The sequence below is a fragment of the Giraffa tippelskirchi genome, chromosome 13 (assembly GCF_054371585.1).
Source record: "Giraffa tippelskirchi isolate mGirTip1 chromosome 13, T2T-mGirTip1v1.2.pri, whole genome shotgun sequence".
Taxonomy (NCBI): Eukaryota; Metazoa; Chordata; class Mammalia; order Artiodactyla; family Giraffidae; genus Giraffa; species Giraffa tippelskirchi.
The window spans coordinates 109,525,649-109,669,827 of record NC_137287.1 but is presented as its reverse complement, the minus strand read 5'-3'; the positions used below and the strand labels follow the sequence as shown (position 1 = coordinate 109,669,827).

General features: G+C 46.0%; 1 protein-coding gene and 1 pseudogene across 9 annotated transcripts; both read right to left on the bottom strand.

Moving 5' to 3' along the window:
- Positions 1-77,097: 77,097 nt before the first annotated feature.
- DHX35 (DEAH-box helicase 35) lies at positions 77,098-143,809 on the bottom strand. Of its 9 annotated transcripts, none has more exons than XR_014073970.1 (23): positions 143,762-143,809; positions 136,609-136,742; positions 132,186-132,278; positions 123,215-123,292; positions 118,151-118,255; positions 114,558-114,619; positions 113,667-113,736; positions 111,737-111,796; positions 105,905-106,017; positions 104,841-104,937; positions 103,746-103,904; positions 101,493-101,703; positions 96,935-97,059; positions 93,632-93,686; positions 91,035-91,130; positions 89,163-89,257; positions 88,445-88,522; positions 87,603-87,732; positions 85,511-85,602; positions 83,725-83,806; positions 81,817-81,888; positions 80,402-80,513; positions 77,098-78,228 (listed from the first exon to the last, which is right to left on the bottom strand). XR_014073970.1 is itself a non-coding variant. In XM_081560355.1 (23 exons), the coding sequence occupies exons 7-23, from the start codon at positions 114,602-114,604 to the stop codon at positions 78,184-78,186; spliced, it is 1,647 nt and encodes a 548-aa protein (XP_081416481.1). In that variant the 5' UTR covers positions 114,605-114,619; positions 118,151-118,255; positions 123,215-123,292; positions 127,205-127,471; positions 132,186-132,278; positions 136,609-136,742; positions 143,762-143,809; the 3' UTR covers positions 77,098-78,183. The 9 variants fall into 9 exon arrangements, 6 of the variants coding, with proteins under 6 accessions (XP_081416481.1, XP_081416476.1, XP_081416477.1 ...); XR_014073968.1 differs by lacking the exon at positions 85,511-85,602 and having other exon boundaries at positions 77,098-77,587; positions 77,853-78,228; XM_081560355.1 differs by lacking the exon at positions 85,511-85,602 and adding an exon at positions 127,205-127,471.
- Positions 130,281-130,605, bottom strand: LOC145533278 (cytochrome c pseudogene; annotated as a pseudogene).
- Positions 143,810-144,179: the final 370 nt, after the last annotated feature.

Sequence of the window (144,179 nt, the reverse complement as noted above, 5' to 3'; positions counted from 1 at the left end):
TCTCGGAAGGAAAGTTATGACCAACCTAGACAGCATATTAAAAAGCAGAGATATTACTTTGCCAACAAAGGTCCCTCTCGTCTAGGCTATGGTTTTTCCAGTGGTCATGTATGGATGTGAGAGTTGGACTATAAAGAAAGCTGAGCACCGAAGAATTGATGCTTTTGAACTGTGGTGTGGAGAGTACTCTTGAGAGTCCCTTGTACTGCAAGGAGATCCAACCAGTCCATCCTAAAGGAGATCAGTGCTGGGTGTTCATTGGTGGGACTGATGTTGAAGCTGAAACTCCAATACTTTGGCCACCTGATGCGAAGAGCTGACTCATTTGAAAAGACCCTGATTCTGGGAAAGATTGAGGGCAGGAGGAGAAGGGGACGACAGAGGATGAGATGGTTGGATGGCATCACCGACACAATGGACATGGGTTTGGGTGGACTCAGGGAGTTGGTGATGGACAGGGAGGTGCTGCGGTTCATGGGGTCGCAAAGAGTTGGACACGACTGAGCAACTGAACTGAACTGAACTGACATTATATGTTCACTAACAAAAGAAAAGTTTGATATGTCAGTATGTACATACAATTCCCTTTAAAAATAAATAAATAAATGCAGACACAGAGATAAGACATTGGGAGAATATGCAGCGAAATGTCAGGAGTGGCCCTTTCTGGGCGGGGTAACCATGAGTGATATTTTTTTTCTCCACTCCATATCTTTTTCCCTATGCTCCTTATGTAAGTTAAATTAATAATAACCATAAAAATTAAGATAGCATATGTATCAAAAAATTTAAAAATACTATCTCTGATCGGTGTCAATCAGCTCAGATTGCCTAGCAAACACCATAGACTGCATGGCTTAACAGTGGAAACTTACATCTCAAGGTTCTGGAGATGGAGAAGTCCAAGGTCAAAGTGCTGGCAGATTTAATTTCTGGTGAGAACTCTCTTCTCAGTTGGCGGATGGCCACCTTCCCCCTGTGTGCCCACCCACGTGGCCTTTCCGCGGTGCTGCTCATGGAGAGACCGGTCTCCGTGTCCCTACTTATAGGAGCACCCCATGCCTATGACCTCACCTAACTATAACTATCCCCCCAAGGCCAGTCTCAAAAACCAGTCACCATCAAGTTTAGGGCTTCAACATATGAATGGGAGGGGGAGGGAATGGACGTAAACACTCAGTCCATAACATCCCTCAAAAAAGTAATATGAATCCAATCCTGAGAGAAAGGAAACAAATTAAAGAACATTCAACAGGGACTTCCCTGGCAGTCCAGTGGCGAAATCTCTGTGCTCCCAAAGCAGGGGACTCAGGTTCAGTCCCTAGTCAGGGAGCTAGATCCCGTACGTCACAATGAAAATGGAATATTCCACATGCCACAATGAAGACTTGACACAGCCAAATAAATAATTATCTTTAAAAGAAAAAACCAATGGCCTTAGAAAAAATTAAAAAGAACATTTGACAAACTTTTCTAGACTTTTCAAAACATGTCAATGTCATGAAAGACTAGCAAGTATGAGGAAATAATTCCTGGTAAAAGAGAGAAAAGAAGCAGTATAAAGAAATGCAACACCGATCTTGAACCAGGAAAATATATGTGTGGGGTGTGTGTGTGTGTGTGTGTGTGTGTGTGTGTGTGTGTGTACATATGTATATGGTTATAGTTATAAAGGATATTATTAAGGCAATCGTTGTGGTTGTTTACTCCTCATTCATGTGCAACTTTTTGGACCCTATCGACTGTAGCCTGCTAGGCTTCTATGTCCATGGGATTTTTCTGGGCAAGATTACCAAAGTGGATTGCCATTTCCTCCTCTAGGGGATCTTCCTGACTCAGGGATCGAACCCTCCTCTCTGCGTCTCCTGCATTGCAGGTGGATTCTTTACCACTGAGCCACTGGGGAAGCCCCTTTAAGGCAACCAGTGAAATTTAAATACAGACTACAGATCAGATGGTAATATAGTGCCAATGTGGTTCCTTAAGATAAGGGTTCTAAGAGATAATGGTGGAGTACTTCAGAATAAAGAGCCATGTGCCTGAACCTTGCATTGAAATGAGTCAGCAATAATAATAACAATAATAAAAATAATAACATGCATGTATTTGGAAAGAGAAACAAAGCAAATATGGAAAAATGTTAACACGTGGTGAATCAAGGTAAAGGGTATACAGGAGTCTATTTTACTAGTCTTGGAATTCTTCTGTAAGTTTAAAATGTAAATAAAATTGAACAAAAATCCTTTCCAACAAATAAAATAAAAATACCATTTTTAAAAATAAGATGAAAAAAAAGACTGGGTCATGACATGCTAGAGCCAGCTCATACTGGCTTGCAAGAGCAGACTGTTAAAATTTCAGAAATTTTTCAATCCAGTGGACAAATTGGTAACTTGAAATTGGCCACGGTGGGGGTATTAACACCACAGAAATTGGCATTTACTATAAATCAGGGCTTTTTTTTTTTTTTTTTTTTCAGAAAGCAAGTTGTTTTCCAAAACATCAATGAGTGGAGGGTCCATTTTTCTCTGTAGCTGGTGGAGACAGAGCCATTCTCTGAAACTCATCTGGCCCTAGGTCCTTCCACCACATGATATTTCTTCTTCTAAGCAGCTGTCATATTTTCTTCTAAGCAGCTGTCATATTTAACATCCCCTGCAAGCTGCTTGGCTTAATGAGTGCCTCTGTGTCCCCAATATCTGTATAAGGTCAAATCTCTGAATCAAAGAGATGATGGTGGCCATGGTAGAACCAATTCACATCCCACCACGATTCCTGCTTCACTGTGACATGTCGGGGTGGATACAGATGGGAGGCTCTCCCTTTGATGCATGAAATCTGCTTTGAGAGGATGTGGTACAACCTTCCTGTGTGGGAGGATCTACAGTCACTGCCAAGCTTCCCCAGTGGGTCAGCCCTGAAGAATCCGCCTGCAAAGGAGGAGTCACAAGAGACACCAGTTCTTCAGTCCCTGGATCAGGAAAATCCCCTCGAGGAGGAGATCAGTAGAACATGCCTCAGTACTACCTTACCCCAGGGGCAAGAAGTTGGCCACTTACCCTCCAACCCCCATGAGGCAGGCTGCACGGTTGCCCCCAGCAGTATGAAGTCCTAATCCCAGGAACCTGCAAATGTTACTTTAAATGGTAACAAAAGGGCTTTACAGACATGATTAAGTTAAGAGTTTTGAGATGAAACTTCCCTGGATTATCCAGGTGGGCCCTAAATGCAATCACAGCTACCCTGGTAAGAGGGAGGCAGAGGGAGATGTGACAAACAGAGGAGGAGAAGGCAACATGACCACGGAGACAGATGTGAGAGTAATGTGTGGCCACAAGCCAAGGAGTGTAGGCAGCCACCAGACGCTGGAAGAGGCAAGGAATGGCTTCTTCCCTAGAGCCTCTGGAGGAAGCCGGGTCCTTCTTAATTTCAGCCCTGTGCTGAGTTGTGCTGTGCTAAGTCACTTCAGTTGTGTCCGACTCTTTGCAACTCCATGGACTGTAGCCTGCCAGGCTCCTCTGTCCAAGGGATTCTCTAGGCAAGAATACTGAAGTGGGTTGCTGTGGCCTCCTCCAGGGGATCTTGCTGACCCAGTGATCTTGATTTTGGATTTCTAGCCTCTAGAACTGTGAGAGGAGAAATTTCTGTTGTTTAAGCCATCACATTTGTGGTAATTTGATACAGGAGTGGAAACACTAACATGCACACATCAGGCACTCGCTTGTCCCAGGGGCTGCCCTTCCAGGCTTCCCCAAGGAATAGCAGAGACAAATCTTCCTAACAAAGTCACAGATGGGTTCAGCAGGATGCCAAGTAAGTACCTTCTGGAAAATGAACCCCAGGGGGATGTGGTCAGGCCACAGAGAGCATCAGCCTCTGGGATACGAACTGCCTTGGCTTTCTCACTACATTCACCCCTGGAGCTGAACAGAGCAGGAGGCTCTGGTTGTGCTGATCTGTGTGGCTGCCAGGTTAAGTCCTCACTTTTCTCCGCAAGGGAACAACCTAAAATGCCCAGGTATCAGAAGCTAAAGCCACGGAGAATCATGGGGTCAGAAGCTCAGGAGAAAAGAATGGAACAGAAATACCTACACCTATGACTGGGATGGGAAAAAGCTGGTACCCAGCCTCTCCTGGTGTCAGACCTGCCCCTGGATGCCACCAGCCATGTCTTTGAGGTCAGTCTTTAGAGGAGGAGACTGTCAGCTGTTCCCATCTCCTGACCCCAGTTGTTGCATTATACCAAAAAAATTTCCATGGTCAAACATATTTGGGCAAAACAGAATCAAGCAAGGTTAAACCGGTTCTCTCATGCAAGAGAGAAATGTTATGCTTCCCAATTTTTTTTTTGCAAAACGTCTCATGGGATTTATTTCATGAAACATTTCTAGGGGAAGTGATGCCTGGTTAGCTGGTCAGATAAGGCCCAGCAGGGCCCTGGGGAAAGGGCTTGGGTGGTAGGAGTGGAAAGAAGAGACTCCCAGGTCGGAGGTGGTGATGATGTTCTGATATCCTGGCCCAGGCAACTTATAGTGTTGTCTCCTCTCCCCTCCTCAACCCCAAGAGGAAGATGTCATGGTCCCCTCTTGTTTGTTTGTTTTTTTAACATTTGTTTATTATTGTCACATTTTGTTTTGAACATCAAACGCTGTAGCAAAATTTGAGCCATTTATCTTAAGATAGTTGTCTTGGCCATAAACTAAGTGCTGAACTGATGTTTGCAATTAATTTCTGACAACTTATTAGTGGCACTGCTGTCTAGTAATCAAGTATGTCATCATAGACTGAATGTAATGATTAAATTAAAAGAGCAAATTTCCCCTTCCCTTCCTTACCTTTAAAACAAGCCAAAAAAAAAAGAAAAGAAAACGTTGTTTTCACCTGGGAAGAGCACTGACTTTAAACAAAAACTCAATTTTTAACCAGTTTCATGAGATGAGATGAGCAAACTGAGGTTCTGAGGACTGAATGGGATGGTGAAGAGTGAACAGACTGCGCAGGGGTCCCAGGAGTGGGATGGGTCCAGCTGCCTCTGGCTGGACTGGGGTCCTCTGAGGCTGATCCAGGAAGTAAGGGTGAGCTGCGCTGGGGTGACTTGTAACCTGGCCTTGAGGCTTTCACAGGCCAGGAGTCAAGAAAAAGGATGCCGGTCATCCTGGCTGAGTGATGGATGAGAAAGAGCAGGAAGTCATCCCAGTCTTGTCTCTTCCCTACCACGCGGGCAATGGCCCACCTGCCCTGCTGAAAGCCACTTGGTTTCCTTAGATCAACTCTGCTTGAGGCAGAGGGACCATGAATGGGGGGAATGTCTGACGCTGAGTGGGCTTCCCATCCCTGTTTTTTCAGAACTGGTCTCACCTCTGCTTCCTCATCACAAGTGAGCTGACAGGTACCAGGGGCAGCAAGTTAAGATCAGTGGCTGCTACATGTACATTCTAGCCCCCAGACTCCTGGCTGTACAGAGGAGCCCAGCTCACAGCTCCTCTAACTTCACTGCCCTTGAACCCTACCTCTGGTCAGCCTAACCAGGGACTTCAGGAGCCACTGTGGCCTCTCAACCTGCCTGCCTTCAACCAAATTACCCTGCATAGCATCTTCCTATCCAAAGACTGACCTTGTTAAAGATGCAGTGACCGAGAGAGGCAATAGGACTTTAAAAATGCAGCCAGTGAAGGTCAGAATTCTCCATGCCTGTTTCAGAGAGGATGTGCTTGCTGGTTTTGGCTGGTGTGCCTGGGCATAATTAGGCCCATAGAGTGAGCAGAGATTGGAGAACCAGATAAAACAGCTGAGCTCTGGGAATGGAAGGAAGACGACGATTCTGTCTTGCCGCCTCAGACAAGAGCCACAGAGGAGGGGACACAGCCTGGGCTGCTGTTCCCTCCCCAGCATCTTGCCATCCTAACTGTGGTCCCTGGACCACCACCAGCAGCAGCACCACCTGGGAGCTTGTTGGGAATGATGACTCTCAGCCCCAGTCTAGAACTACGAGATCAGAATCCGCATTGTAACAAGATGTCCAGGAAATTGGTGCACGTCTTCAAGTTTGAGAAGCCTCACCCTTGCAGTCTGAGCTCCTCTTTCACTGGAACTGGGAGCAAGAAGGAAGCTGATGAGACCTCACACTTCCTCTCATCCGGTAAGTAGGGATCACTACTGGGACCCTCGAGGGGTCACTTTGCCACCCTCTCCATCATCACTTGACTCAGTGGTCCCTGACATAAGACACTCTGGGTGGAAAGTCAGCTCCTTCTCATCACCAGCCCCACTTGGCTCTTGGGCTTCTTGGGGCCCTTGCCTCCATCTGCCAAAAGCATGGGGGCCATCTCTCCACCCCAAACTTTTGTGTCTTTGTAAAATATTTAGTGAAAAACTGCCGACTATGTAAATCAGAGATCATTAGAGGTTGGATTTTTCCTTAAAGAATGGATTCAGCAAAATGCTGTTTTCTCCCCTGCTCTGGGTCTCTATTTAGGGGATTGGAGCTCTGTTTATTTATTTATTTATTTATTCATTAGCTGGGCCCACAGTCAAGGAGAAGGGAGCAGGGCTATTAATCTTTCCTGTCATCCATTCACAGATGTGGAGTTCACACCACAGCAAATGTGAAGTCAGCAGTACACAACCACAAGGTGGAAATTTCAAGAGAAACAAGCTTGGAGGAATAAAAAAAAAAATTAAAAATAAAAGAGGAGTGGGAGCGGGGTGGGAGAAAGTGAGATACAGAGACAGAACACATTTAAAATACAGCGTCTGTGACTCCCTGGGCGCTTGCGTGTGCCTGAGAGTAATCTTGTTCCCAGCATGGAAGTGCCATTGATATGTTAATAATAATTTTCTTTTCTCTTCATCCTAAAGAAATGAAGTTTGCAAACTGATTCTGATGAAGTAGATCTGTGTGTGTGTGTGTGTGTGTGTGTGTGTGTGTGTGTGTATGTCATACATAGAGCCTGAGACAGACATACACATGCACACATTCCCTTCTCTGCCTATTTACGGCACCTAGTTAGTAGATTCTGGAAATCTCCATGGAAAGGCAAGTGATCAGAGGCTGTGACAAGGTCTGAGAAGGAATTTGTGTCCTTTGGGGAACGATGTGACTGCCACCTCTCAGGGTGGGGAGGTGGGGTCTAGGCTGCAATAACCATGCTTTTCACTGCAGTGGAACCCAAAAAAAGCTCCCACAGGGAGTTCTAAACACAAGGAGACCCTACCAACCAGTGTCCTTGAATCAGTGCTGGGCAATGAGAAGGTAAAACAGAAGGATCAGCTCCCAAGCTTCCAAGAGCAGGCAGTTTTCTAGAACCTGACCACATTTCCTTCTTGCTATGTTCCTATCTGGGGGACCTGATACTTCAGCTCTTTGCTGGTCAGCTCTTTCCCCTACTGGACCTGGAATGGATGGGTGGCTGAGCCACAGAGCACACTGAATTCTCAGAAAATTCCAGGGACCTGGTGCTGTACCCATCACTCAGGCCAGAGGCACTGTTCATGCATCCCAACCTGCTCCAAACCTGACTTTGTCTTCTTCCTTGAGCCGCTGCAATTCCCTTGCCCCTGCACCTGCCACCTCTCCATCTGTATTTCTCCTCCCCCACTGGTCTGAGATGCTGAGTTTCCAGGCCACACAGCCACATCCAGAGACAGTCCCCCATCTCGGATAGGGGAGGCTGAGTCCAGTTTTGCATGGAGCGGGCCCAGTACCACCATGAATAACAGCAGAGGAAGGCTGCCTTTGGAGGTAGCTGAGATCAACGTCTCTCATCAGAATGTGAGCTCCTTAGGGCACGGAAATCATGTTTATTCAATCCCTGCTCCTTGACACTTGGTGGATTCTCAGTGAACATTTGCTGAATTGTGTTGAATTCTGGTTCAAAAGCAAAGCTGATGAAAAGGCAAGCTGCCTGGGGGAAATGGTTAGGTTTGTGCTGAAAGTAACTGGATGAGCTCGGTGTTCTCCCTGGATTGAGAAAAGGATGAGAGTTATATTGGCTGATCAATGGAGGGCTGTGTTGAGAAGGATTCTGAGGCCGTGTCTGAGTCAGTGGGGAAATTTGGTGATCCCCTGGCAAGTCTGCCCCACCTGCAAGAAGGGGAGTGATGATGCTGCGGCTCACACTCAGGGGATGAAGAGCGGCTGCCTTAAGTCATGGAGTTTTTACCCTGAGTGTGTATTTGCAGATCATATTGGCCCTAAAGAGGTAAAAACTGATGGCAAAGAGCGTTGGTTTAATGCATGAAAAGAGGAAGAAGGAAAAAAAAAAAAAGAAAAGAGGAAGAAGGGCCAGATGTGGAGCTGAGCCCACATACAGCCCAGGGAGCCCAACCCCAGGTAGTGGCCCCAGTGGAAAGGCTGAGTGTGGGTGCAGGATGCTCTGGAGGTGGAATAAGTCTTAAAATGCCCAGCACTTATAGGATGTGCAAGCACAATTGACTCATCCTTCTGTCCAACCTTGTTTCCACAAATGCCAGTTCCTTTACTGCAACACTCAATTTTCACGTCTGTAAATTGAAAACAATAAAATCCAGTCCCAAAAAAGAGATAAAAAGCAAAACATATTCATATCAGCATAGTACAGAGCATACCACCCCCACCCCGGCGATAAACATCAACTTCCTCAAAGGCAATCAGAGCCCCAACACGCTGCCTGCACTACTTACAACCTCTTCTCTTGGTTCCCACCTCATCCTAGATTCCACCTATTCTAAGCTCCAGATCCCATGTTCATCTTACCTCTTGCCTTTGTTCCTCCTTTCCTCCACCAGTCATCTCTCCCGACCCTTTGCTGAAATTGCTGAACTTATCCTTTAGGTTTCAGATTAGATGTTGCCTCCTCCAGGAAGCCTTCTCTGATCCCATCCCACCCTCAAAGCCATGCACTTACTTCTGTCACAAGACTATTATATTTGTCATTGCCTATTTATCTGTTTGCCTTTTTCACTGGACTACTGATTGGCATTTTTTCCTGTGAAGAGCCAGTAGTAAATAGCTTAGTCATTAGAGGCTACATGGTCTCTGTCTCAACCACTCAAACTCTGTCCTTGTTACCAAAGCAACTGGAGACATCGTAAAAACAAACAAGCATGGCTGTGTTCCAATAAAACTTTATATACAAAACGGACGGTGTGGTGGGCCAATTCAGGCCCACAGGCCAGGGTTTGCCCTGCACTAGATGATGAGTTTCTCAAAGCAGCAAGTGTCCTTTATTCAGTTGGCCCTTCCACGGTGACTGGCACAGAGAAGATCAGTTCAGTTCAGTCACTTAGTCATGTCCCACTCCTTGTGACCCCATGGATGGCAGCACACCAGGCCTCCCTGTCCATCACCACCTCCCAGAGTTTACTCAAATTCATGCCCATTGAGTTGGTGGTGCCATCCAACCATCTCATCCTCTGCTGTCCCCTTCTCCTCCCGCCTTCAATCTTTCCCAGCATCAGGGTCTTTTCCAGTGAGTCAGTTCTTCACATCAAGTGGCCAAAGTATTGGAGTTTCAGCTTCAGCATCAGTCAGTCCAATGAATATTCAGGGCTGATTTCCTTTAGGATGGACTGATTGGATCTCCTTGCAGTCGGAGGGATTCTCAAGAGTCTTCTCCAACACCACAGCTCAAAAGCATCAATTCTTCGGCACTCAGCTTTCTTTATAGTCCAACTCTCACATCGAAAGATACTTGATCTTTAATGAACAGGAGAATGGTGTTGAAAAAGCTTGTTTGCAATCCCTGCTATCACCTGATAGGATTGAATTAAACCATCATATCCCCTAAAGTCTGGGGAGGGCTGCCTGGGCATGGAGCTTAAGTCTGAGTATGGCTGGGACCATCTCTTGTGCTGGAGAGTAACACCAGGACTGGTGAATGCACTGTCTCCAAGGCCAGACCCCAGGAGGCCACACTCACCTGTTCTTCACTCTTTCTGCCTCTCCCCACCCATTAGGAACCTGTCATTCAGGCAGGTAGCCAACAACTCCACTTCCTGAAGGTACCATTGCTTCTGTGGGACATTGTTTCTGCCACCACTGGGCACTTCCATGCCCTGCCCTGTGCCAAGTACAGTCATTGCAGTTGCTCTAGGGCCAGTAGGGTTTCAAAGTTCCACAAAGAAGGGCTGTGGTTTGAGGGAAGAAAATCCCTCTCCCCCCTTATATGAACTTCCCCAGAGGAGACTCGGGTAATTAATGCCTCTTAGTCTCCAGTAACTCAGAGTTTCACAGAAATAGTGAACTCTCCCCAGGAACCAGTCATGAGTCAATGGTGAGGAAGGGGGACAGGCAGGTGATGAACCCAGAGAATTACCCCTTCCTTCAAGGAGTGAGGTTTTGTTACTTGGGTAAACTCCATGACCCAGCTCTGTATTATCCCAGAAGGAGCTCACGTAAGAATCCTGTTTCTCCTGTAACTAGCCTCCTGCCCATACAGCCCAACAGTTTATCAGACGTTCCCAAATAAATATGAAATGATGTGCACATAACTTAAAGGTTTAACCCTGATACATCAATCTCCAAACACCTCTGGATAAATAGTCAATTGCATCTTTGGTCCCAATTCTTACTTCATCACTTGAAAATTGTGCATCTTGGACTTTCCTGGTGGTCTAGTGGATAAGAATCCACCTGCCAGTGCAGAGGACGCAGGTTTGATCCCTGGTCCAGGAAGATTCTACAAGCCATGGAGCAACTAAATCCACAATCCACAACTACTGGATCCCGTGTGTCTAGAGTTTGTGCTCCGCAACAACAGCTGTTGCTGCTGCTGCTAAGTCACTTCAGTACTGTCCGAATCTGTGCGACCCCACAGACAGCAGCCCACCAGGCTCCTCTGTCCCTGGGATTCTCCAGGCAAGAATACTCGAGTGGGTTGCCATTACCTTCTCCAACGTATGCATGCATGCTAAGTCGCTTCAGTCGTGTCCGACTCTGTCTGACCCTATGACAGCAGCCCACCATGTTCCTCTGTCCACTGGATTCTCTAGGCAAGAATACTGGAGTGGGTTACCATTTCCTTCTCCCCCGCAACAACAGAAACCACCACAATGAGAAGCCAGTTCTCTGCAATGAAATGTAGCCCCCGCTTGCCACAATTAGAGAAAGCCCGAGTACAGCAACGAAGATCCAGCACAACCAAAAATTAATTAATTTTTAAAAAAGATTGTGTATCTCACCTTTGCCATGTAACTTGCACGGCAAGTAGGCCCTCCTACTGAGGGGAGGAGCTTATGTCTCTTGCCCCATTGATGTTTGGCTTGGTCATGTGACCCACTTTAACCAATAGAATGACAGCAGGCCTGACCAAGCAGAAGGTCAGGTGTGCGTGGACAGTTTGCATGCTCTCTAAGCTCCTCTCATTCTCCATTAGAAGACCATGCTTTGGGGAGCTGCTGGTCCAAGGAGAATAAAATTCTGTGGAGCAGATCTGAACCCAGCTTTCCTCCTGGAGTCCAGTCTGGCCCAGCCAAGACCAGTTGAACCCCAGTAAAGCCACAGACCCATGAGAGAGAGAAAAATAAATGTTTGCTCTGGTTTGCCACTGGCTTGGGGGTTCTTTGTTATGCAGCGTTACTATAGCAGGAAGCAAATAACAAAGTAGGAAACTCTCTCCAAGTCTTCCAGATTAGCCTCCAGGGACTGATTAACAAGGTGTCCAGAATGCTTGGGGGTACCTGCTGCCCCATGCTTCTTCAGCAACAGTTTTGACCATTTGAATCCAGTTCTATATTCATCCAGTTTGGCACTGAGCTTTGAAAGCCTTTGGTCTTCATTTAGTTTGGGCTTTTTTTAATCAGGCTCTGGGGCTCTGCAGAGGCACCCCTGGTCACTGCAGGCTTTGAGGAGAGGGTCTGAGTTAGCATCTTTTAAAGGTGATGGAAAACCCAGTTGCTTTTAACAGACAGCCCTTATGCAGGGCTACAGGGACAGAGCTAACCCTGAGTCAACTGTTTATGGCAAACAAATGAAGAATTAATTCACCTTGATTCCATGATTTCCAGCAGAATCTAGTCCTATAGGTGAGTCAGAGTCTCTGAACCTCATGAATTGGGTGAGCCCAGTCCCTGGGTCTGGAAGATCCACTGGAGAAGGCAATGGCTACCCACTCCAGTATTCTTGCCTGGAGAATTCTATGGACAGAGGAGCCTGGCAGGCCACAGTCCACAGGGTCACAGAGGGTCGGACATGACCAAGCAATTAACACTTTCACACTTACATCAGAAATGCAAATCTTTGTCATGACAGGAAAACATATTGAAAAGTTATGGTCAGTTTGGGGGAAATGGTGTGAATTGTTCACTTCCCCTACCCACTTCCCTTTGCAATTTGACTTTGCAAGTCATCCCATCAAGAGGTTGAATTCGTTTCCCCATCCCTTGAATCTGACTGGGCTGGTGATTTGCTTTGACCCATGGAATTCAGAGAGAGCATGTTGTGCCACATCTAAGCCCAGGTCTCAAGAGACATTGGGCTTCTCAGGTGGCTCAGTGGTCAAGAATCCATCTGCCAGTGCAGGAGACATGGGTTCAATCCCTGGGTTGGGAAGATCCCCTGTAAAAGGAAATGGCAACCCACTCCAATATCCTTGTATGAAAAATCCCATGGACAGAGGAACCGGGTGGGCTACAGTCCACGGGGTCACAAAGAGTCAGACATGACTTAGCGATTGAGCATGCACACACATTCAAGAGACAGTGCCTGTTTCGTTCCCTTAGGATCCAGTCCAGCCTTTATGAGAACAAGCCTGGGTTAGACTACTGAATGAAAGACAGCCTGGAACTCCAATGAGTCATCTCAGCTGAAGAAATCCTAGACCAGCCAACCCTGCAGTTAACCTGAGCCACATGAGTGGGTCTGGCCAAGTCCAGAAAAACCATTCAGCTGAACTCAGCCCCTTTTGCCAATTTGGAGAATTAGGAGCTGAGTTAATGGTGGTTAAGTCCCTGATTTTAGGGTGGTTTTATGTATTAATAGCAAAACTGCTTACAGATGCCATTATTAAAAATCCATTGGAAATTCCTTGGCGGTCCAGTGGTTAGGACTCTGAACTCTCACTGCCAAGGGCCTGGGTTCAATTCCTGGTCAGGGAATTAAGATCCCACAAGCCGAGTGGCATAGCCAAAGGAAAAAATAGTGCATTAAGACCACCTTACACCCATCAATATGGCTACCACAAAAAAAAAGAGAGAGAGAGAGAATAACAAATGTTGGCAATAATGTGGAAAAATTGGAATCCTTGTGTACTGTTGGTGGGACTGCAAAATGGTGCAGCCACTGTCGAAAATAGCATGCGGTTCTTCAAAAAAATTGAATACAGAATCATCATATGATTCAGCACTTCCACTTCTGGAAACATACATCCAAAAAATTGAAAGCAGGATCTGGAAGAGATATTGGTACATTCATGTTCACAGCAGCATTATTTACAAAAGCCAAAAGGTGGATGCACTCTAAGTGCCCACTAATGGACGAATGGGTAAGCAAAATGTGGTGTATATACACAATGGAATATCTTTCAGCCTTAAAAAGGAAGGAAATCCTGTCTTAGGCTACAACATGGGTGAAACTTGAGGACATTATGTTAAGTGAAATAAGCTAATGACAAAAAGAAAAAAAAAAAGACAAGTATCATATGGCTCCACTCATATAAGATAACTAGAATTCATAGAAACAGAAAGTAGAATGGTCGTTGCCAGAGGCTGGGAAAGGGAATTATCATTTAATGTGGACAGAGCTTCAGTTTTGCAAGAGGAAAACAGTTCTGGAGATGGATTGATAGGAATGGTTGCACAAGATTACAAATGTACTTAATACCACTGCACTGCCCACTTAAAAATTGTTAAGGTGGTAAATTTCATGTTATGCATATTTTACCACCACAATTACAAATAAAACATAAATGCATTCGGGCACTGCTGTTGGGAACTTCTTAGGAGTACCTAGTATTCAGAGAACCTTTCGCCACTCTGTGAAAAAGCATGAATCACAGGGAGATGAGGAGAAAAGGCATAAGGAACAGTGGGAAATGCTAGAGGGGTGTCCGGTGGTTCAGAGAGGACTCAGAAGGGAGGGACTGTGATGTTAACGTTGGATGTTGAATTAGTCAGGATTTTGGGGGTTGCAAGTGATCAGAAAAAACCTAATTTCCACCGGCCTAAAGCAAAAACTGAAATTTTCTGATGCGGCTGAGAATAACATAGGCCAAGGCAACTCAGAATTGGAGACAGACCTTACCAGCAAGACTCGGTCACCAGGTCTGGCTCCCTCTCTTATTTCTGTATTCATTCTCTCCTAGTGTTCTGGTGGCCAAGAGTCTCTCACCTCCCTGCAGAACAGTGACTCCCCAAAGAAGACAGCTTCTCCTCCGGTTCCTAATTGAAAAACCTGGGGAAGGCATGTGATTGGTTTGGCTTGAGTCCAATCAGGGATTCTGACTGGTCCAGCCTGGGTAATGTGACCTCTCTGGCCAGAGTTGGGGTGAGATTTGCTTCAGGGAAGGCAGATGGGGATGCTTTCTGGGCACCCATATGCAGTTATTACAGACCCTAAGAGGGCACTTATCTTTTAAAATGAAATTCTGTTGGAGGTATCATCTCCACAGCTGAGCAAAGTTCACATACCCAGGTTCTCAATACAACATAATGCTAGAGATCCCAAGCTTTGGGGAATATTAGACATGAGAATGAGGCTAAACTTCCTCACCAACTAGCAGTGGACAATACATTAGCCTTTCAAAGCCTCAGCTTCCCCATTGACAACATGGGTTTAATATCACAGGGTTGGTGCGAGGGTAAAATTCGGAGTGTTTATAAATCATGTCTCACAGTGTCTTGTACCTTGTAGGCATCAAAAATTAAATTTAGAATAACTGTAATAAAAATTACTTTGAATATTGCCACCAGCCTGTCCTCTTTGCTGTCTGCCCCATGGAGAACCAGAAAGCAGCTCTCTATGGCAGGCTGAATAGTTTCCATTCATTCAAGCCCCATCTGATCACCTCTGTATGCAAGGTTCACCCATAGGTGGTTTTTGTAAGGTTACTACCAGGGTCAGGACGGAGCTCAGGAGAGTGAGGACTCTAGGTGTCATGTTCAAGGGAGAAACCCAGGCACAAACTGAGCCCTGGAGAATGAACATCTCTGTAAATGCCATGCCCTAAGCACCAGGCTTGCCCCACCCTCACTCATCCCAGCCCTGCCAGCTGCACTAGAATCAATTCTCAGTCTCCTGTCTAGGGATTGAACCCAGACCACATCAGTGAAGGGATAAAATGGTAGGGGAGGACGGTCCATGAGGGAGGGGATATATGTATACGTATAGCTGATTCACATTGTCATACAGCAGAAGCTGACACAACATTGTAAAGCAAGTATACTTCAATTTTAAATTAAAGAGTTGTTTTTTTTTTTAAAGTTTGAAAACTCCTGGGCTGGAAGTGGGATAGAACTTGGCACCTCTTTAATAGGCAAATGAGCGGTCTGTCCAAGGAGGTCGCTCACTACGCACGCCTCTCCTCTGCACCCTCGTCTTTCTCTCCCTCACCCTGGATTGAACCCTGGTGCCCTGAGGGCTGCCCCTTCCCAGCTGGCGACAGTAGCTGAGCCCTCCAGCCCTCATGTGGCTGCAGCCACAGCCTGGCTGGCCCCCTGTCCACTCCCCTGCAGGCCAATCCCGTAGGCCTGACCCCGGGCCACTCACTCAGCAGCCTCTCTGAGCAGGGTCAGAGGTCAGGGCAGGGAGAAGGCTCAGTCACATGCTCTTGGTCTCAGGTTCCCCCATCCCAGAAGACCTGGATCTCCAGGTTCCCATGAGGGAAAGTCCTGATTCTGTCCATCCACTGAGTACAGCAGAAGGAGGATCAATTCTGAGGGCCAGTGAGAGTGCGTTCCAGTCCAGGGCATTCTTCTCCTTGGAGTCCTTTCTCCTCAGACATAGAAAGCCAGGAAGATTTCCATGTGATCTCATTTTATTAAGTATTTGTCTGTAAATTTTCCTTTGAATTATTTAAGTTTTTTTTTTAAAAAAAGAAGCAGACTCATAGATATAAAGAACAAACTAGTGCTTACCAGTGGGAAGGGGGAGGAGCAAGGCAGGGGTGAGGGAGTGGGAGACACAAACTACTGGGTGTAAGACAGGCTCAAGGATGGCTTCTCCTACACAGGAAATACAGCCAGTATTTTATAATAACTGTAAATGGAAAGTAATCTTTAAAACGGTTAAATAAAAAAATTTTAGAGGAAAGGAAAAATGCTGCTAAAATATGTTATTTCAATGCTTCTGAACTTAGGGACTAGGAAAAATATACCTTTTTTTCTAGTGCATTATCTCTGATCTCAAAGCTGATTTAAGAGAACTGAGTTCTGCAACTTTGGAGATAAATATCTAAGGATTTCGTGATAGGGACGTTACTGTTTTGTTTTGTGTTTTAAGAAATTAACCCCAAAAAAGCAAAGAATCATAATGGTGAGAAGGCACCCTCACGAATAATCAATAATGAGCGAATGTCATCATCACCCAGTTCCAGGCTGCAGACACCAAAAAAAAGGAAATATCAGATCTAGAAATGAACAGAAACCACCTTATCGCCCCAACCAAGCACAGCCTCTAACGCTTCTATCAGACCATATTTTAATATTAAAACAGAAATGGATTATATTTCTGAAAGAGAAGCGAAAATGATTTGACACTATGTATATAATCTAATTCAAATCATGGGCCCCTAATCGACATTTAATTGATGCAATAATGCTTGTTCATGATGGTAAATAAACAAAATGTATAAACAGAAACATCTTCTTTGATGTTTAATGACTGCTTAGCAGCTATTTGGGTCAGAGCTACTGAGCCCTAATAAACAAATGCTTAATAATCAATTGAAACGCATTTCTCTGGTTATTGCCTTATTAAATCAGGCTCCAACTCCAATTGCAGAATGTTCCTTCCACTAGGAAGAAAATGGTTTGAAGAGGAAGAGGCTGCAATGATAAGTCCTCATGTATGCTGTGAGTTCAAAGGAAATGTTTTTCTCTCTCCTCTCCAACAATCAGATGCAGTTTAGCAGGAAGGCTCATGCCCAGCTAGCAAGTACCTTAGGTTTTATTGTCCTAAAACAGTCTGTCTCTTTTCCAGGCTTAATTTTCATTAGAAATCTTCTCCTATTCCGTATTTTACAGGGTTATCCATGTAAATAAAATAATCCATGCAAAGTGCTCACAGCAATGTCTGGCAGGTAGTAAGTACACAATAAGTGATTTTTATTATTATTATTATAATCCTGACTTGTCACTACTCGCTGAGCACATGTAGAATTCTCTTGGTCATCTCAGCTGAGTTGTTTGCGGGTTTTGGGGGTTTTGTTTTTTTTTCTTTTTCAGAAAAGTAAGGCTCGTTTTCAGATCACACCCTGTCACCCCAGCCAGCAGCTCCAGCAGCTTCCAAACCATTGTCCAGGGAAGGGCCACAGCTGTCTGCAGCGGGGTCTGCCATCAGAGTCACTTCCAGCTGGAGCTCTGAGCCTCACTGATGGCTGATGGCATCCTTTTCTGTGTCACCTCTGGCCCTCACGCTTCCAGGAGGTGAGACCTGCGCTGGACGCCCTAAACCGGGCTGCCAGATATTCCCTGGGACTGACATGTAAGCTCTGTTTCCCATTCCTAAAGGCTTCCCAGAGCCCAGCTCCAGGTGACCGGGTCCACAGAGAATCAAGCCCATAAGACATTCCTTCCTTATCAGGCAGTCTCTAGCCTCTTTAGCCAGCCTCTAGTTTCTCTGCTCTGCCCTCCCTTCCCCCTCCCCTCCTCTCGAGCACAGCCAGCAGTGACTGGAGTCGGTCTGCGCAGGGTAGGAAGGAGACCCAGAGGTCAGCTGCATAGGTACAGAGACGAGGAAGAGGAGAGCGGGGGGTGGGGGCAGGCAGGGGAGGATGACAAAGATGAGATGAAGCAGAGACCATTTGGTGCCAGTGGAACATTTAAGAAAGAGATTAGCCGAGTGACAGTGGACCTGAAACCCATTGGAGAGACGGGGCATGTGCTTGATGGTCCCATGGCGCCATCATGTGGCCAGTCCATGTAATGACCAAGGGGCCCCCTTCTAGTGACCATGGAAGCTCCTCTCCGAGTTGTCTGGGCCCCTTCCGTAGACCTCAGAAGCCGCATGATTCACCCTTTGGGAGTGCAGAGAGGAGACATGGAAGGAGGAGGCCAGAGCAAGTGTTCCCAGGGAGTCTGAGAGGCCTCAGAGACAAAAGCTGATCACAAAAAACCAGAAGCTCCTGCAAGAAAGGGTGTCAAGAGAAAGAAAGTCTCGTGTGAATAGAAAAGGCTACAAGGATGGAAACCCAGACCGCCTCTATTAGAGCTCTGGATTCCCAAGACACCTTGGTGCTGGGCATCTGGAGGGAGGGAGAGAGCCTGACTAGGGGGCTGGGGTGGGTGCCCGGGGTGCCAGACCTCTTTGGGGACAAAGAGCTCCACCCCCTCCTCTGCCTCCTCCTCCCTCCTCCCCCTTCTCTTCTTCCTCCTCCTTCTTCCCCTCCCCCTCCCCCTCCTCCTAGCTCACCAACTCAAACACAGGCTAGGCGGGCATATCGACTGGATGGTGAGAAGCTTCGGAGACAGGAAGAACATCCCCATGACCCTCCGCAGCTCTGAAGAGCCATCACTCCTGCATTTATCCCCGTGGTCTTGCCAGGTTTATGCAACTCCATTTTACTGATGTAGTCGTTTTGTTCCAAGTCCATCTTGCAACAAAATGCCCTTGGGAGGTCATTATTAAACACTAAGATTTGGGAGTCAAACTGCCTAAGTTTCTTTCTCCAACTCTGTACCTTTAGTGGCTGTGTGACCTTGGGCAAGTCACCCAACCTCTCTGAGCCATCATTGCCAGATCTGTAAAATGGAGAGATTACAAAGGTAAAATGAGATAACATACATAGTGCTAGATACTTTCACATACAAGAGCGAATTCAGCTCCCAAAACTGCCCACAGTGCTATCATCCCCCATTTTACAGATAAGAAAACAGAGGTTCAGAAAGGCTGAAATGATTGGCTGGAGGTCACACTAGCAGTAAGGGACAGAGATGGGACTTGAACCCAGGTCTGAGTGAGTGTTCATTGACTGTCTCCCCTATCAGAGTTTGTTGAAGGCAACTGTCTCTATTCCCTGATCTAGGCTCAGTGACTACCTTGTGGCAGGGGCTTGGTACATACTTATTTATTGATCACCCACATCAGCACAGAGTCACCAAGTACACCATGCTCGCTCTGGCCACCCTGAAACTCGCAGCTTCCTCAAACATGCCAAACAAGCCTTTTCTGGTCTCCCAAACTTTGTATGGGCTGTTCCTCCTGCTGACAACGCCCTTCCCTCTTGACTCCATCTGAAATTTCCCAGGCCAAATTTCCCTTCTTCTGCAAGGGTTTTCTCTGCCCCTCCAGGCACAGCAAGGCTCCCGGGTTAGAACCACAGAACTCCATTAGCGCATGAATCATACGGCAGCACCGTCCTCTCCACCCACTGGGTGCTCCACTAGGCAGAGACCTCCTGGGGGAGGGAGGTGAGGGGCAAGGGTGGGCAGATTCTCTCCCTGCGGCTGCATCCAGCCTGGAGCACTGAGGATCACAGAGGGTCCTTAGTGAATGTGGGAGGGACCCTGGAGAAAAAGAAGGGGAGAGAGAATAAGGGTAGACGGGAGAGAGAATAAGGGTAGACGGGAGAGAGAAGAGGAGAGAAGGGAAGGGTAAAGAGAAGGAATGAGGACCTGAAGAAGGAGGGAAGAAAGACTGAATGGAGGGAGGGAGGCAGACAGCAGCCCGACTTCCGCAGTCACCTTATGGGGGCCTCTTTCCTTGGCAGACGGAGGGAGGGAGGGGGTTCTCCTAGCAAGGACGCTTGCGCGTGCCCGCGGTGCCAGCCACCTGGTCCTCTTCCAGGGCATCCTTCCCACCAATTCTCTCCTGCACCCGAGGCTGGTGCCGGGGCGCCTGACTCCAGATTCTCTCCGAGTCGGCATTTTTCTTCCCATGCTGGAACACAGGCTCAGTCTCGGGGAGCGAGCACACCTGCCACGCCTGTGCTGACGCACAGATTTTCAAAGGAAGGGAAAACGAGCCCGGATGATGCTGGGAGCGTGGGACAGGGTCCTACCAGCTGCCCCGGGCTGGCAAGAGAGTTCAGCGACTGCTCTAAAGGTGGCCCCCACAGAGGACCCAGAGGGTTCTTCTCCCACTGGTCCCCACCTCATTCTCCCCTGCTCCTCCTGCACCTTGAATAAAATGGAGATGATGGGGGCTGTAAGGAGCAGACACACGGAGTCAGGGGTGCACAGGAAAGATATCCACAGCCTCCTCTCTTGGACCAATGTCAGAGCAGCGCTTTCTCATTACCTGCAAACAAACCCTCTAGAAATACTGCAAAGAAATGGCATCCAGAGTTCAGCAGCTCTAAAGCAATTTGACAAAATAAAATGTCCTTTTAAAGAACATTCTATTAGCCTGCTGGTCCCTCTGTGCATGATGTATTTGGGTTTTGCTTCTGCTAAAACCAAGTTGGTGTCATATCTTCCTTAGGGAAATGAGGGCAAGCTTAGCTCCCACAGCTCTGGAGAAGGAAAAAGAGAATGTCTAAGTCCCCACCTTGCACCCCAAGCTGGACCCAGAAACCTCAGCCCCAACCAACAAGAATGGGAATAACCGGAAGCAATAGCAGCCTTCACTTACTGAGCGCTTTGTACTTGCCACACACTGCTGAGCCAAGCCCTCTGACGTTGCTCTCCCCTCCCTTTGCACAGGGCAGGGGTCCAGCCTGTCTCACCCTCCTCCATCCCACAGGCACAGCCTGGAAATCAGGGCTGTGATGGTTACCCCCAAAAAGCCCCACGTGGTGACAGGTATGTCATTACGCACTGAGTAGCCAGCAGAATCCGTTCATCTTCCCTTGGTGAGTGACTCAAATCTAAGTATGAGAGGAAGAGAGAGGGTGTTGGAGTCTGTGTCTCCTGCTGAAAACGCCTGCGAGAACCAGAAAGGTCTTGCTGGTCCTCCCAAGCCCCATGCCAGGCCTGAAGGCAGTGAACTGATAACATCGTAGCCCCTGGCCAGAGCACGGAGGTGTTTCCAGACCTGACACCTGTACCACGATGATGATCGGGGAAGAGGTGACATCTACGTCCAGATGCCAGGGGCTCCACAGATGCACGCCAGGGCGGGAAGGGAATTCCACGAAGGGGGAACCACCTCGGCCATGGCCTAGGATTCCTGTCTCATTCATGCTGCCTAACAAACAGCCCCAGCTGCTCAGCATACACAGAGGTGCTCATGGGTCTGTGATCAGCTGGGCTGGTCTGGCTCCTGACTACAGGATGATGCCACCAGGTCTGCTCCACGTGGCTCATATTCTGTGATCAGTGAAGAACTGGAGTGTCTTCTTTTCTGGGCTAATGGAAGACGCACAGGTGTGCTGGATAATACAGTCACCACAGTCCTGAACCCCAACTCTACCTCTAGCTGGTCCACTCAGTTCCTTCCTCTCAGCTACCCAAGTCCTCTTATAATGTGGGCAGTGCCCCAGGAAAGATGTCCTCTGCCCTTGACCCCGATCAGTCTTTCTTTTTTGGCTGTACTGGGTCTTTATTGCTGTGCAGGCTTTTCTCTAGTTGCAGCGAGCAGAGGCTACTCTTCGCTGCGATGCTCAGGTTTCTCATCACAGTGGCTTCTCTGGTTGTGGAGCACAGGGCCCTAGGGTCCATGGGCATCAGTAGTCATGGCTCGTGGGCTCTAGAGTGCAAGCTCAGTAGATGTGGTGCACAGGCTTAGTTGCTCCGTGGCATGTCAGATCCTCCAGAATCAGGGATTGAACCTGTTTCCCCTGCATTGGCAGGTGGATTATTTACCACTGGACCACCAGGGAAGCCCGACCCAGATCCGCCTTTATCACTCCTTCCCTCAACCCTGGCCTTCTCCCTAAACTAAAATCCTGCCTCACAGGTCACCTCAGGAGAAAGCAATGCCCAGGGAGAGCCCAGGGCTCTGCTAAATGAAACCCGTGGGTTGCTAAAAATGAGAAAACTCAGTTTTACCTACTCCCCTAGCACTCAAGGACATCGCAAGCCTGCCCGAGCTCTGAAGGGGAGGGCGGTCCCCACCCACAGACCCTGACCCTGGTCCCCAAGCCCCATGAACCAGTGTTTCTCAGAATCAGGGATCTCGGACAGGGCAGGGGATGCCCAGAGCTGAGGAGCCACACTCAAGAAATGATCAAGCCGGAAAACTTCTTCGTGATTTGGGTACCATGAGGGGGAGGGGAGGAGGAGGGAGGGCCCAGGTTCTTAATTTGAGGCTCCAAAAGAAAGAAATAATAACAATAACCACCCCTACTGCAGCCGCAGCATTTCCCGCCCGTGAAGGCGTCCGAGAAAGTGCTGACGGGGACGGCTGACAAGCCGTGCGCATTGTAATTCACACCATAACAGCATCTCCAGGGCTCATGGATTTCTCATTGAAAAATTATGTGATGTCTTTTTGGAAACCCAATACTGAGTTATTGATATCGTGAAGGCAGCCGGCTCACCACTTCCAGCTTATTAGCTTTATACTTTCTGAAGGACTTTTTTTTTCTCCCTCTCTAATTTTCAACTTGGTTTTCCCTTTTCAGTTTAAATCGGATCACGAGGCTTGAGTGAGTGTCTTGAGTGTGTACCTGGGGAGTGGGGTGCTCTGTAACCCTGGGAGTGGGTGCCCTGAGAAGCATGTCAAAATGTGTGTGTGTGTGGTTTCCCACAAGGATGTAAGTGAGAGTGTATAACTGGGTGTGTATGCATCTCTGCTTAGCTGTGTAAGGGGTAAGCGGTGGGGGTATCTTCCAGCTCTGCAGATATCTGTGGGCATGTGTGTATGAAAACATGTATGTGTGTGTGTACCTTCATGACTAATAGACATGTTCTGTTGTGTATCTACTTGCAGAGTTGCAGGTGTACACATAGGCATGTGTGTAGGTGTGTAAGTACAGAGGTGGTGTATGTGTAGCTATATGAGGGTGTGTGTCCATGTATCTTTGTACCCGAGTAGCCACATGTATATTTGTATATGTGTCAATACAGCTTTAGGTGTATGCATAGGTGTGTGCCTAAGGATATATATCGTTGTAGAGGTAGGTGTGGGTTTCCCTGATGGTTCAATGGTAAGTAACACACCTACCAATGCAGGAGACACAGATTTGATCCTTGGCTGGGGAAGATCCCCTGGAGAAGGAAATGGCAACCTACGCCAGTATTCTTGCCTGGGAAATCTCATGGACAGAGGAGTCTGGCAGGCTACAGGCCTTGGGGTCACAGGCTACACACAGTCCATGGGGTCGTATGCAAGTGTACATGTAAGTATATCTTTCTATCTCCTAGCCATGTGAATGGCAGTGTGTCTGTATTCTGTCCACATATCCATGTGGATCTCTGTTTTGATATGCACATTCATATGTGTATACCTGTGTGTCTTCACATCTCTACATGTCTTTGAAACCCATGGGTCCAATTGATAAAAATGAGAAAATTCAGTTTTACGTACTCCCCTAGCACTCAAGGAAATCTCAAGCTCTGAAGGGGAGGGTGGCCCCTATCCGTACCCCTACTACATGTCTTTGGGTCTGTAACACACGTGTCTGTGAGAGGCAGAACTGCCGTGGGTCCTAGGGTCACACACCCTGGGGACCGATACTAGTTCTGCCTCTTGCCTTGTGTGAACTTGGGTGTTTTCTTAACCTCTCAGGAACTCAATTCCTCATCAAAGGGAGGATGACTGTAGCCTTGCCTAATAGAGTTGTGAGGACTAAGGGTGTTAATGTCTATAAAGCATCCAGCCCAGAGCCCTGCAGTGCTCAACTCACACAGTCATTACATCAACATATGTGTTGGAGGAGGCAGCCCTACCCTGAGAAATGGAAACTTCTCTCACCAGCTCTTACATGTTCAAGCTCCAGGATGTGATTGAAACCAGTTTTGTGCCTGGCAGCCCCATGCAGGGCCTTTGCAAAGAAGCCTCTGTGGAACTGACAGCCTCAGTTGATTTTGAACCACACTGCTGGGTATTAGACACACACCTGGCCCGCTGGAGATCTACAGAAGTGAGTTGGGTAGCATGCAGCCACCCTATTAAGCCAAGAAGGCAATAATAGGTGAGAGGTCTAGAATGAAATATGCAAGGCACAGAAAGTGCTCTGAGATTCCTCAGAAGAAGGTTTCCACCCAGTTTCAGGAAGGGAGTGGCTTCACAGACGTGTTAGCTCTCCATCTGGGCCTCAGAGGGTGAGAAAGATTTCTGCAGAAATCCTGGAAGCCTAGGAAGAGAGCGAGTCTTGTATGTTTCCCCTCAAATCTCCTGTCTTGAGTACCCGGAGGTGGACACCCTCTGAGTACTCAAGGGTGGGGGATCAGAATCTTAATATGGGGAGTGTGGTGAGGTCTGAGTTTAACGATTTACATGACCCAGAGAGAGGGGAGATGATCCCACCTAACTGAGGATGGGTTTCTCATCAGCCTGGTGAGGGGTTGCTCCAATTTAATTCGGGCAAGTAAAGAGGCGTGGCATTCAGCTGCTTGCACTCAAGGACACCACGTCTCCAAACTCTAGTGTATATTTTATAGCAGCAGCGCATCTCAAGTCACTTTTCAAGTGCTCAACAGCCACATGGGGCTCATGGCCGCCATACTGGACAGTGCAGATCTAGACTTCCAAACATACAGAGGCCTGGCAACGTGTCTACGCAGCCCCCAGATGCCAAATTCCAATACTGGGGTTTGGTACAGCAGAGGGGCAGGCACCCAAAGGAGGGAGCTGCTTTCCTGGGAAATCACTTCCCTGCCCTCCTGCCAAGGCTGCAGCAGCCGGGCAAGATCCGAGTTTAGGTCTCAGTCTTGGGGCCCCTCGGGGGAGCAGCAGAACATAAAAGACTGCTGGGCAGTGGCTGCGGCCAGATGCAGGATTGGTGAGGAGGGGGAGAGGACGGGAGGGAGAGAAAGGGGAGGGCAGGGGGAGAAATCAGACAGCCTGGTCCAGAGAGCAGCAAGGTCAAGTGCATGAGATGGCGTTCAGAGCAGATTTGTGCAGCTGGAGGAAGGAGGAGGAAAGAGAGGTGAGGGGAAGGGAGACAGCCAAGTGTGAAGCACCTACTGTGTGCCAGGCTGTTCAGTGCCTTCATACAGGTCATCTCCTTTGGTCCTCCCAGCGTCCCTGTGAATCTGCTATTTTCTATTGAAGAGGGTATTTAGGAGCCTTTGGGGATCTCTCCATAACTGGAGATGACCATGGGCTTGGAGGGTGGGGAAACATCCTGCCGGACAAAAGAATAAAACAGATCTCTCACTCGAGACATCACCAGTGCACCCCGTTGAGAAACACTTTGAGGGACTGACCTCATTTTATAGGTGAGGACACAGAGGCTCAAAGAGGTCAGGTGAGTTCCAGGCACACAGCAGATGTTCCATAAAAAGTGTGGAATGAATGAATAAAAATGACTTGGACATTTTCTTGACCCCGAGACAGCTCCCTTCCCATCCCTGGTCGTCTGCCCAGGGATCCTGAGGTGCAGAGAATGTCTAGGACCATGTGTCCCTTGGGGCCCTCATCTCCACCCCACCCCTTGATCACGACTGAACCCCAGACGCCCTTCTCTGTCTACAGCCATCTCATGCCTGCTGGGGGTAGATTGAGTGGAGAAAAGAGGTTCTCAACTTGGAATCAGAAAACCTGGGTTCAAATCCCAGCTCCTTCATCAGGTCGCCTTGGGAAAAGCCACCCTTTTTCTTTTTTCATGCTTTCATTCAGTGCAAATGCTGGTGTGGTTAAGAGCCAGGGCTCTGGACTGAGACAGCCCTGAGTTATGTCCCTGCTCTGCCACTTACTAGTTCGAGGCTGGACTTCACAAAATTCCCTAACCTTTTTGAGCCAAATGTGTCCTCCTGTGTAAAATGGGGTAGTAACTGGACTACCCCTCACTGCACTGGACGGAGGAGTAAATGAGATGCTCCAAGTAATGCCCCAAGCCCAGGGTTCATCAGTCAGCCTGCAGGTCAGACGTTATCCAGTGAAGGCTACAATGCACCAGGAGCTGGGAAGGCAGCATGAGCCCACCCTCAAGACGCTGTCACCCGAGAGAGTGGCAGGGTGATAAAACAGCCACCACAGCACCCACCTCATGGTAGAAATCCCAGTGCCCACCTGCCCCCTTCCTCCATCTCTTCCTTTCCCATTTATCGCCCAGGCATCCTGTGCATTATGAAGGGACTTCCTTGCCTTAACTCCTAATAGGACAAATTTGTTGCGTTTAGTCGCCAAGTTATGTCCAACCCTTTGCGATCCCATGAACTGTAGCATGCCAGTCTTCCCTGTCCTTCACTATCTCCTGGAGTTTGCCCAAATTCATGTCCACTGAGTCAATGATGCCATCCAACCATCTCATCCTCTGCCATCCCCTTCACCTTTTGCCTTCAATCTTTCCCAGCATCAGGGTCTTTTCCAATGAGTTGGCTCTTCCAATCAGGTGGCCAAAGCATTGGAACTTTAGCTTCAGCATCAGTTCTTCCAATGAATATTCAGGGTAGCTTTCCTTTAGGACTGACTGGCTTGAGTGCCTCGCAGTCTCAAGGGACTCTCAAGAGTCTGCTCCAACACCGCAATTCGAAAGCTTCAATAGCAAGTGGGAATCAGGCTCTTTTGACGTGAACATGGAAGAGATGTGTTGGAGCCAAGAGGCCAACAGGGTCCAGAAATCCCAAGAGTGGTCAATCCTTTAGGATGAACACCCAGACCACACTCTACCCACAACCCACTCAGAAGCCAGAAGGGATGGACCCCCACACGGCTGGGGGTCATTTTCTCCTTCCCACTCCCAGGGTTTCAGCATCAGGGCTTACTTAGCAAGCTGAGGCAGCCAACAGCCACACACGTTCCAGAATCAGCAGCTGTTCTTATACTCAGATAACACAGCACAAACATCAAGCTGGAAAAAATAGTCCTTTCTTTGGATTCCCACTGATACCCAGATAAGAGTGTGTGTGTGTGCACACACGCTCACACGCACACACACACACACAAAGAGACCATTTTTCTTTTTGTATCTTACAGAGAAAGGCCCCAAGCATTCCATTCCAACTCCTTTCCATGGGAAAGGTGTTCCGTGCTGTGCCCCAGTGGGTCTGTGTGACTGAGTTAAAATGTGTTCTTTTTTTATTAGATGAATTGCATCATTAAATTACATTATAAAAGCTAAAAATGCACCATTAATTTTCAAAAACAATAGTAAATACATCTCATTTCTAATACATGATTCTGCATTTAATTTTTGCCTGGGGCCTTGCCTTTTTTTTCCCCAGCCTCACTGTCTCCTTTTATGCAGACTATATAAATGGAGCTAAATTGCCAAAGAAATTCTTGCCAAATGTCCGTAATGTGAAAATAAATGAATTTCTAATTGGCTGTTGCAAAAAGAAAAATTACTTTTTGATCTCGGCTCAGCCAAGCAAAAATCTACCTAGCTGGAGTAATAAGATGTGGGTACACTGCAGGCAATGAACAGAGAGACAAAAGGCCAGTGAAGAGGCTCTCAGAATGAAATTTCTTCTCTTTCCTCCCTGTCTCCCTCCAGCCGGCCAGGCAGTCTGGCCTGGAACAAGCCATTAGGGGGAACAGGCGAGGATCCATCCCCCCAGGAGTCCAAGTCTCTGCCTTCTCGGGGACCCTGGGACCCAGCTGTAGCAACACTCAGCACTCCAGAGTTTAAGCCCCATCTATTCCTTCACTGGCTCTGCAACCCTGAGCAAGTTACTTGACCTCTCTCAACCTCCAATTTCCCATCTGTAACTAATAGTCATTTCTGCCTTGTGTAGGCTTGTCAGGAGGTAGGAGGAATTGAATTGTGTTCCTTTCCAAAATTCATATGTTGCAGTCCTAGCCCCAGCATCTCAGAATGTGACCTTGTTTAGAGATAGGGTCTTTACAGAGGCCCATCCAGTTACAATGAGGTCACTGGGGTGTGGCCCTAGTCCAATATGACTGGTATCCTTATAAAAAGAGAAAATTTAGACAGACACATGGAGGGAAGATGGTATGAAAAGATACAGGGAGAAGACAGCCATCGACACACCAGAGAGAGAGGCCCAGAACAGATCCCTCCCTCATGGCCTTTAGAAGGAACCAACTCTGCTGCCACCTTGACTTTGCTGCCCCAGAATTATGAGAAAATAAATTTTTGTTACCGTAGGCACTAGTTATTGGTACTTAGCTACAGCAGCCCCCGCAGACTAATCCATGAGGTCTGAGACACTGACAAACATTGCAGATATATGCCACCAAGCGTGGCATCTGGTTGCTCCTGCCATTATTCCAGATTTCTCCAAGGATGACCCCAAAAGGAGGAGAGGGAAGAGACGAGAGTGAGGACTCATCCCAGTCTGTGACCCTCCAGAGATAACCTGGGGGGCATCTGTGCTGAGCAAGAACCCAAGCTCCATGACACCCTACCTAGACACACATGGGAGCCACGTGTGGGAGAAAGTCATGGGGTTTCAGGACATCTGTGAGTTCAGACAAGGAGGGCATCGACTGCGGTGGCCACACAGAGAGCAGAGCCCCAGTTGTCAGATGCCACCTGAGTCCCCCGGATTCCAGGAAGATCTCAGAAGGAGGGCCTAAGTACAGACTGAAAGTGAATTCCCTGCCAGTTCAGGGGGCCAAGGGGTAGGGGTTAGAGTCAGATTTAATTGATTTAAAGGAAAGATCTGGGACGTCTTTGATGGTCCAGTGCTTAAGAATCCATCTTCCAGGGACTTCCTTGGTGGTCCCGTGGCTAAGACTCTGAGCTCCCAATGCAGGGGGCCCAGGTTTGATCCCTGGTCAGGGAACCAGATTTCACATGCTGCAACTGAAGATCCTGAGTGCCGCAACTAAGACCTAGCATGGCCAAATAAGTAAATTAATAATTATTTTTTTAAAAAAAGAGAAACCACCTTCCAATGCAGGGGGCGCAGGTTTTATCCCTGGTCAGGGAACTAAGATCCCACATGCCATGGGGCAACTAAGCCCACACGCCGCTACTAGAGAGAAGCCCGGGCACCACATGCCGCAACTAAGACCCAACACCGCCAAATAAATAAATAAATAAATAGTATGCTACACTTACACATTTTAAAAAGAAAGAAGGAAAAGAAAAGATCTAATTGGCTATTTTCTCCACCTCTGAATTTCTACTGCAAGCTTCAAAACAACCCACCACTCAAGGGCCACCCGTTGATTCCTTGTCCTCTGAACACACAGGTGTTTCCCTCCTACTCTGCACGGACTGTTCTATCTGCCTGGAATAATATCCCTTTTCCTTGGCTCCACTTGAAGGACTCCTACTCAGCCATGAAGCCCTACGTCCAATGTCCTCTTTTCTGTAAATGCTACTCTAGCTGCCCCAGGCTGAGTCAGCCACTCTCCAGACTTTCCAAGGAGCTTCTGGAAGGAAGGGCTGAGTTCAGGTTACTCAGTTAATCCGCCTTTCCAGGTATTCCGCCTTTCCAGTGTTCCAGCTTTGAGGATCAGCAATGTTTCTGCCTCTGCTCCCTCAATGTTCTCTTCTCCGTCTTCTTGGCTACAGTCACAAAATCCATCTCATTTACATTGGGAGAGAAAAGAAAAAGACAGGCAAGCTGAAGTCTGCTGTCATCCTTATATGACAGAGGGGGAAAAAAATCAAGGCTCAGAGCAGTGAAAGGATTTGGCCAGGGTCACACAGCCAGGAAGTGGTGAGCTAGGATTCAAACCCAGGCAGTCTGGCTCCCGAACCCAAGCTCGCGGCTGACATACTTTCACTGGCTCTCAGGAACATGCCCTGATCGAATCTGTGTTTGGACACACGGCTCCACTGCTGTGAGGGTCCCCCTGGGACCTCATCTTGCCAAGACCTGGGAGGAGAGGGGAGGGAGGAGAAATGGAGACCAGACAGGACTTAAATGGACAGAGGCAACCGAACAAAACGAGTTCCCAACCAAAATCCCAGGGTCCAAACCCCCTCCTGACAGGCTCCCACCTGGGACTGTGGCTCAGATCACAAGATTCAAGGGAGAGAGAGGCGGGGAGCCTTGTGGGGAGCAATAACACAGGCAGTGGCTGGCGTCACAGGCTCAGAGTTCCCAGGATCTGACCAGGGCCGGGGTCCCAGAGCAGGGCTCTGCAGCCGGACAAAGTCTGTCAGCAGAAGGTAGGTCATCAAGTCATGGGGGCAAAATGGTAGGCAGTGGTGTCAGGCCAGGGTGCAAGGTCAATATAAGATGGAAAACCTCCCTGGACCTCTAGAGACCTCTTCTAGCCAGGATGGGCTAGAAGTGGGGGCTAGATAGACTGAGTCCCCCAAGAGACCTCGCGAATAACCATCACCCCCTCCATCACTACATGGGAGCTACTGAGAGCTGAGTAGGTGGACTTTGCATGTTGATCTTCCATTTATGAGGACTTTGGTTTCCTCTGGAGAGTCTTCTTAGCAGGGCCAGCTCCGAGGAAGCAGAGAGGAGCAGGGATGAGAGGCAAACAGGGAAAGATGTGATGGTCCTGAGACTCCATTCCAGATAGAGCTGGGTTCCTGCAGCGTTTCCTTCAGTCCTGGGAGCTCTGTTGTCTTGAGTTTCTGTCCCTTGCAGCCAATGAGTTCTGTCTGTTTCACCTACACTCAACTTTCCTATGTGTCCAGCTCACCCCCTCGCCATTATAACAGCCCCCACACTACTTAGGCTCCCTGGAGTGGGACACAGCGCGTCATATCAGACGCCAGTCCATCCTCCGCTTCCAGCCCCTCCCCTGCAGCTCCCCACCCACAGACCTGAGACAGGCTGGCCGCCGACCTGAGGACCTCACCACGTGGCCGAATTCTGAGCCACCCGCTAGGCAGTCTGTAAAAACCACCTCTTTTCCCTTTTGTGTGCATATTAATTACCCCGAAACAGGTGCAAAACCAACCTCGTTTATTATGATTTCTTTGAGCCTGTAATGGCAGTTGCTGCGAATAAATCCCGTTAACCCAGGGAAAGGATTTATGGCCCCAAATTTACACCAGCCGTTTAATCATAGCACCTTTGCTGCAGACAGACTTTCTGGAGAACAATTTGCCCCACGATTTGTCAGTAGGAAAATGGCCTCATATAAACGTTTGGAGGAAATAAATGCTAATCCACAGCTCACTCTTTCATTCTCCTAATTGCCCAGGGAATTTAAAGGAGACAAACTTATTTACTCACAGCAGGAAGTGAGCTGTAATAAACCATCACCATTGTGGGCTGCAATCAGTCCCCGACAGGGAAGGGGGAGGGGATCTGGGGTTTACACATCTGGAAGTGGGTGGTCAAGGCCATCGGGCCATTTAAGTGGCTGGCTGATACATCTGTCCCCTCCACCTCAATTTACCCCAGGCTTCCCTAACCACCAAGTTCACTGCAGGAAGGGTTCCTGGGAAAGGGGGTCTCCCTCCTCCAAGCTGTCCTGAGGTTTTGGGGAAGGAGACCCAGAGCCAACCAGGAGAGCTTGCAGGGAGAGAAGGAGAGGTACCCCCTGGGTTGGAGGCAAGGCCCTGGAAGCCAGCAGTCCTGCAAGGAAGCCAAGCTTCCACTCCCATAGTTCCAGGATTAGGCTTCTGTGAACCTCAACCTCCTGTGCTGGGTAGTGGAGGGTGAGACCACCAGGCACTTCCGAGTGGTACCAGGGTGAAGGAGAGACCCAGGACCCAAGCTTGCTAGGGGACATGAGGCTCACACCTCTACATCATTCTTCCTAGGAGACTCAGTGGCCTGCTGTGGGCTGTCCCTCTCAGATCTCTTTCCACTGCAGCGGTCCTATTCCAACATGAGCAAGAATCTGCCTGCTCCCATGGCATCAGAGCCAGAAGCGCTGAGAAGTCCTCCTGTAACATAGGATGTGACCCACATGTCCCTACATGGTGCCATTCTCACGAATCCCAGTGTGAATGATGCCATCTAGAATTGTGCAGTGTACAACCTGTGCAACTGCTCACAGTGGACTTGTTGGATACTGGGTAGAGACCAAAACATTCAAAAAGTTTTTCGTCAGTCCTCCTCTCTATCCCCTCCTATCTTACCCTAGGCATGAAGGTAACTTCACAAAGAACAGATGCCAGGGTCCCACCTCCAGACTTATACCCTCCCCATCCCACTTCTGGACTTCTCTCCCTTGCTCTCACCTCATCCCCACTCTCCCCAACTCTGATTCGATCACAGATCATCCTCAAAAGGGCAGAGAGTGCCTGAGATTGAAATTGAACACAGCCACTAAACAGCTGTGAACACAGCACTTTAACTAAACTTCCTGGGCCTCCATCTCCTCTGTAAAAATTCTCCATAATTCCTGGAGGACTATGCTGTCATTCACAGTGGCTGTGAGATTAAAGGAGATAATGTGTATAAAGTGCCCTGGCATGGCATCTGCTCACTGGATGTTATTCTGTAGGCAAGGATGAGGGGCCCCCAGGGACCTCTCTGCACTCTGGCTTAGTGAATAAGGTGAAAAATTCCTTCAGAGAATGGAGATCACGTCTCACCAAGAAGACCAGACTACCTAGGGCAAAGGGCAATAAAGTCTGGAGTGAAGATTCTGGATCTTGCCAGCTCAGAGCAGCAGTGCTCATGCCCGGGGTCAGGGAGGGGAGAAGCCACAACTTCTGAGAAGTCAGTCAGGAGGATATAAAGGATTTCCTGGGCGTTGATGGGCTAGGAGCAGGGTGGTGGACATTAGCTCTCTACGTGGGACCCAGTAGTAGTTTCAGGAAGCCCAGACATGGTCAAGGCAGTGGGTGATGGATGGTTGCCTCCCTAAAGCACTAGGTGCTTTATTGCTTCATCTCCAAGCTATGACAGTTATCTGTACAGTCACATGTTTTACTTCCATCTTTCCCACTAGACAATCATCAACCTACGATCATGGGCTTTGTCTGTCTTGCTCATCACTGTATCCCTAATGCTTAGCACAGTGGCTGATCCATAGTAGGTCTTTGATAAATATTTGCTGAATGAATGAATGAACCCTCTAGGGGTAGGTATCATTATCACCATTTCACAGGTATGGCTTAGAGAGGTTGTGTAACTTGCCTAAAGTCACACAGTTCTGCCGTTGGGACCAAATACAGCACAGCAAGAAAAAAAAAAAATGGTAAGTCCTGTAAGCTTCCTCTTTAATGCAATAGAAATCACTGAAGATAATGGGATCTGATGTCATGAGATTCATTAATGGATGGACTCATCAACAGAAGTATAAAGCTAGGAGGTGACAGTCTAACTCTACGCTGCCCATCCCCCACCTAGAACATGGATTCCACACTTCGAGAGGGGCTTGGCCAGACGTAAAGATGCTAAAGATTCAGTGATTATGGTGACAGAAGAGAAGATATCATGAGAGGACTAAAGGGCAGAGGTTGGTTGGAAACAAGCTGAGGGGAAGACGGAAGGGACAAGGTCACTTTGCACTGGATCTTAGCTGCCTTTGTTTTGAAAACTGGTGAGTTATTAGATAGTTATTTTGCTTTAAGTTCTGGTGTAGGCAGACCACGCTCTGTGCTATGTGCCTGCATCTTTTCATTAGATCCTCATAACAAACTGCATTAGTCAGGATTCTCCGGAGAGACAGAACCAATAGGATACATCTATATACGGAGGGTTTTTATTTATTTATTTTTTTTTGCAGCACCATGTGGCTTGTGGGATCCCCCCAACCAGGGATAAATCCGGGCCCTCAGCAGTGAAAACATGGATTCCTAACCACAGGACCACCAGGGAATTCCCCAGAGATTTATTACAAGGAATTAGCTCAGTTGATTATGGAAGCTGAGAAGATCCATAAGCTGGAGCCAGTGGTGTAATTGAATCTGAGCCTGAAGGTCTGAGAAATAGGGGAGTCAGTGGTGTAAATCCCAATCCAAGGTCAGGAGAAAAGGAGGGAAGATGTCAAAGACGCCCCTGGTGAGACAGTGAAGCAGGAAGAAAGAGGAATTTCCTCCTTCCTCCACCTTTTGTTCCATTCGGGCTCTCAACAGATCGAATGATGCCCATTTACATTGGGGAGGGCAGCTACTTTACTGCATCCACCAGTTCAAGAGCTAATCTCATCCTTCAGCCAGAAATAACTGCACAGACATACCCAGGAAGCAGGTTTAATCTGGGCACTCCATGGCCAGTCAAGTTCACACATAAAATTAACCATCACATAAGCCGAGGAAGCTGAAACTTCATTATCCTCATTTTAAGGATGAGGGAGTTGGGATTTTTATCCATCAGCTGCCATCAGCTGAGGACTGCTTCCAGGAACACTAAGTCTCCAGTACTTTTGGCTCCCTATACCCTGGAATCCTGGAGAAGGAAATGGCAACTCACTCCAGTTTTTCTTGCCTGGAGAATCCCATGGACAGAAGAGCCTGGTGTGCTATAGTCCATAAGGTCGCAAAGAGTTGGACATGATGGAAGCAACTGAACACATAACCTGAGCGCATAGGCCCGAAAAAGTGCCCACAGGCAGTGTCAAGTGTTTGCAGAAAGTAGCTTTTGCTATTGAGGTAAATCTTATTTAGAGATTATGAGCAAGGAACCAATAGCATCCATTGCACTCAGGGAAGTGACTTGTACATATCACTCTCCTCGGATGCAACTGAGGATTAGAATAGAGCTCTGCCAGACTCTGAAGTGCTCCATCTTGATCTTACTGTCGGGATGTAGAGGTGTCCAGATGCGGGGGAGGCAATGAGAGCCACCAGGACCAGAGCCCACCCTCGATGAAGGCTGTGATTAGAAGCCTGAGATCACAACATCTCCTTCCAGGCTGGCAAGGGGAGCAGAGGAGGCCAGCTTTCTGGGAGGATCTGAAGTGAGGGCAGAGACGTGGGATGGACATGCAGAGGGGATGACCTCATGATCAGAGTTCATGGAAGAAGCTGGTAAAAAAAAAAAACCAGCTCCAGATTGTGGGTGTTGGCCATTACCAGGCCCTGTGTGGATGCAGTGGCCTGGGGAATCTTCACAGGGGCTCTGGAGTGAGGACTGTCCCATCTCCTTGCAGCTGAGGACCCCAAGGCTCAGGAGGTGGTCCAAACTCACAAAGCAAGCATCTGAGTTGCAATTTGAACCCTACCATTCATGCTGGTGAGGAATATTCGTGGAGCACCTCCAGAATGCTATATTTTTTTCTTTTTTTTAATTTATTTGGCTCTGTTGGGTTTTAGCTGCAGCATGCAGGATCTTCATTGCACCATGGGGGATCTTTTGTTGCAGCGCATGGATTCTCTACTTGTGGGGCGCAGGCTCCAGAGCACACCCGCTCAGTAGTTGCAGCACACAGGCTTAGTTACTCCACAGCATGTGGAATCTTAGTTCCCCAACCAGGGAGCAAACCTGAGTCTCCTGCATTGCAAGGTGGTTTCTTAACCACTGGACCATCAGGGAAGTCCCCTGAGTGTTATTCTAACCACCAGGGATCCCGCAGCAAGCAAAGAGTCCAGAGTCTAGTGGGGGAGACAGACCAGAGCAAGCAAACAAATAAATGGTATGTCAGATGGTGACTGGCCCTAAAAGTTATCCTGCTAACAAGCCTGGGGAAGGGTGACAGTGTGTGCCAGGCAGAGGCAGAGGCCTGGGGTGCAGAACTACTGCTGTTTCATGAGGAGTGCCCAGGGGAGGCCTCTCTGCCAGCTAACCACCGGAAGTGAGAGCACCCAGCAGAAGTCTGGGGAAAGGGCACTCTGGGTGGGGGTCCGGCTAAGATGAAGGCCCGGAGACCTTTGAGGAAGAACAAGCCTCAGTGAACTGATGATGCGATGGGACATGAACAGGGGATGGTCCTGGAAGGTGAGGACGCTTCCATGGGACCTTAAAGAAAAATCAGGCACGCACAGGGACTTGACTTACCCTGAACGAGAGTGAGGCAAAGGTGCAGTCCGATGACCATTTTCGCCCGATTCTTCCGGACGGTCCAGGCTACACAGCAGGATCCTCTTAGCCAGGGCTAGGAGATCTGGTTTAAAGCTGGGAAACCTTCCTCCCTGCCCCCCACCACGCTAGCTGGGACATCCTGCCCTCCCCCTCCCCAGCCTGTCTGGCTCCCAGCTCTCTCTCAGCTGCTCCCCCAGCCCCTCGGCCACCCTCCCTCCCCCTCCTCCCCCGGCCCCCAGTCACTCACTTCCCCAAGACAAATGGCAGCTTCTTCCTGCCCATCCATCACAGCTCCGGGGCCCATCCATTAGTGGCTGCTCCCCCGTCCTGCCCCCAACCCCACCGTCCTTGCTCGGGGACGGGGTCCATTGATCAGAGGCCCATCTGCTGCTTGTCACATCCTGGCAGCCCTGACAGCAGGAGACAGAACTGTTGTTGGCCAGGCCAGCCTGAGGCCAAGGGAGAGATGAAACTGCCCCGCCCAGGACTGGGGGCCAAGGCCAGGGCCCCGACTGGGAGAGGTGGGCTGGAGGGGTCAGGGCAAGCCCTCTCCAGCCAGAGGCTACTACCCCCGGTCCTCCAGGGCAAAACGGAAAGTAAGCTTCACAGGACAGGCTGGCAAAGGCTCCCATGCCCCCTCCACCTCTGGGTCTGCTCCAAACTGGATGCACAAGGCCAGAGGGGGACCCCGGATCAAAATACTGAGGGCCCTCCCTCCTGAATCCAGCTCTCCCCGGACTCCTCCATCGGCCTCAAATCCCAGGCCGGACTGAACCTGGCAGTTCCCTCACCCTGACTCTCCTCCCGGTTTCTCATCAGTAGCCTCCTGGCTGGATGAGTCCACGGAGCCCTCCAGGTCCTCTGTCACCACCTCCTCCTGCTGGGTGACCATGCCCTCTGGCTTCTGGCTGGATCAGACAATGGGAGGCCCCTCGGGAGACCCTGAGGAAGGAGGAGAGAGGTTTGGGTCCTTAATCCCTGGTTCCTGCCCTGCAGGGTCCCTTCAACCCAAGGCCCCAGCTCTGCCAGGGAACCCTCTCCACACAGCGCCCCCTCCAGGTAACCACCACCCTTGCGCCTTTGCCTACGGGTGGTAAATTCTCCCCACTGTCACCAGCCTGGGGCCCTGCAGCCTCCTGCCCACCTGCGTGTAAATGCGTCATCCACCTAACTGCTCTCAATGAACTGGTATGAAAGTGCATCGGTATTCTGGTCGGACTGGGATTTGTACACCCACCCTCCACTCTACAGGGGCTTCCCAGGTGGCTCAGTGGTAAAGAATTTTCCTGCCAATCCAGGAAACACAGGAGATGTGGGTTTAATCCCTGGGTCAGTAAGATTCCCCTGGAGTAGGAAATAGCAACCCACTCCAGTATTCTTGCCTGGAAAATCTCATGGACGGAGGAGCCTGGTGGGCTACAGTCCGTGGGGTTGCAAAGAATCAGAAATGACTGAGTACACACGCGTGCCTCCACTCTATTCCTAAACCCAAATCCCAGGCAGTGTCCTAGACACTTCCCCACCCCTCACCCCCAATCCCCAGTCCAGCCTAGATGTCTCCCTAACGCCCCCATCATCCATTGCTTCCTCCCCAAGTTCAGGCATCTCTCCCTGCATTCCGCGCCCCCGCAGCCTCCTCGCCCGACCATCACCCCACCTGACTGCATCACTCCTACACTCAGGCACCACTGAGTCCTCATCGCCCACCCAGCAAAAGTCCACCTGGGCCCCAGTGTTCTCCACCCTTCTCTCCGCCACCTCTTTTGGCCCATGTAGACTCCTGCTTCTGGGCCTTTGCTCAGGCTGTTCCCTCCACTTGGACTGCTTTTCCACGTTTTAATATGGATAAAGGTATATATGCCTGGGCCCTTTGGAAGATGAGCTGCCAAGGAAGAAAAGGCGATTTTGCTGGAGGAGGACAGAGGACAGTTTCCCTGGGAAAGGAAGAGGGGAGTGCTTCCGTGGATCTTGAACGGGGAGAACTCGGTGCCTCCCTTCCTCCAGGCTCCTGCCCTGGGAACCTGCACATGCCTTGTGAGGCATCTCACAGGGCGGGGTGTGTGTGAGGTGGGGAAGCCCACACAATTTCCATGCTTCCCCGTCCTCCCTCCCAGACACGTTCCTTGAGCACTGGATCGACTGATGCCCCTCCTCCACGCCCCGTGGCTTCAGGATCCCTTTCATTCCTCAACGGGGTCCCTGCCTGGCTCTCGTCTGGTCTCACCTTCTACCTGGGGAGTCCATGGGGCCAAGGGGTCGCACCCTCTGGGGGCCCACACCCTACTGCAACACCACAGTCCAAGTACCTACACCCCAGAATTCCCTGCCAGGATGACCTCAAGCTCACTTCCAGGGTCCACGCAGGCCTCTTCTCGGGGTCCATCCCCCCAAGATGGACCACAACACTGGCCTGGGGGTGGCCCAAGGACAGCATAGATACGGGGCTGGGTAATCCACACACATGTGCACACCTCCCTTCACTGAGCAGCGCCCAGAGGAGAGGGGACCAGCCAAGAGCCTGCTTCTCTTTGTCTCTTACCCCAGGTTCTGTCAATGTTCGGAGCAAGCCTGTCCAGGGTCACAGATTGGGGTCAGCATCCTCCTTGCTCCCCACAGCTGCTCCCAACTCAATCAGTCCTCAGCCCTTGTAAAAAAAAAATCCCCATATACACTTGAGGCTCACCTCACCCATCTGGCTGGCTATGTCACTTACAGGGCCCAGAGTAGAATGAAGGTGTGGGACTCCCATCTTCAAAAAGCAAGAAAAATGTGCCACTAAAATATAAAACATTTTCCTTTTTTCCAGGGTCTCTCTCCTTCCCCTGCCCAACTCGACCTGTCATGGTACTTTTGTCTACTAGGCAACATCACACTCCTTCAGGAATGGGGACCCTCACTGGGCAAGTACAGACCCTCAGAGGCACCTGGGACCTCACACTTCGATGTGCATCCTGCACACATGCATGACCCACCAGCTTGGCTACCACCATCTCCGTCCTCCAGCCACTGGATCCATGCAATGAGCTCCAGCTGGAAAGTGGGGCGGGGGGGGGGATGTCAATCCCCCCTCCTCACAGGCCTGCTGCCTGAACCCACTGTGGGTGGGCAACCCCCAAGGTACAGCAACATACTCTACCCCTAGACAGGGAGAAAGAGGAGGTGCCAAGTCCCTGGGGTAGTCATGGCAACCACTATACCCTCCACGGGCTTCCCTTTTGGCTCAGCTGGTAACGAATCCACCTGCAATGTAGGAGATCTGGGTTCGATCCCTGGGTTGGGAAGAGCCCCTGGAGACGGGAAAGGCTACCCACTCCAGTATTCTGGCCTGGAGAATTCCATGGACTGTATAGTCCATGGAGTTGCAAAGAGTCGAAAGAGCGATTTTCACTGTAACTCACCGTGATCCTCCCCAGGTCAGGGACCTAGATACCAGTGGGAGATGAAGAGGCAGTGGGAGACAGGTCTGGGTGTGAGTTGAGGCCGCAAGCCCCCAGGACACACTCCATTGTCTCATTGCACTTCACTTCTAAAGCACAAATCCAAAAACAAAATTATGAAGAATTTCAAGATGGCAACCACAGAGCTTGGGGCCTCTCTGAGCACTGAGCCCTGTATGAGATCATGCACAGCCGGCCCTGCCCATCACCCTTCTCTTCTGTTCCCCCAAACGCTGCCCTCTTGGCCACGCCCCCTCACACATCAAAGACTTTGGTGCTGGTTCAGACTCCTGTTCCCTCAAGCTCTGCCATCCTCCCCAGAGTCACCTCCCACCTGGACAACTCACCATCACCCTGGCTGCCAAGCGTCTTGACCACCTCATTCCCAGCAACCACCACCATTGTCCCACTCACTCCCATGTTCAAATCCCTTCACAGCTCAGCCTGGAGCTTTGCAGAAATCTCTCTTTGATGATCAGCTAAATTCTGTAAATTCCTTGGATTTTCTCAGCAGCCCACCAGCTCCAAGGAACAGGTCAGCTCCCTCAGACACCTGGCCCTACACAGGATGTGAGTAAGAAGCCGAGTTGGAGTGATGGATGCTCCTTGAAGCTGGAGGAAGGGGTCACAGGCAAAGGAATGTTCTAGATGCCAGAAAAGGGAACATTCTCCCCTGGAGCCTCCAGCAGAAACCAAGTCCTACTGACACCTTGATTCTAGCCCATAAGACCCATCTTAAACTTCTGACCTTCAAAACTGTAAAAAGATACATTTGTGTTGCCTTAAACCCCTAACTTTATGGCAATTTGTTACAGCAGCAAATAGGAAACTAACATAAATGTTTCAGACACTCTCTTCTCCAGAGGAAACTCATTCAACTGTTACAAACCAGGAAGTGTGATTCCCAGGAAAGGGGTGACCTTTTCAAACCTCCATTCCCTCCTGTGGCGCTTTTGTGATCAAATAAGTTAATAGATACAATGTGGTTAGCACATTTAGGGAAACTGCTGGAAAGACTAAGGACTCAAAAATTGTGAGCAGATACTATTATTGTTGCTGTTTGTTTTTTTCAACCAGGGCTGATGCTGCCCCTAAAGAGACATTTGGCAAAGTCTGGAAATATTTTTAGTCATCACACCTGGCAGGGACACTACCTACTGGGTAGAGGCTATAAATGGTGCTAAACATCCTACTTTAAAACATATAACCCTCCCCCTCAACAAACAATGATGCTGCCCAAAATGTCAATAGTATCGGTATCAAAGAACTATTGGTTTGGATACTATCTAAGCCTATCTGTTCATCTGTCAAATAGAGCTCCCAGCTCCTACTCCTGTAAGTCACATTTATACCACAAGGTGGCGCTCAGACTTACCAGAGGATGATTCAGAGCCCAGATGAACAAATTATTCTTCCATTAGGCTTTTCTATCAAAAGTCACGCACTGTAAAATAGCAAACCACGTTCAAAGAGCCATATGGATATTCCTCTTTATCCAGCATATCATAGAGCACATCTTCCATAACTTTCTCCTTTGCTCCTCAAAACGTTTTTAAGTCACTGGTATTCTTCCCATTTTACAGAAGAGGAAACTGAGGCTCACAGAAGCAATTCTCCTCTCAAATGATGGGCCTCCCTCACGGTGGTATCACTTGATTGTTGGCTGAGGCTTCCTGGCTTTGGGGATCTGGATCACTTGATTTAAAGCCCTGATTTCACAAACTCTCCAAAAAATCCAAGATGCTCCCTGCATTCGGGGAATCCCCCGGAGCTAACCCACACTGGCTTCTCCCTGTCTGTGCATTCTGCATTCGTCCACCTGGGCTTCTAGAGGCTTAATACCTGAACCCAGTGGTTCCCAAACATGTCTGTGAGTTGAAACCCCATGGTGAACTTCAGAAGGGTCTAGTGCCTGTGTCCCACCCAGATGATGAATTAATCTGGAATGTTTTAAAGATTCCAGATTAATGTTTAAATGATCCCACTTGTGCAGGTAAACCCAGGAGCCACTGGCATCCTCTAAAATAAACGCCATTCTTTTCCAGCATCCCTCTATTGAGTAACTGTGCTGAAGAGTTGAGGGGAAGGAGAGCAAGGTCTTCCTCCATCTCTGGGGCCTGCGCACTCACATCTGTTTCTGACCCCAACCCCTCTCTCTTGGGCAAGCAGCAGCCACAAATCTGCCTTTAAAAGTTTGTCACAGTCACGCTTGTCAAGGACGTTTCTGTTTCCATAAAAATTCAGTGCTTTCCTGAAAAGAATTGTGATAAAACAAATTACTTTCTTGCAATTATTTATAAAGTAAAACACCACCCAGAACAGGGGTCTTCAAACTTGTCTGTATTTGAGCATCACGTGGTTTTAAGAAAACCCCAGTGTCTGGACTATTCCCCAGACCAATCACATTAGTATCTCTAGGTATCGTTAAAGCCACTCCAGGTGGTTCGATGTGCAGCCAGGCTTGGGAACCAACAGTCAAGATCCTGCTTCTCTGAGTGTGATCCCAGGCCCCAACATCATCCGCATTGCCTGAGAGCTGGTTAGAAAAGCTGAATCTCAGGCCCTACCCCCAGACCCACTGCATCAGAACCTGCATTTTAACAAGATGATTCCTGTGCACATTACAGTTCCAGAAGAATCTAGTATGGCCTGCCCCTTCCTCCACAACCTTCAGCCACTGACCATCCTTGCCAGGTCAAGTTCACCTCCTATTGTCCTCGCATCCCAAACCCCTCCTGGGAACAGTGCTGTCTGAAGACTGCTTTTCACAGAGCCCGAGGTAGGCGATGTGTGCTTTTCCTAAACCACCAATTTTTCCATCCATTTTATCTCATTCATTTATTCTCGGTCAGTCAGTTTGTCAAGAGGTTTGTCTTCAGTGTTTTCTAAGTACCCACCACTGTGGACTCGCCACAGTGAACAGGACAGATGCTCCTGTTACCTTCTGATGGACACAAGTAAACCACCAAATGGGCCCTAAAAATTGCAAGTTGTGATCAATCTGAAGAGGAAACCATGGGTCCTCCCTGGTGGTCCAGTGGTTAAGACTTCACCTTCCACTGCAGTGGATGTGGGTTCAATCCCTGGGCAGGGAATGAAGGTTCCACATTCCTCACAGCCAAAATTAAAAAAAAAAAAACATAAAACAGAAGCAATAGTGTAACAAACTCAATAAAGACTTAAAAAAAAAAAAAGAAAGTCCACATCAGAAAAAAGAGAGTAAGCCAGCAAAAGACCAGGATAAAGAGGAAACAGGGGTGCTCAGAGCCCCTTAGGCAGTGGCTGGGCAGCCTCTCTGATAAGATGCAGTTCAGTTCAGTCGCTCGGTCACGTCCAACTCTTTGTGACCCCAAGGACTGCAGCACGCCAGGCCTCCCTGTCCATCACCAACTCCTGGAGCTGATACGGCAATCTAAAATCCGGGCACGGGAGGGAATCAGCCGTCCAAAGCACAAGGACTTAAGCAGTGGAGGCAGAAGTCCCGACAAGGCAAGTGCTGAGTGTCAGGTGTTCTAGAAACATAAACGAGGTCGATGTGGCTGAACCAGAGTGATCAGTGGGACCCAGTGGTGCAGAAAGATTGGAGAGATGAACAAGGAACAAGACCTGGCAGGAAGTCAGAATGTTATCACATATGCACTTGGGAGCCTTTGAACGTTTCTAAGTAGGGGATGTGATGGGATTAGCAGTGGTTTAGAAAGTGCCTTTTGACTGAGCATAGAGAATGGGCTGGAAGCAACCAGTGTCCAAGGCAGAAAAGACAAACTTTGAAGCCAGGCGACCAGGGTTCAGGTGGCAGGGCGTGACCTTCTGTGCACTGATGCTGTGGTGTGCGCAGCAGCCGAGGTGAGTTGCAGGGTAGGGAAGGACTAGGAAGATGCCCTCACACCTTCAAAGGGTTAACTGAACACCTACTGTTTTTTTAAATGCAAAGTTAAACAAATTGAAATGAAAAGCCTGATTCTCTGGTGCCTCTGTTTCCAACCTGAGACGAAGACACGGACCCATTTGCTTGCAAACAGTGGGACAGAAATGCCAGTTAAAAACCAGCTGAAGGGCCTGTTCTCTACAGAACCTCACTCCTCCCCTACCTCCAGGCACAGGCGCCTGAAAGCTCTAATACGGAGAGGGCTGCAAGGTCCTGTGGGTGTCTAGCAGGGCAGCTGTGTTAAACAGCAGGGCAGCACTCACAGTGAAGCCCGTAAGGATGGTGCCCCCCGGAGTTGTGTTAATCTACACAGAGATGCGGGCTAGGCCAGGGGGTCTAGTGGAAGAAGGGAGGCAGGGAAGCCAGCTTAAAGTGTTTGCTGATTGGATGGCAAAGAAGAGATGAGGCACATTTTGAGGGCAGGCTAAAGAAACCGGACTGTCAGGGGGACCAGCCAGGCTAGTGGTTTGAGAGAGGGCTGTGGGGCTAGGGAGAGACTTTCGATAAGTTGGGAGAGTCTTGATGGGGAAGATTCAAGAGGATCTTTAGTAAATCAGGAGGGATGAGAGAAACTATCATTGGGACTTCAGTCTATATTTCACTGATGACTAGTTTATGAGTCAGGGTTCTCCAGAGAAGCAGAACCAATAAGATAAGCATATATATTTATTTATTTATTTATTTATTTATTTATTTATTTATTATAAGGAATTGACTCACATGATTATGATTATGGAGGTTGACAAGTTCTAAGATCTGCCAGTCGGATGGAGAACCCAAGAAAGCCAATGGTATAGTTCCAGTCTGAAAGCCAGGCTCAAGACTCAAGAAGAGTCAGTATTTCAGTTCAGGTCCAAAGGCAGAGGGAAAAATTATGTCCCAGTTCAAAGGCAGCCAGACAGGAGGAGTTCTCCCCTACTCGCTAGAAGGTCAACCTTTATATGCTCCCCAAACCTTCAACTGATTAGATGAGGCCCACCCACACTGAGAACAGCAATCTGCTTTATTCAGTCTACCAATTCAAATATTAATCTCATCTAGAAACATCCTCACAGACATACCAAGGATAATGTTTGACCATGTCTGGAAACCTCATGGTCCAGTCAAGTTGACACATAAAATTAACCATCATGATAATCATGGTTGTAAATGTTTTCCTATGTTTCAGAGATATATACATTTATTCTCTGATGAATTATAGGGTTTTAGCCTTTGGCCATTATATTAAGCACCAGTGATTTTCTTTATCAATTTACAGACATTAACAGTTTGTCAAGACATAAGTCAAAAGGTTTTTTCAATTTGACTTTTGCTTGGAGGATATGTCTTGAAATACAGACATGTAAACATTTTGCAAGATACATCTGTCCATCATTTTCCTTGGCAGTTCTATCCAAGATCATGGATAAAATCTTTCTGTTCCAGAGATCAAGTAATTCTCTCTAATACTGCCTCCTAGCCTTTTATTATTTTATTTCTTAACTTTCCACTGTTTTACCCATCCATTTTTTATTTGTTGGACTCTAGAATGAGATGAAGACCTAAATTGACTGTTTTCCAAATAACCAGGTTTTACAGACAGCTTTACTGAATAATCCATTCTTCCTCTACTGATATGTGACCCTTCATTTCCCACAGGCTCTTACTCAGGACTATCTATTTCACCCCATCGATTTGTCCGTCTAGCCTTATGCCAGTAACACACTGGTTTTATTATTGTAGCTTTATAATGCATTTTAATACTTGGTAAGACATGCCTTTCTCCAAATCGACTCAGGTGTTCTCATCTTGTTTCTTTTTTCTCTCACATGCACTTTAGAATCTGTTTTTATCCTTTTTTTGGCTTGTCCTCACAGGGATGTGACTTTGACATCCACGAGGGTGGTGTTTGTGAGGACACCCCCAACCAGCTCAGCCCCCCCAGGGTCCCTAATTTAAGGTCTGCCCTGCCCAGTTGAGAGTAGATGGCCTGTGGCTCGCAGACTCCTGCGGAAACACAGGCTATTGTGGTCAAGAAAGCCGGGGAGACCTGGGTGTTCTTTCCCCCAACTAGTTCAGTGTTTGTCCTAAATAAAAGTCCATTTTTATTCTTATAGGAGCTGAGCCGGGAGATGTTTTACACCCCAGTTCTCACCCGCCATGATCTATGTCCCTTTTACAAACTTATCTCTGGGTTTTTGCTCAGTTTATAAGCGAGGGGCAATCTTTCTTCCCTAAAGCCTCCTTCCACCACAGTCTGGAGGAACCTTGAGATTTCCTGCCGATGATTTAAAGGGCTATAACACTCGCAGGCTAGATTTGTTTTAGTGTCCATAAAACTCAAAAATTTCATAAAACAATTGGTGAAAATAAAATTACCAAAAAATGATATAGTGCCAGCAGACTGTATAATAGTTACGGGAGAAATGGAGACTGTGATTCACTGGGGGATAAAAATGACAATGTATTTATTGCAGTGCACTGACAAGAAACTAATTTGTCCCTTTTACTTTTGAGACAGGGCAAGAATTCCGATTTTTCTCTTCCTGCTCTGACTCTGACAGGGGAGCAGAAGATGGTAGCAAATTGCTCTCGGCTTTAGGAGCTGTGTGCTTGTGTTTGTGTGTGTGCTTGTGTTTGTGTGTGCTTGCATGTGTGTGTGTGTGTGTGTATCAACATGAAGAGTTTCGAGAAAAATAAAACTATATTTCTTACCTTACCTTGGCCTATGTCTTTCTGAGCCTCAAAAAAAGATTATTTCACCTAAAGTATATGTGTGTGTGTAAGCTTGTATATTGCATGTGTGTGTAAGTGTACTGTACGTGTGTAAATATGTCAGTATGTGTGGGTGCATGTGTTTGTGTGCACATGTCGTACCGGGCCATTATCTGCAATGTTTGCAGAGGTAGAAAAATGAATATTGTGTTACCAAAAAGATATGTGCTCTAAAGAAAAAAGTAAAACAGAAATGTACCAGCAAAAATAAAATAAATGAACACTCAGACTGAGGGAAAAGAATTGAAATCATACCAATGGTTGTCTAATGCTGAGGGGGTGGGTGGGAAATTAATGGCAAGAAAACTCAAAGGGACCTTCCAGAGTCAAGGGAAATGTTCTGTGTCTTAAATGGGGTGGGGGTTCCATAGGCCTATACATTTGTCAAAAGCCATTGACCTATAAACCTAAAATGTACAGATTTTATGTAAATTATACCTCAATAAAGTTGAATTAAAAAAAAATAAACAGTCCTTAGACTAGAAGACAGGAACAAAGGGGAAGAAGTTGCTCCTAACCTGATGGGTAAAGATCACACACATAGTCTGGCACGTTGTGGAGCCCAGAGGGCAGTCCCTAAGTGAACGGATGAATGAATGAATGAATGAAGCATGTGTGTGCGTGCTAAGTCACTTCAGTCGTGTCCGACTCTCTGTGACCCTATGAACTATAGCCCATCAAGCTCCTCTGTCCATGGGATTCTCCAGGCGAGAATATTGGAGTGGGTTCCTGTTTCCTTCTCCACGGGATCTTCCTGACTCAGGGATTGAACTTGAGTCTCTTATATCTCCTGCATTGGCAGGCAGGTTCTTTCCCACTAGTGCCACCTGGGAAGACCAATGAATGAAGGGCTAGACTTAATTTACCCCAAAGACAGAGTCCATTGTTCAGGATGAAGTAAGCTACGGACTGTGACTTCTGGGAAGGTCTTCTTACACCCACTTTACAGATGAGGCAGTTGAGGCTTAGAAAGTTTACCTGACTTGGCAGATCTCACAACGAATGACAGGCAGCAGAGAAAGTGATTCGGCTTCCTTTGGCCAAAAGTCCTTGTCTCAGTGTGGGAGGGTGGGATTAGGATGGCCCCTGCCAGGCTGATTGGAGCCTTCTCAAATCACAAAGCCCTGTGCACATTGCTGGTGCCAGCAGGGCGGGGGACTGTCCACCATGGACTCTCAGGACTGGCCTACCTCCTTGCCCACCTCCCCCAGTTGGCTCCCTGCAGGAAATCAGCTCACTGCCCTCCCTTGGGATTCTAAGGAGCCATAATGAGGGGACTGTGGGCAGGACAGAGATGAGGGCACCAGGTGGGCATGGGCAGGGACCTGCAATTAACACTTCTCTCAGTTCTCTCAGTGAGCGAAGGTGGGAACAGTGCACTAGAGTGCAGCACCCGCAGGTGGGCTGCCTCCGTGCAGGAGGGACACAGGTGCAGGGAGGAGAGGAGGCAGAGATGGAGCCCAGATCTCTGTCTTCGGTTCAGTTCAGTAGCTCAGTCATGTCCAACTCTTTGCAACCCCATGGACTGCAGCACGCCAGGCTTCCCTGTCCATCAGCAACTCCCAGAGCTTGCTGAAACTCATGTCCATTGAGTCGGTGATGCCATCCAACCATCTCATCCTCTGTCGTCCCCTTCTCCTCCCAACTTCAATCTTTCCCAGCATCAGGGTCTTTTCCAATGAGTCAGTTCTTCGCATCAGGTGGCCAAAGTATTGGAGTTTCAGCTTCAGTATCAGTCCTTTCAATGAATATTCAGGACTGATTTCCTTTAGGATGGACTGATTGGATCTCCTTGCAATCCAAGGGACTCTCAAGAGTCTTCTTCAACACCACAGTTCAAAAGTATCAATTCTTTGGCGCTCAGCTTTCTTTATAGTCCAACTCTCACATCCATGCGTGACTACTGGAAACACCACAGCTTTGACTAGACAGACCTTTGCTGGCAAAGTAATGTCTCTGATTTTTAATACGCTGTCTAGGTTGGTCATAGCTTTTCTCCCAAGGAGCAAGTGTCTTTTAATTTCAAGGCTGTGGTCACCATCTGCAGTGATTCTGGAGCCCCCAAAATATAAAGTCTCTCACTGTTTCCACTGTTCTCCCATCTATTTCCCATGAAGTGATGGGACTGGATGCCATGATCTTAGTTTTCTGAATGTTGAGCTTTAAGCCAACTTTTTCACTCTCCTCTTTCAGTTTCATCAAGAGGATCTTTAGTTCTTCTTCACTTTCTGCCATAATAGTGGTGTCATCTGCATATCTGAAGTTATTGATATTTCTCCCAGGAATCTTGATTCCAGCTTGTGCTTCATTCAGCCCAGCATTTCACATGATGTACTCTGCATAGGAGTTAAATAAGTAGGGTGACAATATACAGTCTTGACGTACTCCTTTCCCGATTGAAACCAGTCTGTTGCTCCATGTTCAGTTTTAACTGTTGCTTCTTGACCTGCATACAGATTTCTCAGGAGGCAGGTCAGGTGGTCAGGTATTCCCATCTCTTTCAGAATTTTTCAGTTTGTTTTAATCCACACAGTCAAAGGCTTTGGTGTAGTCAATAAAGCAGAAGTAGGTGTCTTTCTGGAACTCTCTTGCTTTTTTCGATGATCCAACAGATGCTGGCAATTTGATCTCTGGTTCCTCTGCTTTTTCTAAATCCAGTTTGAACACCTGGAAGTTCATGGTTCACATACTGTTGAAGCCTGGCTTAGAGACTTTTGAGCATTACTTTGTTAGTGTGTGAGATGAGTGCAATTGTGCAGTAGTTTGAACATTCTTTGGCATTGCCCTTCTTTGGGATTGGAATGAAAACTGAACTTTTCCAGTCCCATGGCCACTGCTGAGTTTCCCAAATTTGCTGGCATATTGAGTGTAGCACTTTCACGGCATCATCTTTGAGGATTTGAAATAGCTCAACTGGGATTCCATCACCTCCAATAGCTTTGTTCGTAGTGATGCTTCCTAAGGCCAACTTGACTTTGCATTCCAGGATGTCTGGCTCTAGGTGAGTGATCACACCATCGTGGTTATCTGGGTCATGAAGATCTCTTTTGTATAGTTCTTCCGTGTATTCTTGCCACCTCTTCTTAATATCTTCTGCTTCTGTTAGGTCCATACCATTTCTGTCCTTTATTGTGCCCATCTTTGCATGAAATGTTCCCTTGGTATCTCTGATTTTCTTGAAGAGATCTCTAGTCTTTCCCACTCTGTTATTTTCCTCTATTTCTTTACACTGATCACTGAGGGAGGCTTTCTTATCTCTCCTTGCTATTCTTGTTATTCTCTGTCTTCCTCCCCTCCAATCCCGTTGGGGCTCCTTTAACATCTTCCCCATTTGAAAACAAGAGTGCAAGTAGCCCAAGAGACACAATTCATGGGGACAGGCTTTCAGGGCCCAGAAGAGGGTGGAGACCGATGCGTGGGGGCACAGCCCTAAGGAAGCTGGGGTCTGGGCTGGGAATCTGGGAACAGACCTCCCCTGGGTCCCCCTGCTCTCCAGTTAGGCCCTGATGAAAAAGATAAAGGAAGACAACATTTTGGAGTGAGATACAGGTGGGCAAGTCACATAACCTACTCAGAGGCAGGCAAAAAGGTCATTCAAGGCATAGAGAGGATGTCCAGTCAGGGTTCTGACTCAGCCCAGCCTTCTGACCTGGCCTGATAGAGCATCAGATCTGACCTGCTTGGTATTTTACCTGCAGTGGTTAATCTTATTTATCAACTTGACTGAGCCTCAGAGTGCCCAAATTTTTGGTCAAACGTTTTTTGGGCATTTCTGTGAAGGTTGCTTCTGAATGAGATGAACATTTGAATCAGCTGATTAAGTAGGGTAGATTGCCCTCCCTAATGTGTTGAGCCTTGTCTAATCTGGTGATGGATAGAACCAAAAGGCTAACCTCCCCCAGGTAAGAGAAAATTCCTCCTGCCCAGTGGCCTTTGGGTGGAACATGAGCTTGTTTCCCGCTTTCAAACTCAAACTCAAATACTATCTCTTGCTGGGTTGAGGCTGCTGATCTTCAGACTGGAACTACACTGCTGGCATTCTCAGGGCTCCAGTTAGATTCACCCTGTGGCTCTTGGGCTTCCCAGGTGGCACTAGTGGTAAAGAACCCACCTGCCAATGCAGGAGATGAAAGAGATGCAGGTTCAATCCCTAGATAGGGAAGATTCCCTGGAGAAGGAAATGGCAACCCACTCATATTCCTGCCTGGAAAACCCCATGGACAGAGGAGCCTGGCAGGCTACAGTCCATGGGGTTTTCAAAAGTCAGACACGGCTGAATCGACTTAGCACTATCACTGTGGCTCTTGGAAGTTGACACTCTCCATAATAGCCAATTCTTTTGAATAAATCTCCTTATTTATTATATACTTAAATGTAAATTTTATACACACACACACATTCTGTTTTCGTTTTTCTGGAGAACCCTAATACAGTGCTTCTCAGGAATGAGGACCGAAACAGGGCTGAATGAGGTTAGGGCAAAATTTTCTACTCCAGGCAACCAAAAGATGGTGTCGGGGGCCAAACCCAAGGCTGGATTAATGAGCGAACTCCCAATACTAGAAATCAAGGCTACAGTAAGGACATCCCTGGTGGTCCAGTGGTTAAAAATCCACCTGCTAATTCAGGGGACATGGGTTCGATTTCTGATCTGGGAAGAGTCCACATGCGGCAAAGCAACTAAGCTCATGCACCCCAACTACTGAGCCAGCACTCTAGAGCCCGTGCTCCCCAACAGGAGAAGCCACCACGACGAGAAGCCCACACACCGTGACTAGAGAGTAGCCCCTGCTCGCTGAAACTAGAGAGAGTCTACGTGCAGCAATGACGACCCAAAGCAGCCAAAGGAATAAATAATTGGGAGGGGGGGGATACAGCAAGGATGCAGGGATGAGAAGGGATCTGTGGTCTATACCTATGGGTCCTGTCTGCCCCACTTCCATTGCTCTTTACTCTGGGTCCAGCTCCATGATTTTACTCTGTCCTCTCTCCCTCTCAGGTCATGTGGTTTGAATGACTAAACATTCAGCACGAGCATGGACACATGCCTGGTTCACCCCAGTGAGAGGCAGACTCAGGCTATTTTCTGGAACTACTATGAAAATTTTTACATCTTCTCAGATCTGGATTGTTAAGCAGTGAAGGGGTAAGTCTCAGGCTGGAGTAGGCATGTTGGCTGAGAATCAAGAGCTCAGAAAGAGAGAAAAGCGCTGAGAGGTAAAGCAGAGTAGATTCCTAATGCCACTGGATCCAGTTCTTCCTGAAGGCAGACATATTTCTAGATGTGTCAATGATACAAGTCCATCATTCCTGACAAATACAGAATTCAGAGCTCAAAAAGCACAAGCAGGAACAGGACTAAAACAAAGGGTAGAGTGTGTGGCTGAGAGCAGGACGGGGTTGGTCTTGAAAGATGATTCTGAATGGGTAGGGACTTAGAGGAAACGGGTGGAGCAGGGGCTGCCCTGCAGTCTCAGGAGGTCAACATACAATTTCCTAGAGGAAGAGAGTATGCAGGGGACGCATTCTGCCCACCTTCCTGCAAGCTGCCTCTCTCTGGCTAAGGTCTTGCCCGCCCTTCTGGAAGACCACCTATTGCAGGTATCATTAGTACCTTGGAGCCAGTCTCCCAGCCCCAGGATGAGGATTAAAGCCACTATGTTTATTAGTCAACTGCCGGGGGTGCTTGTTATCCTCAGTAAATTTTGCAAAAAAAAAAAGATATGTGTCTCATTTTGAGACAGGCCTGGAATCCGGGACTTTTTGCTGCAGTGCTTCAATGCTTGCACCTGGACATAACTCTCCCAGATCAACAAAATACAGAGAAACTGTTGGGACTAAATATAACTGCCTGCATGTGCAATTGGGATAAATTCTGGACCCAAAAGATACAAAGTGTTAAAAAAAAAAAAAAAAAAACCCAACTGCTACTTCTGAGGAGCCTTGGAGCAAACGCAGGGTACTGCACATGCCCCTGCACACACACCACCACCAAAGGGGTAGGCAAACCATCTAAGGCATCCCTCTGGCCCGACCCCTGGACACACCTCCACCCTCATCCCACATAAGGAACAAGCTTGTCCCTCTCCTCCGGGAGCGAGCAAGCAAGGGGACATGTTTGTTCTCACTCCCAGCTGCTGCAGCAGGGCCCCACTAAAGCCTTGCCTGAATTTCATGTCTGCTCTATAGTCAATTTCTATCGATTGGAGAAGGTCAAGAACCCTGGTCTGTAAACAATTTTCCCTCATTGACCTTCTCTTACTTCCTGCTGCCCAGGCTACCACACAGACCCCAGATCTAATTCCTCCAAACTTTGTTAGCTCCTGTTCCTAAGGAACCCTCCACCGGCACTTCTGTACATCTCCACTGCCTCCCACGAACCCAAGCCTCCATCACCTCTCTCTGGACCACATCAAGAATGTCCTAACCCGTCTCCCAACTGCCATTCTTCTGCCTACCATCCTTTCTCAGCTTCAGCTCCAGGAGGGGCTTTCCTCAATGAACATCTAAATATGGAATCTGCCTGCGTACAACTCCCGAGACCCTCTACTTCTCACGGGAAAAAGTTCAGCATCTTTCATACAGCTTGTCAGTCCCAATGTGGTCTGGTCCCTGCTAATGCCCCAGCTCTATCTGTCACCTTTCTCCCCTCCCGTACACAAGCCCTGGGAAATCCTATTTTATTTTCTCTACTGTATCTTTTCGTTAAGTTCATTTTTTTTTTACTCAAGTACAGCATACATAAAGAAAGGGACAAATGCTGTATGTGTAGAGTTTCACAAAATGAACACAGTGGTGAAAGCAGCAACCAGATTTTAAGGTGGGGGCAGAACGTTACCAGTTCCCCCAGCCCTTTGCATCCCCTTCCAGTCACTACCCAACAAGCGCAAATACTTTCTCGCTGTTTTGGGTGTAAATTACATCATCTGGTTTTTTTTTTTTTTTAGAAATTGACATAAAGAGACTCACACATAGCACCTTTTGTTTCTAGCTTGTTTGTCTCAACACGTGTGTGTTAGTCGCTCAGTCATGCCTGACTCTTTGTGACCCCATGGACTGTAGCCCACCAGGCTCCTTTGTCCATAGGATTCTCCAGGCAAGAATACTGGTGTGGGTTGCCATTTCCTTCTCCAACATGGTGTCCAGGAAATTCCTCCTATTGTATGTAATGAGACTTCATTTGCATAGCTGTGTAGTATTTCACTGAGTATATATACTACAGTGTATCCATTCTATGGGCTTCCCACTGTGGCTCAGCAGTAAAGAATCTACCTGCAATGCAGGAGACACACGCTCCATCCCTAGGTCAGGAAGATCCCCTGGAAAAGGAAATGGCAACCCATTCCAGTATTCTTGCCTGGAAAATCCCATGGACAGAGGAGACTGGTGGGCTACAGTTCATAGGGTCGCAGTGAATCAGGCACCACTTAGCAACTAAACAACAACAACAAATCCATTCTATGGCTGAAAGACATTTGGATCTTTCCCTGTTTGATCTATTATGAATAACAGTGCTATGAAAATCCATTGTGTGGATATGCTTTTTGACTGATGTAAGCATGCATTTGTCCTGCATCCTGGCCCTGGCCATGGAGCTGAGGCCATTTGGTCTAGAAAAGAAGCTGTCCCCATGAGCTCCCTAATAAGGGTTCCAGAAAGTACATCCTGAAGCTTGAGGAGGGACAGGAGCCCTTACGTTCCCAGAAAGGGGGAGCCTTTGCCTCTGTGACCCTAGGGCTCACTAGTTTGATGGCGACACTATGAGATACCTTGAACCCGAGGCATCCAGCTAAGACATGTCCTGATTTCTGACCCATAGAGACTGTGAGATAAATGTTTGTTGTGTTAAACTTCCAAATTAGGGGGAATTTTGTTACAAAGCAATAGATAAACAGAGCTTCCCTGGTGGAATCCGTCTCCAGTGAGGGAGACATGGGTTAGATCCCTGGGTTGGGAAGATTTCCTGGAGATGGAAATGGCAACCCACTCCAGTATTCTTGCTGGAGAATCCCCATGGACAAAGGAGTCTGGCGGGCCACAGTCCATGGTCTCATGGAGTCGGACACAACTGAGCGACTGAGCACACACACACAATAGATAAATAACTAATAATCCCCATATACAGAACTACCCATTCAGTGTGTATATCTGAAGGATATGCTTTCACTGTGTGTGCAACTATCTACGTGTCCATGCAGGGTTGTTAGTTATCATCAGTTAGGTGTTACCACAATACAGCTATATAACAAATCATCCCAATACTGAGAGATTTAAAATAATTATTGTTGCTCACAAGCGCGTGGGTCAGCATGCCTGCTTTTGTGTCTGGTCAGCTGCCAGTAAGGTAGGGCAGCTCTGCTGACCTCGGCTGGATGCTCTCAAGTGTTTGCCAGGCAGGTGGCTGTAAGATGGTCTAGGAGAGCTCAGCTGGGGTCACTGGGCTCTTCTCCATCTGGTCGCCAAAGTCCTTCATCCTCCGTCAGGGTAGCTCAGGTTTGTTCCGATGGCAACTGGGCAGAGTTCTAAGACAACTAGTAGAAACTATGAGGCATCCTGAGATCTAGGCTCAGAACAGGCTCCCTGTCCCTTCCACCTCATTCTAGGGCCCAAAGTCAGTCTCAAGTCCAGCCCAGTTCAAAAGGGAGGAGACTGAGACTTCACCTTCCAGTAGAAGAAACTGCAGCATTCCATGCAGAGGGCATGGACTCAGGCAGCAACAAAGGAGTGGGGACCTTTATTTGCATCTCTCCCAGCTACCAAAATGGGTGGTGCATTTATCCAAGCCCTGTCTTCGTCTCAGGCATCTCTGACCTATACTGTGGTTTTCACAGCAAGGCACACAACACGCCCACATGCAGACATGAGGACAGCCCTCTCAAAGAGAAGCGCCCCCCACCACCCCCCGTTTGAAAACAGAATGTAGTCTATGTACACAGAGACACATAAAGACACAAACACATTTGGGATTTCCCTGGTGGTCCAGTGGTTAAGAATCTGCCTTGCAATGCAGAGGACGCCAGTTCGATCCCTGGTCCAGGAACTGGGAGCCCACATGCTGCGGAGAAGCTGGGCCCACATGCACCACAACTGCTCAGCCCATGGGCTGCAGAGCCACGCGGTCCAGAGCCCACACGCCACAACTAGAGAGTCCTGCACTGCAACGAAAGATCCCGCATGATGCAATGAAGATCCTGCATGCCGCAGCTAAGATCCAACACAATCCAAACAAATAAATACAACAAACAAATAAACAAATATCTTTTTAAAACAAACACATTTGCTAGTTATGTAGATGATGTGCACACATGAAGATGGGCAGACCCACACAGGTTTTCCTCACTTTGTCTACAACGTGGACACCCCGGGTTATCACACAGATGCACACAAGCAAACACGCTAAGTTAGCTGTGTCTAACATGCAAACGTACACAGATAAGTGCACACAGCTTTGGGATCTGTACCACAGTGAGCACACAGTAACCACTCCTGGCTAGAAGAAGTCTGCTTGCTTGGCACACATTGTACACACATTCCCACACCACGAGTCCACACGCATGTTCGTTCCAGTTGGGTGGAACCAGCGTGTAAACACACAAACAGATCCACATGGGAACCGTGGAATCGTCTCCACTGGGCAGTTCTCTGCTTCCAGAAAGATAAATGTCCTCCTCTCAAAGATGAGTTGCCGACCCCACAAATCACTGCTCCTGAGCTCCGGTGCCCTCCCACCCCCCGACCCTCCCCCATTACTCATCCAAAGAGGAAATGCAAAGAGTAATAATAATTAGACAAGGACAAATCACTGGGCTAGGGTGGGGATGGCTCCACTCAATAAAGGGCCGTTTCCTTGGCAACCAGGGCAGGTGCAGGGAGGCAGGGGGCTCTGGGGGGCCCACAGTGGGTGGGTGCGGGAAGCTGTAGGCCAGGGCTCAGTCCCTGCAACGTGTCTAGCAGAGGTTTAGGGAACCCTGGATCTAGGGGAGCAGGCAAGTCCAACCCCAAACCCAGGCACACTCATAAATTCAGCTTTCAAAGCACACACAGTGAAACGGAGATTGATGGCCCTCTGTCACTTCCTGTATTCTACATTAAATGGTGCAAATCCTATCATTTTTTCCCAAAAGCTTATCTTTTGCTTCTACAGAGTTAAAATTTCTTTTTAAAAAAATGGAGATATTACTACACGTAGCTAGATGCCTATTTTTTTAAACTTTAAGTAATATGAAAGTACACAAAATAAAAAGGGAAAGTCTCTTATAAGCCCACTTGACTTCCGAGGTAGCACCATTACTCTAGAACTTTCTGTGGGCAGATATAGATACCCCAGCAGGGTAATGAAAGATCTACCCCTTCCACTGCACTGACTACATGCCAGGCACTGTTTAAGCACGTTATGTCCATTCACTCATTTAATACTTCTAATAACCCCATAAGGTAGATATTATTATACTCCATTTTCAGATGGGGAAACTGAAGCACAGAGCCCGTGGGAGCAGAACCAGCAGTTAGCCTGAAATCCAAGCTCTTACCTACTACGCTCTGCTGCCTCTTATGATCCCTAAGATGTTCATTTCCACCTGGGGTGGTTGTTGTTGTTGTTTTCATTTGGTTTTATTTCATTTGCTGTGGTTGCCGCCTTTCTGTAGAGACTCCTGGAGATGATAAAGCTGGAGGGTCTGGAGAGCAAGGGCTCCAAGGTTTGTAGCAAAAAAGGGAAGTAAAGGAAGAGGGTCAGGGGGCTACACCCCTGGAGGGAGGGCTGGAGAGGGCTCAGGGGCGCTGGCATTGACGACCGCAACCTCAGAGCCTCACAAAGAGACCCTCACTGATTCAGTTCGATTTCCAAAAATGGTGGTGTGGCGCTGGGGAACTCTCAGACACGGCAAGTGGGGCTGTTCATTGGTGCAACCACTTGGGACACTGGTCTGGCAGTATCTGGTCCTGCTGAAGATACACATACTCTGTGACCCAGATCATCTCTCCTGGAAATTTGCCCTAGAGAAATGGGGTCCGAGGACTTCAGAGACATGTAATAAAAATGCTCCTGGCTGCATTGTTTGCTAGTCCCAAACTGGACATAATCCAAAAGTCTATCAGATGGAAAATGGTTCAATTATAGCCATTGTCCTGTTATTACTATAATAGAGCCATACAATGGAATAATACTCAGCCAGGAAATGAACTGCAACGACTCACAAAAACACAGATGAATCCCCAAAAGACATAATGTTACATTTTTTAAAAAAATGAAAAAGAACATATGATATTGTTTCTCATATATAAAATTCAAAATAGGTAAACTAAACTATATTGGGGAACTATCTATTAAGGATACACACTTAGGAGAGGAAAATTATGTTAAAAAGCAAAGTGAAAGTGAAAATCGTTCAGTCATGTCCAACTCTTTGCGACCCCATGGACTGTAGTCTGCCAGGCTCCTCTGTCCATGGGATTCTGCAGCTCAGAATACTGGAGTGGGTTGCCATTCCCTTCTCTAGGGATCTTCCCAACCTAGAGATCGAACCCAGGTCTCCCGCATTGCAGGCGGATTCTTTACCATCTGAGAAACCAGGGAAGACCAAGGATAATGTAAAATTTTTCATCAGGATTCTTCAAAACTTTCAAGGTAGTGAAAAACAAAGAAAGAGTGGGAAACTGTCACAGATCCAAAGAAACCAAGAGAACCCGAGAACTAAATGCAGTGTGGGATTCTAGACTGAATCCTGAAACAATTACAACAGCAACAAAAAGAACTTGAGCAGAAAAAATAGTGAAATCCAAATATAGTCTGTATTTCAGTTCACAGTATTGTCCTGATACGAATTTCTTTGTTTGATAACCTTGCCACAGTTATAAAAGATGTTTTCATTAGAGGAAGCTGAGTGAAACCTACACAGTAACTCTCAGTATTCTTTTCGTAGTTATTTTATCCATCTTAGATTGTTTTTAAGCATAAAAAGATTTTTTAAAGCAATGATGATTCTTGCAAAATTAAGGATAATAGTTACTTCTTAGAGGATTTGACTGGGGAGGAGAACATGGACGGGGGTGGGGTTGGGAGGAAGGCACTGTCCAATTCCTTGACCTGGATGGTCCGTGCTTGGGTGTTTGGTTTAAACTGGACGTTTATGTCTTATGCACTTTTCTGTATGTTAGTTATTTCTCACAATTTTGTAATGTTAAAAAAGACAAAAGAATAATATCACTTTTACGTGGAATCTAAAATATGACACAAATCCACTTATCTACAAAACAAACAGACACAGAGAACAGACTTTTGGTTGACAAGGGGGAGACGGTGGGTGAGGGAAAAATTGGGGGGTTGGAATTAGCAGATGCAAACTAGTGTATAGAGAATGGATAAACAACAAAGTGCTACTGTTCAGTGCAGGGAACTAACTATATTGAGAATCCTATGATAGACCATCATAGAAAAGAACATGATGACTTGAGAGAATAGCATTGAAACATGTATATTATCATGTGTGAAATAGATTGCCAGTCCAGAGTCGATGCATGAGACAGGGTGCTCAGGGCTGGGGCACTGGGATGACCCTGAGGGATGGGATGGGGAGGGAAGTGAGAGGGGGGTTCAGGATGGGGGACACATGTACATCCATGGCTGATTCATGTCAAAGTATGGCAAAAACCACTACAATATTGTAAAGTAATTAGCCTCCAATTAAAATGAATAAAAAATATTGAAAAATATTTTATTTCAAATTTTAAAAAATTTTTTTAAAAAAGAAAAGAACATGAAAAAGATTGTATATATATAGATATACGTGTAACCTAATCAGTTTGCTGAATAGCAGAAACTAACACAACGTGGTAAATCAACTATACCTCAATGAGATAAATTTTTTTAAAAAGAAAGTTTTTTAAAATTACCAATAAAAAAAGACAAAAGAGACTATCACTCATAGCAGAAATGTAGATTAGAAACCCACAGCCAGTGAAAGAGGAGAGAATGGTGATGAAGGTGAATAAAAACCTTTGGTAAAAAGAGAGAGGGAGGGAGGGTGAGTAGGAAGGAGGCCTCATTGTCTTTACTGCAAGCATCTAGCAAATTCACACCTGCTCTGTATATACAGGTGTTTTTGCACAAACGGTGCGACTATGCATAATTCTGCTCCCGTGATGATACTTTGTCAATATCTTCCACATCTGCATATGCTCAGAGCAGGGCTTGTTCTTCATCCAACCCCCACCCCTTCCCCAGATGGATACCCAGGTTGTCCCTTGGTCTCCCTGCCCCACACAAGGCTGCTACCCACCTCCTCCTCACACACGACCTTGTACACCTGGACGAGGCTTTTCAGAGACTTGGTTTCCCCGGGTGGAGGATCTCTTCAGGGTCAGAAAGCTATTGTCAAGTACTCATCAGTATGGGACTTTTCTTCCCTGTTGCCTTTTTTGTTTAACTATTTTTTAATTGGGGTGAGATATATATAACATTTGCCATCTTGACCATTAAGTGTACAATTCAGTGGCACACTGATATTCGCAATGTTGTACAACCATCACCACCTCCCATCGCTAAAACTTCATGCCCCAACACTAAATTTTGTGCCCATTAGCTCATTGTCCTCTCTTCCCAGCCCTGGTCACCTCTAGTCCACCTCTGTCTCTAGGAGTTTGCCTGCTGTAGATATTTCCTAAGAGTGGGACACAAAGGGTGAATATTATGTGAAACTTATTTTTACATCCCCCACCCCCAGCCCTGAACTCTCCCACCCAAGCACCAACCTGCCAGAGGGGGCTGAATGAGGCAGAAGAGGAAAACTGAAGGGGGAATTCTGACTTTTAGGTTCGAAAGGGAAGATGCAGAAGAGTGCCTATTAAAGAAGCATTTCTTCCTGTACCTGGGGAATTAAAACAAGGAAAATGGGACTTCCCTGGTGGTCCAGTGGTTAAGAATCCATATTCTTGGGTTTCCCTTGTGGCTCAGCTGGTAAAGAACCCGCCTGCAATGTGGGAGACCTGGGTTCGACCCCTGGGTTGGGATGACCCCCTGGAGAAGGGAAAGGCTACCCAATCCAGTATTCTGGCCTGGAGAATTCCACGGATTGTATAGTCCATGGGGTCGCAAAGAGTCAGACACAACTGAGCATCTTTCACTTCATTTCACTGCCAATGCAGGGGACACAAGTTCTATTCCTGGTCCAGGAAGAGCCCACATACCACGGAGCAACTAAGCCCGTGAACCACAACTACTGAGCCAAAACACCCTAGAGCTCGTGCTCTGCCGCAAGAGAAGCTACTGCACTGAGAAGCCTGTGCACTGAAACTAGAGAAAGCCCCCGAAAAGCAATGAAGACCCCGCACAGCCAAAAATTAATTAATTAATTACTAAAGAAAAAAAAAGAAGAAGAAGAAGGAAAATGGTCTGAGCTAGGAGGAAGAGAGGGGTCAGAGAACAGAGGGGAACATTAGAATCGGATGATAGACTCCAGGAAAAGACATGCATGCTGTAGGCTGGCCAGGGTTAGTGCTCAGTATGGGACCTCCAGTGAGACTGGGGATCTGAAAGCAAAGGCAACCTGGGCCCCATTTCCTATCTGCAATCCTCAGTCGCGCTAGAAGAGTTGGCAGAAGGAGATATATATATATCAAGTCTGTACATCAGCCTAAGTTCACACGTTCCGGGGCTCTGGAGTAGCGTGGACGGTCCAAGGTCTTTGCGCTTCTGAGAACAGGGAAGTGAGCTGAGACACAGGACTGGGGCCCCAAAACAGCACACAAATGCAGCCCTGGGGGAAGGGGGTGATGACCCAGCAGAAACTGACTACATACGACACACCCACCACCTCCAAATACACTGTCTCCCAAGGAAGGAGGGGATTAGAGAAGAAATTTTAATTGGCTGAAGACCCTCTCGAGTGGTGAGTTTATCTTGAATTAACTGGAAATAATTATCTGCTTAATTGGTTCATTTTCTGCCTAATAGGGAAGGAGGGGGCAGTTTTGAGACAGAAACCAGATTCAAATACAAAACAACAAAAACTTGCACTTCTTGCCTGGCTGAGTTTTGAGGACTAAGAAGCCCAAAGCCACTACTCAGGTCTTATATCTCAGTGACGTTTCTGAATTCTTCTCCATAAGCATTATGAGAATCATGCTCCCAGATCCCCTGGAGGAGGGCATGGCTACCCACTCCAGTATGCTTGCCTGGAGAATCCCATGGACAGAGGAGCCTGGTGGGCTCCAGTCCATGGGATCACAAAAGAGTCAGATACTACTGAGAAACTAATCAACAACAACAACAAACCAATGAACACACAATTATGACATTTCCCCACACCCATACCAGCATCCACTGCCAGTATGAAAGATGATGGTGGTGGTTCACTTGGTAAGTCACGTCTGACCTCTTTTGTGATCCCATGGACTATAGCCCGCCAGTCTACTCCCTCCAGGTGATTTTCCAAGCAAGAATACTGGAGTTAGCTGCCATTTCCTTCTCCAGGGAATCTTCCCAACCCAGGGATCTCCTGCTTTGCAGGCAGATTCTTTACTGGCTGAGACACCAGGGAAGGTAAACATCAAAAAAAAAAGGTTCATTTTTTTTTCTGCCTGAACAATCAGTTACATGTACCAGTCCATGGCATGATGAATTCTGTCCACACCAGTTCCTGTTGCAGAAAGGAGAAGAGACTATCAAACCAACATTAATGGATATAGAAGAGCAAGTTTCTGGTTGAGAAATACCGTAGCTCATGGAGAAATGTTGTTCCTTCAGGGGTTATGAACATCTGTTGTGTCCAGGGCAACATCCACATGGAGACGACTTTACTGGCAGAGAAGGGGACCTTGAGCGGTGCTCTAGGGGTCTTACCAAGGACAGAGCCCAGGAGATGCTCCACCCACCCAGCAGTCAATCTCTCAGCATCCTCCTCTCCCACAGACCCATTTCTCTACCGAAACCACCGCCATCAATCAGGACACCTACCTGGCTGCCCACTCTAGGTCCTCTGCCATCCATCTAGAACTGTACCTCTTTCTTTGCACCAGTGCACAGACTCTCAAGGCTAGAGGAGGGCTACCAAGTGGTCAAGTTCAACTATGTAACAGATGCTTAAACTCCCTTAGGGCCATATCAGCAATGGAATGCTCTTTCCTTCAAAACCCAGCCCATCCCATCCCTGCAATCTGGGCTGTAGAAAGTCCTCTTCACTAAGAGCTGAAAGGCTTGCTGTCTGTAGGTCCCACATTCCTCCAGGGTCACAGACTGAGTGGAAGTCCTCTTCACATGTCAATTCTCATTTCTTCCAGAATAACATTCTCCCCACATATGTAAGTTTCCTAGCGCTGGCATAGCAAAGTATCACACATGTGATGGTTTAAAGCAACAGCAAAGTATTGTCTCACAGTTCTGGAGGCCAGTCCAAAATCAAGGTGTCAGGAGGACTGGTTCCTTCTGGAGGAAGGCTTCCCAGGTGGCACTAGTGGTAAAGAACCCACCTGCCACCGCAGGTAGATGTAAGAAATACAGGTTCGATCCCTGGGTTGGGAAGATCCCCTGGAGGAGGGCATGGCAACCCACTCCAGTATTCTTGTCTGGAGAATCCCCATGGATGGAGGAGTCTGGCGGGGTACAGTCCATGGAGTCGGACACAACTTTGCAACTAAACCACTACCACCAGGTAATCCAGAATGATCTCATCCTGAGATCCTTACCTTAATTATATCTGCAAAGATGTTTTTCCCAAATAATGTTATATATTAGTCTGACTGGGCTGTATAAGAAGATGCTACAGATAGGGGAGTTTATAAACCACAGAAATGTATTTTTCACAGTTCTGGAGGCTGGATGTCTGAGATCAGGGTGCTGACATGGCCATGTGAAGGTCCTCCTCCTGGTTCATAGCATCAACTTTTCCCATGTTCTCACATGGTAGAGGCGACTAAGGAGTTCTGTGGGGGCTCTTTTATAAGGGCACTAATCCCCTTCATGAGGACTCTACCCTTGTGACCTAATCACTTCCCAAAGGCCCCACCTCCCAAAAGCATCACCTTTGGGAGCTAGGATTTCAGCATGAATATTGGGGAGTACAAAAACAGACCACAGCATGTCGCTAGTTCCAGGTAGACATATCACTTGGGGTTCCATGATTTAAACCAATACACGTCCCCAAACTTTTAATTCTGTTAACAGAACAGCTTCTGTGTTCCTGCCATTCCTCAAGCTGCCAAATGTCAAGTCCATTCTAATCCCTCTGGTGCTGGTATGGACCCCCTGCGTGCTGAGTCACTTCAGTTGTGTCTGACTCTTTGCAACTCTATGGACCGTATCTCACCAGGCTCCTCTGTCCATGGGATTCTCCAGGCGAGAATACTGGAGCGGGTTGCCATTTCCTCCTCCAGGGGATCTTCCTGACCCAGGGATCGAACCCAGGTCTCCTGCATTGCAGGCAGATTCTTTGAGCCATCAGGGAAGCCCACCTAATTGCCCCAAATACCAGTAGAATTTCTATCTTTGTTTTTTCTCTCCCCTCTTCCTTTCCACATCTACACTTTTTCTCTCTATTGTACTCCTTGACCTGTTAGATACAGTTTTCCAGTCTCCACTTCTCTCTCCACTCCCTCCCATACTAATCATAACTTTCATAACAAATGTTTCATCTTTGGGGCTGTAGGCAGAGGAAGGTGATATTAGTGAAAAATGCAGAAGAAATGGTTTAACCCACAGGCACACATGCTCCGCCCTCAAATGCACACAGTGTGTGCTACTGTGGGTGCACATACATGTAGCAGGTGTACTCACATGCACACATGCACGGCCACACACACACACGAGTATGGTGGCATGCATACGTGTGTGTTATGACGTAGCCATGGTACATGCCTGGCACTTGTGCATGCATGCACAAACATGCAAGGTGTCTGTGTATCTATATGGTTTTAACATGTCTGTGCATGTGTGTTGTGTGGCTATTATACGTGTTATAGCATTGCACATGCATGTACAAATGTGCCCAGGCAAATTTGTATGCATATGTGCTACAGTGCATGCATGTCTGCACACACATGCCATGTGTAAATGGTGTGTGCCATAGCCAGCACACACACATGCACAAACACACGGGCTCCAGGATTCTGCGGTCCAGGCCCACATCAAGCCAAGAGAGGCAAGTCAAACAGCAGCCAAGCCAGGCCTCCCCCAGCTAGTCCTCCCTCCCACTGGCCTCAAGAAACAAAGACAGTTTAGCAAGAACTCCTCAGCTAAGCGGTTTTTTTAAGACCTTCAGCCAGCAGCCGCCTGGCTGAGCTGAACGTCTCACTTTATTAGTGAGTTTGGCCTTGGGTGTCTGGCTGTTTGATCAATCCTGCTGGGGGTCAGTGATATTTCCTCCGGGCCCCCCGCCCCTGCCCCTGCGTCCCCACGCACCTGATGAACAGCGCTGCCCCTGGACCGCTGATCACCTATTGATTTTCCAGCTGGAGGTTGCATCCGCCGCCAGCTGCCTTCTCTAGCCCTGTCACCAGGACCACTTGGTGACTAACGGATCCCCCGGGCCCCTCCCCAACTACCCCCTCACTCCAGACCCAGCTCCCCTCCCCGCAGGTCCATCCTGCCCGGCTCGCTTTGTCTGTGTCCAGGCTCGACCCTGTCTCTTGGGGCTGAGTGCTAGGGCCATGGACACCAAAGTCAAGGTCTTTTCCTAGTGACCTGCCCCCCGGCTCCCACCCAAGTGACCTGGCCTTGAATCCCAGCTGCATGACATGATGCAAGTCGCTTTAATCCTCCTGTGCCTCGGTTTCCTCATCTGTCAAGCTGGGGCATATTAGGATGTGTATAAGCCAGCAGTTTCTAAAGTATGGCCTGCGGACCTCTGGGGGACCCCGAGATCCTTCCAGAATGTTCCAATAGTTAAAACTATTGTCATAACAATACTAAGACATCGTTTCATTTTCCACTCTCAATTAAAGATTTTTTTAACTCTCAGCATAGTGTTCCAGAGACGACATGACATGTGATATCTCAAAACCTCGAAGGCAGAAGCAGCTATGAGAACCCAGCTGTTTTCTATTAAGCCTGACATGATAGAGATTTGCACAAATGTACAGCAATGCCATGCTCCCTTCTCCCTAAAATGTTTGTGTTGGGAAATATCACTATTCTTCATAAAATATTTATGTGAACCTGTAATGTGTTTATGTTATGGTGATTTGAAATAAATGAACAAATATGATCACAGTTTCTCAGTTTTAACTCCTCGAGTGGTAAATCATGACAGATATGGCCCACATTAACAAGAGCTCTGAGATCCTCAGTAGTTTTTAAGAGTGTGAAGAGTTGTTGAGGCCGAATTGTTTGAGAACAGCTGATACAAGATGCCAGCACAGTGCCTGCCGGCTCACTGCGGTATGATTGAGATATTATCGTTGGAGGTAATTATCAAGGAGTGATTTTCCCACCTGAACTGGGGGTTCTCAAGTTTATGGGGAGGGGGTTGTTGGAGAGCTTGATTAGGGATTTAGTCCCTGCAGCCAAATGGCAGAGGTGGGACCCCTCTTCTGGCCCCAAGAACACTCTGTCCTCAGCTGGCTCTCACTGTTAGCTTGGGGTGCTCGGCACCCCTGCAAAGGAAAGGGAACACCTGGCGCTGCCTGCACCTCGTGCTGCAGCCGCACTCAGAGTCGCCCAGAGGGTGGCAGCTGGTGCAAACGGGGCAGAGGAGTGTAATAATAATAGCTCCTCCTGGCTTAGCATCCAGGTGTGTTGGGAACTGTCGTAAGCATTTTAGAAAAGTTAAGTCGTTTCATCCCGGCCACAATCTTATGCGGTTGTTTTAACATGTGCCCGGGATTTTGTTGTAATCAGGTATGGTAGCTTGACAGATACAGAGACAATGTCTTGAAAGAAGAGTTTACTAATCACAGTTTCCGAGAGGAGGTGGCATGACCCACCACACAGGACCATGGGGGGAAGCACCAGAGTCAGTCGGGAGGCAGGAGCAGGGAGGGGAGAGCGAGGACCAGAGCCTTCATTGTGCTTTGCACAGGGAAGTGATGGGTGAGACAAGGTAAACTGTTTGGGATTAACTGGTTTGAATAATTTAGTGGGCTCCAGGCTACTGGGGGCTTTCCTAGTGTCTCGGATGGTAAAGAATCCACCTCCAATGCAGATGGACCTAGGTTCGATCCTTGGGTCAGGAAGATCCCCTGGAGAAGGGAATGGCAACCCACTCCAGTATTCTTGCCTAGAGAATCCCATAGACAGAGGGAACCTGGCAGGCTACAATCCATGGGGCTGCAAAGAGGTGGACCCAACTAAGTGACTAAGACAGTGGGCTACAGGGCTTGTCACTAGCTGCCCCTGTACCTGGCCCTCAGGTGATGGAGGGCAGGGCAAATATCAGCTTGGTGTGCAAGTTAGAAAAAAGGAGATGGTTGGGATATCGGTTCTGGATGGAGGTGTTTGCAGGTGAAAGGTGTGCTCTGGCTAGTTGTTTGCTAGAAATATCCTAGCCCTGGGAGAGGCAGAGCCTCCCTGGGCTGCAAGATACCAAGATGCCAAAGCATAAAACATACACACAAAAAGGCATGAATTACACAGAGAAGTTCTATCATCACCTTCTTTTGAAAGCAAGGGGCTCAGCCTTCTGCCCAAGACCCACAGCTGGGAGTTGGTGATAGCAGGTCATGAACCCCAGCACTGTGGCTCCAAGTCCCAAGTTTTTAACCACCTTACACACTGACTCCTGCCAAGGCTGCCTCCCCGGCCGGTACTGCTCACTGGCTCGTCTCCAGCCGACCGGGACCTGGATTGGGTTGAAGCCAGTTCCCTCAAGCGCTTGGCTGTGGCCATGGCCTCAACCTCATGGCCCTGGCACAGACGGGCACCACTCTGTGGTCAGGCTGTAGCTCTGAGCACCATGACCCTGGTGGGTGCCACAATGCTCCTGGCCACTAACCAGGCACTCTGGCCACTTTAGGCTGCAGGGAGTCTATGGACACAGTGGCAAAAATGCAGATATGGGGTGCCCAGGGTTGGAGGGGGCTACACATCCCATTGGCCCCTAAGATTTTACTATCGCTCACCTGGCCCACCTGCTTCCCCTACTAGGTTCTCAGGTTTGCAAGGAGGCCGAGGGTGGGGCAGGGTCTCTGAGGGTGGCCACCTCCCCAGAGCTGGCTTTTCACCCTCCTCTGTCTGCCCCAACTCCCCCTGAAGGATCCTGGCAGACCAGGTCAATGATTAGAACTCCATAAAGGTTAACGTGTTGTTAACGGGTTGTTAACGGGTTGTTAACAGATTTCAGTTGTTTGTAGCATCACGAACTGTAAACTGGAGACAGTCATGTCTTCCCCCGGGAGGTGCTCAAGATTCAGGGACCTGGCGGGTCACGGGCACGCAGCGGGGAGCGTATCCACTAGGCAAGAAGGGGGCGGAAGGGGGTGAGGGGGCCCGGCAGAAACCATGAGCCCTCGCGATCTCAGGACCCTGAGCCGGGACTGCAGAGTCCCGGCCGCGCAAACGCGGGGCGCCTGCGCCCCCTACCGGCCGCCGCGCGCAGCACCGGCCCGAGCGTCCCGCCGCCGCCTCCGGCGCTGGGGGCGTGCTAGGTACACCCGGCTGTGCAACCCGGGCAGGGACTCGGAGCTGGAACTGGCTTTCCCCTGGGCAGAAACCGCGGGTCCACAGGTTGGCCCACCGTCCGCCGAGGGCACGAGCAAGCCCAGGAGGGACAGGGATCCAGCACAACATCCATCCGCCTTGGCCATGGCCCCTGGCCCTTGAGCCTCAGTTCTTCCTTGTAAGGAAGAAGGGAGCAATGTCCCTACAACCTCGTCCTCGACGGTGCCTCTGCCTTCCCCTGGTCCTCTCCCACCCCACGTGCGTGGCTCTTTCTGTAATTCCAAATCTCCGCGTGTCACTCCTCCATTTAAGACACTTCAGACGAAATAGTAGTCACACAAAACCTTGCCTTCCTGTTCGAATGAAACACGGATCAAACAGACCCAATTTGGGGGAACAAGGAGCTGACCAGCTCAGGGTCACCAGCCCTTTTGGAATCTCAGGGGATGGAAGTGCCCGGAGCTCCAGGCTGCTTGGCCAGAAGGTGACCCAGTCTCCCAAGGAAACAGCCTTACCAGGGTGGGTCCCAGCTCCAGGAGCCCATTTAGGCCATCACGGCCTGGGTCTAATGTGAATGATCGTCATGGTGCTCTGGGGGCTACATAACCATCACCCCAAATCTTGGTGGCATGAAACTACCACTTTATTATGCCCACAGGTTCTGTGGGTTGGGAATTTGGACAGAGCACAGGGGCGATGTGTTGTCTCTGCTGTCTGGGCCTCAGGTGAGGGTGATTCAAAAGGGGCTTGGGGCTAGAAGATCCGCTTCCAAGACGGTGTCTTCACGGTCATCCTGGCCCCGGGCTGCGAGGGCTGAGGCTGGGCTCCACCTGTGCCTACCGGCCGTCCTCTCCGGCATCCTGGCCTCGAGTAGTTGGCCTTCTTAGGTGTCAGCTAGATTCCATCCTCATATTCAGGAAATGGGCCTTCCATTCCTGCTGGAGGGAAGACAGCTGAGAAGGAATCCCCTGGAGCAGCTACACAGCTAGGGGGCATTAGGATGGTGCCCGTGGGAAGCCGTGCAGGAGACGGCTCAGAAAAACTTCGTGAGTTGGTTCAACTCTCACTTTTCAAATCCAGGCACTTATAGGGAAGAAAAGGGCATGCAGGAAACGATAAGGAGATCGGGGCACCGGGGCAGCGTCCTTCACACTGCCCCGCCCCTCCGTGTTTGCTCTGCCAGGGTGATGGAAGCAAGGTACCAAAAGCAAGGTTCCTTTTCCACCTCAGCCCGCGCGGCAAGGCTGGAACCGCTCGGTCTGGGCTGGCACTGCCCTCATGTGGCCAGCAGAGGGCAGCACAGCCCCACCCTGCGGCAACAGATGCTGAGTGGACTAACGGGACCGACTCTGTTGGATGGAACTCCGGGCCACATTGAGGACCTTCTGCATCTCTGGCTAAGGATGGAGTGCAGCCTGAATGTGCGATCATCTTCCAGCACACGAGCTCCAGGGAGCAAGGACTTGGATGTGCTCACTACCGTTATCTCCCACGGCCTCATCCGAAGGAGACATCAATACACATGCGGGTGTGGGGGTGAGAGGGGTGTGTGTGCCCTTCAGGGTGGATGTGTCCCCGATGCCACCACTCACCTGAGTGTCCGGCAGCCCCACACGTCTCCCGCTCACACTTGCTTCCTTCAAGAAGCCCCAGGGTCCTGAGCCCCAGAGTCAGTAAGGCCCTACTCCAGGCCTCTGTTGATGCCTCCCACACACATCTCTCCCCTCTGCCCAGTCTCTGGCCACCTCTGCCCATCTGGGGGATCCTCATCGCTACATCCCTTTCTTTCCTGGGGTGTCTTTGAATCTCTCATTTAAATAAAAGGAATCCTCCTTGATGAGGGTGTGGGGACCTGCCGATCATGGCACCAGGGAGGCTAGGACAAGTGTGCAGCGAGGGAGCCTTCTGGGACACAGTCTTGCTGAGAAGAGCAGAGATCCCTGGTCTCTGAGCAGCTCCTGGCCTGGGACCTTTCTAGAGCCCCAGTACCAGCACATTTGACTGACTGATGTTCTGAGTTATTATCCTTTTGTACAGAGAAGGAAACTGGGATGAAGATGGAAATCGTATCTCACCAAGGGTCATGGAGCTGTCTGATTGTGAGACTGGGGGTCCTCTTCAAACACAAAAGAGTGTATTTGGAATTATTCCATTTAGATGACATTCTACAAAAGGCAAAACTAATTCATAGTGGCAGAAAGCAGACACGATGCTTGAGAGCAGGGGGTGGGGGCAGGGGTTGACTACAAACGATCTTGAGGGAAGTCTTTGGATAGAAACATTTATACTGGACTTTGATGGTCATTTGGGATTTGTATATTTGTCAAAACCCGTTGAACTAGCCGAATAAAATGAGAGCCTATTTATTATATGTAAATTATACTTCAGTAAAAGGGGTTTCTTTAACTTTTGAATTTACTTTTTTATTGAAGCTAGTTGATTTACAATGTTGGGCTAAGTTTTGCTGTACAGCAAAGTGACTCAGATATACAAATATATACATTCTTCTTTGTATTCTTTTCCATTATGGTTTATCCCAGGATATTGAATACAGTTCCCTGTGCTACACAGTAGTACCTTGTTGTTTATCCATTCTCTATATAATAGTTTGCATCTGCTAATCCCCAACTCCCAACCCATCCCTCCTCCACCCTCCTCCCTCTTGGCGACCAATAGTCTGTTCTCTATGTCTATGAGTCTGTTTCTGTTTCATAGATAAGTCCATTTGTGTCATATTTCAGATTCCACGTATAAGTGATATCATATGATATTTGTCTCTTTCTGACTTACTTCACTTGGTAGGACAATCTCTAAATCCATCCATGTTGCTGTAAATGGCATTCTTTCGTTCTTTTTTATGGTTGAGCTGTTTTTGTTTTTAATTCAGGTCTTCTGACTCAGATTTCAGGGCACTTGCCCCCATCACTTAGGAGATATGGCTTGTGCCTGCAAGAGTTATTCTCACACCCAATGGGTGTCAGAATGCCAACTGGGCACAAACCAGGAGAGCATCCAGGAGGGAGCCTGGGTGAAAGCAGGAACCTTTCATCCTAATTCCAGCTGGAACAGACTAATTGATTGGCCAAGATCAAATGTCAAAATTTTACACCGTCGGCACTTCCTCAGAACTGGGCCACAGGCATCGTCATCGTTCAGGAGGGCTGACTTTGGTTTATAAAGCTGGCAACAGGAAACCTGCCCTGTTTCTCTGGAAGCTGGGATTCCATGACCTCACCCCCTGCTCCTGGACAGGTAAACAGCTCCAGAATCTCAGTAACTGGGACAAGTAATGCTTCCTCTTTCCAAGTCTGCAGCCCAAGTCAGGAACACTCAGGATGAGTGATAATATCCTTTTCTCCAGGCAATGAGAAGTTTAGAGTCAGACTTAAATTTAATAAGTTCCCTGGTGGCCTCTTTGAATTTGCATGTTGCCACACTAACCTGGCCCAGATTTCTCCCCCTACAAGGCAATTCTTGGAAAATCAGGCATCAGTGCTCATTAAACTGGTTCTAAATGTCCAGCAAGCCAGTAACAAGGGGAGAGGGAGCCCCGCCTCGGGGCAGCAAACACAGCTGAAGTTCCTGAGCTCCTTGGGGTGATCAAAGATCATCAAAGCATTTTCAAAGCCTTGATGTATCCTGTTCCTTGCAGCCTCCAGGCTTACTCTGAGGGTGAGAAGGTTCCAGAAACACAGTGCCAGGAGCCGAAATGGAGGACAACAGTTCTCGTGGGCTGAAAGCATCAGTTCCATCTTAAGGATGCGGATCATCAGGAAGGACTCATGAGGAAGTAATCTGTCTTGGAAATCTAGTTACGCTTTACCCAGATGAATCCCATGAGCTACCCATCATTCTGGCAGTCTGTCTATTCATAAATTTTGGGAGGGTTTTTCCAGTGAATTCATTTGCCTGTCCTGACAGTGACCAAGGGGGGCTGCATGCCTTTCTTTCCTTGGTGGTCATCCAAGGCCCACTGCTGTTGCCGGCTTTCCGATGGCCGATGAAAACTAACTCCACGTTGGTGTATGTAGAGTATTTACTAAAAGAGCATCATAACAGGGGAGGACTCCCCTGACAGTCCAGTGGTTGAGAATCTGCCTTCCAATGCAGGGTACGCAGATTTGATCCCTGGTTGTAGCTCAGATGGTAGCCTGAGATACAGGAGACTTGGGTTCAATCCCTAGGTCGGGAAGATCCCCTGGAGAAGGGGATGGCAACCCACTCCAGTCTCCAGTATTCTTGCCTGGAGAATTCCATTGACAGAGGAGCCTGGCAGGCTCCAGTCCACTGGGTTGCAAAGAGTTGGACACGACTGAGCAACCAACACTTTCACTTTCACTTGGGGAACTAAGATCGCACATTCTGCAAGGCAACTAAGCCTGCACACTGCAACCAGAGAGAAGCCCACGTGTTGCAATGAACGATCGCAAATGCCACAAGGAAGAGCCTGTGTGCTGCAACGAAGACCTGATGCTGCTAAATAAATAAAATTTTTTTAAGGGTATCACAACGAGAATAATAGCCAAGTAGGAAAGCACTGTGATGGAGAATGTGAGCATTAAGGCAGGTCATGGTGGTCCTCAGAGCATCACGTCCGGGATCAAAGAGGTTCCTCAGGGATCTGACCTGGGAGGCAGCAGCAGCAGGCCCACTGAGGTCAACATTCATAAGTGAGGCCAACCCTGCACACCTTCTACCTGCCTGGGACCTTGAATAAGAAAGCTACCTGGCCTAAAACCAAGGCCTCTTGCAGATGAACACCCGAGTGCCTCTTCCATCCCACCTTGTTTCATTTCCTTCTTTTCTCTTTTCCCCATTCCTCACTCCCATCCTCCCCCCTCCACCCACTACAGGCAACCCACCTAACGTGCATCTTTTTGTTTATACGTTTTTGCAAACACTGTGTTGTTTCTTGTGTGAATGTATTTGTAGCATCTGTACATGGTACTGTCCCATCTGTTTCTTACTTTTCTCACTCAGCTATCTTGAAGGTCCGTGTTACATGTTGTCTGTGGCTTGAAAGGGCTTCGTATACTCCGTGATGCCAACCACTGATTTTTTCCTGCACATTCTCCGTGATGGACACTCCACCACCCCACCCCCGACACCCACCACCTCCACCGCTGCTACCCTCTCGCCACAACCAAAGTGGGTGAGCATCCTTCCACGTGTCTCCTCATGGGCCCAGGTGAGAATTTTGTTGGGAACATTGACTCAGACGTGGGATGTCTGTATTGGGAACACGCGCTTACTTCATTCACTGAGCTGTGCCAGGAGGCTCTCCACTGGTCCCCATGTCTCTGCCAACTCTTGTCATTACCCACCTTTGCTAATCTGACAGGGGCCAACGGATACTGGATTGGTGCTTTAGTTTTGTGTTTCTCTGACGATTCACTCGAACAGCTTTTCACTGGTTTGGTGAACTTTCGGGTCTATTTCTATAAATTGTTTGTGCCTTTTTGCCCATTTTTTTGTCTTGGGTTATCTATTTACTATTGCATATTCCTTGTATACTCTTGACAGTGAATCCTTTGTTGGTTTTAACCATTGCAAACATCTTTTCTCCTGCTCTCACACCTACAGTTAGGCCTTTTGCCAACCATGGACACCAATTAAGCAAACTAAGATATAAGAGAAAGGAGTAACAGAAGTAAAATGAATTGGGAAGTAAATTGTTAAGGTAAGTTTAAAACGAATAGGTTAAAATGAGACAATGAAAATAGAAAGAAAATATTTATAGAACAAAAATGAAAAATTAATATGAGTTTTTTTAACCTAAAAGTATAAAAGCATAACCTAAAAGAAACAAGTATAAAGAAGACCAAGAAGTTAAATATGAAGGTAAAAATGCTTTTTAAAACAGTATCAACATGAAGCAAATCACATACACCTATATTTTTTTTAAAACTTCATGGTAAAAAGGGAAATAATGCAGAAGCGAGGGAGGTAAAGGTCAAAGGGATAAAGCATACACACGTGAAGACAAAAAACAAAGAGCCAAGAGTAAAGATAAAGCGGATAGTAAGCAAACCTGACGGTACTTCAAAACTGAAAACATAGCAAGTGGAAATGGAGAGAAAAATGCTCCAAGAAATCAACTGAAGGCAGACTGGAAATTCCTTACCAGCCGAGTCCTGCCCTGGGAGCCTGGGGTCCAGGTGCATTGGGCGGGAGGCAGGGCCCACGGCTACTCTGGATCATGTAACAGTTCACCCATCAGTCTAGGACCAAGGAAAAGCCTGGCCAGGGCACCTGGATTCAGAGCCACTGCCCAGACCTCAGTCAATGGACAGGCAGTGCTCGGCCTTCGCCTGGCTACAGAGGTTCTGGGCATCCTCCCCCCGGCTCCTTCAACACCACACCAACTCCCTTGTGCTCTCCCAGCCCCTCTGGCTCCATCTCTGCCTTCAGCAGAGCCCACAAAAGCCACACAGGCCACAGGGCCAGGGAAAATGATGCCCTGGCATCCCTCTGTCAGGTAAGGAGACAGCCTGCTTGAACAAGTTCAGTACCACCCAAGAATGCAGAAGGCACCATCTCTGGGATTCACCAGAGGCGCCAGAACATCCTCCTGGTTCACCAGACAGAGCAGTGACCCTGAGACCCAGGGACAAGCTCCCTCCAGGACACACCAACTAGCTCCCCACCCCAAAGTGGCCAAGTATGAAATGGGTGGATAGGCCATTTCTAGTTCCAATGGCAGGACTAACAGATGAAACGTAGGAAATCCAGGGTTCCATCAGGCGTCAAAAATGCATGCAGGCTGTACTTCACACAAACAGGTTGGAAGGCTGAAGAAGCATCCAGGTGAGTCACTGGAGGGTGGAAAATATCTGATCTAATCAAAAGTGAAGTCAGCGACCCGGGGGCTGAGTCCTGCCACCTTGAATCCTTCCAATTATGTGAAGACAGGTAGTTCCTCTGTGGCTCCACAAGTCCACTTGCAATTCAGTTGCTTGACAAGGCAGCTCTGTCTTCCCCGAGATGTGATGCTTGGTGCTGAGCTGCCAGTTGGCCCACACAGTCCTCTCTAGCCCACAGACTAGTGATTCCTGGATTTGGGGATTTCATCAACCAGTTTTGCTGTTGTTGTTATTTTGGCTGCACCAAATCTTAGTTATGGCATGCAGGATCTAGATTCCTGATCAGCATCGAATCCGGGCCCCCTGCGTTGGGAGTGTAGAGTCTTAGCCACTGGACCACCAGGGAAGCCCCTTGAATTTTTTTTTAATTGGGAAACTCGTACACGATTTTTTTCTTCTTTTTTTCTTCTTTTATGGCCATACCAAGCGGCATATTGGATCTTAGTTCCCCAACCAGGGACTGAACCCAGCCCCCTGCATTGGGCGCATGGAGTCTTAACCACTAGACCACCAGGGCAGTTCCCAGTAAGACTGTTAATATTTTATTTTTCCAAGGAAAACATTTTTTTAAAGCTACCATCTAATATCACCATTATTTTCTAAAAGAAAGAACATTTAGCACCAAAAAAATAAGACAAAAGGATGGGATGATCTTTTATACAGAGTAACTATGAAATGCTCACCATTTGGAGAGAGAAGTCGGGAAGACTCATCGTCGGCCAACACTTGTACCCACCACCATGACCTGTTGGGAACTGAATTCCAACCCCAGTGCTTTGGAGAAACATGCCAGTGGGCTCGACTGGATCCTGGTACGGGTTAAGACTACAACCTGTGTCAAAACTGTCACTCAAGTCTGATGCGCCTCCTGACCACCCAGCTGGTGGCTCACCTCCCTTCCTGGGTTGAGGTCCTCATGACATCTTGTCTCCTTTATCAGTGGTCCCCAAGCCACCACATCATTAGAATCATCTGGGCAGGAGCTTTTCAAGTTGCAGGCTCCCAGGTCCCACCACCGGAGATCTGGTCCCATAGTTCCAGCATGGGGTCTTGTGGTCACCCGAATTTAGGCACCTCAGACCTGTGACCCCACCACTCAACCCTATGAAATGACTGACCGGAAGCCATCAGCACTGGGGCCTGAAAAGCGGAGCTGAGAACAGGGATAGATGGCAGGGGAACCCAGACTGGCACCGAGGCCGCCAAGAGCAAGCAGCAATGGTCACAGGCTGAGCAGGTGCTGAAGCTGGTGCCGGGAGAGGAGTTGGGGGACTGGGCAACGCTCCACGTTCACGGTCCAAGTGAAAGGGTGAGGTGGGAGGGACAGACAGGGTAGCAGAACCTGAGCACGCTCTGTAGGCTCACAAGGAAGGGTCTTACGAGCAAGCTTTTTCTGGATGATGACTGGCTTCTAACCACCGCCGCGGCCTCTGCCGTCTCTCACCACTATCATCCTTGTCCCCTGCCTCCCTGCAGGTCCCCTCACCCAGTCACTCGCTGTCAAACATCTCCACCCCACTCTTGTGTCACACACACAGCCCGGGTGCTCAGCCAGTGTCTGCAGACTGGACGGAGGGGCGGAGGGGCGAGCCGGAGCGCTGGCTGGCCCAGGGGCCTCCTTGTGACGGCGCCGCCCAGCCCTCGGGGAGACCGGCTTCAGCACAGAACCTGCAGAGTGTGAACAGAGCACAGAAGGGCCCATCCCTGGGCCTCAGGACGACACCACCCCACGCCACCTCCCAGCACGGACTCCCCTGCACCGTCCTACACGAGCAGCTGGCTTCAGAAGGAAGACACTGCAAAGCCGTGGAAACGTCACTAATGGTATCTAACACCTGTGTGGGGCTTGAGAGGGCTCATTCTTGTGGAACGACTAGGGGACAAAGTCTTGGGAGCTGCCAGGCCATCGGGCCCTGCTGGCCTCTCAGCCAGGCTGAGTCAGCGCTCTCTGACGAGGTCACGTGGTCCTGCAGAGACACGTAAAGGGGCCCCGGGGCCAAGGCTGGGATTTCGCGGTTACAGGCCTTTCATGGTGATGATCCATCTCCACACACAAGAGGCTGCAACGTGACACAGGGCACAACGCTGAGAGGCCTGCCTGCCCTGCTGGGTGCTGCCCAAGAGGTGGAGAGATGGCAAGAGATGGGACCCACAGGCAGAGGTGGCCGGTGACACCTTGCTGGCTCCAGCCTGCACCCTGGACTGTTGTTTGATCTCCTGATTTGATCTGTGGTCTCGCCCCCAGGGGATGTGGATTCTGCCCCTTTGCCTCCTCCCACCCCAACAGAAGCTCAACAGGATCAGCCCTGGTCCTAAATTCAGACTTCATGAAAGCATTTCTGACCTTTCTCCACAAGGATCCCAATCAGAAACCGGTGAGAACTGGCACTTCTTTGGGACTTTATATAAACAACATCCCATGTTTGCTCTAATGATGTCTGGAGGGCATTTGATCACATGATCTCGCTCTATGGGGCTCCCTGTGCCCATGTAACCCCAAAGTTGCTACGTGCCAAGCCTCTGGTTTCTCAGCTGATGTCATGCGCTCACTTGGAAGAATTCATTGGACTGTTTTAAAATACAGACCAGGAGAACCACGGATGGGAGGGACTACATTTACTTTAAGTATAAAGGTTTACTATTATTAACAAGTTACCACTATTATTTACATGTTTATAAAACAGAAATAAAAATGACATACACGTTTGGTGCCAAAAGTGGCACATCCAAACTAGATCAGTACAAAAATAAACTTTCAAGCTATGTGTTTGCAAACATCATCACAGCCAAGCAGCCCCGGGGACAATGACACCAGTGCCTGCTGGAAGGGCCCCCGCCTTCTCACAAGAACCCAAGCAAACACACAGAAGACAAACGGACAAGTATGTTCCTGAGCTACAGAAGCTTAGAGCCTCTAAACAGTTGTGAATTTCTGCTACCGAGGATCTGGGATGGGTTTCGAGCTGATGAGCCGTCACTAGTGGTATCGGGACGTGGTACCGTGTGCGGAGGGGAAGCTAAGCTGCTTGTGAAGCCAAGGAACCTTGTGCATACGGGTCCTCTCTGTTGATCACCAATCCTCGCAAATCTCCTGACAGCAGACAAACAGGAACATGGGCAGAGGGAAAACAGAAGCTGCTTAACTTTAGAGTCCCTGTGCTCACCAAACACATCCCTGGGTGACTGGCAGAAATCTGCCACACTTCCAGGGTCTCAGACCTTCGTAGATATGTGAGTGTCCACACTTGGCCAAGGACCTCACTGGTCAACAGAGCAGGGGACCTAGCCGGGAGAGCAAGGCCAGCCCAGCAAAGCCCTGCCCACCCCACGTGGTGCTTCAGCCTGCAGCAGCCCACCTTCCTCCCTGCTCTCCGTGAAGTTGGGCTGGAGTTCATGCCTGGTGGCAGGGGCATGCTGGGCCAGGGAGGGTGCTGGGTGAGCCAAGAGCACGGGCGTTCCAACTCCTGCACAGCAGGACGCCCACCCAGGCACAGACTCCTCCGGATCCCAGCGAGGAATGCAGATGCTGAGGGGAGCGGGCGGGAGGGGGCTGTGAACGGGCTGCAGCCCACTGCAGAGCCGCTGAAGGGTCCACAGGAGCCGATGCCAGCTTGTCCACCCTCGACCAGGGGTGGCAGCATGGAGGAAGGAACACCGAGCAGCCCCTGCAGCGGCCGCCAGCTCTGCTCACTGGTCCTGGACCTTGGCCCTCTTGGCTTTTAGGGACAGGTGCTGCAAGAGAAGAAGAAACAGCATCGCAGGGGGGTGTCAAAGGAAGCAGACTTGAGCACGATCCCCTCGAAGTGACCAAATCAAAGCTTCCACCTTCTCAGTAAACACCTTGCCCCACAGGCAACAGTTTGGAAGGAAAAAGCCCAAGGGACCAACAAAGGCACCAGGGCTTCAGTAAGCTACACAGGCCAAGGTTGGGCCACCCGGGGCTCTGAGGGCAGCTGTCAGTGAGACATGGCTCACCCTCTGCCCCAGCTCTGCAGCCCAACAGCCGGGCTGCTCAGGGGCCCGGGCCAAAGATCACCTCGAGTCTCCTAGAATTTCTTGATAACAGTCAAGGGAAGGTACCCTCCCCCTTGGGAACAAAAAGGTCAGCCAACCTAGCCAGCCATCCCCAGAGGCTCAAGGTCCTGCTCTCATGACGCCCCCGCCCAAGAGCAGGGAAGACACACAGGAACAGGATACTTGCTGGTGACCAGTGTCTCTTTCAGAAATGTCACTCTCTAGCAGTGTAAGCAATCCAGGAAGCCTAACACTATAATCATGGGCATCAGATAATAGGATTGGGGGATACAAGTATCCTTTACACTCGAAAGTAAAGCCAAAAGTGCGAGAAATCCTAAAGTATGTATTTGAAGCAGGGAGTGTAAACAGAAGCTTTTAATAAAGGTCCTCTGTTCACCAACGGAGGCAGACCTGATGCCCTCTCGATAGTTTTAATCCAACAGCCGCCAGGCGATATCCCGAGCGTGCTGCCCTCACACAGCAGGCTCTTCACTGGAGGGACGTCAATCCCGACTGCTAACAGAGCAGGCCTGCCAGCCCCCAGCATGCTCAGCGCCCAAACCCCGTCTCTTGGCACATCTAAGATGGCCATCCCCACCACTGAGAGAGAACCTCAGGGCCTGAAAGAATGCAGGTGCAAAAGAAGATGCAGCACCCCACCAAGCACGACAGGATGGGCGGCTGAGGGAGTAGGACGCAGGTGTAAATGAGCTGCAGGAAGTCACACTTTCTAACCACTTATGGCTGAGAAAAGAAAGTGTTAGTTGCTTCAGTCATGTCCAACTCTTTGCAACCCCATGGACTGTAGCTCGCCAGGCTCCTCTGTCCATGGAATTCTCCAGGCAAGGATACTGGAGTGGGTAGCCACTCCCTTCTCCAGGGGATCTTCCCGACCCAGGGATTGAACCCAGGTCTCCCACATTGCAGGCACCTTCTTTACCATCTGAGCCACCAGGGAAGCCCATGGCCGAGAAAGGACCAGTATAGATTCCAGCAAAGGCCCTGGTGAAGAGGGTTCTTCCTCAATCCCAAAGATAGCTCGGAATCAGGAGAAAAAGCCTGAGGGCTTGAAAGGCAAATCTCTGGACAGGTCCCCCGTCCCTCCCCTCTCCAGCTGTGGGTCTTGCTGAATGTCTCCTAATTCTCTCCTCCGTGCACTTCTCCTGACGTGACCCCACCCACCAATGGAAGATACCCACAGCCTCAGCTTAGGAATGGGGATGAGGTCATCGTGCCTGTGAGGCCATTTTTGGTGCTCATTTCTGAAGAGAATGTTGTGTATAAACAAAGCGGACTCTGGGCCATTTCAGGCCTCTTAACAGGGCGAGAGCGACACTCTGAAAAACACTGGTAATGGAAAGTCACCAACGATGCCAGGAACAGAGCCAGGGATGACCTGTGGGCTGTGCATGGCCGCGGGGCACTACGCTGTGCTCAGCCAAGGACCCTCCGCCATGCACGGGGCAGCTGCTGGAGAGCGGCTGGGCTATTGGAGAAATCAGTCCATTCTGGACAAGTTAATAGCACAAGTGCCTTTGGACTGCTTAGTTAAGGAGGTACGAAGTTTATTGGAGTGGGAGAGGGTTAGGGCCCTCGCCTGTACAATGAGGTTGTTGAACTGGGTGATTTCTGAGCCCGTCCTCTCTAAAATTACTCTGATCACAAGCAGTCACATGAGCATTTTAAATGTCACGTAAGCAAACAGTATGGTGCTTTTGCCCAGAACGATCTGAGACTATGGTAATGGTTTTTCACCTATGTACCACAGGGGGTTGGGGTTGGGGGGCAGGCAAGTTTAGGACACTACATTGAAAAATAAACGTATATTTAAAAATATGAAGAGGCAGGTAACAGGTGGTTTGGGGGGATAGGCTCAGTTCATTCCTACCGTTCCTTGTTGATAAAAGTGTGGAGCCAGCTCCAACAGCCAAGCAGACTCAATGGCGGTCACATCTCTCATGTAATACTTCGAGGTTTGGATAACTTCATTGTAGATAACCCTGAAACAAGAAGAAATCATGAGCTAATTTCCTATATATTATAATTAGAATCAGAACCACGACGATTAGAGATGGCAAGTTTTTCCCCTTTACTTTTAAAATGCATCCACCTGTTCTGTGTGCCAGGCACTATACTAGAGAAATGCATTCATGTTGCTCACTTAAGCCTCAGGACCTGAGTGCTGGGTCCCAGTGTGTCCATTTCACAGAGGAGACTCTAAGTCCCACGTGATTTCCAGGACATCTCAGTTGAACCTTCTGGTTCCTTATGCTTTTGTTTACAGAACTCTGAACAGAGTCTAATGACTTCATTAGAAAATGTAGAAATAGAAGCAAAGGCTCACTGATTCTGAAAGGAGCTGGGAATTAACTGTAAAGGGACACAAGGGAACTTTCTAGAGATGAAAGTATTCTCTATCTTACTAGGAATATGGGTTACATGCACACAGCTGTAATGACTGCTGACAGTTTTCTTCAGGGGCTAATGAGAAGATTGATTGTGGTGATGGATATATAACCCTGTAAATGTATTTAGTCACAGGATTGTACACATTAAGTGGGTAAACTGTATGAATGTGAATTACATAATATCTCCATAAAGCTGTCAAAACACACACACACACACACACACACACACAAAAGAAGGGGGAGCTTGCCTGAGGCTGAGGTAACAGACACCAAAAAGCCAAGCCAAGAAGGTAATTTAAATCCCCAGATTTTAAGAGTGCATATATTAATATGGATATCAGTTTCCAGGGACTTCCCTGACAGTTCAGTGGTCCAAGGCTCTGCACTTTCACTGCAGGGGCACAAGTTCGTTCCTGGTCAGGGAACTAAGATCGCGCATGCCACACCCTGCAGCCGTATCAGTTTCCAGAGCAAGTATTAATATCTCCTCTCTGAAGCCAGCCCTTACGCCCTGGCCCATGGAAGTGTGAACCTCAGCCACCTATCAAATATATCCCTCTACAGAAGCCTTTCTCCCCAGGTACTGGAGTCCATCTGCTCTCTGTTGGGCTGTGGAATGGGACCTGGATTCCTCTCTCTGCACAGCCGTACCAAGAGTGAGGACACAGCACCTAGTCTGTGGGTGAACAGGAATGTTTGCTGAGGGGATCAGCAAGCAGAGGAATAAGACCATTGGCTTAAAGGGATCCTTGACAGAGTAGAAATTCTTTGTAGAACAGAGTCAGCAAACGCATACTAGGCACCTGGACTCTACGTGCTGGGGTCCCAGAGATGAACCAGAACGAGGCCTTGTCTTCAATTCACTGACAAAGCAGAGGGGCAGGAGGGGGCTTACCAGCGGGGCGGCTTCTCTGCATAGAGGACCGATGCTGGGTGGATGTGCAATTCATGATCATCACGGATGGTCCTTGGGAAGCAGAGCAATTTTGTCTCAAGTACATTTTAAACACTTCAGCAAGACCTTCCCACAGATGCATTTAAACTCATCAAAAATGCAGGCTGTACTTCACACAAACAAAACTATCCTCTCCATCTTCTCTCGAGCCCTTTATGACCCCTCCCCCACTGTCACCCCAGAAATCAAGAATAAATCATGCTAAAAAAGGGAGAAGGAAAGCAACACATGGACATCCGAAAAAAAAAAAAAAAACCCTGAGAAATATATTTTTCTGCTTATGTTTATGTTTATCTTCTAGGGGTTCTCTTTCAAAAATTTCCTTGAGGACAGAAATAATATATATAATTACTTCTATAAACTTTTTTATTAACAAGGTTAAACAGTAAAGACTATGGAAGAGATTGTTATAAATGGGGGAAAAAGAAAGCTCAATATTGGACTATCCACTTCTCTGAGATAATATTTCAAATGCCAACTCAGATTTGATTCAATTTAATTCAAAAAAATATTTACAGCGCACACAACTATTGGTGAGATCAGCTCATGAGAGAAGATTACCAGGTCAGGATGCTGCTGCTCAAACCATAATTACAGAGAGCTTCTGGGGTGTCAGGGATGTGTGTCAGGCAAGTGCTTCAAGGCCATGACCCAGTGCATCTCCAGTGCTGGAATAAAGCCACTGCCTGGGGTGCTGACTGTCTTATCAGGTGACCAACACTGAACTTTGTCCCAAAGGGACTGACCACCAGGAAGCCTGTTGCGTAGCCTATATTTCTATTGAGGACACTGGTGAAACACTTTTGTGAATGCTAGTGGGAACTGCTAATTAATACTCTTGAGGAGAGTGGGGCAATCAGAATGACAATGAAATGATGGTTCTCACTGGAGATCACAGCCTGTCTAGGGCTGCCTCAGACGGAACAGCTCAGTGCTGGGAGCTGGGAGGGGAGTACATACGATGTAACAAATAGAACATACTAGAAACAAATGTAAAGTGCTATACTGAGGTTCAGTCAGCAACCAAATACTAGATGGAGGAGACCTGGCTGCCAAAAAAAACCAAAGAAGCTCAATGCAATTCTGGGCTCATTAACAAAGCCCAGTGGGAGGAGTTTGGGGGAGAATGGGAACCTGTATATGTATGCCTGAGTCCCCTAAGGTGTTCACCTGAAACTAACAAAACATTGTTAATTGGTTATACCTCAATAGAAACTAAAAACCTAAAAAAGAAAACCAAAAAACAGAGCCCAGTGTCTGGAATGGGACACCATGGTGACTTCAGGATCACAGGACTATAATATGTTCTGAGGGGAAAAAGCTAACAATAGTCTGGGGAGGAAACCCAAAGACAAGTTAGGGAGAGAGCCTTTTGAGCACTCCCTAATTGAAGAAGGGGTTTCCCTTGTGGCTCAGCCGGTAAAGAATCTGCCTGCAATGTGGGAGACCTAGGTTCGATCCCTGGGTTGGGAAGATCCCCTGGAGAAGGGAAAGGCTACCCACTCCAGTATTCTGGCCTGGAGAATTCCACGGACTGTATAGTCCATGTGGTCGCAAAGAGTCGGACATGACTGAGCAACTTTCACTTTCAGACTTGTAACTGTCACCCTCCTACAACACGTGGATGGGCTAAATATTCGAGAATCATTTCCACAAAGTTAAGACATTTTGCTTAAAGCTGTACAGCTAACCTCAATGCATCTTTAGAAGGAGGCAAGTGCAAATAAAGAAAAATGATTTAATTTCTCTGCTTTCTCTGCATGTCGGCTTGCTACTGGGTTTGGTTTATTTTTAAGATTTTAATGATTTGAGTGACATCACAAATGATTTCACAAAGTATCATATTACCTATAAGCTCCAGTAGAATGAAACCTTGCGGCATTTGCAAAGAATCCAGAAACGATGCATCTCAGAACTGGATCTGGATCACCTACACAAACAGAGGGATGGATAAGATGAGACCTCACCTGCCTATGCTCTGTGCTATGAGGCTCACCCCAGGCTGCCTTGAGCCACCTTGAAACCATCTCCTGAACGGGTTCAGCCCCACGATTCCCAGTGCCAGATGCCTGCCCTGGCACCATCTATAGAGGTCCCCACCCTCCACAATGGCTGCTGATGGAAACATGAACCCCCCCACCCCCCCAATCCCTGCACCCCCAGCCACAGAGGACCAGACCAAGGCTGGGCATCAGAACCTAGAGAGCACTCCACAGGCTGGCCAGTGACCTTAGAACTCCTCTTCAGGAGAGAGAGCATTTTGCAGGAATCATGTTCCTTCTCTAAGACACAACCTGGGACATTAACACTACAACATTATTTCTGTGATTATAGTTAGTTTGTAATTCTTCAAAATTTTCAAACATCTCAGTTTAACTGGCATCTGTATTGCTGTAGTAAACATCTTCCAAGGGTAAAGCCTGCTCAATTAGATGATTTCTACATGATATATCCAAATTATTCTGCAAAAACGATAATGCCATCCATATGGGCTTATGACATATGATATTTCATCAATTCTAAGATTTACTCTTTTTTACACTTTAACTCATTGAAATCAGGACAGCATTTTATAATTATAATTGGCAACATTTTTTCTTTCTTAGTGACACATAAAATAATGGTATGTCTTAATGGTGTCTTAGAGCCAACAAAACATAGTATGTTGGTAAATAAGTTACCAAAAAGTGGTATAATTTACAAAGCCATCAACAGTGTATGAGAATGTCAGTTTTACTGCATTCTTACCAGCAATGTTCTGGCACAAAGGTACCCCCTCTTTAACTGTACACTTATTTATTACTATTACTGTATTTCTTCTTTTGTGAATTTTCCATTCCATTCCTTTGCCCATTTATCAACTTGGAAACTGGGTGTTTTTTTTTAATATGTTAAATAAATTCATTCTATAATAAAACTTTTAATTTTTATCCTTTATATCTGCTGAAAATATTTTTTCACTGTTTTCTTTAACATCTAGTTTTTTCTTAATTGGAGGATAATTACTTTACAATGCTGTGTTGGTTTCCGCTGTCAATGTCAATCAGCCACAAGTATACATATATGCCCTCCCTTTTGAAGAGAACTTTTTAATTCACATGTAATTTATTGTGTTTCCATGATTTTCTCTATTGTTCTTCAGCACAGAACTGAAAAAAATCTCAAATCTACATTTCCAAACACAATCTGATCCTAGACTCAGTTCCTTCTCTCCACTTTCCCAAAAGAAGTATCTATGTAGAATGTGCATTGTTATCAAAATGAGATCATTTCCAAGGGGTAAAAACTGCCCTCCTTAAGGGGTAGGATAGTGGGAAATCTTAAATATTACAAGGATTGTGGCCCTCCAGAGCTCAACCCTACCTTACAAAATCTTATTCCTTAGTACTGAATTTCTCTTGGTAAAAAGAATTTAAATTCAATGTAACTTTTCTCCTGGGCGAGGGGTTTGAGAGGGACAGAGTGAAGGGACAAAGCAGGTGATAAACAGTTAATCCCACTAGGGAATTGTAAGTAGTGAAAAAGGTATAGGAGATTTAAGTTAACGATCATTCAAGAAAGCAGGTTTGATTAGCCACAAAATCCAGCAGGCTTGCTTCAAAACAAAACCATGCAACAGAAGTAGGAGACATACTCAAAAGAGCTAAAACAACGGTGGCATGAGACCCCACATCCTCAGTGAGCTCAGTAAGCTAATGATTCCTAGGACACGCTTCTCTGCCCGTGCTGAAAACAAAAACATGAGGAAAGGTGGCGTTATACTGACACCTGCACTGAATTACCACATTCTAGTCTACGTTACCACCTTTTTGCTCATTTTCACTGCACCATGACAGTCCCAGTTTGACCATGTAGGGACAAGAAAGCTCCCTGGCCTGCTGTGGAGGAGGAGCTGAAGATGGAAGCTTGATGTCCACTCAAGAATGAGGAAGAAGGTGGTCTTTTTTCCCCTCCCCCGATTTCCCTTCAATATAAAGCTGCAGCCCACTAAGTTCTCCGTGTGGCACCTTCTTGCCCACCCGCTTGTAAGCCTCACAAGCATCCTATTCTAATCAATCGCTTCTTATCTATCACTTTGCGTCTTCCTGAATTCTTTCTGCACTGAGGCTTCCTTTGGAGCCTCCAAGACACATTTCTGCTGTTTCACGATGACAATGAAAAACAAGTTAAGAAACAAAGATGCAGATGTATGGCTCCTCTCTATCTCCTGGGTGACAGGTGCTTGATCAGCTTCTTCCCGGTTAGCTGCCTCTGTGAGCTTCCTGTTTGTACTGATGATATTTTACCCAGTCGCCCGGGCTCAATGCTTCCTTCTCTTAGGAGCGTGGTCATCCATCAATACCCTCTGAGCATCAGATATGCTTCTCTCTCCCAGCACTTGTCTCCACAGTCCTCCTTGCCTAGTGAGCCCTTTGCCACCGGTTTCTAATCCAACCAGTCCGCTCAACTGGACGTCCACCACCACTCGAGGCCTGCTGTGAGGCCTCTCGGTGCCCCCCGGACCCCAGGATCCCATCTTCCCTGCATTCCTACTACAATCCCCATCACTGTACACCATGAGCACTCACACATCTATTCTTGTAGTTTCTAAGACCACTGATAATCTCATATTGCAGGACTTTGTGTCTTTCTGTAGGAATCTCTCCTGTCACTGCACTGTTTCAACAGTAAGAACTGCGTCTTTATCATTGTGTAATTAGTTGCCCTTAGTACAAAGGCAGCATAAAGCTCTGGAATGAAACTGCCTGAGCTCTGAGGCCACTGTACACTCACTGTGTGACCTCCGTGTGGCACATCACTCACTGCCTCTCAGCCCACTCTTCTCATCTGTAGAATGTTTCACTGGAGCTCTGTGAGCACTAAATGAACTCACGTATGAAGATACAGCCCTGCTGTGCCTGTAACGGGTGCTGCAGCTAGGTTAGCAAGAGCTAGTGGTGCCAAGAGTGTTGCCAAGGGCCTGGCACACAGGAGGTGTTCAAAAGACAACTGCTGACTGGCTGGGCAGACACACCACCCCCTTGAAAGCGTGCGTTTGTGCCACACAGGCCCATCCTTGCTAGTTACCAGCTGTGTTGTCCCGAACTTAAATTAACTTCTCCCTGGGACCTTACAACTCCTCTGTAAAATAAGGATAACATCACCTACACCTTGGAGTAGCAGAGTAAGTGAGAGTATATTAAGTAAAACCCCCGGGGTGTAACTGAGCTTGTCCTCAACTAACAGGAGTCACTGTCACTGCCAGAGGCCAGAAACTGTGTCTTACACAGCACTTCCGTCTTACCCAGCGACTGTCTAGGCTAAACACACAGCACGTGCTTTAGTAACACCTGTAGTTGAAAATAAAACGCAGTTTATACAGAATGGCCATAAATGTTTTCCACGTAAAAGTTATTTTTCTTGCAAAACCTACATGGGAAAATTAACCACATGGTGTACAACGAGATGAAGAATGTTAATGATTCTTAAGTGTTGTCAGGGCTTGTTAAAATTTTTTTTTAAATAAGAATAGCCCTCAGAAATAAAAAATGGACCTCCTGGGGGGGGGGCGCGGATATGCTCCCTTCACATGCAGCCTTTCACCAACACAGGCAATTCAAAATGCGAGCCCAGTGTAGGTCCAGAGTACACTGTCTTGCCTCACACTGCCCAGCCTAGGAACGCCAAGAATGCAACTCCACAGGGCAGAGAGAGGAGCTTCATGAGCGGTGGCAGCTTATTCTTACCTTCACTAGATTTCTTGGGCACTTGAAACTTGACAAGAAGCTTTTTCAACTGCTCCCTCACTGTCGCAGCTCTGACGAGACCCTTGTAATTCAGGAAATGTTCCTGACACCACTGGGAGTTCTTGTTGTGCTGCAGGACAACGCACACAGAGGGAGGGTGAGAGAGCACAGGACAGCTCTCGACTGAGGCTACGTGGGGGACATCACTCAACGCTTTGCCCCCTTTAGCTTACTTAACGGGACAAGATTCTCAAGTCATAATGGGCCCTTTGGGGCCCCATCTTTCTAAACAGACGCTGATCACCCTGCTCACCATCTGACTGCTGTCCGATCTCACTCTCTTGTGCTAAAGGGCAAGTGAGAACTTAATGATAAGCAGCCTTGTTTTGAGTCTTAAGTATCTCCATGAGAGCTGCGAACTATCAGACAGAACCCCTTCCCTGCGGCTCTTTATAAATCGACTTTCCCTCTCATGCAGGCTCGAGGTTATCACGTTACTTGACAACAGGCAAGTATGAGAAGGTCTGGTGCTGATGCTTAAGCCCAAAACTTTGGCCACCTAATACAAAGAGCCGATTCACTGGAAAAGACTCTAATGCTGAGAAAGACCGAGGGCCAAAGGAGAAGGGGGTGGCAGAGGATGAGATGGTTACATAGCATCACCAACTCAATGGATATGAATTTGAGCAAACTGAAGGAGATAGTGAAGGACAGGGAAGCCTGGCGTGCTGCAGTCCATGGGGTCTCAAAAAGCTGGACACAACTAAGCAACTGAACAACAACAGATCATCTCCAATGGACAGATGCATGGAGGGGGCCTTTGGAGTGGCAACTGTGCTTACTTTGATAAATGCTTCATACACATTGAGCATGGTAAGATGGTCACCCTCCTCCACGGCAAATTTTCGGTGCACTCGAATCTGGAAAGAATAAGGCAATGTTTAGAAGCTGACTCCTGTGAGCTTCTTGTCCTGGAGGTAACATTACATGATGAATAGCTCAGTATAATTTATTTACAACACTGTCTTAATTTCAAGTGTACATCAATACCGTAACTTTTCCTTCACAGTCTTTCCAGGATTCACCCATCTACTCATCACGAATGCCTGGGCTGGGAGGGCCCTGTCAGCAGCTTGGCTGTGCCAGGCCTGCTGTGCCCAGGCACGAACTCCTGGCATCACTAATGAGCCCACCAAGGTTGCCCCCAGAGCAGTCTTGAAAACAACCTCCCGTACTTGTGAAAAGTCAGTAGGACAATGGTTAAGATTTGGACCGTGAAAGGCGACTCTACCAATTCTGCCTGAGCGACCATCAGTTACCAAGCTTTTCTGTGCCTCAATCTCTAAAAATGGTGACAGTAATACCTCCCTCCCAAGTTCACACTGAGGTAAAATGACATGATGCATGTAAAATGTTTGGCACAATGTCAGGCACACAGTAAAATAAACACTCCAAACTGAAGCTGGTCTGTCACCAGCAGTCCCTGGGCAATTTTAACAAAGGAAAGCCCAAAGTGAGCAAGACTCATATGAACAGCTTGGGGGAAAAAGTCAGACTTACAGCCTGAGACTTCTGGTTTGAGGGGACCACAAAGACATTCTGGATCTGCATCATGGCAGCAATGCTTAGAATTTCCTGAGAACAGCCAAAATTCCCTATAAAACAAAACACGTTTGATTTCAAACATATCATGTGTCACGAGAAGAAAAAGATGTTCTCTGATGTTTGCCTTGCACCACACTATAAACTAAGATCATCTATTTCTATATAGCTTCATTTTAAAATCTTATAACATATAAACACTTCACCCCTGCCAAATGGGATGCTCTGTATACATGATCCAGATGAATGGAGGCCTGGAAGGACTCCACTCTGCAGCAGTCACACCGAGGGACTCTGCCATGAGACTCAACTAGGGGTAGGTCAGCTCCACACTTGCTCCCTCCTCTCTAGGTGGACACCTGGAATCCTGGCAGAAAGCCTGAGAGGGAGAGGGGGCAGGGAGTATGTGGGCTGTATCCCCTGTGCTGTCCCTCTGCTCTGGGATCTTTCTGTGAGGTGGCCTCCCTCTCAACAGGGCTCACTTCACTCGGCAAGGCTGAGGCATACCTAGACCAGGCAAGCACGCGGTGGGCTGCAGCTGCTGGCACCTGGGCAGAGTCTGCAGCAACCAGCCCTCCAGGGCATCAGATGGAGTGAACTGCCCTACACGCGCCGCCATAGCTTCCGGCCTCACAAATGATCTATCCTGCATCTCAATGCAAGGCTGGTAACTCCAAGACACAACTACAGCTAACTTTCACCACACTTACTCTGAAACACAGCTTTGTTGACTTCCAGTGAATATAAAGTTAGACCAAAGCAAGACAAAACTAGTATTTCCCTCCTCTGGGCTGTTTGGGGTGGCGAGCGCAGTCTCTATAGTCTGCAGAGGATTTTGACTTCTAAGTACGAGAGGATCTTGAGGCTCCACACTTTGATCCCTTAACTCATATTCTCATAAAAATCTGAAAGTGTCAGAGAAGTTGGGACTCTTGCCCACTGGTAGTGCAAATACAAAGTGGTATAGCTGCAAATACAAAGTGGAAGACACTATGGTGATTCTTCAAAAAACTAAATGCAGAATCACTGATCCAGCGATTCCACCCTAAGTATTAGACCTCAAAGAAGTGAAAGCAGGCACACAAACACATACTTGTACACCTGTGTTCACAGCAGCATTATTCACAATAACCAAAGGGTGGCAGCTCCTGAGGAATCCACCAATGGGTGAATGGTCTATCCATACAATGGAATATTACTCAGCCTTAAAAAAACATTCTGACACATGATACAATAGGAACCCTGAAGACATTGTACCAACTGAAAAAGTCAGTCACAAAAGGATAAATATTGTATGACTCCACTTACATGAGGTTCCTAGAATAGTCAAATTCACAGAGACAGGAAGTAGAACAGTGCTTGTCAGGGGTTGGGGGACAGGAGAATGGGGAGTTAGTATTTAATGGGTAGAGTTCCGGTTTGACAAAAATGAAAACATTCTGGAGATGGATGGTGGTGGTGGTTGGACAACAATGTGAAAGTACTTAATGCTGCACAACTGTCCATTTTAACGTTTTTAATTGTATTTAAAAATGAACAAAATGGTAAGTTTTATGTTGTGTTATTTTTCACCACAAATTTGTACTAAAACTCAGGTGTCAGACCCACAGGAAACAAACAAAAGTGTTTCCTGAATTAATGATAACTGACCTTGAATCACAAGTTAACAACATGCCTGAAAGCAGACAGCTTTAGATGAAAACTCCTTCAGTGCTTAAAAAAAAATTCTGACACATGCTACACTGTGCCCTCTCCCCCAAGGTACACAGAATTTGAGAAACAACTTTCCAGACAAAATAAAATCAATGAAAACTGCTGGTCTCCACCTACCTGATTCAAGCAGCATTTTTGCAAACATGGGATTCAAAGGAAACTCCGCTATTCTCATGCCAAGTGGTTCAGTTAGGCGACAGTCTTTGTCCAGACCTGCCATAAGAACAACAAAAGGCAGAAGGCATGAACCATTGTGTTGGAAGATGTACAGTTGTTGGCAGAATAAAAGATGATACATGCTATTAAAGGTGTATCCAGGAGATGAATCATACACTATCAGCCTCAATCTGATTGCTGTTACAGTAGAAAAAGAAAGATTTCCTCAGAGTTCTTGAATATTCAATTTTGAAAAATTAATTCTTCTAATGGTCTCTATGGGCTTCCCTGGTGGCTCAGTAGTAAAGAATCTACCTGCCAATGCAGGAGATACAGGTTCAATCCGTGGGTCGGGAAGATCCCTTGGAGGAAGAAATGGCAACCCACTCCAGTATTCTTGCCCAGGAAATCCCATGGACAGAGGAGCCTGGTGGGCTATAGTCAATGGGGTCGCAAAGAGTTGGGACATATCTTAGGGACTAAACAACAATGGCTTCTATGCAAAGACCTAAGTATAAGGAAATGGCCCCAGAGTCGCCTCCTGCTCCCACCCTCTCCTGGTTCTACTTCTCCCCAGAAACTGCCTTCTCCAAGGGCCCAACCCACAACCAGATAGTGCCAAACACAGAGGGCACTTTCCTTAGGGGTCCCAGCAGCCTTTGAGCCTGCTAACTACAGCTCCTTGGAAATCTCTTCCCCAGCTTCCATGACCCACACTGGCTTCTCTGCCACCTCTCCTGCTGTTCTCTCTGCATCACCTCTGGACTACCACTCTCACTTCACATGCTAGCAAGGTAATGCTCAACATCCTTCAAGCTAGGTTCCAGCAGTGTGTGAATCATGAACTTTCAGATGTACAAGCTGGGTTTAGAAAAGGCAGAGGAAGCAGAGATCAAATTGCTAACATTCACTGGGTCACAGAGAAAGTAAGGGAATTCCAGAAATAAAATTTATTTCTGCTTCCCTGATTATGCAAAAGCCTGTGACTGTGTGGATCACAACAAACTATGGAAAATTCCATTTTTTTCCCCATCACTTATGGCAAATAGATGGGGAAAAAATGGAAACAGTAACAGATTTATTTTCCTGGGCTCCAAAATCACTATGGACTGTGATTGCAACCATGAAATTAAAAGACACGTGCCCCCAGGAAGAAAAGCTATGACAAACCTAGACAGCGTATTAAAAAGTAGACATCACTTTGATGACAAAGGTCTGTATAGTCAAGGCTGTGGTTTTTCCAGTAGTCCTGTATGGACGTGAGAGTTGGACCATAAAGAAGGCTGAGAGCCAAAGAATTGATGCTTTCGAACTGCGGTGCTGGTGAAGACTCTTGAGAGTCCCTTGGACAGTAAGGAGATCAAACCAGTCAATCCTAAAGGAAATCAAACCTGAATATTCATCAGAAGGACTGATGCTGAAACTGAAGCTCCAAAATTTTGACCACCTGATGCAAAGAGTCAACTCTTGGGAAAGACCCTGATGCTGGGAAAGATTGAGGGCAGGAAGAGAAGGGGCTGACAAAGGATGAGATGGTTAGATAGCATCACTGACTCAATGGACATGAATTTGAGCAAACTCCAGGAGACAGTGAAGGAGAGAGGAGTTTGGTGTGCCATAGTCCACAGGGCCGCAAAGAGTCTGACCTGACTTAGTGACTGAACAACAATAACATTTGGGGCTAACTTGAATTGCACATTTTAAATGAGTGATTACATGGTGTATGAATTATACCTCAATAAAGATCTTAAGAACTAAAAAAAAAAATCTCAAAGAACAAAACCTCCACTGAAATTTAATACCAAACTGGATATTATTTTCATTGGAGATAACCTTCACAGAAAAGATACTTCCAAAAGAGGTGAATTTAGGCCACAATTTTCTCCATTTTAAGATAAATACCACATTTTCAAACAACAAGAGAATAGAAGTTCCTCCATAACACGGTGTCTCCTTGTCCCAACAATACCATAGGCAGGCATTCTACCCAGTCCTCCACGGGAACTCCAGGAGTGGAAGGAAGCGGGTTTAGGGAGAGAACGCTGAGCCAGCTTCAGAATGGGGTCAGGGACACAGAATAAGGCCCAGAGGGGTGACAGCCGAAATACTGGTAAAAGGATCTTCCAGATGTCTCTTAGGAAGTATAGCTGTAGCAACGGTTATTAAAAGCTTTTGATGTATTAACGTGCTTCATAAATTTATTGTCACGATTGGATTTCATGATCCAATCATAAAGTGAAAGTGAAGTGTTAGTTGCTCAGTTGTGTCCGACTCTTTGCAACCCCACGGACTGTAGTCTGCCAGCCTCCTCTGTCCATGGGATTCTCCAGGCAAGAATACTGGAGTCAGTTGCCATGCCCTCCTCCAGGGGATCTTCCCGACCCAGGGATCAATCATGGTCCCACTTTATTTCGATAAGCTTGCATGTCACCGAGAGTATCATACATATGGGAAGAACCAAGTCCATCCTGGAAGATGCCAAGAGCCCTAGAGTGAATACAACCTAATATCACATATTAATAAATATATAAGAAACACAGAGTAAGAGACAGACGTACCTCCCAGAGCATAGAGTAACTCCAATGCTTGAACCATCGACTGCGCTGGAGGTGGCTGTAAGAACATAAAACCCCTCTAAGTTAATTTCACCAGGTAACAGCCATAACAAGGCGACTGTCTCCTGCTCAAACCCACTCTTCGCTTTAACACGCCCCAGACTTCCCAACCTCCACGCGTCTACTCTCGAAATGTCCTTCCTCTCCCTCTCAGCACCCTTCCTACTCCTTCATCTTCAATCTCAGCTTGATTAAACATTTCCTTTGAAGCTTTCCCTCATGCTCCGCTCCCATCAGAAGAGACGGGTCCTTACACTGAACTACCTCCTTGCTTTCCCTAAACTCTCATCAAACATTTCTAATTTTTACCTCAAGTCTCAGCCTTCTAAGAAGCCCCATGATACTGCAGTATTGATGGATGATTCATCTTTGTATCACCCAGAGCTCTGCCCCAGGCCCTCCCTACAGGGAGTAACTGACATCAGTTGAATTTGGAAATAAAGAGAGAATGCTAGACAACCTGAAATTTAACAAAGGTGATCTTCAGCCTGAGTCTCTGGATCCTCACTGTCTTCTTTGTTTACATGAACCTTTACTGACCGTCTACTACTGTGTGCCAAGCATCACTAATAGCTTCTAAACTATTTCATCCATAAGCCACACGATAAAATTATAGTCCTTTTGTAAATTGCATAACTTTTTTTTCTAAATGCAGTCACAACAAATGTATTTTAAATATATACGTTTCAGTTCAGTTTTACAGGTGAGGAAAGTGAATAACAAAATGTAAAAGACATTTGAACAAGATCCTAGAGGCCACTGGTGGCAAAGTCAGAGACAGAACTCGGGTCTCGTTTTTTCCACTCTGCCGCACCCACTTGGAGAAGGAAATGGCAACCCACTCCAGTACTCTTGCCTGGAAAATTCCATGAACGGAGGAGCCTGGTAAGCTAGAGTCCATGGAATTGCAGAGTCGCACACGACCGAGCAACTTCACTTCACACCCACTGGACTGCCAAGGAACAAAGGTGTACTTTTCGAAGCTGTGCTGACTGCAGGCCCACACTGATGAGGGCAGGAACTAGACCTGACTCACGACATGCCAGGGGTTCAACAGATCGCTGCAGACTAAATCACTTAACTGATTCACTAGTCTTTCCTCAGTGCCCACGACATCCTACTTTACAAGAGGAAACATACATACAGCATCTAAAAGGGAGCCTGACCCCTTTCTTTATGCCGAGATTACATGAGTAACAGGGATAGACCAAGCACTGAATGAGGTTCTGAGTAATTACAGAACAAAACAGACAGGCCCTCTTGGACTCCTTTTAATCCTTGGCCCTGTTTGCAGTCAATCACCAGGTCTGATGAATTCTGCTCTTGGGATTCATCATCAATCAAAAAGCCCACACCTTTACCCCCTCCTCCCCCAATCACATCCAGAAGATTTTCACCTCGACACACACTTACTGGTATTTCTCTATGGCCTCATCTGATTGGAGATCACATAAAAACACTGTTTCAATGCAGCTGGAAGGACTGTGTGTGTACAGTTTTAGTTTGCTTTTCTCACTTCCTGGTGTTCTGTTCCCACTGCTTCTTGTACTCGGGGCCACCTCACAGTGATGACCCTGAGACAGCTGCATGCTATTCCAACAAGGTCGTACACTATGAAATAAGCACCTTTCTTGCTACTGGGCAATTGAGTGGTTTTCAGTTCTTTGCTACTGTAATTATCACTGCTAAATATATATAAAATTATATGCATCCTGTGATTTCAACTGTTAAAAAAAAAAACTCACAATTTCAGGGGAAAATAACCAGAAGGGAATATATGAAGATGAATTTATATGTATTTCCTTCATTTCTCAGCTGTCCAAAAGTTTATGATTTTCATTATTATATTTTTAAATTTAATATAAAATGATACTATAATCATTATCCTACATATAAGTTATTTGTTTCTTTTGAATTATTTTCAGGAGAAAATTTCCCAAGAAGAAATACCAGGCATTTCTACAGCTCATAATGTCAGAAAGTCCTCCATGAGGACTGAAACAGAATACAAAACCATTTCCCCCAAGTTGTGTCAGCTGGATTTTATCATTTTTTTTATGTTTGATCATTCAATTAATGTAGAATGGAACAGCTACTTCAATTTGCATTTCTTTCCCTAGAGAAGTCAAACATATTCTAATGTTCTAAGTAGTAACAGTACTACTTGTGCTGTTCATGCAACATCAGTGATTTTATCATCCAAGAATCTAGCCTAGTTACACACATCAACAAGGTTGGGATAGAATAAAGAGTCATACAAGTTTTCAAGTCATAAAAATTCAAGAAGAAAACATGAGTGAGTATTTATTAACTGACCGAGATATGGGGAAGTGCTTCATAAGCACAAGAAAAGAAAGAAAATCATAGAGGCAAAGGTAGAAAGATATTGCTGTGGAAATGTTTACAGTGGCTGCACATAACTAAATAAGCAACAAAATACAAACAACTAGAAGAACTATTTATAAGAAATACTATAGACAAAGGTTAATAGTTTTTAATAGTTAAGTCTTTAATAGTTAAAGCACTCTTAAAAAGTCACTAATAAACACTAATATAGTTTAATTCAGAAGAAATACAAAGTGGCTGATAATTTTTTTAACCTTATGAGAAATCAAAAAAGATAAGATAATATTTTTCCTCCTTCCTCCCACCAAACAAATTAGAAAAACTGTAAAAGATAACATGGCAGGATGGGTGTCCAGTGAGTCAGGCATGCATGCACTACTCAAGCTTATACCTGTAGAGGAATTCGGTCATGTATCGAGGACCTACGAAATGACTATGGCCTTTGACCCAATAAACCCACTCCTGGAAATAATCAGGATTGCAATCAGCCATAGGGACTTTCCCTGTAGCTCTGCCATAGCCCTCTTGGCTTCCCCAATCGGGACACTCCTCTATCAGGCCAACACACTCCTGGATCACTCCACACCTCCCGACTCGCTGAAATCCCACTTGGGTTTCAGGTCTCGCCTCAGACATGACTAACTGGGCTGCGGGCCTTTCCTCTGTCTCTCGGAACACAGGGCACAGACCCTGTCATTACCCCACTTACTCGTCTCTCTCCCCCAGCAGACGTGAACAGAAATTGTGTCAGCCTTGTCTGGCTCTTCTCCCCTGGACCCTGCACACGACACCCGAGCTAAGTGAAAAACACCAGAAAGGCAGCATGCTGCGTACCGATGTCGGCACTCCCCTGGGAGCGTTCCAGTCTCCTGCCGGCTGCAGACGGGAGGCAGGACTTACCGACATGAAGTGGAACCTGAGGACGTTGTCGATCCCCAGCGCCTTCAGCTGCAGGATGACGGGGGCCAGGTTGCTCCGCTGCATCTCAGGGACAGTGGACTGAGGCAGCTGGTCAAAGGCTTCCTCTGGGGATAGGAAATCAGAACTGTTTGGGATCAAATGTCACAATCAAATGTGGTCATTCTGCCAAAGCAACGTTGTCCTTCTGTCACTTTAACGAGGGGCTCTAGGAGTCTGGGGTCAGACTCATATGATACTGTGATAGAACACTGCTTCCTATTTAGGAAAGACCCTTTTTTTTTTTTTTTTAAACTTTAGTTAAATATATTTTAACAATATGTCTATATGTCTATATAAAAGTATGTCCTTTCACTTTAGAATGCTTTTTACAATGTGATTCTTGTTAGCAAAACATTAAAACAAAGCAACAAGTATTACTGTGGGTGCCCCATTTCCATTCCCTCTGCTTGGGGTGGAGCCAAGGAGCCAAAGACTGTACATAAAAGCAAAGAACAATTTCAGGATAAATTACCAAATAAAACCAGAATATAACCAAAATATCTCTAAAATATTAAAAAAATGACCAAATCTCATAAAGACTAAAAATCGTCCAACTTTTAAAATCTCAAGCCAGGCACACACGTCACTCCCAGAATCCAATGCTGCCCCAAACGGATTAATGAATGCTTACACACACCATGGGGAACAAAAGGTGACCTCGAACAGGAAAAGGCACCACAAGGTTCAGGAGGCCAAGACGGGAGGGGCCGGAGAGGGGGCAGGGAGGGAAAGAGACTCTGGGAAGCCTTTATATAAAAGCTAGATAAAAAGGGTGAGGGAAAAAAACAGGGAGGAAGAGATTAAATCCTTTCTGTGTGTATTCTGAAAGTTTATGGATCATTTAGAGAAGGATTATAGACAAAATCCTCCTGCATCAGTCAACATTTTTAACTGTACACACCCTCCTTCACACAAAGGTGGCCTAGCTTCCAACATAAATCTTTAATTAACCAGAGAAAAGTCAGAGCAGAACAAAAGGTGTCATGAAGAAACAGCACTATCACTGAAGGACTTAAAAAAAAAAACTTTAGTTTAACAAAACAGACAATAAATATTCTGTGAGCTGATTGATACAAATCATCAAATGCATGGGCCCACCTGGAAGGTTCCAGGTAACAGGCAATGGCAGGAAGTTCCAAATGGGATATTCCCTTCAAGTTTCAAGAGCGTTTGGGGGTAGGCTTTTGGTAGGATAACCACATTTTTCAAGCACACTGCTATCAGATAAGAGGACGATCCTGATGAAGATGCTCCCAGGTGCTTCTTAAGAGTTCAAGGACACTTCAGTTAAGTTCAAGGACACTTGAGTCTGCTGAGGACTCAAGTACACAGGGCATTGGGCCAAGGGCTGCAGGAGCTGTAGGCCAACAGCTTTTGAGACATTTCCGTGATTCAAAAGGGTCTGGGACCAGGATGAGGAACAGGCTAGGTCCCAGTGGAGGGTCCTCTGAGGAGAAACGGAGGTTGAAGGATGGAAGGAGGACAGCCGAGGGGAGAAGTGATTTAGGGCACTGACATCTGAGCGAGGAAGACAGGGATAAGGTGGATCCTTTGGGCAGAGGAAACAGCCCATGGAAAAGGATCAAAGGTATGAGAAGCGGATGTGGGAAAACGGAAAGCAGATTCAAAAAAGAGAGCAGTTCAGCAGGGATGCAGTGCAGGGTCAGTGCTGGTGGACAGCGGGAGGAGACAAGCTAGAAAGTCCCGGAAGGATCTGGGAAACTGTTAAGGGTCAGAGGAGGTAGCATCCTGCTCAGAGCTGTGATCTCTGGAAGCAGGCTGGTGGAGGAAACCTAGAGGCTGGATCTAACGTACCCCATTACTGTCAGGTGGCCTCCCCCCAACCTGACCTCCACTAAAGCTGCTCACACTAAGGCAGCCAGTGACCCTTTACCCAAATCCACTTGCCTATCTTCAGTCTACAGTCTTCTGTTTGATTTCCTTGGAGCGTGAGATGATGCTGGCCACTTCCTCTTTAGAGGTAACATCAGTTCAAGTTAAACAAAGAATTACCATATGACCCTGCAATTCCACTCCTAGGTGTATACCCAAAGGAATTAAAAAACACAGACTGAGGTACACGTACATGCTTGTTCATAGCCGCACTATTCACAATAGCTAAAAGGTAGAAACAACCATCAACTGATAAACAAATCGTGGTACCTTCATACAATGGAATATTATTTGACCATAAGGAGGAATAAAGTACCAATACAATGTAATGAACCTGGAAAACATTATGTTGAGTGAAAGAAACCAGACACAAAATGTCATATTATATGATTTAATTTATGTGAAATATCCAAAACAGATACACTCATCCCTTGGGATCCACAGGAGACTGATTCCAGGACACCCCTCTCCCCCACTGCAGATACCATAATCTGAGGATGCTCAAGTTCCTTACAGAAAATGGCGCAGTATTGGCATATAACCTACACACATCCTCTGACTACTTTAAATCATCTCTAGATTACTTATAGTACTTAATACAATACAAATGCTATGTGAACTGTTTCTGGTGTGTGGGCAACTTCAAGTATTGCTTTCTGAAACTTTGTGGAATTTTTTTCCCAAATATTTTCCATCTGCAGTTGGTTCAATCTATGGATACAGAAGGCCACCTGACCATCCAAAATGACAGAACAAAGATTGCTGGTTGTCAGAGGCTGGCAGCAGGGAGAAATGAAGAAGGAAATACTGCTTAACGGGTAAGGACTTTTACTTTAGAGTGATAAAGATGTTTCGTAACTAGATAAAGGTGGTGGCTGAACACTGTGAAGATAATAAATGCCACTGAACTGTTCAAGTTAAAAGGGTTAATTTCATATTATGTAAATTTCACCTCAATAAAGAAAAAAAAATTTAAGTTTCCTGAAACTTTCTCTACCCCATATTTCAGTTCGCCTTTGAAACTGGCTTTCCTCTTTCTATTTCCATTATTCCCTCTTAGTACCTTCAGTGGAAGACCCTTACCTCTCTGGCCTCAGGTTCTGAATTCTCCCTCCCTTCCACAAATCCTTCTTACCCCCTTCCTCCCCTCCAAGTATTGGTCCATTCCACTTCCTCTGCTTGCTGTGATGAAATCTAACCCCCACTGTTATCCCTTCACCTGGATTAACTACTGGGTTGCCGGTAAGATCAGGCTCAATTATGGACTATGAAGCCATCCCCAGTAGGAATAACTCCTTCCTGTCTGCTTCCAAGGCTCATTCAGTTATGGCAACTCTATCACACCATAGTATGCTAATCTGTTCATGAGCCTGCCTCCACCACCAGGCTGTCAGCCATGTGGCCTCAGACTGTGTCTCACATGGCTCTAGATTTCCATGCCTGGCACAGAGCACGTGCTCTGTAAACACCTGCGAAAAAGAACAAATTATGTCAAGGACTGAACAAGGATGATGGTAATCAGAAAGGAAAGGAGAGATAAGAGGTAAAACCACTGGATCTGGTTAAGTGACTGCAGAGGGATACTGGACAGAGGAGGAAATTAAAAATGATTTGAAAATTAAGTCTAGGTAATTGAGAGAAACCTTGACACCGTCACCCACAAAAGAGAGGTACAAAGAAGTAAAGAGCAGCTCTCGGGACCTCATTTTCCATAGATAAGACTGCTGTTTAGTTGGAGAGAAAGCTCCTTAAGGGCTAAGACCATCTTCATTGTAATTTCATGTTGCTCCTTCAAAGTCAAGCATGGAGCAGAAGCTGACCAACTGCTTTCTACCAACGAGTCTCAGGAGAGACCCTGCTGGTTTGGCTCTGCAAAGGTGCTCTGAACCAGAGGTAAAGATGGAACCCACTGTGGGGCCCCACAAGATTCAAGGATCCCAGAACAACAACAAAAAAATGCCACATGATGCTAAGAGAATGTTAAGAAAGACAGAACAAGGGTCCAAGCTACATGTCACATGGCTGCAGACAGGCCAAGGCCCAGACTAGGTCAGAAAAGGGGTGGCAAATAATTGGTAATTCATGGGACTCCAATGGTGGTCCAGTGGCTAAGACTCCTCGCTCCCAATGCAGGGGGGGGCCCGGGGTGCCATCCCTGGTCGGGGAACTGGATCCTACATGTCCCAACTAAGAGTTCACATGCTGCAACTAAAGAGCCCGCATGCCACAACTAAGACCCAGCGCTGCCAAATAAATAAATATTTTTTTAAAACTAGTCTAGCTTTGGCCAGTGAGGAGCAGTAGCAAAGAAGGGCCATGTCTGGAGTGAGGACAGTGGTGGGGGTCAGATTACAGAAGGCCTTGTGAGGGAGATCTGGGTCTTAAGTTCTGCTTATTAGGGGTTTAGTTCAGTTCAGTCGCTCAGTCGTGTCCGACTCTTTGAGACCCCATGAGTCGCAGCACACCAGGCCTCCCTGTCCATCACCAACTCCCAGAGTCTACCCAAACCCATTATTATTAGAGGCAGATACCTGTAATATTCTCTGATGCCCAGGCTGACTAGGAGAAAGTTAAAACCCCAAAAAGAGAAAAAAGCCACACTTACCTGTATAAAGGCGGTAACATTTCCCTGAGCGGCTGCGACCTCCACGTCCTGCTCGCTGGTTGGCTGATGCCTGGGACACTGGGACCACCACCAAGCACTCGATAGCTGTCCTGGGGTTGTAGGCCCGGAGCTTCACGAAGCCACAGTCAATCACGTACACGATCCCGCTGATTGTGATGGAGGTTTCTGCTACGTTGGTGGCCACGATCACCTAGGTTCCCCCACAGGAAGGAGAGTCAGGATAAAAGTGTTTTGGTTGTCTTCACTCTGAATAAACTAATCAAAGTCCTAAAGGATTTCAAGATATCTTCAACAGTGTAGAACCTGTGAGAGGCAGTCAGGTATCCTGGATGGACTAGGATGAATTTTAGGCTCAGGGTGCCTTGGGTTTCAATTCTCCCTAAGCTTGGGACCTTGGACAAGTTCCTTAACCTCCTGAGCATGTTTGTTTGTTTCCGTGATAAAATTTACCCTCTCCTGGGGTTCTTGAGAGGGTTAAACGTGAAACATACATGAAATGATTCTTAGAGCTTGGTAGCTGGCTCAGAGCAAATATTCAACAAATATTAGTTTTCACCTTTTGTACAACTCAAGTGATGCACATCACCACCAGCACCTGTTATTTACTCATGTTCTAACTGCTTTCTGAGGGTCTGCACTTCGCCAGGCACTCCTCAAGGTGTTAGGAATGGACAATGGACAAGAGTTCACATTCCAGTGTGAGTGTTTGGGTCGGGAAATAGTGAACATAAACAAGAGAGTGACGAACTCCAGGAGGAAAACACAAAAGGGTAATACTCTAGTATTATGTAGTGTTCAATATATACATTCATGTTATAATATTTTAATAATGGAGCATGCTTACTTCAGGTTAGATGGCCAAGGAAAGCCTCTCTAAAAGAAGATTTTACACTGAGACCTGAGTAACAAGCAGCAACTGGCCCTACAGAGATCCAGGCAGAGGAAGGAGAAACAGCCGATGCAGCCACAGACCAGGATAATTAAATAAAAGATGAGGTTAGGAGGGATGCAGGGATCCGATCATGCACGGTCTCTGGGGCCACAGGAGGGGTTTGCATTTTATTCCAAGGGCACTGAGCGCTGCCCCCTGGAGGGTGTGAAGCAGCAGGAGACATATAAATAGCATTTGGAACTTCTGTCAGGCACTTTTACATAGATCATTTTACAAAAACCTCCCTACTATTTTGATGTAGCAGAGTTAGGATTTTATGCTATAAAACCATCTATCTAAAAGTTACTATTATTCACGTTTTACAGCCAATGAAAACCAGGCCTCGGGGTTGAGTAACTCATCCCAGGGCACAGGGTAACCCAGGTCTCCTGACTGGGTGGCTACAGTTCACGTTTGACTGGACAGACTTGAGCTGCTCCGTCCCAATGGCCAGGGTGCTCTCTTAAAAGTGACCTGAAGTTGGGAGTGGATCCTCAGACCGGCCATCCCTCACCTACTGTGCTCTCTGCCACCTGCTGATAAATAGCTACTCTAAGGTATCTCTGGGCCAGTTCTGTACCTTCCTCACTGGATGGAAGGGTAAACAGAGCAGGACCCAGGGAGGTGACAGGTAGGAAACAGACTGGTTGCCTACTGGCTCTTTTAAATCAGTGCTTCTCACCATGCCCTTCCCCACCCCAATTTCAAGGCTAGGTATTTTTAAGCCACACCTTGAATTAACTGACTTAAATTTGGCTCTATAGGCAAACTGATTTTTCAAACAGATGGCTGAGAAACCATTTTACAGTAGCTAATCTACTGTTTCTGACTGATCGCAATTCACCAAGACAATACTTTAATCCAAGATACTGTTGTGTGATAGGGAAAGAAAAGAAGCAAAAAGAAGTCACCTACTCTGATAATTACTAAACTTTCTGTGGGGCAGGCTGAGTAATCTTTGCAACTCATTATTTATTGTGTGCTTTTATCCTTGTTTGTGTTTTTTTTTTGGGGGGGGGGGTTGGCTATGCAGCTTGAGGGAAATTAGTTTCCCAACCAGGGATTGAACCCAGGCCCTCAGCAGTGGAAGAGAAGAGTACTAACCACCGGACTACCTGGGAATTTCTTTCTGTATGCTTTTAGCTCTGCTGCACAGAAATACAGACCGTAAGTTCTTTAAAATACCCTCCTATTTAGCATGTTCTACTTCAATGTAAAATAAACCTTTCCAGTAGAGAGCAAGGGGCACCAACATGATTACAGACGGCTGCAAACGCCCCTGGTCCCTGGGTTCATCTCACCTTTCTGACACTGCGTGACACCCTTTCAAACACTTTCATTTGCTCAAAGGAGGGCAGTCCCGCATACATGGGGAGAATCCGGAGGTGTCTGTTCATCCCAGTCCGACCCAGCGCACGAGCCTGCTCGATCAGCATTGACACGACAGTTTCCACCTCTTCCTAAAATCATCCAAACGGGGACCAAAGAAACCGAGGTCAGACTGAAGCAGGTCATTTTATCCTACTGCAAGAAAATGTAGGATGGGGTCAGGACTATAAATGCGGTCAGATTTGTGACTCTCAGAGTCATCCACACTGGGGTGGTATTTAATCAAATGCAACTGAACAATGGTGCCAACAGGGTGAAAAGTCGTGACTGTCTGATTAATTACTGAAATCCACACTACCTGAAGTCAATAGAAGAATTCCTGATGCACCAAAACGACTATTTTACTGAGTCGTTGTTTTTTTAATATACTGCGGCAAACAGTGTGGCATACACATGGACAAGTTGTGGCATACAAAATCGCTGTAAGCCTGTCCTAGAAAAGACTACTGAACAATGGAAAATGCTTGACAGTGGAAATGATTACAACTAGAGGGTAGTTCTGAATGGAGCTACAACCTTGATTGAGCCTTTAGGCCTGTCTGGTTGTTTCTCCAGTGCTGTGCCAACCTGTTCCCTCCAGGGTGAGCTGCAAAGGTGTCACTGGGAAAAAGGTGCAGCAGTGACACAGAGGCACGACATGTACCTCATGCAGGATTCAATCCTGGGATCAAAACGGCCCACTGACTTAGCTCTCTGATTTACTCTGGAATTAGCTGATAAATGTAAAGCGTCTGGCAGACAGAACAGGCAGGAGCTAGTGATTCTCTGGCAATTGAGTCAACAGATGAATGACATCAAACTGAACAATTTTTTATCCAAGCAAGTAACCACAAAGACAATAAAACATGAGATCGATGGCTAAAGTAAAGTAATAGGCTTCTGTATACATTTTGGTGCTGCTTTTTTTAAAGACTTTTTTTTCCTTTAATTTTTATTGTAGTGTAGTTGCATTTGGTACTGCCTTAACATGTCTGTTCGCCAGAGGAAAAAAGGTTCAATGGGATTACCTGACCAGTGAGAAATGCTAATATGTCTCCATCTCCCTCAGTCTGGTGAATTTTCATCACAGTTTCTACGGTTGATTTGATGTAATCTGGAACAGGACTGAAAAGATGTATGAGATGAATTTATCATCAGAATATGCTCATTAATTACAGATCAATTACCTTACTAATCTGGCAGCAAAGCCTTGTGAAAGTTAGTTTGGGCCTGCCCAGCAGATAATCAGCATATGAATAATTAAACATTCTTTTTTTTTTTTTAATGCAGCATTCAAATACAATCCATAATTACACATAAACTACTATTTTTGGCTTTATTTGCAGAAACAGAAAAGCAATAAAGCCCATGCAAACCAATGTCCTATCTTTAGCATGCAAAGATTTCCTGGCCAGGGAAACTTGGGTCTCTTGTCCCAGTGCTGAATTCCACATTCTTTCCATTTCCAATCCTCCTGATCAACGGCAGCATGTCTGAGGGGAGCACATGGAGCTCACGGGCGCCTGTCCCTCTAAAATGACTCAGAAGTCAGGCCCGTAACTCTCTGGATTCATCTGCCTCTGGCCCAGGCTCCCGGTCATCCTCTGTCCAGTGACAAGAAGTAGGAATTAGGATGACCCTTTCCTGTTCAAAGAGGCTCCTCCCAAAAATGTCAGCCAGGCCTTCCTGCTAAGATGTAGAGGGTTGAGAACCAAATGATTCAAATCACCAATACCACCCGAGCTGACAGTCTTATAAAGCCCAGTTCGAACCGTTCTAGAGCCCTCCTCCCTGCAACCTTGTTCCCATTTTGCTCTCTGCAGCTGAGCCAGGGACCACTGAGTCATAGAAACCTGCGCATCTGGAGGGAGACTCGAAACCCTGCAGGGATGCTGAGGGAGGGAAACCCTGCAGCGATACTGAGGGAGGGTTCCAGAACATCCCATCAGGGGGATGGCATCCAGAAACATGGCCCTCCTCAGCAGCCTGGCACACCGCCCTCGAAGCTGCAAGCAGACGCAGCTGCTTCTCAGCCCACCGAACAGGCCTGGTTTTCCAATCGCCCTCACTAAAAATGCAAGGACTGTCAAACCTCTGTAGATAAAAGATATCCACTGGAAATGTTCGCCCTTCCACTGTAAGGATCACACACGTATCCCTGGTTGGGTCACTGGTGTCATTTTGATTAAAGAAATCCCGAAATTTCTAAAAGAAATTAAAAAAAAAATTCTTCATCGCTCAAATTAAAAAAAAAAGTTCATAGTAACTCACAGAAAGAAGGAAAATAATATAAAACTGGCAGAGCAGGGGGTGGGGGATAGGGATTTGCTATATGTAACACAGACTAAGAATAACAAAATAATTATTCAAAAAATCATATTTTTATTCTTATAATTTTGGGGAGTCATATTTCAATGACAGACTCTTTACTGAAGATTTGACAGAAATGATCAAGTTTAGATTTCCAAAGTGCATTCAGCTGTGAACCTAAGTCAACACGCAGCAGAAGAATTATTGATCTTACCCCACCCGGCCCCCCTCCCCCATACTGTATTTAAACACAGACTAGGTCAGAAGGTGTAACTCAAGTTAAAGGTGGATTACATCAGACTGATGTGTACTTCTGATCTGGAAAGCACAGCTCTGACCACACACGTGATCGCTGTATAAAGGAAACCTGTACGTCTGTGAATGGCAGGGATGTTCCTGGCAGTGCAATCACAGAGCTACAGGTCCTGTGTTTGCAGGACAGAGTCCTCTCCCTCTTTATATGCCCCTCAGGAGGCAGCACAACAGTCTGTATGGGCAGGCTGGCAATTATCCACTTCTCCCACGCTCCCACAGGACCTCATTGAGAGAAGTGGCTCTTGGCAATTCCACCCAAAGAGGTGGCCACGTCTTCAACGGCACTTGATCCGCAGGCCTGCGGTCCCTAGGGAGGCCCGATGGGAGCGCTCTTGACCTTCCCGGTCCCGAGGCCTGGCCACGCGCTGCTTTCTCCTCTCCTAGGAGGCCCAGCCGTGGGATCACCCAGGCCTGTCTTCTTTCCTTCCCAGGTATCTCCCCTAAACACATCCACGTCTGCTCCTGGAAACCAGGAACCCAGGGGTGCCCTGAGGACGTGAATCAAGTACAACGTGAAAAGGCTCAGAGGAGCACTTCTAGAAGAGTCAACTAGACTGAACTCCAAAATACCTGCATGCTACGTGTCAACCTCCAAGTCATGTCTGAGAAGAGTAAACACAGACATAAAAGAACAAGTCTTGGGCCAAGAGAAGTACTGTGCTGTGCTATGGAGACCCACACAGCTCCACCCTTCTTTCAAGTAAATTCCCTACAAGTGACTTCAGCCTTCCTGTGTCCCATGGTATGCAAAGCACGGGCATGCTACAAGTGATGCACAAACAAGGGAGAAGGCACTGCACCCCAGTTCTCCAAACAGTGAATAAGCCAGGGAGGAAGGTGTGCAAAAAACCAATCATAACATAAACCGAGCCTCAATGACTGCTGCTGCTGCTGCTAAGTCGCTTCAGTCGTGTCCGACTCTGTGCAACCCCATAGATGGCAGCCCACCAGGCTCCGCCGTCCCTGGGATTCTCCAGGCAAGAATACTGGAGTGGGTTGCCGTTTCCTTCTCCAGTGCATGAAAGGGAAAAGTGAAAGTGAAGTCGCTCAGTTGTCCAACTCTTAGCGACCCCGTGGACTGTAGCCTACCAGGCTCCTCCGTCCATGGGATTTTCCAGGCAAGAGTACTGGAGTGGGGTGCCATTGCCTTCTCCGACTGGATGACCAGAAAAGAGCTGCAAGTTACAATCAGGGGAGGAGGAAAGGGCTCGTGATGACATGGGGTAGGGAGGGTGTCCTGGAGGTGGTAGGATCTCCTAGCTAAGCCTGAAAGGATGAGGTGAGCTATTACTGGTTGGGAAGGAGAAGAGGCACACCCCTTCCAAGGATGACAGCAGAGATGTAAAGATAGAGAGTTACTCTTTTAAGAAATAAAACAGCATTAACTGAGAAGGCACAAGATTTTTGTCCTTAAGATCTTTATCTTTTATCTGTATTTGGAAGGATTAAACACATACACACAGAAAACTAAAGGCTAGAAAGCAAATAAACATAGTGTCAACAGTGTCTGCATCTTGAGGCAGAATGAAGGACCAGGAGGAATGAAATGAGTTCAACCCACCAGGAAAAGAAGAGTGTGAGTAAGCTTTGGAAGCCAGGGATCATGCTGACACGGACACACATAAAATGACTATGAGGAAGAGGCTCATCTGTGACACGGGACACAAATGACGTGGGTGTCTGCGGGATCGCCTCCCCTGCTCACCCGTTTCCTTCTCTACTAGCGGCTCTGATCTGGCCCATAGGAGTGGACCCTCAGCAGCCATGCCAACACGACCTGCCCACCTCTGGCCCATACAGAATGGTTCCCAGTGGGTACCTGACTACAATGGACCCCAAATTCCTTCTCTAAGAATCTGGAAAGATAAACTATTCTCTCTTCAAGCATCTGGCTGTGACCAAAAAACCATGGGATGGGTCAGTGATCATGTTTTCTGCCAGGTGAATGGAAGCCAATAAAAGAAAAAAAAAAACCATGTGATACAATGGTCAATAAATACTTCATAATTATACTCAGTCACATTCTAATTTAGTGCTGGCTTAATGAGGTTGATATTAAGAAACAGATAAACCAATGAAGGCGACTATTTGATCAGCCCCATGCAACTCCGCTGGCCTCTGCCTCCCAGTCGCAGTCACTGGGTGTCTTTGACTGCAGGTTGGGCCACCCCAGCCCCTGAGCGAAACCAGAGCAGGTGGCATCAATCCCTCCAGGCAGTGGAGTTAGGAATGAGTCTTCTGCCCACAGACTCAACAGCAGGGGGACAAGGGAGGCATTCCAGCATCCCTGGGCCTCCAGGTGAAAATGCTACCTGAGTCACGCCCCCACCATTCACCACTCTCACACACTCCTCTCTCGTCCACTTCAGCCCATTCCTTCCTCTTCTTCGCTCTCTTACTCTCACCTGGGAACTCACATCCCATATCCCAAGGGCATCCACACCCACCCAGATCTACACACACACACACACACACACATACACACACATCACTCCTCCTCACTTGCCAGGCCAGAAAGGGATGAAGAAATCAATGACCCAGTCCACTCAAGGCTCCACTGAAAGTTGCTGATGTCTGGCAACCCTTGCATCCTAGCACACCCAAGGCTGACACAACTCCTACATTCCACCCTCCTACCTAAAAAAATCACTCCCGGGAAGTGCATCACTATCACCTACGGCAGGCAGAATGGAAATAAGCTATGCTTTTCCATCTCCATGCCACAGTAAAGACAATGAAAGGCAACTGTAAGCAATAAATATTACTGATGATTCCAAGATTTGGATGTTATAGATTTTAACCACAATAAAAACTATTGGGAACAATTTTAAAAAGGGGGTGGTGTTAAAGATAAGAGATAAAATGGAGATGATGTTCTGGACAACTCAGTCATTGAAGAGGTTGACAGGAGATAAGCTTAAAATAGCATTCCATCAGGGATCACTGGTGAAGGGCGTAAGAATTCATTAAAGAGGGCAACAGAGAGCTTTAACCCCAAAGTTAAGGTGGGCAGACCTAAAACAACAGACTCCTACACTGTGAGAAGGTCCAAGAAACCTGTCAGGCAGCATGCAGACCTCTCTCTCAGCCAAGCTGACTTTTTTCTCCCTTCCAGTTGTTCTCCATCCTAGAAGCCACACGGAGACCAGGAGCGAGGCCCTTCTCATCTCAGCTGGATTACGGAACTGGCCTCCTGACTGTGACCTCCACATCTGTTTGTGTCTCTTGTATACAGCACCAGTGGGACCTATCTAGAACTCAAATACGGGACTTCCCTGGTGGTCCAGTGGTTAAGAATCCACCTTTCAATGCAGGGGACGGGGGTCCAATCCCTCGTCTAAGATCCCACTTGCTACAGAGCAACTAAGCCCACGCACTGCAACTACTGAGGTCTGCACGCCTAGAGCCAGTGCTTCACAACAAGAGAAGCCACTGCAATGAGAAGCCTGCATACCACAACTAAACAGCAGCCACGGCTCACCGTAACCAGAGAAAGCCTACGTGCAGCAACAGAGACCCAACTCGGCCAAAACAAAACCCCACAAATATGATCAAGTCACTGCCAAGCCCCATGCATGCTAGGGCTACTGACCAGGTGGAAGGGTGGAGTTCACGTGGCCTGTGGGGTCCCCCCATCATCTGACCCCTACCAGCCTCTCCCATAAGAATTTCCCACCGCTTTCCACGCAATCAAAATTCATTCAACCCACAATCCCTACTCTGTGCCGGACACTGTTTCAGATGAAAGGGATAAAATAGAGTAAGACAGTCAAAGTCCCAGTCTTCACAGTGTTTACATTTTAGTGATGGGAGACATACAGGCAACAAACACCCAGATATGCATATGATGTTAGCAAAGGAGAAGGGCTAAACAGAACAAGGAGGACAGCGAGAGAAGGAAGAGCGATGGAGGCTCGGTTGTAGACAGTGGTCTGGGAAGGCTCTCTGGGTGCTAATACCTGACCAAGACTGGAATGAAACGAGTACAAGGCCATGAGAACATATGAAGTAAGAATGGTCTAAAAAGAGGGCTCCTCCCACCAAAAGCAGAAGCATGCTTAGATTTATCTGATGAAAAGCAAAGTGAGGCTGGAGTGTAAGGAGCACTGGAGAAACAGTCAGAGGGGTGACTGCAGGTGGGGGGACAGGTCACGCCCCAGCAGGTGCTGCAAGCGAGATATGGCTCCCACCTTACACTTGACTCACAGCCCTTTGAACACACATTTCACACCCCGGTGGTTCTTTGCATGCCTAGGACTCCCTTCCCCACCCCACAAGTCTAGCAGACTTGTGTGCATCTTTCCAACCTAGGTGGGATGTCTCTCCTCTGTGAAAGCTTCTGGACACCCTCCAGCTGGCCAGAGAGAAAGCACCCCCTCCCTGGCTGTCTCAGCACCTTGAACAAACTGAACTGCAAACACCTATTTATGTGTCTGCCTCCCTGACCAGCCAGGGAGTGTATGAATCATCTGTAGCCAGCACTGTGCTTCTGTGCTTTGTGTGGATGAGCTGTGTGCGTGTGGTCTGCATGTGCATATACAGCAAGTGGTCAGAAGTATATGCTGAGCTGAACTGCTGTTTGAACTAAAACATTAGTCATTAAGAGAGAAAAATAAGGGGGAGGGGATTGGGGGAGGGAGAGAGTGGGAGGTTGGGGTTAGCAGATGTTAGCATTTATATATAGAATGGATAAACAACAAGGTCCTACTGTTTAACACAGAGAACTATATTCAGAATTCTGTAATAAACCATATGGAAAGGAATATTTAAAAAATGGCATATATATACACACACACACGTATAACTGAATCACTGCTGTATAGGAGAAATTAACACAACACCATAAATCAACTTATTTCAATAAAATTTTTTTAAATAATGAAAACTAATGTACCCTTGGCCATAAAAAACTGTAACGTGAAAATTACTATATGTACAGGGAAAACTTTAATTGTATCCCCAAAGTCTAAATATAAATGCTAAAGTCATAAATTCAAGAAGTATAGCCTCCTACTGAAAGGAATAATAAAAAGAAGCTGCCTGTGTGGGGGAAAAATATAGCATGTAGAGAAACAAGACAATAGGTAATTATGAACTCAATTAATTACAGGCTATTTCCACCCACAAGCTGAAAAGGAATTTCCTCCGATGACATGGAATCTAGGACATCAGATGGCCCCATAAGGAAGGTAGGCCATCCTGCTGAAGATAAGCTCCAGCTGGAGGCAGCTTCCCAAGGACATGACCAACAATCCCCATGCTGACCGGGGACAGAGGGCGAGAGTGGAAATGCTCCTACCTCTGCATCTAAAGTGGCTGAAGCCACAATCAGTCGAAGATCCCCTCGCTTCTTCTGAATCTAAAAAAGAAGGCGTGAGGAAAAACAATGATAACACTGTGACATAGATGAGATAATCTGATATCTGAAATTTATTACAAAATAATCCAGTGTGTGGAGGGGGATGGGAGGGTGGGGAGGAGCTTAGAGATGAAACAAGACTGACCACAAACTGGTAACTGTTACGTAACAGGTGAAAAGACAGTTCATTATACTATTCTTTCTAATTGTGTAAGTGATGAAATTTTCCAAAACAAAAAGTTAGAAAAGAAAAAGAAAGTATAAAGGAGCTTTAAGACACGAATTTGAATTTACCAAAAGTAAAACCACTTTTTTGCTGACACCTGGGTCTCTGGATAGTCAGAATCTGTGTATATACAGCTAAAGTATGAAAAACCAAACAATAAATAATAACACCAAGATAGAAATATGGATAAACGATATTAAGTTATTCAAAGAAATGGTCATAGGAGAAATATCAAATAAATTATAGTAAAAAATGTAACAATGAGATTATTTTTTCATCCATCACATTGGCAAGGATTTATTTTCAGTGTTAGCAAAGATTCAGTGAAATAGGCCCCCTTGTTATATCATTCCTGAGAAGGTAATAACAGAGTGGGATAATTCCTCACAAGTATCAAAAAGTTTAAATCTTTGGCCAAGAAATAAATTAACAATGAAAACAACAACAGCAGCAGCAGCTAGCATATAGTCAGTAATGTGCTATTCCAAGGTCTCTGCATACAGTTGTCTAGTACGTGCTCTGCACAAAGAGGCTAGGGGCCTCTAAAATCCAGCCCACCCCCCACTCAGCTGCAGACACCCTCCCAATGGGAAAGGTACCTCACAGTCTATTCATGGCCCTGTGTCAGGTGCCATCCTAAACATTTTACATTATCTTAGTTTCACAACAAATGATGTTATAGGGCAGCTCTAAGAGAATGCTTAAAGGTTCTGCCCACTGCGGTAGCCACTAGCTGCACGTGGCCAGAGAGTCCTTGAAATACAGCCAGTGGGACTAAAGAAATGAATTTTTTATTCTGTTTCAATTAATTTAAATCTAAAGTGGCTAGTGGCTACTGGATAGGAAAGTAAAGCAGCATAGAGAAAGAAAAACTTGGTATCAGCCCCATTTGAGCGATGAGCGAATTCAGCAGAGTCAGAATTGAACCCAGGTAGTTTGACCCGGAGTTCAGGCTTTTAATCACCCTGCTCTAGACTCTGGGGATCAGAAATTTCCCCAAAGAAAACAACCAGAAAATATAGGAAGGGAGAAGAGGAAACAAAACTGGCCATGGGTTATAACTGTTGAAGCCAGGTTATGGGCACATGGGGGTCACTAAACCCTTCTCTCTACTCTGGGATATGCTTGAAATCTATAATAATAAGCAAAAGACAGAAAAGAAACAGAAATCCAACAGATTTAACTACAAGGGTGCTTCTTGCAACATTATTTAAAATATTTCAAATCTGGAAGCCATATAAACGCCTAACTGTAATGGAGGCGTCAAATACTTTATGGTAGAGACATGTGACTCTACAGCCATTAAAAATGTCTTCAGAGAATGTTTACTGATAGAAGAAAATGATCCTTATGCAACGCTAAGAGAAGTATGCAAGATACAAGTGAGCACAACAACCCAATCCCCGCTGGGCCAAAACAGGTGCATAAATACACACATAAATAGACACACAAAGGAGAAAGAAGGGAAGGAAACATTCCAAAATTCTAACGGCAACTGTCTCTACATGAGTAGGGTGATCAACAATTTTCATTTCTTTCCTCCATATTTTGTTGAATTTTCTAAACTGCTACAATGACTTTCCTGATCAAACAAAAAACAAAACAAAAACACAAAACCAGAAGTCTAGCAGTAAAGCTACGTACCTTTTTCAGCAGACCAATGGCAATGTCGGTGTACAAGGTCCTCTCATGGGCTTCATCCAGCATGATGGCACTAGAATCAGAGGGACAATCTCAGTGGGCATCAAACCAACTACCACACAAGCCCATCCAGACATCAAAGGATCTGCTGGGGATTTAGCCCCCATCCAATCACCTTGCAGCAAAAAGTAACACCAAGTACCTTCTCTTTGACAAGGCAGTAACTCTAAAACTAATAAAAATGGCCACATCAACTTTTCTTGGTAAAGAAAATGTTATTTATTGCTACTTTTAAAGAGCTTTACCACCAATGCTGGATCCCAACAGAATCTAATACATGATTTTAAATTTCAATATAACATATAGCCCCACAGAGCACATAAAAATTGAGATAAGGCCCAACCACCCAAAGACTAAAAATCTGCATGAAACAGCACGAAGTGGCATGTGGTCACGGCTATGCCACATGTGTACCAGGGAGTCAATTGTGACATCCTTCCCCAGGATACACAGAGCTTGAGTGGGACCATTTTATACCATGAGCAATGGACAGAGACCCACAAGGAGAGGGAAAATGTGAATAATTATTTAGACTCTGCACGTTACATTCAACAAATCACTATCTGGTTCTGTGCTGTGCCTCTATAGTCACCCTCCAGCGAGATAAAAACAAGTCAACAGATCGTTCAAATAATGCCAGGGATTTTAACGAGCCCAGTTTTGACTCCGTATATTATGAAAAGAACATCAAAGGTCGCAACAGCCAAAGGAAGGAGAGAAGCTTTGGGAAAGCTGAGTGTGGTCACAAATCCCAGCTATGAACACAACTGCTCCTCAATCTACTTGTGTATTTTTGAAACCATAGGAAACTTATCACAGGAAAAATATACTTACCTGTATTTTGTTAATAATGGATCAACCATCATTTCCCTGACCAGCATTCCATCGGTTAGAAACTAAAACACAGAAACACAAAGGTTTAGAAATAATTCATTTACACTCACAGTATATTCATGACTTTCCTTCAAAGAGTTCAAGTCCAACTAAACACATACAACCTCATCACTAGTGTGTGTATAAGACAATTCCCATCAAGGACTGTGAGAAAATACCCCCAAATTTTGGTTATCAAACAATGGAGTGGTTTCCAAAGAAGATACTGAACACAGGACCCTCGGTGAGAGCTGGCAACTCTATTAGCAAAGTTTACCTGCATTTGCTCTGTGAGCTTTGACTAAGCCCCATTTCCTCTGAGCCTGGACCACGGGTACTGATGATGAACAGGCAGTGCAGACAAACCTGGGTCTGCCCAGGGGGATGCCACTGAGTCAGAGATCACTCCTCCTACAGTGTCTCAAGGACCATGAACTTGCAGCTCTTGAGGTTCTTAGCCTCAACTTCAGTTGATGTTATTTTAGGGAGGCTGACTGGGGTTGTGGTTAGGAACACAAGCTGTCGTATCCAGCTGCTGGGTCAGATCTCCGCTCTTCCTCTTACTAGCTGTGTAAACTCTGGGCAAGTTACTTACCCTCTCTGAGCCCGACTCCTCATTTGTAAAATGGAGAAAATAAAAGCATCTATCTCACAGGGTTACTGTGAGAATTAAGTGAGAGAGTACAATGTACAACATGTACAGGGCTTAGCAAGGGCCCCAGCACACAGAGAGAGCTCAAGAATGTCAGTTATTAATGTTACCATTAAGGAGTAAGGAGTGTTTATGAATATGCTTTAGAAAAAAGGAGTTAACAACTAGATGCTGTTATTCTCACTCCAAAACAAGTCAGTCTTTAACAAAGCTAAACATTTCCTCCACAGGCTGTATCTTAGTATTTTTACTTTCTGTTTCGTTTTTTAGAGCAGGGTGCACGTCCATCGTATTTTTCTCGGACCTGATAGGAGCCGCCGCACACACACACAGGAGTGTAAGTGAGGAGGTGCCACCAGTGACAGCCCATCAGTCAGGGACTGAGCACCTGGAAACCACTACCAAATGGAACACGAGACTTTCCATAAAAGACTCTCTGAAAAGAGTCATCTGATTATGTAATTCACTAATAGCTATCTAAAAATTAGCCAGTGTAAATGCATTTGGTGGTATAGAAGAACAAATCCCTCACCTAGCAAAATGAACGTCAAAGGCAAGAAAATACAGAGATTTAGAAAACAAGGGCCACATTTTTACAAATCACTGCATTTAGATCATCTATTTGCAGTTCTGCTGCTGCAAACTGGGAGGTAACAAGATTCTAATAACCAATGCTTTTTCATCAGAGCATTTTCTTTTTTTTTAATTTAAACTTAAAATATTTATCACTATAGTTGATATACAATATTATACAAGCCACAGGCGTACAATATAGTGATTCACAAGTTTTAAAGGTTATGCTTCAGTTATAGGTATTATAAAATATTGGCTATATTCCCCATTTTGTACAATGTATGCTTGTAGCTTATTTTCTACATAGTACTTTGTACTCCCTAATCTCCTGCTCCTGTATTGCCCCTCCCTCTTTCCTCTCTTCACTGGTAACCACGAGTTTGTTCTCTGTATCTGTGAGTTTGCTTCTTTTTTGCTATATTCACTCAGTTCAGTTCAGTCGCTCAGTCGTGTCCGACTCTCTGCGACCCCATGAATTGCAGCATGCCAGGCCTCTCTGTCCATCACCAACTCCCGGAGTCTACCCAAACCCATGTCCATCGAGTCGGTGATGCCATCCAACCATCTCATCCTCTGTCGTCCCCTTCTCCTCCTGCCCCCAATCCTACCCAGCATTAGGGTCTTTTCCAATGAGTCAACCCTTCGCATGAGGTGGCCAAAGTATTGGAGTTTCAGCTTCAACATCAGACCTTCCAATGAACACCCAGGATTGATCTCTTTTAGGATGGATTGATTGGATCTCCTTGCAGTCCAAGGGACTCTCAAGAGTCTTCTCCAACACCACAGTTCAAAAGCATCCATTCTTCGGCGCTCTGCTTTCTTCACTGTCCAACTCTCACATCCATACATGACCACTGGAAAAACCATAGCCTTGACCAGACGGACTTTTGTTGGCAAAGTAATGTCTCTGCTTTTAAATATGCTATCTAGGTTGGCCATAACCTTCCTTCCAAGGAGTAAGCGTCTTTTAATTTCATGGCTACAGTCACCATCAGCAGTGATTCTGGAACCCAAAAAAATAAAGTCTGACACTGTTTCCACTGTTTCCCCATCTATTTCCCATGAAGTGATGGGACCAGATGCCATGATCTTAGTTTTCTGAACACTGAGCTTTAAGCCAAGTTTTTCACTCTCCTCTTTCACCTTCATCAAGAGGCTCTTTAGTTCTTCTTCACTTTCTGCCGTAAGGGTGGTGTCATCCACATATCTGAGGTTATTGATATTTCTCCCAGCAATCTTGATTCCAGCTTGTGTTTCTTCCAGCCCAGCATTTCTCATGATGTACTCTGCATATAAGTTAAATAAGCAGGGTGACAATATACAGCCTTGACATACTCCTTTTCCTGTTTGGAACCTGTCTGTTGTTCCATGTCCAGTTCTAACTGTTGCTTCCTGACCTGCATACAGGTTTCTCAAGAGACAGGTCAGATGGTCTGGTATTCCCATCTCTTTCAGAATTTTCCACAGTTTATTGTGATCCACACAGTCAAAGGCTTTGGCATAGTCAATAAAGCAGAAATAGATGTTTTTCTGGAACTCTCTTGCTTTTTCGATGATCCAGCGGATATTGGCAATATGATCTCTGGTTCCTCTACCTTTTCTAAAACCAGCTTGAACATCTGGAAGTTCACGGTTCACTAGTTTGTTGTATTTTTTAGATTCCAAACATAAGTGATATTATACAGCATTTGTTTTTCTCTGTCAAAGCATTTTCATTCATTGTTTCCAGCACTATCTGACGAGACTGATTCGCACAGTGGTACGCAGTAGACACTGCTGAGCTGACTGTACCCTGATTCTATGATGCTAATTATTTTAATAGTAGCAACGAGGTCAAAGAACACACATAAAATCCATTATCATGTGAAAATGGGTCAGCGTTAATTAGCACAAATAACATTTGTGAATTCTACACTTTATCAATTTATACTATTTGTCCCTGTTTTTAAGTCTTTTATAGGTAAGTTTCTATATACAGACAGCTACATGGATCGGTGGGGAAAAACAATGAAACACACATGAGAAAGGACAGCTTCGAGCCCTGGTTCTACCACCAACGGGCAAATGACGTCAGGCAGGTCACTCAACCTCTTCACCTGAAGAACCAAGGGCGTAACTCTACTTCCAAAGTTCTTTCTGGGCTAAGATGTGAGGACGCAGAAAGAGCTCTGCACCTCCCAACAGGCTGATTTCTCTGAGGGCCAGGATACTCTCATACGCTTTCTGTCATGGCATCAGAGGCTTAGTCAGCAGCCATGGCTGGTGTTTTTACCTCCCCCCAGATAATTGTCTTCCTCACTCACAGCAGGAAAGCAGCTGTGAACCTCACCTTAATTCTCGTGGCCAGCGGGTTGGTGCAGTCATCAAAGCGGATGCAGTAGCCCACCTCATGCCCCAGCACTGCACCCCTTTCCTCAGCCACTCTCCCTGCAACCTTTGGGAAGAAAGATCATGCTGAAAATAGAGACATAGAAATTACTGCCCAGAGCACATACTATGGAAAATCTAAAGGTCACTTATTTTTTAAACACTATGTTGAACACCGTGGAAAATGAAAAAAGAAGGGGCAGGTTAGCAGAGAACTAGTGTGATAATCTTTACAATGATCAACTTTACGTTGACTTGACGCAACTTACAAGAACAGTAAGTATGGAATAAAAATAGAATCAAGTAAAAAGGTTATAGATCAGGATCCAAGAAATTATACATAAAATTCAAAAGGTCAAAGCCAATGAGAAAATTTTTAAAACACAAATATGCCAAAGTTATTTAAGTTGAGCCACAAATTCAGCTCTAGATTTCCTGGTGCCTGAAGCAAAAAGGGAAAAAGAAGAAATTTCAAGATTCATCCTTTTCCTAAAGCTTTCTTTAGCATACCAACTACAGACAAATTTCCACGTCTTCATGCCTTGAAATAAAACAACTTCCACTGGACCACGAAGGCAAAAGAACAAGAATGACCAAATTCAACACTTGGTCATGTTCATTTTCTCTTTGGAAACAAAATAATAACATTTTCAGAGCAAGATAATCTAAAATGATTTGTAACACTGTTCCAGCTACCAAAACTACTAAAAGGGGAAATAAAGCCAAGAATGCAGGTTAAAAAATTTTTACATGGAAGATGAGATGAGAAAATTAATGAAGGCTCCAAGTTAATAAAAAAAAATAAATAACATACTATGAAGACCATGAAGTATAGATACATTTTTTACCTACCGATATATGACAAATGAAAGGTGAGGGTAGGAAAAATAAAACAAAACAAAGGTGAAGGTAGGAAAAATAAAAAAGAATCCAGCTGTAAGATCTACTACTCCAGAAGGCCATTCATAGGCTATTAACTTAATAACAGAAAATATCTGGGGACTTCTCTGGCAGTCCAGTGGTTAGGACTCCAAGCTTCCAATGCAAGAGGTGTGGGTTTGATCCCTGGTTGGGGAACTAGGATCCCACATGGCATGTGATACAACCAAATAAAAAAAAGAACGAATAGATAAAATAATTGCTGGATACTTAAAAAAAATAAATTTTAAAAAATATCTGATAAAATGAATAAACATAAAAGTAGAAAAGCAATAACACCTAGAACTTAGTTTACCTTGAAAGAAAATAAAGGGTTTAATGCTCATTATGTAAACTAACTAAAAAAGACCCAAAGGGAAGCAAAATTATAGAGCTTTCCCAGGGGCTCTACCAACCAACCCCCAGGCATCTTGTCTCCTCCTTTCACAGGTGAGGCAACCCCGCCACCTAGTCCCTGCGTCCCGAGTTTGGACCACAAGCTCACACAGGGCATGTCTGAGGCAGAGCTTTCAGCATCAGCCACTGGGCCGCAACAGCCCCAGGTCTAGGAGTCCAGAGGCTCCCTGCACCCGGTGCTGCAAGCCGAGCACACTGGGCGTTATCTGACCATCAGTGTTTCAGAAACTGAAGAGCAGAGGAGGATCAGAAAGGGGCTCTGCCCAGTGACTTGAAATTACAGATCTCAGAGGCCAAGACAGAAGCTGTCATCAAGCAGCTGGTGTGCACCACGGACTCTTTCAAAACATCTTATGAAACCAGAAAGTCATCCTACACTGCTCTACCTCTGGAGGTTACAGCTCCCGATAACCAGTATTTCACCAGGACAGTTTTGTTATTGGGAAAACCTGCTTGTAAGAGTGAGCAAAAAGGAACCAACCTCTCCATAAAAATGTGATCATTTTACGAAGCCAAACATTTATTCACTATTTGTATACATTTGCTATAATATGGACTTTATTTTCAAGTTCCTTTTTAGAAATTTTATGTATGGTCACACCACTAGACATCTGAAAAGCCGTATTCTATGGGCTCTTTTAGGGACTTTTTTTTTTTTTTTACCTCTACTGTGTAAGTTCTATTCCCAATACGCTCATCAATTAGATGGGATAAATATTATCTTTTTGATAGAAACAAACATATATAGGAAAAAGGAGGTCAAAAGAAAACCAGGGACACTTCCCTGGCGATCCAGTGGTTAAGACTTTGCATTCCAATGCTGGGAGTATGGGTTCAATCCCTAGTCCAGGAGCTAAGACCCCACATGCCTCTCAGCCAAAAACCTGAACACAGAACAAAAGCAAAACTATAACAAATTCAATAAAGACTTGTAAAAAAGAAAAGAAAGACCAACCACCAATGACTGAGCACCTCCTACGTGAAGGTACTGTGCTTCAAGCTTTCACAAGTTGTATCTTATTAAACACGCACACTTTCACTGGATGGGCCAGAGACCCTCTTTTTTTTAAAAAAAACAAGAAACTGAAAAAAGACAAGCTTAGCACTTGTCCTAAATCACAGGCCCAAGCAGGGCCTGGTTGTGAAGTCAAACCCAGACCAGGAGTCCAGTGAAATGCTCATTAAGGAGCTGCCTCTCACTGAGATCAGGCAGTGGCTTGTGCCATCTGTTCTTCGGCTCTGACATTGTTTTCAGATTTTAGTCTGCACACAAAGTACTTGTGGAGATGGTGCACTTCAAACTTGACAGCTCTATTAATACTACTAGGCGAATTTATATACTCTTTGTCCTTTAAGAGAAAGCATGTGGTTTCATGGAAATTATCCATGGCTACAAATTTGGAGGAAAAATGCAAACTGATTAAGAGCTGGGAGTCCAAACCACAAACAGAAAAAATTGCTCGAATATTTTAAGTAAGTGAATCATCTTTCATGACATCAAAGGTTAAATCTAATGCTGCAGTCAAGTTGCCAAAACACTACTTCCATTTTTACATACACAGAGAAGAATTTGCAAAATGTTCATCAATGATGTCTAACTAGAAGACAATTAGAAAGCGAACTTTGGGGGGAAAGAATAATGAAGTAATTAAAACTTAATACAGAGGAAAAATAACTCAAGGAGATAGAATTAATTTCTTGTCCAGGTAGAGATGTCAAAATAAAGGCCTTCTGGGGACTTCCCTGGTGACACTGTGGATAGGAATTCGACTGCCAAAGCAGGGGACATGAGATCGATCCCCAGTCTGGGAAAATGCCGTGTGCCACAGAGGAAATAAGCCCTGGAGCCACAACTACTAAGCCTGTGTGCTGCAACTACTGAAGCCCACGCATCCTGGACCCCATGCTCAGCAACAGGAGGCAACTTCAATGAGAAGCTCGCGCACTGCAACAAAGAGTGGCCCCCACTTGTCACAACCAGAGAAAAGCCCGCACAGCAACAAAAACCCAGGGCAGCCAAAAATAAATAATCAAATTTAAAAGAAAAAATAAAATAAAAAAGTATTATACAGAGAGACATAATTCAGCCAAAGAAATCCAGTTTCAAAGAAATCACAAGCTTAAGCTAAAACAGCTTAAAGAAGAGACAAGGTCACAGCAGACAGTTAATTAATAAAAATACTATGTTATTTTCTGGGTTTTTTTTTTAAATGTTGGTGGTATTATCAGGGTTTTTCTTTTTATATTATCAGTTTTTAAAATTTGTAACGTATTGTAATATCACCTCCTATTTTAAATATTCACTTCTCTAGTAGAGAAAAAAATGCATTTAAAGAAGTGACTATGAGACCCAGGTAGAGGTGCAAAGAAAACAAAATCAAATAAATCTGACTAAAAACAACCATGAACATTGTGGGCAGGCCTCAAGAAATATCACAAAACAAACTGGAAAGGCGATGATCCCAGAGATAGTGATAAATACTAAAAGACACAAAGGCAATCTAATATACACTTAATTGGTGCTCTTAGAAAAGAGAAAAAAAATAAATGGAACAGAAAAATATGCCAAGATATAATGGAAGAAAATCTGCCCTGATATAAAGAGATTTAACATGAAGAATAAAATTTATCCCACATTTAAGAAAAAATGAGACAGAACAATCAGCATCAAGACATATCCCAATGAAATAGCAGTGTTACAAGCATTCAAGCAGAAAAAGTAAGCCTGGAAGGTGAGGGGGGCTCCGCTGGACCTCAGACTATTTCTGTACAGCAATCCTTTACGCCAAAAGGCAGCGGGTCAATGTCTACAGGGCTCTTACAGAGTGCAAATCAAGAATTTTATATCAACAAAGACCACAATCAGACATTCTCAGGCATATACAATTCAGCCAATCAAGAAATAAAGTGCAAAAAAAAAGAAAGTGAAATGAGCAATTCAAGGTTGGCAAAACCATGGAAAATAATTAGCAATTATTAAACTAGAATTAAAGTTAAATGCCTGTGGGAGTTATGATTACAGAAAAGAACAGGTACTTATAATCTTGAAATAAAAATTATAGTTCAGAATTTATCACAAATGGAGGAAAGAAAGGTGGAAAGAATAATCGTGCTAATTTACTCTTCTTTTATAGTAGGCAACTACCTATAACATAGTTCCAAAAATAAGTAACCTTCTAAAGCTTTCTGTAATCCTTTTTCTTCGCTTTCAAGCTTTAATAAATTCTCTTGTGCTGAACAAATACTTACCCAAAGTTCAGTACTCCAAAGTTCCTATTTCAATGCAGTTTCTTCTTTTGTTAAATTCAGCAAAAGCAAATATATGGCTACAAGCCCATTTTTACAAAATTATTTCTATCCGTCTAGCCAACCATTTATCTAAACATAAAATGAAGCTTAAAATGATGTTCACAAGCATTCACACTGTCTTTGCTATGTGGTAAGACTTGGGGTTTTTTTTTTCCTAATTACTTTTTCTGTTTGACTTTAGTACTTTATTATTACATAAAAATTCATAATGTACAGGTATCAATTTTACAAAAATAATCAGATCATAGTTCTTTTTAAACTGAAGAATTAAATTCTTGAGAAACAGTGTCATATTCATATGGAGCTTGTAGGAAAGAAGAAAAAAATAAGTCACTGAAATAGAAGACACAGGCAGAGTCTTTCCAGCAAGAAGGAAACTCACTGTAACAGCAGCCACTCTCCGGGGCTGGGTGACTCCCACCACTCTTCCCTCGGCCGTCCAGCCAGCTTCTGCGAGGTACTGCGAATAAAATCATGTTTCAGCATACACCTGACACCACTTCACCAGAAACAATCTACCCCAGGATGACCCTGGGTTAAAATTACTGAGAAAGGAAATAACAGATGGTTCTTGTTTCAGCGGACATTTAAAAAATTATTTTGCAAATGAGGGATCTGAGGTTTGGAAATGTGAGGTCATTTGCTTTAAGTTCATAGCACATGCATAATAAAGTCAACATTCTAACTCCCCTGTCTTATAAAATGTCCCCATACTTCAGCTGCCCCAAGGAATAAAAAAACTATCCATGGGTCCCTCAAAACACTGCTAAATCTGTAGAACAAAGAATTTCAAAGCACATACATAGACAGTTCAATGAATAGCAACCATACAAAATATTTTAACCAGAGTAAATAAAATAATTACAATTTTTAAAAAGACCAATAAAACATATGTCATTGCAAAAAAATAGATTTTAAATACATGCAACTATTCCATTAGATATTAGTATACATCAAATTTGATTATCTAATTTATTTCTGTATTTATTTGTCACATCCACTTATTTCTTAATTACTTGATTATATGCATTTTTAAAACCCAAAATGGGTTAACAGTGGTTAGCACAGGTACATGTTTTTGTAATGTCTAAACTGTTTTACAATAAATACATATATTACTTCTATAACAGAAACAAAAAGATTAAAAATACTAAATACTATTACATGTATCTGCTTATTTGTCAAAAGACCAATAAAGGAAGGACAAACTAGAAATTAAAGAGAATGGTTTTCTGAGGAGGACTGGTAGGAAAGGGGTGGAAGAAGGGGGAAACTGCACCAGGGCGGCAGAGACGAGTGGCAATGTTCTGGGCAGACCTTTGTGTGTGGCTTCGACTCTCAGAACCACAGTCATGTTGCGTGTACTCTTCAAATACCCAAATAAATACACGGAAAAAGCAACCAGGATGTCGAGGGAAACCAAAAAGAAACGCAAACACTAACAAATGACCGTATCTGTATTACAAATGAATAACTGACCACTATGAAGAGGCTGGAGAAGAAAATCAACCTAGGATATTGGAAAATAGAACCTTGACTGAAAGTCAATGACAAAAAGAACAGTACCTCAGTGCTATAATCTAGTTAGTAAATGTTAGGGGTATGGGCTAGCAATTCTGGAGCTACTTTATGTGTTCACTACAGTTTGGCCACCTGATGCAAACAACTGACTCAATGGAAAAGACCCTGATGCTGGGAAAGATTGAAGGCAGGAGGAGAAGGGGACGACAGAGGATGAGATGGTTGGATGGCATCACTGACTCGACAGACATGAGTTTGAGCAAGCTCCGGGAGTTGGTGATGGACGGGGAAGCCTGGTGTGCTGCAGTCCATGGGGTTGCAAAGAGTTGGACATGACTGAGCTACTGAACTGAACTGCGAGTTTAACAAATAAATAAATACACTGCAGACAATGAGGATGGAGTTTATCACTACGGAAGAAGAGTTACAGGTAAGGAAAGGCTAGAATGAGTCCTATGCCGTTGGATTGGAATCAATGAAGTATCAGCATAAATTTGTGATTTTTAACATATACACAGATTGGCACAGATATATAATAAGTGTTTTTACGTAGGAATTTAACACTTCCCGAATAGCTCAGTTGGTAAAGAATCCACCTGCAATGCAGGATCTTCCTGGGTCAGGAAGATCCGCTGGAGAAGGGATAGGCCACCCACTTCAGTATTCTTGGGCTTCCCTTATGGCTCAGCTGGTAAAAAATCCACCTGCAATGCAGGAGACCTTAGTTTGATTCCTGGGTTGGGAAGACCCCCTGGAGAAGCGAAAGATTACCCACTCCAGTACTCTGGCCTGGAGAATTGCATGGACTGTATAGTCCACGGGGTCGCAAAGAATAGGACATGACTGAGCGACTTTCACTTTACTTTAATAAGTATATTATATATATATTTAATATATATATACATAATATATGTACATAATTAAGGAAGTCCTAAGTCTGCCCACTGAGACTTTCAGCAAAGACATCTCCCTAATAGTGAGCACTCTAGCACCAAAATATTGATTTTTAAACAGCATTTCCCAATAAGAGAAACCAGGGCTCCTTGGAGAGGTGGTTGACCCCAAGGTTAGCACAGGAAAAATAAAAGATGAGCGTGAAACAATTTCCGTTACTAGAAAGTAAGGAAGTGTTCAAAAATGAATGGAGTCTTTTTTTTTTTTAATTATTTATTTATTTTTTTTATTTTTGGCTGTGTTGGGTCTTCGTTGCTGCCCAGGCTTTCCTCTAGTTGTAGCAACTGGGAGCCACTCTCTGGCTGGTGCTCCGGCTTCTCGATGCAGTGGTTTTTCTTGTTGCAGCTCCTGGGCACTAGAGCACAGGTTCAGTAGTTGTGGCACATGGGCTTAGTTGCTCCGCAGCACATGGGATCTTCCTGGACCAGGGAATGAACCTGTGTCTCCTGCCTTGGCAGGTAGACTCTTTACCACTGAGCCACCAGGGAAGCCCTGAATGGAGTCTTTTAAAAAGAACACAGGAGCCAAATTCAAGGAGCTCCTAATGACCAAAGCTGGACCATTTTGACTAACACAATAAATAATTATAGCATTGGGTTTTAACCCATACAACAAAATAAATAACCATGAGTCCATACTGATATACACAAATAATTGGATCAATCCATAAACGAAGGAGAAAGGACAGTTCTTCCTTACAGGAGATTTCACTTAATAAAGGCAGAAGGGAAAAGGAATAGAGAAAGTCATCACCAGGCAAACACCTGAATAACTGCTGCAGACAAGATCCACTGAGGGATGCTAAAACTAGCAGGTGACAGTTTGAAAGGAGCAGAATATTTGCAGTTTAAAAATATCTCCTCCAAGATACTTACAACCACAAAGAGAAAAACTTTATAGGTGAAACTTGGGACCTTAACAAAGTGATCAAATTAACCTCACCAGAGATGAGACTTTTTAACATTTCAGCCCTCTTGATACAAGGCACTAATAAGGACACATCATTTCTACGGGATTCTTGCCAAAAATGCAAGCTCTATTTTAATCATGAGAAAACATCACCTAAACCCAGACTGAGGAACACTCTATAAAATAAATGCCCAGTACTCTTCAAAAATGTCACGATCATAAAAGATGAAGAAAGATGGAGGAACTCTCACAGACTGCAGGAGACCAGGGAGAAATAACAACTAAATCCAATGCAAGAATCTGGATCTTCTGAGAAAGAACACTGGTGGGGAAATTGATGAGATTTAAGTAAGACCTACAGTCTAGCTACTGGTATTATTAATGTCCTACTTTTGATTACTGTACCATGTATGGGAAGTGATGTAAGGGGTGTAAGGGAATTTTGTATTACTTTTGCAACTTTCCTATTAGTCTAAAACTAGCTAAAAATAATAATTTAAAAATGACTGTAAGCAACAAATTGTTTTAGATAATGTAGGTTTTTTGCCATAAAAACTGTGAATTTTCTCTCTCTTGCACTGAATACAAAATACTACCAATCACCCCAATCAACACAAATGCAGAAAGAGAACTGTAAGAATAATGGCTAAGATTCACCAAGCACATCACTAAGTGTCAGGAACTGTCTGGCATGCATAACCCAGTTTAATCCTCACAACGAACCCAATTCGGAAGGTACCAGCATCATCAATAATTTAGAGATGAGGAAACAAACAAAGAGGTCATAGGCCTTGTCCAAGGACACAGATAAAAATCTAAGAGTTGGGATTCAAGCTCAACAAACCAAAGCCATATAACCAGGACACAATTCTACCATCCAAAATAAAACACACTCATTTGCAGTCCATCTCTTAGTAGTAGTGTTAAGGGAAAGAAAAACTAAGTCTATGATAATAAACCCGACCATGAAGCCAATCTCTCAATATACCTGAGATTCAGACTTCTGCTTGCTTATGGTTGCTGACAGGTGGAAATATAAAGATGCTGCAAATGTAGGTATAGTGCGGACATCAAAAGGCAGTGGATGTCACAGAGGGAGACTGTTGAATTCCATCTCAGTTCTCTCTGCTCTTTTTAAGGGTCATCAAATCTGGTCTTCTTGTTGAACAGTGGCATTAGGAAGAACTCCACTGAAAACTTTAATAAAAATTGTAGCAAAGAACTTGTTTTCACAGTCCACTGTTTTGACAGAGCTCTACGAAAAAAAATATCATCTAGCTTCCACATACAGTTTGTGAAATTTCAAAACTGGTGCAGGGTGCTAGGGCATGCTGTACTTTTCCAAGGAAAGATATTACATAAATCTAGCAAAATAGTGTGTTGACAAAAACTTGCTTCATATTCTTGCCATGACCTTCAGTTCCCCAGTCCTTCCAATTTTCCTATGCTGTAACTCACATTTAGCTCCACAAGAAGGCAGAAACTGTGACTGTCTCAGAGAAGTAAACTGAGTAGTAAGGAGAAAGAGGATAATCCACAGCAAGGAGAGCAGGTATTTGGGCCAATAACATAATCAATCACAACCCTCTAGTCATTTTCACCAGCAAAGCTTAGAAAATTCACTTTTTACCATTTATCCCTTTGTGTTTTTTGCATTTTGTACCATGAATGGATTCCCTATTCAGAAAATACAATGCTTATTTTAAAAATACAACTCCTAGAATTTCTCTGGTGGTACTGAGACTTTGCCTTCCCACGGAGTGGGTGCAGGTTCGATCCCGGGTCAGGAAGCTAAGATCCCAAATGTCTCATGGCCAAAAAAACCAAAACATAAAACAGAAGCAATACTGCAACAAATTCAATAAAGACTTTAAAAATGGTCCACATTAAAAAACTCCTAAAACAATACAGTTCCTTAAAAACAATTAAATTCAAATGCATATGCCCTTTGACCCAGCAACTTATAACTACTGTATTTATTCTATAAGTATACCCATATGTGTATAAACTGAGATAGGTGCCAACTGACTCACAGCATCATTGTGAGAACACAAAACTGGAAACAACCTAAGTGTCTACCAACTGGGAATTGGAAAAATAAATTATGTAGAATCTATGCAACTAAAAACAGAATGATACATTAAGTGGGAAAAAAAAGGTGCATAAAACATGTATAGATACTACCATTTGAATTTTCAAAAGGGGAAGAATATATATATATATATATATGTTTCCCTGTAAAAATTACCTTTCTGTGTAAAACCAATAAAAAAAAATCTCTATCCAAGAAACCTGTAGCATCAATTATATCTTCATAAAAGAAATATCAGAAGACAGGGCAGGGAGGTGGGAGGGAGGGGACATACGTATACCTATGGCTGATCCATGTAGATAAACGGCAGAAACCAACACAATATTGTAAAGCAATTATCTTCCAATTAAAAATAATTTTTAAGTGTTAAAAAAAAAAGAAGATAGGGAAATCTTTCTCTTTTTCTATCCTTTTGTGTCTTTTGAATTTTAAACCATGTGAACCTATTCAATATTTCCCCAAAATTAAAAATACTAAAATAAAACTTCAAAACAGAAACTACCTGTGTTTGCTGCCACACTGCCAGGCTGGATCCTCAGACCCTACTTCTTTCTCCCCTTCAGAACATTCTTTCCCTGGACTCAGCACCTCAGCAGGTGCTCTCTGCTCCCTGGCAGCTAAGCCTTGCTGGGGGCAATGACCAGATCGTTGTGCTATACTGTGTCATTGATCCAGATATCCGCTCCCCATCCCTGTGGGAGGACTACATGCACTGCCTCCCTACTGCTATCAAACCTGGCCACGTCATTTGCTTTGACCAATGAATGTGACAAGTGTCACTTCCGGTCCGCAGTTTTAAGCACCAGCTCATGACCCTGTCATCTACTACAGGATCCACAAGTCCCAGACAGGAGCTGCGCCACCATCCTAGGTCCCAGTGACCTTGTGGGAGCAACCCACACCTTGGGTCATCAACCCCCAAAGACCACACAGTACGAGGAAGAAAGAAACCTTTGTGCTCTTAAGCCACAGAGATTTTCAGGTTCTTTGTTATCATAACAGAGTTTATCCTCAGCTGACTAAACAGTCACACCAACTAATTCAAAACATACCAGGATCATCTAATACCATGTGGCCATTAACCTCTGTTCTACACTCCCCATCTCACCACGCTACCCTGTCCTCACCGGTAACATGAAGGTAATAATAATAGTGCCTATCTCACAGGGCCACTGAGGACGAAACAGATTAGTATGTGTCAAGTGATCACTTTATGTAGCACTTATAGTTACTACTTATTGTAACTTGGTTTATTATCACTGTTATTAATATTACTGATAATCTCTCAGTAATGTAACATGGCCCTTCTCCTGTGTCTCTAAGAAACAAATAATATGCTAGGGTTTTTTGTTGGTTTTTTTTTTTGAGGTGCTAAATACTCTTTATTTGATGCTACACATAAACCACGTGAAAATGCCTTTCATTAAGTAAAAGGCAATATTTTAGATAGAGAATTTTAATTAAATTGGCATAGTTAAGACCAAAAAGATAAAGTAGACATTGTCAGTGTATCTTCAACCCTTGCCTTAACAGACTAATTGAAACACACTTGAATCTTGTTCTGTTCTATGTGACAGTGAAGGGACTGTCTCAGTATTTTAATATATTAATATAATCAACTCGAGAAATCTACATATATAACCAATCCCCTAAAGGATTTGAGAAGGCATTCACCACCTCCCTGAAAAGGTTAACATTCCTTATTCATACTCAATCATCCCTTTAGAAGAGGAAAAGAGTGATAATACTTGTTGAGCCAGAATAACTATCAAAATTCAAAAAGCTGATCATATTCATTTAGCCACAAACCAACTTTATTGAAATCAGGACTGTCCAACAGAAATATTGCACCAGCCATGCATGATCTGAATTTTAGTGTATGAGATCAATTTAAATATGGTACATATTTATGGTACACATAAAAACTCATGAGACATTTCTGTTTTGTAATAAATAAGACAGTGGCCAACTATTACTCACTAGTAGCTTTTCTGAGATAAGTTAGAAGATCTTCCCTTTCTTTCTTCTCTTTAATGTCAGCGAAGATTATTTTTATTCCAGGGATGTACTTCTTGGGATTCTCCAAGTATTACATTGGCATCTCCTCTCCCCAGGTGATGCCTTGGTTCCTGCTGGCACTGGTGTAAGAGAATCTAGCCAGCTGACCTGTCTTTCGCTCAAACGGACTATGGAGGTTCTGCCCAGTTTTGTGTTTGCCTCTCTTTTCCACAGTACACCACTGGGCACGTTTCTGAACAAAAACCTCCCAGCCTTTCTCAACATCACCCATGTTTAAATCGTTCTTTCTTCAGGCACAACTGAGAGGTCCCTGCTCACAAGCTGAAAGTCCCGCTCTCTCTATGCTAGGGTCTTGGTACCACATATGTTCATATGTGGTATGAACATACTACACATATGTTCTCCCTCCAGGTCTCCCATCTCCTCTCCTCTGCTCTCCTTTCCCTTCTGTCCACTACCCCCAGCTGCACACTAGATCACTTGGGGAACTTCTAAGAAATACCTATGTCAGGGCCCCAACCTACACCCAGTACCGTGACGGGCAAAAGAAACTCTACTTTTTCTTTGTAAGAGTTCAAAAATAGGCAGAACTAATTTACAGTGCTGCTGCTGCTGCTGCTAAGTCGCTTCAGTCGTGTCCGACTCTGTGCAACCCCATAGACGGCAGCCCACCAGGCTCCCCCGTCCCTGGGATTCTCCAGGCAAGAACACTGGAGTGGGTTGCCATTTCCTTCTCCAATGCATGAAAGGGAAAAGTGAAAGTGAAGTCGCTCAGTCGTGTCCGACTCGTAGCAACCCTATGGACTGCAGCCTACCAGGCTCCTCCATCCATGGGATTTTCCAGGCAAGAGTACTGGAGTGGGGTGCCATTGCCTTCTCCAATCTACAGTGCTAGAAGACAGAATAAAAGTTATGCTTGTGTGTGTGTATGCTTGTGGGAGCAGGAAGAAGTGACAAGAGTCCAGAAAAGGACACAGGGAGTCTCCAAGGTGCCAGTGATGTTCTATTTCTTGATTTGGGTGTTGGCAGTACCACTGTATTCACCTGTGAAGGTTTACGAAGCTACAGTTACGACCTATGATATCAGAAGTACACGTATTTTTATACTTCAGTAAAAATCTATATTAAAAAAGGAAAGAAAACCCTACAAGGACTCTTATCCCTGACCACTTAAATATCATTCCTCACCCTCAAAGTCAAAGCTCTTAAGACACACTTCAACTTCACCCTGTCTTTCCACTCTTGATCCTACCTGACCACTCTGTTGAGCCCCAAACACCTCTGCACTCCAGTATCTCTACCCACAGTATTCACTGCATGACAACATCTTCCCAGCCAGCTCCCACTGATCATTTAAAGTCTATCTCTTTGTCTTGTTTCCCCCATTCTTTCATTTCAAGATCTATTTCAAATGCCATTTCTCTTACAAGACCTTTCCTGATCCTGCTTTCCACTTCTATCCACACCACAAATGATTCTTCCCTCTAAGAGAGATTTCTTCCATAGCATTGTATAATTCTATAATACACTGTCCATTTTTATTCACAAGTATAGCAGCATCCATCTTACCCCTCCTCTTCCGCCTCTAATGCAGGAGACATGGGTTCGATCTGCGGCCCAGGAAGATCCTACATGCTGTGGGGCAGCTAAGCCCATGCAGCACAATTACTGAGCCCATGTGCTGTAAAGCCTGTGCTCCATGTAAAAAGAAGCCATCGCAATGAGAAGCCCGTGCACCACAGCTAGAGAGGAGCCCCACTTGCTGCAACTAGAGAAAGCCTGTGCGCAGTAATGAAGACCCAGCTCAGCCAATAAGAGAGAAAGAAAGTGTTGCAAAAATAAATAAATATATACTCACTTGTGGAATCTGTGTGCTTTTCCCACATCCTGTTTCTCCAACGATCACTACTGTCTGATAGTTTTCTATCAAGTATAATATATGATTCCTAAGCTGAAAAAAAATATGACCAAACATTGTAAACAGACATACATTTTCTCAAAAGACCTAAACAAAGATATTTAAACATTATGAAATGAGCTATTTGCCAAAGGAAAGGACATTTTTCAAAAAGAACTACCGAAACATATTCCTAATATCTATCAAAATGTATCTCAGGTACTGTTAGTATCAGTATAAGGTGACACAGTTGCAACTGAATATAATAACTTATCAAAATATATAATGCACATACTCCTTGCTTCAAGAATTCTACTTTTAAGAAGTTATCCTAATACATGTGAACAAAGATGTATATACAAGCATACTCACTGCAGTGTTTGTAAGTGCCAAAAATCCAAACAGCCTATATGTTTATCAACAGGGGAGTGATTAAACAGTTATGAAAAGACTTCAATAATGGAATAATATGTAGCTGTTAAAAGAACAAATGCCTATTTGTACTGATGTGGAATGGTCAATGAGGTCTGCTATGGTAAGGAAGCAAAATGCAGGACAGTGTGATAATACACTACTATTTATGTTTTTTAAAAAAGGGTAAATACTTATATGCTTCTTTACATATAAACTACTTTGGGGAAAAGCAAAACAAGGCACTGGTAACTAACTGTACTGTCTCCAGGGAGGGGAACAAAGTGGGGGGCAGGGAGCCGGCATATGAGGAACCCCTTTAACTTTGTGCAATATGCATGTATCACCTTATTTTTCATTTACTAACTGGTGAAAACAAAAAGAATATGCTTTCATCTCTACCTCTAGAGCCAAGCGCACAATAAAGCACCTACACATTATATCTATATTTCAACTGGGCCTTCCTTTACCCATTCAGAGGGAGCAGAAACGCTGGTTTGGCCACTGAAAAGTCACAGACAACTCCAAGATCCCATGTACTCAGTTTCAGAATGTATTTTTGTACCCACATTTGATTACAGATACACCCAATGATCTGGAAAATCATGATGATATTCCATAAATTCCTGGTTTGAGGTAAAAATCTGCCAAATTCTCCTACTCTCATCACCGTTCAACTCATCTGACTCCACAGAAGACTGAGACACACGATGCTGCCTTATTGGTCAAATAAGGTATTGAGGCTGTTTGGGGGTTCCAATTTAGCATTATTTAGGGTCTAAATATGTAATTCTCCAGTTTTAGTGTAAAAATCTTTTAGGATATTTTTATTATCTATTTAACAGATATTAAATAGGTATTTAATTATTTGTTAAAAATGAAGATTCCTAGCTCTACCCTCAGGGTTTCTGATTCAGCACGGCTAGGGTAAAGTCCAGGAATTTGCCATTTCTGCAAACACCCAAAGGAGAGTCTGCTGCAGGCAGTCTCATGACTCATCTGGATGCTTTCCTGTCCATTGCCTGGACTCTGCACTTTCTTTTGGGTTAGTTTTAGGCAGGGAAAGGTTTGGGTTCTTTGCAGCCATTTTGTAAATGATATCTTGTCAATCCATCTGCTGAATGGATGAATGGGTGGGTGGTCATAGAAAAATTGAAAGACAATTTGAATATAGACAGAGACACACATGGCATTCTAGGAAAGGGAAATAACATAAGTAAAAAAGATGGAAATAAGCAAACTACATGAAACTATTTAAGAGGTGCTAGAAGAAGCCCATGAAAAGCTCCAGGTTTGATTTGGAAATGAATTAATTATTAATACAAGAGATGTAGTGAGGGCCTTGAACGTAGAATCAGAGTCTGGGCTTTACCTGGGAGGCAGTATGTGCTGTGTTGCAAGAAAACTGGGCAGTGGTATACCAGAGTGATTTCAGCGTGAAGAAACTAAAGGCATTCATTTACTTCATGTACTAAATACGAAGCACTGCAAATGGATATTTGCACACAAAATGATGTGTGACATTCAAGAGAGAGATGACAAGAAGATTTCCAGTTTAGAGACTGGAAAAATGACAGTACCACCAACAGGTACAGGCAGGGAAATCGAGGCGAACTGGTGTAGAGGACCAGACTGAGCTTCAACGAGGTTTGAGTTTAATGGAATAAGAATACAACCTTGCGTTGCAGTGTTCAGGGCCCAAAGAAAACGACAGCCCACGGCAGGCAGCCAACTGGAATGTCACCTTGAAATGGCATTGGGGAAAAGGAGGATGAGCCTTAGATTTACTGCTGCTTTAGTTTCAACTTCTATCTTTAAAGCTACTTTCACTTTAAGTTTTAATGGGGGTATGGGTAGTGAATGAGTAACTTTTTATCCTGTTCATCTCCTGTGCTGTGCTACCTCATTTCGGCTGCGTCCAACTCTGTGCGACCCCATGGACTGTAGCCTGCCAGGCTCCTCTGTTCATGGGATTCTCCAGGCAAGGATACTGGAGTGGGTTGCCATTTCCTCCTCCAGGGGATCCTCCAGAACCAGGGATTGAAGCCGGGCCTCCTGCATTGCAGGCAGATTCTTTACCAGCTGAGCCACCGGGGAAGCCCTAGATTTATCTTTAACATCTTATGAGACTACAGCTGTGCTTAAACTCTGCTTTGATTTTTATCAATAACTTATACCTCTCATCTTACCATTTTTAATTTCATCAATATGTTACCATCCTTGTTTTCTTTTTTTAATCTGTTGTTTCATTTATTATATTTTACAAGTACACCTGGTGGATGAAGAGTCAAGAAAAGTAAATACTCAGTAAACAATAATTATCCTTGTACTTAAATGTGTATTACATGTCAGGTATTTTACTAAATAATGCTCCATGTGGATTACGGCATCTGGTCCTCGTAACAATCCTATGAGGTAGGTCCAATATTACACATAGGAAACAGACGCTCAGGTGCTGAAGTAAGGTCACAGAGCACACAAATGATGAACCCCGCCTTTGAACTCTGAAGTCTAGCTCAAGTCTAGCCACATCATCACAGCTCCAACTGTGTCCCTCCATGCTGAACCTATAATCTTATCTTCTGAGGGTCAAACTGGTTTACATTCACATATAACGGATAAGGTTAATCATCTATAGAGACTGTCAGTACAGGAGTGACTAAAATGTCTGGGGTCACAGAAAAGTCTGATGGAAGTGACTTGGCTACATTCAGAAGGTGGCTGCTTCATATCCATTTGGAGAAAGAATATATTAATAAAAGAGGAATTTTTAGCATAGTCTAGACAAAGAAACCGGAGAAGGCAATGGCACCCCACCCCAATACTCTTGCCTGGAAAATCCCACGGACGGAGGAGCCTGGTAGGCTGCAGTCCATGGGGTCGCTAAGAGTCGGACACAACTGAGCGACTTCACTTTCATTTTTCACTTTCATGCACTGGAGAAGGAAATGGCAACCCACTCCAGTGTTCTTGCCTGGAGAATCCCAGGGACGGGGGAGCCTGGTGGGCTGCCGTCTATGGGGTCGCACAGAGTCAGACACGACTGAAGCGACTTAGCAACAGCAGCAGCAGACAAAAAAACTCTCTAAGTGCAAGAACCTGACGACTTTCACCAAACACTGTGCAGGAGAAAAGATAAACACCAGTGCTGGTGGCTCCACCTACTTGAGTCATTCCAGGGGCCTCATACAAGGCAGCGGGACTTCATTACCCTACATCAGGGGCTACAGGAAATAAATATCCTTCAACTGTATCTAAACCACCTTTGGCTCTGAGCCCACTTTCTGATTACAACTTGACTCCATGTGGACTTGGCAACGGGGAGAAAGTATGTTCATGGACTGTATTGTCTGTACGGGAGAACTATGGCTAACTGTAAATGAATATACTCTGAATTCTAGTTTAACACTTTGGTTTCTTACAAGATGAATGTAAGTCCATTTCATGAGACTAATAAAATCATGCATCTGGATGTGCACGTGGTATGTAACAACCACACCCAAATGCCATCACTCTCCCCGTGGGAATTAACCTCTTCAACAGAAACAATCTGGTATTTCTAATTAATCTTGTGTCAAAAAATATGCCTTTAAAAAGAAAGCTAAAATTGGCCATATGCCAGTAATCTACTGAAAATGGATGCATGAAAGTTCACTGTGCTGTTTTCTCTACTTTTCTGTATGTTTGAACTTGTCCATAATTGAAAGCAAAGAGGGGAAAAGAAGAATGTCATTTCATTTCTTCCAGTTTTTCCAATGTGTAAGATCTAACTGAAAAAAACCTTAAGGACTTTTCAGATTTCTAAGATTAACACACATGTATTCTGAAGATACCCTTCAGATAGGCCATCTGTGAGCTCACTGCATTCTAAAGGATCATTAACAGTAAGAGGAACATTATTCACTTCAGTGCCAAGTATAAAGCTACTGCAGGCTGCTTTGGGCCAACGACTGAACATGCTTATTCAATGTACCTTGAACACTGGCAGCTTCTGCCTCTGCTGCTCTATGGAAAGGGCAGCATAAGGGTTGAAAACAACAGTTGTTGCCGAGTTTTCAGCTAGACTTTGTCTCTCTTCAGAGATGCTGACACCTGGCCCCTCTGTACCTGCAACAGAAATGTTTTTTTTTTTTTCAGATTCTCTGATACAAGGAACAGGAAAATCGTGAGAAAATTACAAATTCAAAGACGAAGATATACAATGGAAGCCATGTGTTTTTATTTCAAACCACTAAGAGGTATTAAACTGTAATTTCAGGAAAATATCTAGAAAGGTACCTATGAGATTACAAAAAAAAAATCACGGTGGTGTCAAGAACAAAGGAGATGGCAGCCCCATTGGGCTCCAAGTTGTTCACACCCAACTGTACGTGACGCAGGACAAGGTATTGAGTTCTGGGCACCAGGCTGGGATTATTACCAAACTCTTAATTAAAGTGGTGGAAACCCACCAGGAATTAGCTGAAGCAGATGATGAATCCCAACACTGTAGGATGGCAGGAATGTTCAGGGTCAAGGGGCACCAGGGACTCAAACACTGCCTGGCCTTTCTCCTTCTTTCTCTGCTCCTCTTAACAAGCTCCTTTCAGTCCCTGGGGCTGGGTTCTCTACAGGAGCTGGAATCAAGGCTGCGGCCAATGCCAGAGCTCCAGCTCACAGTTCCTCCACCACTCACTCACTCACTCACCCACCGAGCAAAGATGGCTGTGCCAGAGATACAGCAGTGAACACTACAGATGCAGGTCCCACTTCTGAGCAGCTGACTTGCTTCTCTTATTCTTCCTTCCAAAGGAAGACTTAGAGCATGAAGTGGTAATGGAGAAAGACCCAGGAAGGGGGACCAGGAGTCCCAGGTGTGTGCTGTCTATTTGGAAGGTGGGGACGGCTTTCTTTCCCCCAGTTTAAGGCCACTGCCCGGCCCGATCTAGTCAACTATGGCCCTGGAATGGGCTACAATAATTGGCAGCTTCTATTTGAGTCACAGAATTGAAGTGGTTGGGAAGGAAGTGCTGGTCTACTGTGCTGAGCAGATTAAACACCAGATACCCACAGTGGCTTCTTTTTTTATTATTATTATTTATTTGGCTGCGCTGGGTCTTACAGAGAAGGCAATGGCACCCCACTCCAGTACTCTTGCCTGGAAAATCCCATGGACAGAGGAGCCTGGTAGGCCGCAGTCCATGGAGTCTCGAAGAGTTGGACACGACTGAGCGACTTCACTTTCACTTTTCACTTTCATGCACTGGAGAAGGAAATGGCAACCCACTCCAGTGTTCTTGCCTGGAGAATCCCAGGGACGGTGGAGCCTGGTGGGCTGCCGTCTATGGGGTCGCACAGAGTCGGACACGACTGAAGCGACTTAGCAGCAGCAGCAGCTGGGTCTTAGTTGCAGCATGCAGGATCTTTAACTGCAGCATGTGGGATCTAGTTCCTTGACCAGAGATTGAACCTGGACTCCCCTGCATTGGGAGCAGGGAGTCTTGGCCACTGGACCACCCAGCAAGTCCTACCACAGTGGCTTCTTGGTAAGAACAGTAACAAACTGGGGCTCAGGGAGGAAAAGAATAGGGAAGCCATATCCTGCCATGAAAAACTGTTTGAAGTACTATGGATTTTTAGCCTGAAAAGGAAAATGCCTTAGGAGTAACATGGGTTCCATTTTTATGATCAGCCTCTGTAATCTGTCACACCAAATTGTTCATGCATCCCAAGACAGAACTCAAGAGTTGTTAAGTAAATGGTACAGAGCTCAGAATTCAACTCAACATAAGGAAGGTATCTCTAAAAGTAAGACTTGCTCAGCATAAGAGAGTTTCACCTTTGGGAATTAATAAAAACCCTCCCTAGAAGTTCAAAGCCCTCTGTGAGGGGTGCTTCAAGAATAATTACCCAACACTATCATCACCCAGGTTTTCTGAATGCAGAATCCGTGATGCTATGCAAAAGTGCAGAGGTTTTGTGATCAGAATATTTAGCCCAGTGATTTACTTTTACATTTTTTGAAGGGTCCCAGATCCCCCTGACAATCTAATAGAGGCTATGAACGCCATCTCCTGAAAAATACACTGGAGAGTAATTTATCAGAACACAAAAATGCTGGAGGTCCAGAGACCACCCTCAGAGCTAAACTCAGAATCACTGCTGTAGTTCTCTGATCCCTTTTCCATTTGTTTCTAGGAACCTAGTCATGTTCCAGAGGTCCAAGACTGTCAAAAATCAGGTAAGTGGGGCACTACTATACTGTTTTTGCCAAAATGTTGACCTTCCTTTCAACAAGATAAACGACAGAACAGGACTTGGAACAAAGCCCACACTCAAAGAGGCACATTTACTTTCCTTTCTCCCCTTATTATTGCTACATCTGATTAATTCCTTGTAATCGTCATTCAAGAAAACTAGAGCAAAGAAATAGCTTATCCTGATCAGCTCTGTTTTTGTCCTGAATTCTTTCCTTTTCAACACATTTTAAACCTTTATAGCGTGCCTAGACTCTTTTAACATTGCTCCTACAACGTCTCACCTCCTCCCACTCCAAGATTTAATTCACCCAGGTGTCTTCCTGACTACCCCACCCCTCCTGTCTCTAACCTACAGTCAAGTTCACCTCGGTACATGCAGTTATGAGGTGTTTTACAAGAACAGCTGCTGTCAATCAATGAGGAGCATGTCTCCTCCATACAAAAGACTCCACTCAGCCAAACTAGGACTGCTTCCTGTCTGTCTATACATCCCATGACCCATTCTGGCTGCCTAGGGTTTGTTTTTCCCTTGGGAATATTCTCAGTGCTTAAATGAGTAACAAGTTTATAATTCTTGTAAATTATAAAGGCCTTCACCTCTCCATCTATAAAACAAGGTTGATAACAGCACGCCCCCTCCCCCTTTTCAGCATTCCTTCTAACCCAATTTTTCAGTTTAAGTGGTGATCCATCAATGGGTTATAAAACTCATGTACTTCTTTAATATGCTATGCGACTCAATTATGTTGGTGTTTTGGACACTGCTGAGGCACCATCCCACTCTGCCTTTGTTCATGCTAAACTAGAAATAAAATAGAAAGTATCAGAGTGGATCCCAAGAAGCACTGTCGTTTTTGTGCAACCCTCTTCAACGGTGTGTATGTGTGTGTACACACACGTGTGTGTGCTGGATCACAGCACATTTCTTGCTGTGTATCAGATCAAAAAATCTTCAAAGCTGTTGCTATAAAGTGTTTGCCAGACACATGGTCTAACACTGATTTATCATTAAGGATCTGTTGAATGAAGGAAGGAAAATGGCCAGGCCCTTCTGATTCACTTGGACTAACAAATCAAGTCAAAATTTTTTTTTTCTACGGAAACCTCAGGCAGCTCATACAAAGATTTTAAGGCAGAGGTCACAAAATGGTACAGATCACAAACTATGAGGTCCCCAAACAGGCCATCGTTAAAATGTTTGAAATCGTTCATTTAAAACTGTAAAAATTTACCATTCTCATCTGGGTGTTGAGGCCATGTGACAACCTTTGGGTGGAACCACACACAGCTTCCTGCTTTAGATAGGATACTGTATCCTTCAGGCTAATTAACACAGTACACACGTGAGTTTGCCACAGTTTCCACCTCTCCTTACTGCTTCCACCGGGCTGCTTCCCTTATTGAGATTGTCAAAAGGCCCCTGTAGCTACCTGAGCTTGTGACTCCCAGCCTGCAGGACACGTGTTCATCTACCCTTATACCCAGTCTCAGTCACTTCCCTGACCGTCACTGTGTATTTCTCCTATTCTATTTTCACACCTTCAACTTCAGTTACCTCATCTGTAAAACTAGAGTAATACCTCCATCACAAGATATTGTGACCACTTAGTAAGATGACATAAGTACAAGTGACTAACACGAAGTGTCCAGTAAGTGTCACCAAATTCATTACCAACTCAGTTAATGACAAAACAGTTTACCTGGACCTGCTGCTGCTGCTGCTGCTGCTGCTAAGTCACATCAGTAGTGTCCAACTCTGTGCGACCCCATAGACGGCAGCCCACCAGGCTCCCCCATCCCTGGGATTCTCCAAGCAAGAACACTGGAGTGGGTTGCCATTTCCTTCTCCAGTGCATGAAAGTGAAAAATGAAAGTGAAGTCGCTCAGTCGTGTCCGACTCTTCGCGACCCCATGGACTGCAGCCTACCAGGCTCCTCTGTCCATGGGGTTTCCCAGCCAAGAGTACTGGAGTGGGGTGCCATTGCCTTCTCCATTACCTGGACCAGCGGTTTCCAAACTTTAATGCATACTGCAATCACCTGGGGATCTTTAAGAAATACTGATGCCTGGTTCTGAGCCCCTCTAGACTTCTGATTTATCGCCATGGAGTAAAACCGAATAGCAGGAGTTTTTAAAAGCTTCCCAAGTGATTCAACTACACAGCAAAATTTGAGAACTACTTACCTAGATAGTCACCGAACCCAGAAATCTGAGTCATCACTGACTTCACCTTCCTCTATACCTGCCTCTAAAATGTCTCTCCAGTTAGGTCCCTCCCTACTGCTCACATGCCAGAACTGTGGTTTTCAATATCCCTCCTCGGTTTTAGTAGCACCTTAAGTAGTCCCTGACCCTAATTTCCTCCCGTAAGCATTGTGCACACCAATGCCAGTTATCTTCCAAAAATAAACTAGATCATGTTATCTCCTGCTTAAAAACAGTGAAATTCGAATTCTTTAACTTGCATGGAGACTTCTCACAATGAGGCCCCTACTTACCATTCTGGCTTCATGTCCTGCCATGCCCCACGCTGTGGTGTTGTGTAGTTGTTAAGTTGTATCTAACTCTTTTGTGACCCCATGGGCTGCAGTCTGCCAGGCTCATCTGCCCATGGGATTTTCCAGGCAAGAACACTGGAGTGGGTAGTCATCTCCTTCTCCAGGGGATCTTTCCGACCCAGGGATTGAATGAACCTGTGTTTCGTATGTTGGCAGGTGGATTCTTTAACCACTGAGCCCGGGGAAGCCCCGCCCCCAAACATACCCTATCACTAAACATCTATGCTACTCAATTATTTGGGTGTTTTGGACACTGCTGAGGCACCATCCCACTCTCCTTTTGTTCATGCTACACACTTTAGAGTGCCATTCTCCTACCTCTCCATGGCACAAAGCCTTATTTGTGCTTCAACGCTCACCTCAAAAAATATCACTATCTTGATGAATGATATTTCATCCACACATATCTTATCCACACATTCAACCCAACCTCTCCCTCTCGTCTATCTGTGTGTGTGCTTACTCGTTCGGTCAACTCTTTGTGACCCCATGAATTGTAGCCCGCCAGCCTCCTCTGACAATGGAATTCTCCAGGCAAGAATACCGGAGTGAGCAGCCATTCCCTTCTCCAAGGGATCTTCCCAACCCAGGGACTGAACCCGAGTCTCCTGCCTTGCAGGCAGATTCTTTTACCATCTGAGCCACCAGGGAAGCCCTCCTCTCTCTAATACTTCCATGAATTATAATAGTTAAATATGTATCTAGGGCTAAGAGCTTGACATGCATTCTCATTTAATCCTCAAAACAATCCTCTGGGTAGGTGCTTTGCCCAATTTACAGATAGAGTAACTATGATTTTCCCAAATCACCAAGTTAGAAAACGGCAGTCAGGATAGTCTTGACAGTCTGATCCCAGTAGAGCTCCTCTTCCTTACCATTCCCTTTTTCTGTCTCACTTTAAAATCTCTTAAAGAGGATATCCAACTTCATATTACAATTGAGAGAGAGAGAGCATAAATCTTGAAAGCAGAGCCTTGGTCATCCATATTTGTCTCCTGACCACAAGGCTAGGTGTTCAGTAAGTAAAACTTCAGTGAATGAACTAAACAATGGAATAATCCCATCAGTAATCCCATGTTCTTTAACCAAAAGAGTATCTTGGCCTGATTTTCAACAATTTATTCAGGCCTTTATTGTACTTAACACTCTGACTTGTTATTAAAGTCTCGAAGAAATAAAACAGAGAGTATCTCATTACCTAACTGGACCTTAGTTTTGGCTGCAAATAAAACTCAGGATGGATAATTGGCTGAGGACTTGAAATAGTGAATCATAAAATCATAAAACTCGTTAAGCGACAAACTACACATTTTAAAAAAGAATTAACACATCCCTTGCTTGGGTTTTCTTCGGCACCACTGATATGCATGGTCAGAATTTCAGGGAATCACTCTAAAATACCCTTGAAAACCCTCCCCTATATTACCCTTCTCTGTCTTATTTCATTTTTGCTGCAATATACTTTACACATCTAGACCTACAGAGGTTCAAGTGGTGGAAAAAAGTGAGTTAGCAATGATTAAGAAACTTTTGTTTTCACAAGAAACTGATGGAAGGGGAGGGAGGGTCTGGTACGTAAATATTCAACAAAATCTTGATTAATGAGTAAATTCAAACAAAACAAGCAAATCATTTGGCGGCTGAGACTGTGTTAGCCTGCGAGACGGGAAGTGGGTGACAGCCAATACGGAGAGTGTTCACTTCTGGCAGACACGCGGGGTGGACAAAAATTACCCTAAAACAGACTAAGATACTTTCCCTTTTAATGAGCACTTACTCTACGTGAAACAACGCGCGCACGTTCTTATTCTAGCCCACATGATAGGTGTTATTATTCCTCCCATTTCACAGATGAGAAGGCTAAGGCTAAGGAGGAACTTGCTCAAAGGAACTCTACTACTCTACGGCAGAGCCTAGAATTCTAATCCAGGCAGTCTGATTTCCTAACCTGAACTCCTAAACCCTGAGGAGCACCACCTGTCAAGTCCCAGCGTAGCCCCAGGGCGGTAACAGGACACGCGTGGGCGCTACAGCTTTTCCCCATCTCACGGGTTGGGCAAGACAGGCACCAGGAGTGAGGAAAACGAGGCCCGGGGAGGCTGAGAGACTGTAACGAGGTCACAGAGATTTCCTGCCCAGGCTGGGGTCGGATCCCTGAATACCTCGGGACCACTGTGCACGCCTAAGCTTCCGAGCCCACCAGCGCGGCAGTGGCCAACCCGCCGAGGTCAGGGCTGCGAGCAGGTCCGCAAGCCCCAGCAGGCTGGCCGTGGGGCCAAGACCGAAGTCAGGCCGCCGCATCTGCTCAGCGTTCCGCCAAGGGCCTTACCGGGTCGCCAGAATTTCACCAGTCCCACGGGCGCAGCCATGCTGGGGTGAAAGGTCACGAGGAAGGCTCCACCCCTCCGCCGCGCACCAGCCCCCAAAGGGGCTAGGGGGCGTGGCCCGCGAGGAGCCTGGATCTAGGAGGTTCCGCGGTGTTACGGCCACGCCCCCGTAACCACCCCCCTCCGAGCCACGTGATCTGCGTTTCAGCCCCGCCCCGGACCCATGTGATCGGCTCCGCCATATTGGAGAAAAGGGAGCCCTTCTATTCCTCTAGCATAGCAGACCTGGGTTCTAAGTGGCCTTAGGAGTTTGGCGTGGCCCGGAGGGCGGCAGCACGCTTCTGGAAGGTTGAGCTTGGCAAGAGATCGCTGGTCCGAGAGTTTGTCGCCGCCTGCGGTACGCGGTGGGCAAGGAAGCAG

What these genes read in the sequence shown, in the direction of transcription:
- DHX35 (XM_081560350.1), bottom strand. Translation starts at nt 143,801, where the DNA reads ATGGCTGCGCCCGTGGGACTGGTGAAATTCTGGCGACCCG. An exon ending in TGTCACGCAGTGTCAGAAAG is followed by an intron (nt 101,704 to 103,745) that starts GTGAGATGAACC and finishes GGGGGAACCTAG; the next exon opens with GTGATCGTGGCCACCAACGT. An exon ending in TGTATGAAGCATTTATCAAA is followed by an intron (nt 87,733 to 88,444) that starts GTAAGCACAGTT and finishes GTTGTCCTGCAG; the next exon opens with CACAACAAGAACTCCCAGTG.